This window comes from Perca fluviatilis, chromosome 6, assembly GCF_010015445.1.
Source record: "Perca fluviatilis chromosome 6, GENO_Pfluv_1.0, whole genome shotgun sequence".
NCBI lineage: Eukaryota > Metazoa > Chordata > Actinopteri > Perciformes > Percidae > Perca > Perca fluviatilis.
The window spans coordinates 32,291,934-32,436,112 of record NC_053117.1 but is presented as its reverse complement, the minus strand read 5'-3'; the positions used below and the strand labels follow the sequence as shown (position 1 = coordinate 32,436,112).

Here is a 144,179-nt window from a genome sequence, read left to right as displayed (position 1 = left end):
AAAAAAAAAATATTATATATAATATTATTATTGTGCTTCAGAGTGTAGGATCCGTGACGGGGTAAAAGGGATCCATCTCACTGTGGACAGGCTGGGGAGGTCGTCGGGACAAGCCTTCATCGAGATGGAGCACGAGGAGGACGTCAGCAAAGCTCTGGAGAAGCACAGACACTACCTCGGTCCACGATATGTTGAAGGTTGGTCTCTTTGTCTCCCAAGCTGGTCGAAACCCAGATGCTGATTCGATATATTGACGCGGCATAGCAGGAAAATCCCAGGGTTAAATGATGAAATAATGGTTTCATTTAGCTTCTTCGGTTTCAGGGTCCTGCTTGTTATTTATGCTGACTCACTGTCCTACTGTCATTGCTTACTGGGACATTTGAATTTAGACAGAGCCATAATTAACATCATCATCATTAACAAAATAATACTGTACTGTAAATAAGGCAAAACATAGCTGTTTAAATGATAAAAACCGATGCTCACGTGTGTTTTTGCAGTGTATGAAGTAACGAACAGTGACGCTGAAAACATCCTGAAGAAAGCCATCCAGGCTCCAGCTGAAAACGGGGTGGTGCGGCTCAGAGGTCTCCCTTTTTCCTGCACCGAGGCCGACATCGTCCAGTTTTTTTCAGGTAAACTTCTCCCACCTCCACATTTACTGGAAACACTGGGTCTATGCCACTGCACTGTGGTCAAAGACTCAGTGAAATGACCATCTTTTTCAAATTAATAATTTGTAGATTGTATAATTTAAAGGTGCTGTAAGTAGGATTGCGAAGAGCCAGGACTTTTGAACATCAACAACTTCTCAGTCCCTCCCCCATTTCCTTACCTACTTACCTACTGCACCTTTTAAAGTGGAATTTTTTTTAATTAATTTTTTTTATCACTCAAATAGGCAGGGCAAGGTTTTTGCCAACTGACAACCAAACACCGGCTCCAATCTAAGATATTACAACACACAAATAAACAAAGTCCAATGTAGTTTTACATGACTGGAGAGGTTACCTGGTTGCCCTGAACTACATTTGAATGGGTTAAATGAATCTATACGCACCTGAGTGGAGGATGAGTTTATAAGAAATGTTTTACAGAAAGAAGAGGGATTTTGACGGGACACAGGATTCAAAACTTCAAAAACTTTAAAAAAAAGGTATTTTTTGTATAATGACAAAAGTAGAATTCAGTATCCTGTTGTTTCTTTCAGGTTTGGATATAGTGGAGAAAGGGATCACCGTTGTCACAGACCACAAAGGCAGAAACTCTGGAGAGGCCTTTGTGCAATTCTCCTCTCAAGAAGCAGCCGATGAAGCTCTGCAGAGAGACCGAGAAGTCATCGGAAATAGGTAGGAGGCTGCACATGCTCACCTTAAGGCCAGTACCGTACAGTACAGTACACGTTGTAATCCTGTGTCAAATGTTAAAGGGGTTGTACTCGACATTCAGAACATTAATATAGGAGCAAACAAAAATTTGCTATGTAAAGATATAGGGGAGTAATGGAGTCCTGAGCGAAGAAGGAAGTCACACTCCCTCTGTGTGTGTTGTAATCCACGCTTCTCTGTTCTTTGTTTTGATAGCCGCTACGGCCGTGAAAAAGCGTCTGTATTTCCCGTAACAGGAAGGGGTCTGTGAGAGCTGTGTGGAGGCAATCCCAGCCCACTGTTTTTTTATGTATTTCGAGTACAGCCCCTTAAAGTTGCTTACACACCGACCAGACGGCCGACCCTCGGCAGAAAAGGCAGTTGGACTGATCAGTCTCCCCGAGTTGGTCAAATAAGTGCCTCGGAACACACCAAAGCAACGAGATGTAATACGTCTCCATAACAGCAGGCGGCGCTAATCTGTATTGTTGGGACGAACGTGTCACGTGGGTCTTTTTTTCTCCGGAAATTCAAAGACAGACTGTCATAGCGGCTTGTTCAGAATACGATCTCATATTGTACTAAAATAGTTCACTGAAACGTGTTTCTGAAAACATTTTAAGCGAGAAATAGGCCATGCAGTTGCTGAATCTGTCTTCATTTCAGCTCAACAAAGGTCAGTTTAAAAGATTTTCGTCAGATTTTGAGAGACTCTAGTCACCTCATTCCGCTCCCCGTTTCCGGGTTAGCACTCTACCAATCAGATGGGTCATTTGAGTCAGACTGCCAGCAGTGCCCGCCCCACCGATTATGCATGTCAAATCGGCCAAAATGAAGGCCGGCGGCCCCTCGGACGGACGACGGCACGGAACACACCGAACAGACTCGAGTCACTGACCTCGCCAGACTGTCCAACGGCCGATTATCGGCTCTATGAGTCCGGGCCTTTAATCTAAAGGTGACCGTTCAAATACCAACAAATACTTTCTTAAAATGAACTCACTTGTGGCTTTGAGACATTTTAGAAATCTGATATTAGACCTCCAAACTTCTACTTGTAATTGCTTTACATAGTGGTATTTCTTCTGCATCCTTGTTGTCCTGATCGGTTTATGAAATAGTTTTTCCATTTTGGAACGTTTAAGTGTCTTTCTATGTTCTTAGTTCTTAGTGTTGCTTCCTTTTCTGTGTTGTTTTCTGACTCGATGTCATCGAAAATGAGGGCTGCCCCTCAATGGTCTCTCGAGAATAAATAAAGGTTGAATGAAAATGAACCTTTTTGGTTTTTCTAGATACATCGAGGTGTTTCCCAGCAGAAGTGACCAGATTAGTTCTAGTTGGAGGAAGAGGACGAGTTCAGCTTCTCATCAAACCAGCACTCAGTCCGCGAACAGGAGGACTGTCTCTGCCTCGCAGACCAGAACTGGTAAGGGGCTTTTAGGGCTCATTATATTGAGTTTTTAGTTCCCCCTCTCCCATAAAATAACACAGCATTTTAAAAAAACAATGATGAAAAGATTAAGAAAAAGAAACCTTTTAAACATCAGGGTAAAAATCAGACTCAAACTTACTGTTGATGTATTTGTTATACTTTCTTTAGAGGGACTTTGGTGCATAATCAGCACCTCATTTAATCTTTCTCCCCGTTTATATGTCTCCATGACAGCCGTGGCCGGAGGCATTCTGTTTTCAGGTTGTCCATCCGTACATGTACATCTGTACGTCCGTCTGTCCCATTCTTGTGAACGCAATAGAACCCCCTGACCAAGAACCCCCCTTGAAGGAATTGCTTCAGATTTGGCACAGATATCCACTTGGACTCAAGGATGAACCGATTAGACCAGGGGTGTCAAGCATATGGCCCTTGGGCCAGAACCGGTCCGCCAAAGGCTCCAATTAGGCCCACTGCATGACTTAGCAAAGTGTGAAAATTGCAGTGAGATCTTTTAGATAACTAAACGTTTTGCTCTTTGTGCACACATTCTTAGTTTTTTGTTTTGTATATCTCGGTGTAAACTTGCAATTCTGCTCCATAAGGATCTGCTCAGAGCTCGGCCTCGCCGCTTCACTACATCCACATGAGAGGACTTCCTTTCCAGGTGTCCGGAGAAGACATTGTTAAGGTAAAACATCCAGATAATGTTGACAAGTTGAAGCTGGTTGTGTTGTTGCATTAGAGGTCACCATGTACATTATTTTATATTGTATGCGTTTGTTTTTCTCTTGCAGTTTTTCTCTCCTCTAATTGTGTCGAAGATCCTGATTGAATGCGGTCCTGAAGGGAGGCTGAGCGGAGAAGCCGACGTTTACTTCAGCTGCCACCAAGACGCCTTGACCGCCATGTCCAGAGACAGACAGCACATAGGTGAGACTGATGGGGAGCATTTAAGACCATAGATAGATACATAGATCCTAATTTCTTCGCACATTAATCTAAATTTCTTTAATATTCAAATAGGATTAGATCAGTTGTTTGAGTATAAACTGCTTTTCATGTTTAAATAAGACTTGATATGATGTTGGGTGTGCACTGTCAGATGTGTACTATAATTGTTCAGAATGTTTTTGCAAGTATTTATGTAGCCTTTTTTTTTTTCTCTACAACTCTGAATGATGCAAAATTGGAAGTTTGTCTATAGCTGGCACAACAACATGAGGAAAATAAACGGTCAAAACCCAGCGGTCATCACTATTAAAACCTTAATATTCTTCACAGGAGTAGTTACATAGTTTCTAAATTTATATTTTTGTCATTTCAATAAAGTGAAAATCAGATAAGAAGTAAAATCACGTTTTATGTATTTAAATGGTTAAAGCATCTTAAATGCAATGGGATTTAATGTCAGCATAATCCCTTTCTGGTCTGTTATGACATAATATATGTTAAATAAAAAAAAAATAAAAAAACATATATATAAATAAATAAATAAATGTGCGAGAGTTTAACTGAACTTTTGAACTTTCTCTAATTTGTAGGTGAAAGATACATCGAGTTATTCCTGAACTCTGCACCAGACTCTGATGGAAGGAGGTGAGAAACACGGAGTTAGAACCAGAGACTTGGAAGCTCAAGCTTCTTGACAGAAAAATACTCTATTTTTATATTTCTAATTCACATTTTTTAGGGAAGATTTGAACGAGACAGAATTCTACAATTTAGTGGGTGTGCCGGTTTCTCTAAACTGGATCACTGTAACACAGAAGCTGTAATTACAACCCACCAACTGGGAATTTCCAGCTTTTAATGGAAGAATGCCACATACACAGTTACAGTGCTGATTTTCTTTTGTAAAAGGGTATTTTGATATCTTTGAATTTACTGGTTTTACCTTCTCCAACAAACTTGTTGCTGTTAATTTCTAGATTCCAGATGTGATTTAACATGCGGTATTGTCTCCTGCAGGTGAATGCAGACACACAGATGCCAGACACACACATACACAGGACTATTGTATTTATTTCCCAGCCTGACTCGGACATCAAATAATAAACATTTCTCGTGTCAAAAGAAAACTGTTTTCGCTGTCTCTTTCCAACAAAAGGGAGTTAATTACAGTTTGAGATCAACATGTGTATTCTGCTGAGTAATTTTTGTGAAGGTTACGAATGTTCAAATATGGCACAAAATGCAGCTTTCTCTTACTTGAGGCCAACAAGGAGAGGAATCCTCTAAATCAGCACATAATGTGGAGATGAAAGGTACATAAGAGTCAAGACATTATGTTATAATTTAGAGATTTTTTCAAATATTTTTTTGTTTTTAAAATCAACATGTTCATAAGAAAAAAGAACTTGTGATATCTAGATGAGTTTTATTTGATATTGTTTGTGATGATACAGGCTTAATATACTGTATGTTGAAGGAGAACCTGCTGTCTCAAGTTGGGAGTTTCCAAAATTAGAAGAATCAACATTTGAAATTTAGGGGTGGGGGGGAAAAAATACAGCATAGTATCGCGATATTTTCTGTGGCAATACTGTATCGATACACAGACACCAAGTATTGATTTATTATTATATATGTGTTGTTCAGTTTGTCTGCTTGACTATCCCATTTTGCAGTAATACAATTGAAGTGAGATGATCAGAGAAATGTATCTTTTTAGATAAAACAGATGTTGACAAAGTTTCCTTTTGGGGACATCATTTGAAATTGTGAAAAATTTGAAGTTGGGATAAAAGAAATTGCAATATGTTTAAAATCGCTATAATATCGTATCGTGAGGCCTCTGGTGATTCCCAGCCCTATTGAAATGTAACTTGAGAGTAAAAATGAAACTAAATTTAAGTAATTAATGTAAATATATAGTAAATGTATGCAAAATTGTGGACATTTTCACCTGAAACCTGATATTACAGTATCATTTCCATTAAGCTATTAACCAAACTAAAGATTGCATGCAGGCTTCACCTCATTGTTATTGTTATTTTGCTTTTGAGAAACATCTGAACCAAACAATTTAGCTTTCACATTTAAGTCAATTAAAACGACCATGTACAGAATGATTTTTTATGGTTACCGGCATATTAGTCTTGCATTGCCAGACCTACCTCCAACAGCAGATAAAGCACCATGCTGGTTGATTCACATTTTTTTACCTGTTACAATCTATTAGCTGACCTTGTAACTAGGACTGGGCAATATATCGATATTATATCGATATCGTGATATGAGAATAGATATCATCTTAGATTTTGGAAATCATAATATCGTAAATGGCTTAAGTGTTTTTTCCTGGTTTTAAAGGTCCCATGGCATGAAAATTTCACTTTATGAGGTTTTTTTAACATTAATATGAGTTCCCCTAGCCTGCCTATGGTCCCCCAGTGGCTAGAAATGGTGATAGGTGTAAACCGAGCCCTGGGTATCCTGCTCTGCCTTTGCTGCATGTCATTTCCCTCTCTTTTGTTTGAAACCAGCATCAGCTTTAAATACGGTCCTAATCTAGTCCTCACTAGCAAGTTTCAAATAATTTCACTGGAGTTACCGTTATTATTTTTCACGTGATCAATACCGAATTCAATCTAATTGGATGGGAATATACTGTAGGCTACGTTGCATGTAACGCACCACTACAAGACGACTCGACAGATTTGGCCGCATTCTGCATTCATTTGCGGCAAATAATTGCAACATGATGGTGGTAACGTTAGCACTAGTAGTATGGACGGCGACATGATTGAAAATGAAGAAAACAGAGATCCCAGAGATTAGGCAGACAAGCAGCAAGACATTCCCAATCATCCCTGGCCTTATCTGAGAGAGATGTTTGAGATAGGCTAGGAGGCATCAAGTATGACTCCTGGACAATGTGCTGTGTAACTCTAAAAGTATGGGGAACTTCTTAATTAATCTATGTTTAGTAATTCATATTGTATCCTTTATTTTCTTTCTATATTTGAGCACACCCACATGCATGTAGATTCCTTTAAATGTTAAGGGGACGATTAAAAAAGAGAAACTGGATCTGTGAATTCTCACAGAATCACAATTGAATTCATATCTTGCTACTCAGTCAGAATCTTATTAAGCTGGAGTCCCAGTCTCTGTCACAATAATCATATATGTGATGTTTGGCAGACATCCATTTAAAATGTAGACAATGGCATATAAAGAGCCTGGTTTTTATGTCCACTGAAGTTTCTCATCTTGCACTCTAGTAACGTGTGTGGTCCAGGTAGCTTTGCATAAAAAGTGGTTGTCATTCGCAAGGCTACTTTTACTTTTATACTTTAAGTACATTTCAAAGCCTGTACTTTGTTACTTTTACTTAAGTAAAGAAGTTAAATCAGTACTTCTACTTTTACCAGAGTATTTTTTAACACAAGTATCTGTACTTCTACTTAAGTACGGGAAGTGAGTACTTTTGCCATCTCTGGAAGTAACTACAGTCTTATAACTGAAAAACATTTAGCTAATAATGTCACGTACCCCCTGCAGTTCTCCAAAGTACCCCTAGGGGTACACGTACCCCCATTTGAGAAACACTGGATTAGATCAATGGATCACAGGGGGAGTGGGTCCTGAGTCCCGAGGAGACTTAATAATAGATTTTATTTGTAATGCACTTTACATTTGGAGTAAATCTCAAAGTGCTACAGTTAAGATCGTAAAAGCACGGTAAAAACATCAATATAAAATACAAATAGACTTGCAGGGTTAATTAAAACTCATAAGTTCTGCTAAATAGAAATGTTTTTAGTCGTTTTTTTAAAAGTCTCAATAGTTTGAGGTGTCCTCAGATGGTCGGGAGGACATTCCAGATCAGAGGAGCCACGGTGCTGAGATTAGTCCTGGGGGGGAGGAGGCGGTTTGAGTTTGTTGAACGGAGGGATCGAGGGTTAGTTAGAGGGGTGAGTAGTTCTTTCAGATGGGGGGGGGGGATGCACTGGTGGGTAAGGATTATATTCAATCGTGGCGGAACCAGTTTTTCAGCGTCTGCTAAGGTGAGTGTCCTCCAGGAGGCGCTACAGGAGCCTCTGTTCCAGTCAGCTCCCCTGCTACTCATCCTGCTCCATCATCTGCCTTCAGATGCCAGTCTGACTTTCCTCTCCCTGCTGGATTGTTCCTGACCACTGAGTATGCTTTTTCACCAGCCTCTGAGATTTGTCTCTAGTCTAGTTCCTTGTTGTTGTACTTCCCTGTCTGCTCCGCTCCCTGACGCTACTAACTGGAAGATCTCTGTTCTCAGAATAACCCCCCTTCAGAGTCCTCTGCTGCCAATCACCGCACTGAGGAACACAGCCCAGCACCCCCACTGCCAGTCCAGCCATCTTCGGACCCAGCACCCCCACTGCCAGTCCAGCCATCTTCGGACACAGCACCCTCCTCTGCCAGTCCAGCCATCTTCAAACCCAGCACCCCCACTGCCAGTCCAGCCATCTTCGGACCCAGCACCCCCACTGCCAGTCCACACTCACAGCTTCAATAAAATAATATCCTTTACCACCTACTCCTAAAAAGTAATGTTTTTCCTCAAATTTGGAGAGAAACTAAAGTTATTCCTTTACCCAAGCAAGCTCGGGCTGCCTTCACCGGCACTAACAGCCGACCTATTAGTTTGTTGCCTGTTCCTAGCAAACTATTGGAACAAATTGTATTTGACCAGATACAGTGCTACTTCTCTGTTAACAATCAGGTCACTCAACATGCACTGCACTTACACAAATGACGGATGATTGGTTAAAGGAAATTGATCAGAGGAATATTGTGGGAGCAGTACTGTTGCCTTTGATCACAAATTATTATTGGAAAAACTTGTATGTTATGATTTTGCTGCATCTGCTTTATCATGGATATAAAATGATGTATCCTACAGAACACAAAGTTTTCTTTAATGGAAGCTTTTATGACACAAAACATTTAGAGTGTGGAAAGAAAGAGTTGCAGATAGCACTAGAATGGGTTACTAACAATAGACTATTCCTAAACATGTCAAAGACTAAAAGCATTGTATTTGAAACAAAGCTTGGTCTTCTTAGATTGTAATCTGTTGTGGACAAGACATACGTTATCTTGTTGCAAAGATGGGAAGGAATATATCTGTTATAAAAAGATGCTCGGCTTTTTTAACACCACACCTGACCAAACAAGTCCTGCGCTCTAGTTTTATCACATCTTGACTATTGCCCAATGATATGGTCAAGTGCTGCAAAGAAAGATCTAGGTAAACTGCAGCTGGTTCCGAACAGAGCAGCGCGTCTTGCCCTTCAACGTCCACTCAGGTCTAATGTAAACAACACGCATGTCAAACTCTCCTGGTTGAAAGTTGCCGAGAGACTTTCAGCATCACTCCTGGCTTTTGTTAGAAACATGAATGAAGAAAAAATTCCAAATTGTTTGTATAATCAACTTACATTTAGCTCTAACACTCATAAATACTCCACTAGACATGCCACTAGAGGTCTTTTTAAAGTTCCTAGAGCCCGAACACAATCAATGCAACGTACAGTATTGTATCGAGGGATGGTTGCTTGGAACTCACTTCCAGCAGAGATTGCCAAAGCACATAATAAATCAAGTTTTAAATGACAAGTAAAGGATCATCTAAGGGCCCTAAGACTGTAACCATATTTTTGTACTTAGTTTATGTATAGGAATATTGATATGTAAACAAAGATGTTGTAAGATTGAATTTTTAAGGACTGCGCTCTTTATGCTGCACAAAGGTGAAACACCGGTTCAAATAATACAATACAGCGTAGACATACATGTGGATAGCTCAAAATGCATACAGATAACACGCCATTTGGCTTTAGGAAAGTGGCGTGTATGTTTACGCAAAGTCATGATGCCGTATTGGATAATTAATGACACAGAAGGAAACAGGAATAACAAAGGACTGAGTTAGAGTCATTACAACGGTAAAATTAATAAAAGTTTATTGTTGATCTAAGAAGCATTTCCATCTCACGTGTTAGTTAGTTTCAACAAGAACGGCTAAACTGGTTTTACCGAGCTTCTAATTATTCTTCATATAAATCAATGAAACGTAAAAACAGCTGATATGCCCACTTCAAACCAGTCAGGCAGAGAGCCATGCATTCTAAAAGTGCAGAAATATTTTAAGACGTTCAGAAAAAAGTTTGATTATCCATTGAAAAGACTAGAATCTAAATATCTATAAAAGCTGGGTTTTGTGATTTTAACAGCTGCACTGTTTGAGATCAAACAGACTCTGATTTGACAAAATATTCCTTGTCAACAGGAGATGATTTTTTTTAGCCATTTTGTTACTGCCACTTCTAACTTCTATAGAACACAACAGCAACAGTAAAGAATTATTTCATATAGAATATTCAGCTTTGTAAACTTGAGGAATAATCTGACATTTTGGGACATACACTTATTTGCTTTGTTTTTGTTGCTGAGAGCGATACCACTCTATACATCTGTACGATAAATGTGAAGCTGCAGCCAGTTAGCTTAGCTTAGCATAAAGACTATCTGGCTTAGTCGAAAGGTAAAACAATCGACCTAGCAGTACCTCTAAAGCTAATTAACCCAAGAAATAGTACACTTTGTCTGTTTTTGTACAGATTAAACAAGATATAAAATGTTAACGAGCAAATAAGTTCCTCTCGTTTCCAGTCTTTGTGCTAAGCTAAGCTAAGCTAAACAGTTGCGGTCTGTAGCTTGAACACTAAACGGACGTACTTGAGAGTGGTATCAATCGTCTCATCTAACTTTCCGCAAGACAGAATAAGCGCGCTGCCCAAAATGTCGAACAGCAAAATCAACTCTCTTCTACAGTCTCAACACCAAAGCTGGATGATATGTCCATCAAATATTGACATCATGATAAGAGACTAGATGTAGTCTAGCAGTCTAGGATTCTGGTCATCATAACATTGTCATAGAACTTAAATATTTCAATTTTTCTGGTCTTAACATTTTGCATTAGTTGTAACATTTTTTTTTCTTTTTTTAAACTCATTAGACTGAGTTTATTACTAATGTATGATACGTGTATAAAAAGCTTTTGAGAGCACACGGTCTTTCCCAAAATATTGACACGTAATATAGTATAATATAGTATTTGGTCAAAAGTGTTTGGGATATTTGATTTTGTCAGCATCAGCCTGAATCATAAAATTCATGCTTCATCTAAGTAAAATGATACATCACATACTGCTCTGTATAGGATTAACAGCTGTGTTGTAATGGAGCAACAAGTCCAGTTTTTCCTTCTTTCCTTTTCCCCAACTTTTAAAACTAAATTATATAAAATATATATCGTTAGGTGGCCTTTTAATCAATAATCCACTTAGTGGACATTGTGGAAAGTCAGTTTTTTTTTTTTTTTAATGCATGAGATGATTAAGGTTGTCTTTTTCAAATCAGTAATCTCCATCCAGGTTCCATTTTACAGCTTTTTGAGTGCAGGTCTTCAGAAATACCACAGTAGCTCAACACACACTTTCAGCCAGAAAGGAAGAATTATGGCCAAACCAGAATTTGAAAAATGAAAACCTGAATTCAATCAGCTCTTAGTGGCACATGTTTGGACATTGCCAACTTAACCTGATCTGAATCTGACTCCGTCCGACCTTTCATTATGTCTCGAGTCACAAAGTCAAAAAGTGCATTTTTGCAGTGCCAGTTTTACAAATGAATGCCTCTGGTTTCCAGGTGTCCGATCGTCATGTCTTGTAGTAAAATGCAGAGTCGTTTCATGTTGGCGTCGAAGCGTATTGTTGGAGTAACCGAGAGAAGCAGGCGGTACACACAGTCTCTGGGAGAATGGAGGAAGGTAACGGCAGCTCGTTGGACACACAGCTCTCGCAGAAGATGCCGTTGCAGTTCTTACACTGTTTCTAGAGACAGAAAAAAAAAGGATTATAACACAGAAAATTAAAGGTTGCTTAAATCCAAAGACGCCGGCTGAGTCTTTACCTCGCAGTCTAATGACTTTCTCGAGCAAAATGTGTCTCCATTAAGCCTTTCAGTGAAATCATGACCTAAGTTTGCCTACTGTAAGTCACTTCAACCAATTCAGCAACGAACATTTCAATAACTCTTCCAGCACTTTGGTTTCCCCTGAACTGAAAAGGTCCAATACACAATATGACATTTCCTTTCATTTTGACAAAGTGAACATTTTTAACTACGATAAAATTTTGACCCCGACGATGGCACTAGATGAAAGGGGGAGGGGAGGGGATCACCAAAGATGAAATGAAGATTTCATCCTGAAGACGACAAGAATGTCTGCACTAAATTGCATGGCAATCCATCCAACAGTTGTTGAGACGATCCAGTTTGGACCAAATTGGTGGAGTGACTAATGAAAAATGATTTAACAGTCCATCGTGGAGGAGTGCAACGTAACCAAACCTCACTTAGAAAACATAGAATTTATCTAAAAATCCCATTTTAAACATTTCATTTGATCAGTGGTTGTCAGAACTTTAAAAACATGCACAGACTGGGCCGCTAGAAGCTTTTATAAACAAATATTGTACATTTTTTAGACAAGAAGTTTAGAATTATCTTCCATCCTCATACCTTTGTCTTCAGGAGGGAGTCGTCCTGCTCACACATTGTACAGATGGAAGGCTGACTGATCTCCATGGAGGACTCGTCCTGCAGAATATCAATCAATAATATGGCGTTAATTATATTATGGGATTTTTGTAATATCCAATATTTAACACTAGTACTACAATGCTAGTGGACGCTAGCTAGTTTCAGCTGTTACTTCAGTTCTTGTTTTCATCTTTATAATACAAACCTAACTGCATTAAAGGTGCTGTAGGTAGGATTGTGAAGATCCAGGACTTAGCCAAAAAATTTGAACATCGACAACTTCTCATTCCTACCCGCCCTTTCCGCTAAAGCCCAAAACTCCTAAGCCCCTCCCCCCACAAGGGAGAGCTGTGCACGATAGGTGGGAGGAAACCTATCTGCAGCTCGTGCGTGGTGAAGGGTGAGGATGCTATGAAATGCATGTGCCTGAGCAGTGATTGACACGCAATAAGTTTTATAAGTCTTACCTACTGCACCTTTAATGACAATGATAGAAGTGAAAAGATCATGTTTTTTAATGCTTGTATAATAAATACTTGGATTGAAAGTTTTTGTTCTTACATAATTTCCTTTTTATTTCTTTTACTGGAATAAAACCCCAATCATAAACCGATCTATGTTAAGATAATGACACATTTTCTTTAGTGCATCTTAGAGCTCACCTGTTCGTCCTCATGGTGTGACCGTGAGGACCTTTAAAAGGAGGAGGAGGAGGAGGAGGAGATAAATGAATAAATAACATTTCCTCAAATGATTATATTTTTTCTAAAAGCTGTTGTTGTTAAAACTACTTACAAGCTGGAGCTCAGATTTGTTTGGTCCTCCGCTGCTGTGTGTAACTGGTCAGTCTCCCTTTTGACTGATGGGGATTCTGGGGGACGCTGTTGGTCACACACACACACACACACACACACACACACACACACACACACACACACACACACACACACACACACACACACACACACACACACACACACACACGTATGTATCAAGGCTTTAACTTCATCTTTAATTTTGTACAATCATCATGACCACAGGTTTACTTTTGGTACGTTCTGTGGGAGTCTCCTCTCCTTCCGAAGAGTACCGGAGTGCGCGGACGCAGCATCGAGATGATGCTCACTCCTTCGCTCTCGCTCTTTTCTCAGCTCCAGCTCCAGATTAGACCTAAAACAAGACAAACACAATGCAGTGAGCATACGTTTTTTTTTCAAGAAAAAAAAACATGCAGAATTCAAATGATCTGATGTCTTCTCAAGATAAATATCCCAAGGACAAATAATAAATACTGAAAAACTAAAATGTACGCCACATGCAGCAGGAATTATAATTACCATAAACAAACAATACCATCACTTATAAAGAGTACCTTCCCATTACCATTCCCTCAGACATTACCTGTGTTTCCTCAGCTGCTCTACCTCCACCTGCAGACTCTCGATTTTGTCCCCAAACTCCTGTTTGAAGAGCCGGTTGGCCTCCAAAGCCAAATCCCTCTCTCTCTCAGCCTGTTTGCATCTGGTTAGGGGAGGGGGTGTTACATAAACTTATGGTAAAATGAAATTGGACGAAAAGAAACTTAAAACGTTACAAAAACAAACAAAAAAAACACAAACGATGAAGAGCTGACTGGGGACTGAAAACCCAACGAGGACAACAGGGAAACTTTAGCCAAAAAAGATGAAGCAGGCTGTTTGTTTATTGTTTTATTAGCCTAATGATTACTACAGTTTACACCAATGTTATGTTTACATACAGTTCAAAATGTATAAATTAATTTTTGCCCTTTTCTTCTTACTTTCTCTTGCTCCTGTCCTGGCCTTCTACACTTGAACGTGGATCACCAAATGACAACACTGGATATCAGCCCCTAAACATCAGTTCACTCTCTGGTAGTGGTCTTATTCTTTGGAATAACATTACAGCAAGTCCACCACATCCCAAATACCCAGGACGTGTTCGTCAGCACATTAAATCGTAAGTCCCTCAAATCTTAAAACAGTGTTCACAGTGGACTTTCAGACGCCATGCCATCTACTCGTCTTACCTTTGCCAAAAAAGCATTAATGCGGTATTTTTCTAAGGAATGCCTTCCAAATGAAAGTATAAATCTGATGTCTGTCAGAGAACACAAGGATTAAGGGCTGCTAAAAGGATCCATTCAGTCCACACTACTCAAAGCTGATGCTGGAGAGCCACTGCAGGAGGTTGTGGTCAAATGGGTTTTTATTTTCAACAACAAAGGAGCATCGTACAGAAAAGATAACATCCTAGTTTGGTTACTTCTATATTAGGCAGGGTTGTATGTTTGTATTCGGTTATGAAAGCGGGGCGCTACTACTGCTGCAGCTGCAGCAGCTTCCCTGCTGCTGAGTTCAGGTTTCTGGCCTGCTTCACCACATGCTTCTCACTGATTGAAGGATTAAAAACAAGTAAATGGTAATGAAAAACAATGAAAGTGGAAGGGAGAAAAATGACAAAACAGGACAATAAGATGTTTTTTGTAGGCAAGTGATTCAGTGAGGAAAAAAAAAAAAAAAAAACTATCTACTGTAATAATAACTATTGAGAATACCAATCGTGGCTGTCCTCACCTGGTCTCCATCTGTTTCACGGTCCCCGTCATCTGGTTGATTTTCTCCTCCAGGCGAGCGATGGCTTCACTCTTCTGTTTAGAGCCGGCGTCTGCACTCTGAAGAGGATGAGCCGTGTTAGACGACTGGAATCAATGACTGGGTACACGTTGTTTGTCTTGTCTTGGCGCTTCTTTTTTTATTTCAATGATGTGTCTGCAAATGCACTTTTATTGAGTTTGAATTCAGTTTGCTGTGAAGTGGGCGCTGCTGGTTCTGGAAGTTATTACACAAACGTATTATTATACTAGGATATTATATTTCCCTGTAGACAATGTGAGATGACTGACAGAGCACTTTAACGGCTTGAATAAAACTCTTCCGGGAAAATCATCAGTGCAAAAGATTAAAAAAAAAAAGTGTGTTGGGGTATATCTGGTTTTTCAGGGCGAGCTCTAGCTCACCCGGTAAAGTGTGCGCCCCCATGCAGGCTCAGTCCTTGGCAGCGGCCCAGGTTTCAATCCCTTTGCTGTGTGTCAGTCCCTATCTCTCTCTCTCTCTCCCATTTCCTGTCACTCTTCAGCTTCACCATATATATATATATATATATATATATATATATATATATATATATATATATATATATATATATATACACACACACACACACACACACACACACACATATACACACACGATTACGGTGTTTAGGAAACTGAAAACAATCTACAGATTAAATAAATGTCAATTTGGTTTCGGGGTCAATATTGGATGAATTCAGTAACAATGGCGCCTCTGGCTGGCTTTTTCTCCAAAGCAAATGGCAGCCGAGGCTCGTGGGTATTGTAGTAGTCATGGAGTGGCACAGTAAAACAGAAGGTGGAAAATCACTTCCAGAACCAGCGGCCCCTCACACTCAAATGTACAAATGGAACAGCCATTACTGAAAAGTCTCTTTAGATTAGTTAACAGAGTTATTTTTATCCGTTGGAGCTCACCATGCAAGCTACGGGTGGGAAAACAATATCGAAAATCGTGTGTATAATGTTTTTTTTGCGACAATTTTTAAAATGTATTCTTTTATCTTTATCTTTTTTAATATTATTACCAATAATTCACCTTAATATTTTCTTTTTATACGGTAGCAATGATGGCAACTACATCATATCCGTTTCCAGCAAAACAGACCGAAAGCAGAAAATGCAGATAATGTTCTGTACTTCTTTACAAATAAAATTAGTAAACAATTAGTTTTTATAAATATGGTATATTTAATTATCTGTAGTGTATTGTTTTATTGTGTTAAAGAAGGAAAAGAAAACTGCAATACTCAATACTTTTGAAACACAATACAAATTGAATCGGCACCCATGTATTGTTAAAGGGGTGATAGAATGATTATATAGGGTATTTTACACTGTTCCTTAAGGTCTCCTAATGGGGTATGTAACATTGGTTGGGCTGAAAATTGCCCGAATGATATTTTATTAGGCCCTTAACTACCCTGTGAATATGGCTCTATTTGGAACAAGAGCTTTTCTTCCAAATATGGTATGCTGATGAATATTCAGAATGAGCTACGCGCTGATTGGTTTGAGCAAACTACATAGAAACACATGGGAGACTCTCATATTTCAGACACGGCAAAGTTATACATTGTTTATCGGGCTATTTCGTTATTAAATTCACTTCTGATACTTTTTTAAGCAAGAAATCAACTATATAAAGCTCAAATATGGGCCGTTTTACGAAAATTGATGGCTAATTGCAAATTTGGTAAGACTGTGTGTCGGAGTTCAGCCGCCGGTGCTGCCTCTTCGCCCGGCCTGCCTTCCTTCACAGACCCCGGCCTGCTATGAGGTACTTGGAGCTCGGTCACGGCTGCAGCCCACAGCAGGGACTAAAAACACCGCTGCCCTGACAGAGCTCCAGGGCCTTCAACTCCCCTCTTCCTGCTAGCTAAATGGCCCGTTGTGTGAGAGTGAGAGCGCCGTCAGCGAGCTTGTTACACCAGCAATCTGTTACCACATGTTACACACATGTCACGCCACTTATACAAAATCTAATTAAAGGTCTTATAAAGCTAACAACGGTGTCCGATTTCAAGTTAATGAATATTTGTGAAGACAAAGTGTTTCGTTAGCTGCGACTGTCCCTTCAATCCTAGCTGTGTAGCTACAAACCACGGATAGTTAGCTTCCTTTTCGCCTTAATTCGATTATATTTACAGTTTAAATTTCGTCACGCCACTTACACAACATCTAACTATATGTCTTATAAAGCTAACAACGGTGTCCGATTTCAAGTTAATGAATATTTGTGAAGACAAAGTGTTTCGTTAGCTGCGACTGTCCCTTCAATCCTAGCTATGTGCAGCTACAAACCACGGATAGTTAGCTTCCTTTTCGCCTTAATTCGATTATATTTACAGTTTGAATTTCGTCACGCCACTTACACAACATCTAACTATATGTCTTATAAAGCTAACAACGGTGTCCGATTTCAAGTTAATGAATATTTGTGAAGACTAGGTGTTTCGTTAGCTGTGACTGTCCCTTCAATCCTAGCTACAAATCACGGATAGTTAGCTTCCTTTTCGCCTTAATTTGAGTATATTTACAGTTTGAATTTCGTCACGCCACTTATACAACATCTCCCTAAAGGTTTTATAAAGCTAACAACGGTGTCCGATTTCAAGATAATGAATATTTGTGAATTCCAGAGGAATTCTAAGAGGAGGCTAGCTAGCTCTCATTGATAGAGCTACATCCAGCCGCAGGCTCTATCAATGAGACTCGCGGACAAGCGGCGTTTATTTCCCCAATAGTTTGTTTAAATAACTCAACACATTATAATTACACACATTAAAAGATTAACTGGAACATGTGGTAACAGATTGCTGGCGTAACAAGCTCGCTGACCGTGCTCTCACTCACACACACCGGCATTTAGCTAGCAGGAAGAGGGGAGCTGCAAGCCCTGGAGCTCTGTCAGAGCACCAGCGTTTAGTAGTCCATTATCCAAAAACTGGTGACTTTCTTGGCGGGTATGGAGTGCTGTGGGCGCCAGTCGTGAGCGGAGCTCCAAGTACCTCAGAGCAGGCCGGGGGTGTGAAGGAAGGCAGGTCGGTGGCGAAGCAACAACACAGGCAGCACCGGCAGCTGAATTCCGACACACAGTTGGACAAAATTTGCAATTAGCCATCCATTTTTCGTAAAAGTGGCCCATATTTGAGCCTTACATAGTTGATTTCCGCATAAAAAGTTTCAGAAGTGAATTTTGTAATGGAATAGCAGAGATATGCCGCACCTAGATTCTGAAGACTACCTGATCTCAGGTCAGTTGTGTAGCCTATGTAAATGTTGGGCGTGACCGTTCTCTTAATACACCCATGGGCTGACAAAGGTTCCGGTTTTTGGGAGGTTGACGTCAACTTCCAGCTTTGTTGGGATTCGCCCGTTTTCAGCGGCAGTTTCAAAATATGAAATTTTCATAGTAAAGGGGTGTCAGTGGGACTTTGAGCTTCTATGTATGTCCTATTTACCCACCGAACTGTCGTTATTCAACTATGACAGGGTAAAATCGGTTTTGCATTCTATCACCCCTTTAAAGAATTGAATCGGGACAAAAGCATATGGTCCCAGCCCTAATGCAACCTCACTTCATCTTGAGATGCTTAGCTTTTGAGATTTAAGGTATTTAAAACACATCTGTGACTTAGATTAGATCTATTATAAAATACAACAGTTTGTAGCCACTATTGTTAAAACAAATCTAGATTTCTGTAATAAAGTCGTAATATTAGAGAGAGAAAAAAAAAAAAAAAAAAAAATCACAAAAAATCACAAAAATCCACAGATTTCACACTTCAAACAAGAAAAAGTAGATGCTGACTTTTTGGGATGTTATGCACTGTAAAGCAGGAAAACCAGCTGCTCATAAACTGGTCAGAATCCTGCATGATGTATGCACTGATGTGGCACCCCCGCAGCACCACCTGCTGGAAATCGCCGGATCGCTTTTTTTGGTGCGATTCAGTCTGTGGTGTAAATGCACACACGAGGCCCTATCTTGCGCCCGGTGTAGCGTGGTGCAAAGCCCGACGCAAGTGTCTTTGCTAGTTTAAGACCGACGCAGTTGTCAATTTCCCGTCCAGCGCCCGCGTCGTTTAAATAGCAAATGCACCTGCGCCCATCTTTGCGCCCATGGGCATGCTGGTCTTACAGGGAGCTGTGTTCTGGTGAATTCTTGGCGGATTGCTATCTTGGTGCAGCAGGAAGTGATCGCGCCATTGACTAACAAAAACCTGGTCTAAAGTCAATTCACTTTCAAACATTCATTTTTATTTTAACAGCAAATTAGTCAAATGCGCCTAGGCTCGTGCACAGCGTGTGCACACTATGCTTGTTTTTTTACACACACACAAACACACACACACACACAGGGAAGCGCAGCAGCACACAAACATGCAAAAGATTACAAATAAAAATATTACAGTGCAAATCCGCCATCATAATAACAATGTGCCAAGGTACAAACGCGCCTGGCTTTTAAAAGGGAATGGGAGATGACACTCTGATTGGCTTATTGCATGTTAAGAATTAATGAAGACACTAAGTACAACGCTTTTGAACCATGCGCCCGACGCACGGACCCTTTTTTCCACCGTCAAACTAGCAAAAGTGTGTGCTTCACGCCGTGTGCTTAGGTCGTTAAAATAGGGCCCTAAGGATCCCAAATGCAGCCTTACCTGTGACTTGTGGCTAAGCTGTTGGTTGATGACACGGAGGTCTTCCAGCTGCTGTCGGAGCTCCACCAGAGCGTCCTGCTTCTCACAGATGTCTTTCTCCAGCATCTTCATGGACAGCTCCATCTCCTGCTTCATTCCAATCTGCACCTCCAACTCCTTCTCCACATCCTGCACAGAGATCAGCTCCAACTTCAGATACACTCTTCACAACCGAAGGCCAACATTGTTTCCTGGGATTCTACCTTTAGAATTTAAGCGCACACGAATTGTGATAACATCTCCTGAGAATTTCACAACATAAGAGACTAAGAGCATTAAGAGCCTGAAACGCACCAATCGCAGCAAAGTTTCCTCTTTGAGCTGCTTGCGTGTTTCACCCAGTGCTTGTCCGTTTGCTGCTGAGTCGCTTCTTGATGGCTGAAAAACAGTAAAACACACATGACAGGACTAAAAATTATATTTTCGTCACAAATACTGTATATTTTACAAATATTTAACTTGAAAGCCAACCATGACTTGCTTTTGAGCATACGTAAATCATAAAAAAATCAAGGGAAGATTAAAAATCTAGGGCAACTGGACTTACTTAAAGTGCTCATATTATGCTAATTGTCAGGTTAATAATTGTATTAAGAGGTTGTACCAGAATAGGTTTACATGGTTTAATTTTCAAAAAACATCATATTTTTGTTGTACTGCACATTGCTGCAGCTCCTCTTTTCACCCTGTGTGTTGAGCTCTCTGTTTTAGCTACCAAGTGAGGCATCGCACTTCTGTTCTATCTTTGTTGGGAGTTGCACATGCTCAGTAGCTAGGTAAGGACATCTACCTAATCAGAAGCAGAGTATGAGGGCGTGCCATGCTAACAGCTAGGCGAGCATTATAACGTGTGTTACAAAGTGACGCACGTTCGTCTCTTAAGTAAAGGCTGGACTACAATAGAGCTGTTTGGAGCAGTTGGTGAACAGTGTTTTCTGTTGGAGATGGTAAGTCCCTTTGGGGTGGGGTGGCTTTTTCACTTTGTAAACCTATAACATGCACAAAAAAGATATATGACACAATAAAGGAAAGGGAAAAAGCCAAAAGCATAATATGAGCACTTTAAAGTAGCTTGAAAATGTTTCGTCTCTCATCGGCGAGACTTTGTCAGTTCAGAACTGCACAAACGTTTTTGAATGCCCAGTGTCTGGATGACATTTGTGAATTAAAAATTCTGTGTGATTTATCTAAATTTTAAGGAGAAAAACTAAACAATTCAATTCAATTGATAATGTGTGTTCACCTTCCTGGACTCCAGCTGATATGAGCTCTCCTCCTTTACTCTCTCCACATCTTCTTGTAAAGTGATGATACGGTTATTCGCCACTGCGAGCTGTGGGGACAAAAGTCAGGCAAACACTCCTGTAAACGAAAGAAACCAGCAGCTGAGTTGAAGTTTCGGCTGTGAACAACTCTCACCTCTTCTGTTAGCTTTGTGTTGGACTTTTCCAGAGCGTCCACCTTGGCCTGGAGGTTGTTTACTGATGCACTATAAATATAAAAATAAAAAAAAAGATCAAAATATCACAATAGTCAGGAGCTCAACAAGAAGAAGGTTGCTTACCTGACCCCACAACAGAGGAATGGACAGAGATAATCAATAACATATATTTGATGAAAAAACGGTTACAAATGGACAAGTTTGTTAAAATATGGACTGAATGGACCTCATATATACAACAGACACAACAACTGGGAGGGTCATCACACTAATGCATTTTATAAAACACAGGTGTGCCTAACCAATCTATATATATCCTTTATATGATTATTGAAGAAAATACTGCCAGGTCTTTAAACATGTTTTCTTATCTTTTGCCTTTTCCTTTTTATTTTCATATGTTATCTGACAAATCCTTATGTGGTAAATATGCTATAACCTTTACATCCCTTGTTCTTGTCAAATAGTTCTGAAATGTTTGTGAGATATAGAAGGGACATAAAAAAGGGCAATGAGAGGAGACACCTTCAGTTCATGTATTATCTATGTACACTTCTTGAACTGTAATATTCCCATGTCCAATAAATAAAGAAGAAAAAAAAGAAGAAGGTTGCTGAAGAAGGCGAAGAGAGTCGCTCACTCTGACAAACCTTAAATGTCTGTTGAGCTCCTCCACATAGTTCTTCTGATCGAGAATCGCTGTGATCTGACCGTCACTGAAGGAGCAGAGAGAGAGAGGAAGATGAATGACACAACGGAGAAAACAAACAAACATCTAGTTAGCCGTTAGCCATCTTGGTTTGAATTAATACTTAATCATTTCAACTGTTCATCATTGATAAACAATAATAAAAGAATGTCTCATACTTTCTGTCACGTTCCCTAATGAGGAAAAGGTTTTAGTATGCAGCATCAGAATCAGATTTGAAAAGTTATTCTATTTTTTAGCATCTTACTGAGCCAGGTGGAATTTTCCAAACTTAGTGGCATGGAAGGGACAAAATATGGGTGTTAGATTTACTCTGAAAATAAGTCCATGTTTCAAACTAAAGGACGCAGAAGACGGTGCAGTAATCCAACAAGAGTTACCATGGATGAAATCTAAAATAACTTTCTGTATTAAACCATTTTTAAATCACTTATCCTCATGCTAATAAAGCTGCAACGACAGCAACTATTTTGACAGTGGTGGAAGAAATATTCAGCACTGTAGTTAAAGTCATTTCATGTCACTTTTTAATGTTTCTGAAGCTCTGTCAGTTTTCATACAATGGTCTTAAATGGCCTGTAACAGCAAACGAATGAAAAGAACGTTTATTTTTATTTTTATATATATATATATATATATATATATGTCACCTACTAAGATCATAGTCAAAGCCAACATAAGGTCTTAGAAATCTAAACAAAACAAGTGAATCTATGAATGAAAAGGGAGAAAAACAAATACATAGTCCACCCTTCAACAGGCTGTTAACTGTATTGCGGCTGCTGTTAAGTAGTGTGAGAGACCAAAATAAAAAAAATCAGTACCAGTGTGGTTAAAGATGAGAAAGCAGCACTCACCCCTCTGCACTCTTACTACTGTGTCCACCATCTTTGAGGTACATTGAAAAATCAATCACCCCGACCTGCAGGAGTCATTTAGTAAGAAACAGATGATCAATGACAACTGAAACCACACTGCAGCGCTAACGTCAAGAAAAAACTAAAATAAAGAAAGTAAAGAAAAAAGCAATAAAGAAAATAGCCTGGCTACATACATGCTGCATCTGGAAGACCTCGCCTTTGCACTTTGCATTTGAATGCATCACGTCAACTTGTATTATTAATGCAAAAATGTTTTGTTCTGGTTAAGATGCATTCAGGTTATCTAAATATTTTAGCAGTCAGTGCAACCTCTAATTAAAGAGAGGTATGTAAGTGGAGAGGTTTCACTTCTTTGTACTTGGAGTAATAGGCTGCTTGTTTACTAAACTGATGACAAACTGGCAACCTGCCAATCCTCCCAGTTCCTCTGGCTTCATTCCCAAATTGACAACCAATAGATGGTTTGGAAACGGCTGTCTATGGCATTAATACAAGGACAATGATGATGGGGAAAAACGACTGTTTCCTTGTTTTAGATCTGCACTGTAGAGCTGTAAAGCACTGGACTGTAAATGCTCCAAACTGAAAATCCAATGCCCTCCGCATTACTTTAGTTTCTTATTCTAAAAGAGAAAAGCTCAAATTTGAACGGGATTAAACTCCTGCTGATATTTATTTTAAAGAATGTCAGCTTACACAAACATCATGCAATAGTTCCAGCTATTTGAGAGACAAATTTGACCCTTCCTTTCTGCAACCACTAGGAAAAAAAGTGTTACTGCAGCTCTGCGTGGTGGTGGAAGTGAAGGTAAAAGCCGAGTTACCTGAGAGTCCAGGTCCTCTCCCTTCATACACAGGTTGGCATCAATGACATTTAGTCCGACAAGCAGACCGGCGATGACGGCTCCCTCCTCCTCCATCATCAGCGCATTCGGCTCATAGAATTCACTAAAGAGAAGAGACAAGAGTTAGAAATACTGTCGCTGACCAGGGTACTGCTTTTGTTCAAGCATTTTTCATGCCATGTGCACGAAACAGACTGTGATAACAAATCTCCCTCATGGGACAATATCTATCTATCCATCTATCCATCTATCCATCTATCACTTCTTGGGAAAAAAAAGAACAGGGGTCTAATGAAAGACACTATTCAGTTTCATTATGGGAAATGTAGCACCCAGTAGTTTTGGAGCTTGAGCCATACGTCAGGATCTGTGTTACAATGCTTTTTGTTTTTTACTCAGTTTCCCTTTAATTTTCCCGTAAACGGTGCATGGAACATGTCTTAAGGGCTCTAAATATGGTCTTAGCACTGGTTGAGGTGCCATTATTTTGGTCAAGGTGGGGCAAGGTATGTTCGCACTGCTTTCATAAGGTGATTGAAATAAAGAAAAACAATTTTATGGATCACATAAGATCTTATCCTCACTTCTATACCTTTATTCGAGGTGCCGACGGGCCTCAACGCAGCATGAGACAAACTAGGGGCGATGAAATTCATCATTGCATTGATGCACCGCAATGCGGACGTGGACGATTCTGCATCGATGCAGTGACAGACCATAATCGATTATTGCCTACTGATGTTACTTGTGGATTTTCCGGTCGCTGCTTTTGTTGTTTTAGCCTTTTGTCTGTTGTCGGCTGTGTTCAGACTCCGCTACATTCAGGAAGTGTCTATTTTTAAGAGCAGATACAATGAAAAGGGGAGTGAAAACCATGTGTAGCAATATACACTTATAATAATATTGAGGAGGTGATGCATCGCAATGCATCGTGATATCGAATTGATTCGTTGACAGGATAATCGTAATCGACTTGAATCGTGAGAGCGGTGAAGACTCGCACCCCTAACACAATCCCACCTGAGCAGGTCCTTTCTGTTGATGATGGTCTTCATGTAGTCGGAGAGTTTCTTCTGCATCAAGGCCAGTCGCAACCAGGCACGCCCTCTTCCTAGGGGAGTTCTGTAATCAAACGCACAAGAGTTAGATACATAAATACACTAAAAACAGCTCCTTACAATCTTCACTAAACAATGGAAATTTACAAAAGGAGCACCAAATGGCTGGCACAGGTAACTTTAGTCAAAAGGAGTAACTCCCATGCTATTAAATATTTTCATGGCATTGTTTTGTTTGCAAATTTTGAAAAGCGCATTGATAACATCTATAAAATCTTAAAAGGAACACGCCACCGTTTTTTTTAAATAGGGGTTATTCACGCCCAAGTAGCAGTGCTTCGCCCCAATATAGTCCCAAATCAATATCTGCCTAGGAAATCACCTAGTCTTAATCTGCATTGCTCTTTGTACTCGTTGTAAATACGCAGGCCATAAGAAGTAATTAGGTTTTGTTGTTGTTGTTGGCTCACTTTTACTCACGACATGCTATCCGGCAACAAAGGATTCCATTCACTATGCTAAGCTAAACTAGTGGCGGTGCTGCCGGACTAAGACAATGCATGCATTGAGACAAAAATGCGTTTGCCCACCTATCTAAATCTAGGGGAGACGGTGAATAACACCATATTTAAAAAAAAAAATAAAACAAACGGTGGCGTGTTCCTTTAAGTTACGACTAGGTGAAATACGTCTGCCTTCTTTAGAGAATCGAGATAACAGACTCACTTGAGGCCAGGCAGGTCTTTTACACTGGCAGTGATCTCTCCCGCTTCAGGTGTCAACTTCTCCACCAGCTCCAACGCCCCCCAGAATGACTTGTTCTGCCCCAGGAAGGTCTTCTTGGCTGGGGATTGAGAGATAGTGATGTGATTTGATGTATTTGGGTCACTGAGTCATCACACTGGGTATAGTAATGAGCAACGGAAACTAACTGAGAATAACTAATTTAACAGTAACAAGTGTGTTTCTTTGGTTGGATGGAATATGATGGATGGTGTTACTGGCTGGGTAAACAACTGCAAGTATTACTCACAACTACACAGATTGTGGATTTATAGTATTAAAGTATTCCGGGACCGTGAAATGACTTGTATGAACATTGTTGTACAGTTGGCAAAGTAGTCAAGATCTTAAATTTCCATTTTCAAACTTTACAGACTTGTAAAGATTATTTTTGGGGGCTTTTCCCCCCTTTATTTCAGAGTGACAGTGATTAGACAGGAAAGGTGGGAGAGAGATGGGGGACGACACGCAGCAAATGGCCGCAGGTCGGACTCGAACCCGGGCCGCTGCAAAGGCCTCAGCCTACATGGGGCGCACGCCCCTACTGGGTGAGCCAGAGGTCGCCCCCCTGATCGTGCACCTTTGAACCGATGACATTGTGTGCTGTAGTCAAGTGTGCGGACAAGTGTGCTGTACATACTTTTCAACCCATGTTTCAGACAGTGCTCCATCACGACAAAGAACTGCTGGAGAGGTGCATAGTCAGAGTCGAGTGTGCGCCCGAGGTTGAGGGCAGACTCGATCAGGCCCTTGATGCTGAGTTTGGCCATGTTCATCAAGTTAAGCCTTTCGATTGCAATGGGATCCTTGGGATCTAACAGAGAAGAAAAAACACAGGAGACGGTCCTTAGAGTCCTTGTAGTAATGACGCAGACTACAGTCTAAGAGCAAGAATGACTCAGGAGCTTGTCAAGAGCTGTCAGGGGACAAAATCCAATGTTTCCAGGAAGTAAAAGTAATCGTAGTTTTGTTATGGAAATACAAAACAAGATGACATTTTAAAATAAACAATGAGCTTTTGTTGTACAGTTGGAAGAGAAGAAAAGCTGTGTTTCCTCTGTAAGTTTGACTCTTAAAACTGACTTTAGGGCCTAACACAGCAAAACATTTTATACATGTTTAATACAAACCTAAAACAATGAATAGCTTTGAAAGAGAAAAGGGTTCAACTCGTAAAAACCTAATAAAGTCAGCACTTAATTCTTGGTATGAGCTATATGTCTGTGCCTAATCCATTATTTATGCAATAGATCTACTGTAACTAGACACAGAGGCTTTTAGTAGAGGAGTTCCACAGAGTTATCCTCCAGCATTTGTTTACATTATTAATACATTCATATATTTGCTCTGTGGTTTGCATGGACTTTAGTTACAGAACATACAAATCTTCAAATGGTGTGATTCTGCATCATTTTAATAGCTCGGATTTTAATAGAAAAGCTTTTCCTCATTGCAATTTACATATCCATATCCAAGTATATAAATACTGGGATAAAACAGGACAGCTGGCTAGTGAAGAATATTATATTGTGTTCTCTTTAAATTAGCTTTTTGTAGACAGACTGCAACATGACAGCCTAACATTTGATTCAGACTAAAGAGAAAACTCGACTGTCGGCTTCTTACAAGGAAGTATTCAAGAATTCCCCTGATACACAAGGAAATTAGCAACAACCAACATGAGTAAAGTAAGTGTTACATGTTACTTCGATTTAAGTTGAAATACTTGCATCAAGCCTCACAGTTTAAGTTAAACTGGTAAACTCCAATGTGGTAATATTACAATGAAATAACAAAATATATAAATAAATATCAGATCGAATGGAATGACCATTGAAATTCGAGATTATCAGATATGAAGTGAAAGAATTAAACATCAAACATCCCTGATACTAAACACAGTCACCCAACTCACAACATAAGGGACTGGCAGTCAGACATTTTTATTTTCCAGTAGCATGACAGAACAAATGTTTCTGGCATAATCTGTTATTATATTATATATTATCCTCTGTAATGCCATTGCAGTAGAGCTGCAGGTTCGAGTGCTGCAGCATTGAATTTGCCAACTGGCCAGAGAAAAGTCTGAACTGCCTCCTTTTCTCAAAAAAAAAAATAATAATAATAAAACATGGACCTGCCAATCTGCCTGCTCTGTGCTGAGAGAAGGCGTGGCAAAAGATGAGAAAGAGGAAAGCCTTGCTGTACAGCAGATCTTCTGTTTTCCATCCAATTTAAAACCATAAAACTACAGTACATACTGCAGCATGAATCTGTTTAAAACAAGTTAACAGTTCACTGCCAAATTTAAATATCTGGATTCAGTCGCATCCTGTCTTGTTTAGTCTCAGTGAGAGTAAAAAAAAAACAGTTTCTGCGGTGTTATATTTTGCAAGATAAGGAAAAGAGACATCAAATATGATCTATCATTGTTGTCCATATGATTTACTGCTCAATAATAAATTATCTCGACAAAAACAAGAGGCACTTCCTGGTTTTGTTGGCCGGCCCTGGCTTATTTACAAGCAGCGTGCGTCATCCTGCTGTGTAGCTCTCAGACATCTTGCTGTCTCCTCTGAAATCCACCGTGACACAGCTCAAACAGGACACATTATCACAGTTCACTAGATGGAACGTGTTGCGTCTGGGGGACCTTGTGTATCACCACGCCCAAACGAGAGAAACCCCCCCCCCCCCGAAAAAAACACTGTGCCCCACAGAGCTCCTCGCACGATGAGCTAATCTGTCACATTACCTTCATGGGCCGGCTCTGGGTCTGGCGTGAGGGAGATGTCGTTGAGCTCGCGAAGGCAAAGCCACTCGCCATCAACAGACACGCGAAAGTTGCAGAGATAAATAGTCTCCCGGGCGGCCTGGGTGATCTTGTCGGTGGTGGGAGTGGGGGTTTCGCTCTGAGGCGTCAGATCAGACATGATGACTCAGCTGATGCGACGCAAAACCAACACCACCGAGGGAAGAAAAAAGGCAAAGTAGCTTTTGTTCCAAACAAACAGTGAATGCCCCCCACCCCCCCCCAAAAAAAATAACAGGTCAGAGAGGAGAGAAAATCAGAGAGGATGAAAAGAGCATCAAAACAAAGGAGGATAAAAAGGCAAAAGACGTGTGAAGGCCCACAGCAGCTCTCAGCAGGTGTTTGAAAGGGTGCTGCTTTTCCTCCGCTTTATGCTTGCATCCTCCTTCCCTTCCTTGTCACAAGTGAGTGGAATATGCTGCTGTCTTGAGAAAGGCTGCCCTGCCTTCTCCTCCTCCACCTCCCCCTCCTCTCGAACCTCTTGTTATCCCTTTTGTGCAGACTGGGGAGTTAAAATGCAAGAGAGCACCGTGCTGAAAATCACAGCCCTCCTCTGGTCAGCTTTGCACCGGTTCACTCGGATTGGATTGCCTGAGCGCCGCAGTGAATGCACTGGGTGGGTGTCGACCAAGATGGCTGACACTAGTGCTGGGTACAGCAACACATCGTCACGTGAGCAGATGGTGCATGCGTAAAAAAAAAAAAAAAAAGATGTGTGGGGGGGGGATCCCAAGAGTACCAAGCCAATGCTAATGATGCAGCAGAGGACTCATCTGCCTCTCAAGCATCAACAGTGTCCCCCTGACCTGAAACAGAGGCTGTTATTTCACAAGGCAATTATTGAGCTGGCTGCAGTAGGACAGCAGAACACCAACCGCAGTAAGCAACGCGGGTAATAAGGCTAAAGATCCTGGATGTAAATAGTCATTGTGTTATTTTAATTCCCACGTGGGAAAACTAAGTGATGCACCTTTTAGAAAGTCAGAAAAAAAAAAAAAAAAAAGACAAATATATTGGTACAGTTTCTACATTTCTACAAAATCAAAAGCCACACTTGATATTTGATGAGGAGATGATATTTAGGTGATGACGTTCTGTGCTATGAAATGATGAGAAAAATACACATAAGAAATTTGATTAAAAACAAAACAATATATCCACAATATACAACATTTGTAATTGTGGTCAAAATGACCAAGCCAACAAAGCATTCACTGTTTGTTTCTCTTGGCTAAAACAGTCAGATTGAGAAAATGAAATATCTATGAGTGCTGGGCAGCCTTAAGAACCATGAAAAGTTCATGTTTAAGCTCAATCATGTTATGTGTGTCCGGTTTATTGCAAACCACTTATTATATAAAGGTTTGTAAAAGTGCAGTATAAAAGGTCTTATTAGGACTTACATTATCTAAGAGATAATTATAGGATTTTTTTTTTTCGACTAATTGATTAGCTGATTTAAGAAAATAATTACTGTAGGTCAACATGTTCCATCTGTATTGTTCTGTCACAGAAAAATACAAAAGATTTCTTGAAATGTAATACTTATAAAGATAAGGCCCATATAAGAGGTTTATTGGGCAATATGAGAAGACATATTGGTATCTTTTGGCCAACGAGTAACAAGAAATTGCAAGATATGTTTTAGGTCATTTATAAACAGTGTCAACATTGCATCGTTTGTCGATCAGAGAGCCTTAACAAGTTGTACTGTAAAACTGTATTAGTCTTTAAAAAATAAATCTAAGTCAAATTTGTCAAAATTGTTGTTAATAGGTTTAACAAAATGCCTATTTGTCCATATATCATTACCAGATTTTTTTTTTAACTCCCTAATATCGTTGTAGTATTGCCCTCAAAAATTCAGTATCAATCTGGTTAGTTTTTTTCTCAATTACTGTTCTATTACTATTAATATTACTATTCTCAGAGCCAAAGTTGACATATTCAAACTGCATGGATTGCTTTAGCAACAGCCAAAAACTTAAAGTATATTCAGTTTACAATTATATAAAACAGAGAAAAGCAGTAAAACCCACACATTTGAGGAGCCAGCACCAACAAATGGTAAGCATGTTTGCTTGATAAATTACTTTTTTTCGTGACCGTCACAATTATTAATTTACTCATCTTATCAGCACCAAAATTACCTCATGTAAAAAAAATTGCCTAAATGACAAAATTTGACTAAATGACTAATAAAAAACTAAACCTTACTCAACCAAAAACCAAGTGACTAGTTATAGTCGATCAGTTAACTAAGCAGTACAGCCCTCGTTTGACCCAAATCCCAGAACATATTTTAGTTTCATATTGTAATATCATTGACAGTAGTAACGCTGACGGCTCATTATTGACCTCCTTACACATGTGGTTAGCTTACTTCACTTTTACAAACATTTATCACGGACAGCTAGCTAGTATGACCCATCCACCAGCTAGCCTACATGTATACCATAACAACCTGCAGTGGCGTTGCAAGCAATTAACCGATTCTGTCAAAACAGCACATGACACACAGGACGTTCAACACACAGGAATTCTCACAAAACAACTATTTGAAGTTTACCCACATTGTTGACATCAGATATGTTTGCTAATTGACACGCCCCCTAGCTAGATTATTGACTTAAAGCGTTTATCGCCTTCCTAATATTAGCTAGCTAAATGTGTTATTGTGTAAGGAGGTAGGAACTTTGTTTGTTTATGGACAGCCAAAAGTTAGCTAGCTAACGTTAACAACGCTAACTGCAGGTAACGTTACAGTTGGTATTCTTACTAGATTATTAAGGAGGGTGATGTTAGCTAGCTAGCTAGCTGTTTGGGTAAATATCTGTACTTTTAAATAGTTCGTTAGCACTTACTTCTGCGCTTTGAGTCGATTCTTTCAATCCTGAAGTCAAACTGTCGAAGCGGAGTGGGTGACAGCGACCCAGCCTTCCCAAATCTCAAGTTTGAGTTTAAAGCCTCCTTGAAGTAAATCACCGAAGTCGGGGAGAGAGTGTCATCTGGACTATCAGCGTGTCCGTTTTCATCTGAAGAATGTTTTCTCGCAGAACTTTCGGAAACCTCTGGAGATGAATGCAGAGGTAGCTCTCCCGGCGACATGTCCCGCTCCGCCATCCTTCCACTGGGTTAAATTAACTTCATGTGACCAAGCGAGGGGGCTGTCAGTCAGATAGCTAGGTGCGGTTAGCTAACGTTACTGCGGCCATGCACCGCCGTGGTTAGGAAAGCAAAACAATCGATGGGCTGATCAGTTTAACGGCAAAATCTCTCCAGTAATCACTCCGCCTTTCGTCCTGTCCTCCACAGCCTCATCCTGACCCGGAAATAGCTTTGCATTAGCATTTTGGTCAAATCTGTTGCTAATTTCGCGAGAGTTTGCGCGCTGTGTCAGCGGTCCAGCAATCCGTTCACATGACCAGAGATTATGCATATCAGGGAAGATGAGTCACTAGTAGTAGCTCCATGACTGAACCTGGATGCTCCCATGATTCATTGCGATATATGCTGGAGATGTTGGGCCTCTCCTGTTCCTAAGACTCTCTGATTAATTATTTATATATTTCTCTGTTAACAGGACAATTTAAACATTCAGAAAACAATAAATTACATTTTACGGAGATAATTTGTATGACACATACAACTTACTTTTGGGCAACTTGTAGGCTACTCATATTTATGAATGTGTATTTATAATAGCTGATAGCTGATTTATAAGATAGATAGATAGATAGATAGATAGATAGATAGATAGATAGATAGATAGATAGATAGATAAATAGATAGATGTTCATGGTGACCAGGATGATACAATTCAGTTTAGATACCAAGTTAGGATACAACAAACTTATTAGTCTAAGTCATGTGCAGGATTTAATAAGAATTCAATTGTCATTGTTAAGTGTGGACCTATGAAACATTATTGCGACCATTTATTGATCTCTTAGTAGTCTCCTCTTTCACACATGTACTACCCAAAATGGCCAGTAGGAGGAGATGCAGGGCTAATGTAAATAAATCAGAATCAGAATCTGCTTTAATGGCCAAGTAAGTGTGAACACATAGCCTACATGAAATTTGACTCCAGCTGCTTGACTTTTTAAACATCTGACTACTGTATAAACTAGGGCTACTAGGCTTTATAAACATTTGACTACTATATAAACATTTGACGACTATATTAACATTTGACTACTATATTAACATTTTACTACAAATGTTGTAGTATGTATGTGCTTTCTTTCTCCATAGACATTTTTCTGGCAGGCTATACACTAGACTAAGATGGTATGGTAAACATGACACCTGCTAAACATCAGCATGTTAGCATTGTCAATATGATGTGTTAGCATGCTGAGGTTAGCATTTAGGTGAAAGCCCAAAATAAACAGCTGACTAAAGTCAGCTTGTTATTTATATTATGTGATTCATCAAAATAAAACATACATTAGCAGTTTTTTTTTGCAGAAGTTGGCAGTAATATGAATAAAAAAATTATTATTCCTGGTATATAGCCTATGGCCTGAATAGTTCCCAGTGTTTTTTTTTTTTTTTTTATAGCACAGTCAGTCAAAGTTGAGCCCAATGGCATCAAGTCACTACAGGTCACAGCAGGAGGCTCAGAAGAGGCATTTTTGTTTATTCTTACAGACCTCTGCTACATAACTTACTCTACACTGAAACTTCACATCTGTATGAAAACATCTGCCCAACAGCTAATGTACACATTAAAACATGCCACGTTTCCCCTTACTAGTCTAAACAATGTATTTATAACTGATCCGGACAGTAGTGCTTTCATGACCTATGGTACCAAGTTGCATGATGACCAGACCCTGTACTTTTCTGAAATTCATGGAACTCTTTTTTTTTTTTTTTTGTTTTCCTTCAGGCGTCCCTGTTTTTCCTCACTGTGGATATTAATCCAGCACTTGTGTTGTCATTATGTTTATGTCCTGCTTTTGCACAATCCATCTCCATTTCCTCTGCCTGATTTCTGGTCTCCTGTTTGGTTTTATTTCAGGGTTTAGTGATGGTTATCTGTCACATAATCTCTAGAAAGTTCTTTTTAAAGTTGTTGCCTAGGACCCGTAATTTACCGATTTTAGGTCAAGGCATTTGTGTTATAGCCAACTAGATAAGCAAATATTGGAACACATTTTGTCTGAATAGAGAGATGATGGCCAGCATGTCAGAAAGAGGTCATAGAGGTCAGCAGTTGTAGGCAGTCTAATGTAAGGCAAGGCAAGTTTATTTGTATAGCACAATTCATACACAAGGCAACTCAAAGTGCTTTACAGAGGCATAGAAACACATTGTAAACATAAACAATAAAAGTACATTCAAGAAACAAATCAAAATTGCAACAAGAGAAGTAAAAATTTAGAAACATTATAATAAAATAGATATTAAAATCAATAATACAATAAACATCCAAATCATTAAATTAAGCCAGTACATTTAAGGTCAATGATAAATAGTTAGGAAAAACTACGTATCAAATTTAAGAAAGCTGCAGTGAACAATAAAGTTTCAGCCCTGATTTAAATGAGCTAACCGTTTGAGCAGACCTCAGGGAATTTGTTCCACAGGTGAGGAGCATAATAACTAAATTCCGCTTCACATTGTTTGGTCCTAGTTCTGGGAACACACAACAGAACTGTCCACGAAGACCTGAGGGGTCTGGATGCTTGATAGGGAACAAATCCAGAATGTATTTTGGTCCATGAACATTCAGTGCTTTTAGACCAATAACAACCTTTTAAAATCTACCCTATAACTCACAGCTCACTCAAGCCAGTGTGGGGATTTAAGCACCGATGTAATATGGTCCGATTTCCTGGTGTTTATAAGGACTCTGGTAGCAGCATTCTGGATCAGCTGCAGCTGCCTGACTGATTTTTTGTTTGTTTTTTTGTTTTCTGTGTCTTGTTTAAACAAAAAAGAAATAATTCTAGCTATATTTTTCAGGTGGTGATAGGCAGATTTATAGATAGTAATAGCTTTTAAGTGGTTGTTGAAATTCAGGTCTGAGTCAATAATTACACCAAGATTCCTGGCTTGATTTGTAGCTTTTAATGACATGGAGTTATAGGTGAGAACAAAAACAGTCACTTCTGTCTTATCTGCATTGAGCTGGAGTAAATTCTGGCACATCCACTCATTGATTTCATAAATGTACTTACTCAATGAAAGTTAGGGACTGTAGTCATGTGGTGACACTGAAATATAAAGTTATGTGTCATCTGCATAAGTATTGTAAGAGATGTTGTAATGTTCCATAATCTGAGCTACTGCAACCAAACAATGCATGTGTTTATTTGTGATCTCGGTTACCAGTTAACAGTGGTTTATCGGCAATAACTGTCGTGGTTTATTGATTATTCATTAATGTGTAGGGGACAGTTCACATTAATCAACACTGGCATTTTGATAGCTCAACAGCTTCTTCACAACTAAAAAGAGACAGAACAGACTCGCAGCAACAAAGGAGAGCCTCATGGCTCTGGTATATCTTCATTTTCCTTATTTTTTACATCTTTACTGGTGTGATCAGTTAACATGAGGAAACGTAAAGACTTTACAAAAATAAAGATATGTGGAAGGATTGAACTTAACATCAACTTTTGATGGCAACAATAACACTGCAGGTTACTCTTTGCAATGATGTGATTGAAGGTGTGACTAAAGGGCAATGTTCAATGCAATTGATGATACATCTTAGAATAAGTTAAGTTAAAAAAATAGGTTGGTCCTTGTTATCCAAAATAGCAATATCACTACAATTAGATACAGCAGTGCCTTTACGTTCTCCTAGACTTAGATCCTTTGGAACCAGCTGCCAGATTATCTCTCTGCTGTACTGCAGCACAGCCTGACTCAGCAGCATATCTGCAAAACTTAAAACTAAATTATATAATCAACTCAAACTTTCAAACAACCCACAAAAAGAGCATGCTCAGGCGTGCTAACAGCATCTCTTCTAACTCCATGCATGTTTTAAACTAGTGAATACCAACTTTTGCCTTCTAATAGGCGATTTAGAGTCCCTTCGTTTAGACACAAAAGGCCCAAGAACTTCATACATCAGTCTATCCTGTTGCTAAACCAAAATCAGTATGCTACAAATTAACATCTGGATCCAATATATCATGAAACATGTTTCTTTGTCATGGCTTTTGATGTATTTTCATCTTTTGTACTATATGTGTAATTGTTGTCTAACTTGTGTGTACTTTTCTTTTTTTTTTAGCAAAGCTGCTCAGGAACGCACAATGAATTTCAGTGTAAACTGATAATAAAGTTGTATTGTACTGTTTCTGATAACTATTGCCACTGTTAATTAACTGACTAACTGGGACGCCTACTTAGCTGCTGCTTACTTGATATAAAATCTTATACAATTTGTCCCATTTTTAATGTCATTATGTGGTTGGAGGAATTTCAAAGAAAAGGTGGAGGTAGAATTACGTTTCCCGGAACAATTTTACATCAAAGGCATGAGCTGGCACAAAATAAAACCCTGTGGAAAGACAACAGGGATCAAAACAGCATCAGATAGTCACATGGAACACATTTCAAACTACAAAGGGCCAACAAGCCGATGTAAATACTTTTCAAATCCTCCCTAAAGTCAAAACTTTGTTGTTCTAAACTGAATTTGAAATAAAGCTTGGGAACTGTGAACTGAAGGAGTATCAGGTCCATTATGTTATTCGGTCTTCCCATCTCTCTCAACTTTGCAGTCTTTTTTTTTACACAAATAAAACCTATCGTACATGGTGGTAAACATAGAAATGCTGACATGCTTTGGATGTAAATGTGTATAACAGCAGCTGTTTTGCATTATACACTCATGTATGAGGGACAATCCCTTCTCACACTAACTTGTCTCAGATATGTCGTACTGATGTTAGCCGTAACAATATTTTGTGTTATGAATAAAAACATGAAACCTTGTTTTGAGATCAAATTTTAACTTGGGCAAAATTCAAGTATAGTGAAGATAAAAGCACGAAAGCAATCTCTTACTTTTGACTATGGCACGTACAAATAAAAGTGTTGTTTATCTTAAAATTGTCGTCGTCAGAAAGGAGCTCTTGTCTAACAAATGTTAAAATGGTCTCTTGTATACATGACTGCTTAATCGTGTAGTGTTTGTCAAGCATATAAAGGTGCACTGCCCAAATGGCATATACGACACAAAGACTACAGATGCTGCAGTGTAACCAGACATGGCGCCAAAGATAACAAATAACCGCATACTTCATAAATATAATATTCACTTTAATAATCATCCATACAAATTAATCATAGTAATCTTTGATTTATGCTCAAATTCTGCTTAACATAAATGATAATGACATCCAAATGTTTGCAATGTTGGGTCTTTATACCTTTAAAAATAAGGAATGATTTATCGAAATGTCCCAATGCCTACAATGTAGAATGTAGAATGTAGAAATGTAGAAAAATAAATATAAAACAAAACATTATTAATAGAAAATAAAGGCTTCATCTCAGTGGTATCTGTGTGAAATAACCAAATTAAATATATTTTAGTGAATTTCCCATCAGATAGGTACTAATGTGTTTTGAAGCACATGTGTAAAATACTTTGAATACAGGACTTTTGAAACTCATTTCCAAAATTAAGCAGATACCAAATCAGACTCTGGTTAGAAGGTGCAGACAGCTGATGTCTCTTAACAACAAATTGACTCCAGGCTATGTTGTGGCAATAGCCCTATAACTTCAATCAGGTATTGGTGCGTGTCTTATAGGCCTAAATGACACCTGAAATATTTGACAACCCGAGCAAATAGGCTAGTGTTTAAATTTGATTTTAATACAAGTTAAATGTTACTTCCAGTTCCTAAATATAATCCATTCTAAGTTTTTTTTATTTATTTTTTATATTTTTTTATTGAGCTACAGAGTAGCCTATTGTACAGACAGTGAGTTAGTCAAGTCAGCGCTCATTAATTTTTTTGTTTAGAACAGTGAGAGTAAAATTACAATTATTAATCTGTATACATTAAATATTCGTTACAGAAAAACACAATTAAAGCATACCGTGTAAAACCTGAGAAGAACTACTAAAGAACTAAGGTAGAGATAAAAAAGAAAAGAAAAAAAAAATGCATAGTGCATATAAGAGAGTTTCGTTCCTCTATACCCTACCCAATCATTTCTACTCCTCTAACTCACTCGGAAGGTATAGTAAAACAGTGTACAGTGCCTTGCGAAAGTATTCGGCCCCCTTGAACTTTTCGACCTTTTGCCACATTTCAGGCCTCAAACATAAAGATATAAAACTGTAATTTTTTGTGAAGAATCAACAACAAGTGGGACACAATCATGAAGTGGAACGAAATTTATTGGATATTTCAAACCTTTTAAACAAATAAAAAACTGAAATATTGGGCGTGCAAAATTATTCAGCCCCCTTAAGTTAATACTTTGTAGCGCCACCTTTTGCGCGCGATTACAGCTGTAAGTCGGCTTGGGGTATGTCTCTATCAGTTTTGCACATCGAGAGACTGACATTTTTGCCCATTCCTCCTTGCAAAACAGCTCGAGCTCAGTGAGGGTTGGATGGAGCGTTTGTGAACAGCAGTTTTCAGTTCTTTCCACAGATTCTCGATTGGATTCAGGTCTGGACTTTGACTTGGCCATTCTAACACCTGGATATGTTTATTTGTGAACCATTCCATTGTAGATTTTGCTTTATGTTTTGGATCATTGTCTTGTTGGAAGACAAATCTCCGTCCCAGTCTCAGGTCTTTTGCAGACTCCATCAGGTTTTCTTCCAGAATGGTCCTGTATTTGGCTCCATCCATCTTCCCATCAATTTTAACCATCTTCCCTGTCCCTGCTGAAGAAAAGCAGGCCCAAACCATGATGCTGCCACCACCATGTTTGACAGTGGGGATGGTGTGTTCAGGGGTGATGAGCTGTGTTGCTTTTACGCCAAACATAACGTTTTGCATTGTTGCCAAAAAGTTCGATTTTGGTTTCATCTGACCACAGCACCTTCTTCCACATGTTTGGTGTGTCTCCCAGGTGGCTTTTGGCAAACTTTAAACGACACTTTTTATGGATATCTTTAAGAAATGGCTTTCTTCTTGCCACTCTTCCATAATGGCCAGATTTGTGCAGTATACGACTGATTGTTGTCCTATGGACAGAGTCTCCCACCTCAGCTGTAGATCTCTGCAGTTCATCCAGAGTGACCATGGGCCTCTTGGCTGCATCTCTGATCAGTCTTCTCATTGTATGAGCTGAAAGTTTAGAGGGACGGCCGGGTCTTCGTAGATTTGTAGTGGTCTGATACTCCTTCCATTTCAATATTATCGCTTGCACAGTGCTCCTTGGGATGTTTAAAGCTTGGGAAATCTTTTTGTATCCAAATCCGGCTTTAAACTTCTCCACAACAGTATCTCGGACCTGCCTGGTGTGTTCCTTGTTCTTCATGATGCTCTCTGCGCTTTAAACGGACCTCTGAGACTATCACAGAGCAGGTGCATTTATACGGAGACTTGATTACACACAGCTGGATTCTATTTATCATCATTAGTCATTTAGGTCAACATTGGATCATTCAGAGATCCTCACTGAACTTCTGGAGAGAGTTTGCTGCACTGAAAGTAAAGGAGCTGAATAATTTTGCACGCCCACTTTTTCAGTTTTTTATTTGTTAAAAAAGTTTGAAATAGCCAATGAATTTCGTTCCACTTCATAATTGGGACCCACTTGTTGTTGATTCTTCACAAAAAATTACAGTTTTATATCTTTATGTTTGAGGCCTGAAATGTGGCAAAAGGTCGAAACGTTCAAGGGGGCCGAATACTTTCGCAAGGCACTGTATATATGTATTTTATAACTTTCACTGTGACAGGTAAGAAAATCCAGTCTATGTTTGAGAAACATCTGTGCAGCGTTACTATAAAATGTTACACAGGAATCAAAGTTACTGTGGTGACGTTCAAAAAGCTGCCCGGAATTGCAGTGAAATCAATAAACAATCATATCATTATAGCCCAGCCCTATTACAAACAATCAAACATTCCTTTGAAGCTTCACTAATCATTATTTGATCATTATTATATAATAATATTAACAGGATCAAATGACTATATGCCATAGACAGTAATATTAACAGGCTATATGCAAAGGCTTTATAGTGATGAAACCAAAGAGTTATCGCCTCTCTGTAGCTCTATAGAGCTTCTTGGCCCCTTTAAGATCATTACCTCATTTATTGTATGTCTTGCCACTATCAGCAAGTAGCTGTTTTCAGCCTACACCTGGGTTCAATGGGTTTATCAGAGCCAAACATTTTATTGTTTTATAATAATAGAGTTATACCCTGCTGGAAACGAAAAATAATAATAGATTGTCTATCATCCATCCTGTTTTTTGAAATACAGCAAGTTTAAGGCATTTACGCATTGGCTTTACTTTTGTCAGGCGATGATAGACACAAATTATTAAAGTAGGCATGCGTCAACCGTTAAAACCGCCACCAAAGTGCGGTTTTCCAGACATTTTTTTTTATTTTTATAAATATGACCATTTATAATCGTGTTACTTTACTGCAAAAACTGTCGGTAACGTTACTAGCTCATGCTATTTTATTTCACCACAGTCAGTCAATGTTGTGGGAAATGAATTAATGCCCTGGCTAGCTTAGCTAGCTAGCTACCGAAAATATAGCATTGCTAACTTGCAGTAAAGTTAACATATCTGTTTACTATTTGATGGCCAGTAAATTAAAGGAAGTATGCAGGGCTAGTGTCCTTTTCCTAATAACATTAGCTAACTTACTATAGAAAGAGCAGTGGCATTAATCTTATGGAGAATAACAGCAGGTATGTTTTAACAGTTAGCTGCTAAGCTATTAAAATATGCAAATTGAAATGGCTGACGTAAAATTTCCTTAACGTTAGCTAGCTAGCTAGGACGCTTAGGACGTCCTAAGCGTTCTCTTAGCTAGCTAATACATCCATGGGTTTAAGCCATATAAACTTCACGCCTCGCCGTCGTCCATTAATACCTGACAATGGACACCTCGTCGGGCATTAACCCTTACGTATACATCCTAAAAACGGAAAATAATAAGTAAACTGTAACAATGGGACATCCAGCAGGAGCACCAAGGATGTAGCTAGCTAGCTATGCTGGACGCCTTGAATGGACGTTCAAACAACAGGGATTCAACGTCTCTGCTGGAAAGTTACATTTAACTTTCCTTAGCAACCCCCTTCCTTGTGGGAAAAATATAAATTAAAAAAACTCAGGTAGGATTGGTTTAACCTGTGGTCAGTCACATACTGGTAAACCTTGATAACCTAGCTAATGTTTATATTTTGTTGTGACAGGTATGTAATGTAGCTAACTAGCTATATGTTGAATATATCGTAACTGTCGTGTATTGGTTTCTGTTTTGCAGTAACTGTTATATTAACTTCGCCTAAAACTTGAGACATTAGTTAATGAGTGGCCTTTTGATACCTTGAACCTGTTATGGATGGATTATCTCTAAGGGAAGATTTCGTCCAAAATCTGGCAGGGATGGAAACATAAGAACACTAAGCAAAGGTCCAAAGGTCAGGTGCATTACATTTCTTTGAAAGTTTGACCCTGAGATGTTCCAGACCAGGATAGACAATGAACTGCCCACAGTTCTTTCTTTTTAACGTCTCGTAAGAATAAACAGAGCCACAGAAGCTTTATGTAACACTATTCGAAATCCTATTATAGAAAGTCAGAAAGCTTGGGCATAATTTGAGCCTTGGACTGAAGAAATCCCCAAACCATGTGTAATCCTGTAAAGAAAATAAAATGGAACATAATGGACAAAAAAAAAAAGTCTCATAGCTTTGCTTAAGCACTTGAATATTTGTGGTGTAAAATATGTCAATAGATCGTCTTTTGAATATTGATAAAAGTATTTATGATCTGATATCGGACTTACACATGAAAACAATTCTCAGTTTTTTTTTAATCAAGACACTGGTTTGCCTTGAATACAAATTGAAGAATTATCATCTATCTAAATAACTTATTTTCTGATAGTTGCTGTTGCACCAGATGATATAAATGGCCCTTATTGGGTCTACAATTCATGGTATAAAAGGTACTGACAGCTAATCTTAGATGATATAAATGGCCCATAATGGGTCTACAATTTATGTTATGAAGGTACTGACAGCTAATCTTGCCATGTTGCCTCCAACAGATGGCGCTGTAGATTCAAAATCCATAATTCACAGCTGAAAAAAAATAAACCGTCCCAGCAATTGTCTCATAAAAAGACACTGCGGTAATCCTGCAATACATATCTAGAGAGATGCTTATTATTATTTTATCAACCTGCTATTTTTTGTTAATGCTTTTAAATTTACAAAAACTACAAATAGGTTCTTATTATTATTTAAAAAGAAAAAAAAAAAACGTCCACAGATCGCTGACTAAATGTTGAACTGTGTGTGTTCAAGTTCGACTCTGGCTGGCATAGTACAATGACTTGGTTCAATTGTGTGTGTGTGTGTGTGTGTGTGTGTGTGTGTGTGTGTGTGTGTGTGTGTGTGGGGGTTGCAGCGGTGGAGCAGTCTGACCTCCCACCGGAGGAGTGGCGTTGACAGAAGGACGGTCCAGCAGATAGAGGCGGCGGCAGCATGCTGAGCGCAGTTGCCGCACTGTGCCTCATACAAACTTACCCGAGCTGTGGAAGTAGACTTCTTTACCTGCATGCCAACATGACAACAAGAGCCTAACACAGAGCCAAAGATCAAAACTACAGCGGTAAGTCCTTCACTCTTCTTCCACCTTGAAGTGAACTGAAAACAAATTACATCAGGCCTGGTGTGCAATGTGTGAAGAGTCTCGAACATAAACCATTATTATATTCCTGCAGCGTGTTAACGGTGCCTTCAGGACTTTGGCAACTTTATCTTGCTTTATTTCACCTTTTAATGTATTTCGAGTGCTATCTGCGTGGTCTAACGTTTTACTGAAACATGTATCACTCCATTAAAGGACGTTTTGTGCGTAAATGCGCTGCGGTAGTGTGTTGTGTTTTGGTTAAGTGGTTAGTTTGGCCAGTTAGCATGGTTTACATTGCTGTTTCAAACTCCTGTGCTGTTACTAATAGCAACCAAAGCAATGTGCATCGCGTTATAAAGTCTGCTGTTCTTCAATAAAGTGTCCTGGAGGCTGGAATTGATCACAGGATTATTACAGTACTTGCAGAAGTGCAGAGAGAGCGTTTGTATTATATTTTGTTGTATTTTACTTCTGCCTGTGGCACTCCTGTGATCAATTTGCTGTATTGTGTTTTTAAATCAAATCAATAGTTTTCGCACCAACAGCAGACCCATAATAACACTTACTGTGACACCTGTGCTGCATCATATCCTTCAGATATTCTTCATATTGTCCTTGTCGCTTAAGAAACGTTCCTTTTAGTCAAGCACTTTGGTTGTGAATGTCTCAGTGAGTGTGCATTGAGTCCCCAGAGAGCAGAAAAATGACCCCTCCATGTGTTACTTTGTCAGGTCAAGCATCCGCAGCCGCTCCAGTGATCCGCTCTGTTCAGCACATTCACTAAGGAGATTTATCACACGCAACCTGAGATGAGCAGCAGCAAGAAGTAAGTGACTTCAACAAGCTTAACAGGAGTGCTTTTCACTCTACGCAGAGCTACTTGACTTTAAATAAATGTTCTTCTTTTTTTTAAATTAAATAAATCAGGTGCACTTCTGGAACAAGTGGTTTTGTAATGAGGCTGACTGCCAAGAAGGTGACACTTAAGTCTTCAAATACTGCTTTCAGACAGGATGGGCTGTAGCTGACTTTGCTTTATTTCAAGTGCTTACAAAATTGAAATCATATCTTGGGTGTTGACTAGAGGGACCCTAAACACACCACCTTTGTTTCTCTTATGCTGCACAATCACAGTTGTTATTTGGATGCATGACATCAGTATTGGATCTTCGAGGAAAACAGGCTTTATCGATTTATCTACGTGTCCACTACCAAGCTAGTCAATAGATCTTTTAACTTGGTGACACTGCATTAGCAGTGTGACTTTGCGTTTTTTTTGGTTGCTGTCAGAAAGCCATCCCAAAAATGTTGGCCCCGCTGATTCGAAAGAAACGCACCAGCAAGATTTTGAATTTGTTCAATCATCTGGAACCTGTGTAGTCTCGGCTAAGCAGTGGAAACTGTTGGTGTGGTTTGTGCGAAAATTACCGAAGCTTTGAATTTGTACATCATGCACAGTGAAATCTGCTGTCAGACGAAAGCCCGGCATGGCTATCATTTAACAAAACTATCCTTTTATTGTGAGGAGAAACCCTTTTAGGTCCAGGGAAATCTGATATCTGATGACATTCTGCCTTCATTGCATGAGGGATTTGACTTTGCAAACTCAATTGGATTACATGACCCGGACACATTTATTCATATATCATGCAATGACTACAGTATACCATAACACAATCCGGATGCCTTCAGGCTTTTTGATGTTTCCATGATTTGGACACACAGTAGACATTTGCATCAGCTCGGGAGCAGAGAACACACTCACCTCTCCAAACAGATAGTAATTTAGACTACATGCAGATTACTGCATGCCCTACAAGGACAGGGAGACTGATACGTTATATGTGACGTGAAAGACGGATAGCTTATATACAATTAAGAGTTCAAAGTAACCGCGTGTCAAGTTTTGATTGCTTGCACATCTTGTTATACGGTTCTTTGAAGGTTTAGGTCATGATAATCCATATGTACATAACCTAAAATATTGATTCAAAGGAAAAATCCACCTTGCCATCCTTTTTCTTCTAATTACTGGTAAATGAACAAATGACCTGTGCAGCTGTAAGGGATTTTGATAGTAGAAAGTGTTTTAGTGATCTAAAACATAAACCGCAGAGGTGAGACCAAAAAACGTTTTTCTACATCAGAACAAATCCAAAGCAAACATCCAAACGTCGAGGTCAGTCACAAATCCTAAACAAGTAATATTGTATCGTCGATATTGAAACAAAATGCACTTTTGCCTGATTATAGATAGAAGCAGAAGTAAATTAAGGTCACAAAGATTGTTGAACATAAAAATCACCTTTTGGTGTTTTCTTTTGCTTTCTTTGGCAAAATATATTTCTGAATTGATGCTTTGTGCCTCAAAGTATAAGCCAATATCAGCAGCGTGCATAGTACACAAGCATTCAAAGATTTTGCACCATGAAAATGTTTGTAGTTTGTTGTCACACTGCTGCTTTTGTGTTAAAGCCATTGCTTGGACAAATTATTAAAATAAGGGTAGAATAATATGCCATTCACTTATTGCATCTTATATTTCATTTTGCAGTTTAAAATTCTGTGAATAGTCCATTATATCCCTTACTTATATTCTCTTTGTTGATTACAATATAATCTTTAAAGCCAAAGCTTATCATGTTAGTAAGATATTAAAACCACAAAAGAGTTCAAAAGGTGGACCTGATCATCATGCAGGGAAACTTCACAATCTGCAGGTAGAAGCAAGTTGGAAAAGATGCGTTGTAAATTGTTTGCTGTGCAGAAATGTAGGAAATCAAGTTCTCATGTAGAAATAGACAAAACAGGGCAAAGGGGATGTAAACTAAAAAATGAAGTACAATTTGTTTTTTAATCACAAAGTGATTCCTGGAATGCAAATTTAACATCACAACATGTTTATATGCAACAATGACAGTGATTTTGTACTTTTAGTCTCACATCATATGCAATGCATAAACTTTTTTTTTTTCTTGCTGAATAAGTACACTAAAACATGTTGTCCTCTCCTTCTCTGACAATGTGTCAAGTACAGCGTAGTAATAAAACTTGGGTGCAGGTGTGTGGGTGGTCGGCTCAGGCAGAATGGAGTTTGGCCTGTTATACCCATGATTGTTCCATAGATGGCAATGGAGGAAGTAGGAAGGCCAGTAATGGTAGAAAAGCTGGTGAAGTCCAGAAATTAAAGACCTCAGCTTGAAGTGGTTAAATCATGGTGTTGTTTTGAAACTAGTTGACCCAGAGTTACATGTGAAAGCTAAAGCTTGATAAGTTGCTTTCTTAAAATGCTTTTGAGTAATCAATCAGTCTACTGTATCTGGATTTGAGTTCAAATTAAATTCAGTAGGAACCAAAACTTTACATAATCTAAAGGTGGCATTTTAATGTCATTTTGCCTTTTTTTTTAAACATTTTTATGAAAGACTAGAAAGTGGGTAGTGTATTTATGTTCAATTTAGGAGAAAAATACTTTCAGTCACAGTAATAACACGCTACAAAATACTGGCAGTGTCAGTGTGTTCTGAAAATGCTTTATTTCTAGAATAATTGTAGTTTGTGAGCTCAATAGCTATTACATCTAAACACAGGAAGTGTTCCAGTGTTATTTTCTTTTGTTTTTAGTGTTGATTGGAGAGTTGTTTGTCCACACATCATCAGCAAATATTGAAAGAAACTGTGAATGCATTGAAATACTGGTAAATTGTCAGTTTTTCTCAGAGCTGAAATAATAATAATAATAATAATAATAACACTGGTGATTTGGCAGTGGTAGGATTGTTGCAGACATACTTTCCTTTCTGTTCTATCTCTGTTACAAAACAAGACACTGATCATCTTAATCTATAAGTATCTGTGATATGAAGATTATACGGCATGATTCAGTGAGCAGTGAATGTCTTCTCATGAGCAGGACGCTGAATCCTGACCAGCTGGCAGCTGACCTTCGACCTGTAAGACCTCAGGTGTCCAGGGTATCCCCCCTGCTATTTTACTTAGCCCATGCTGTCCAGTCCACTTTGACCTAGAATGGACTAAGTGGAGTTGTAGAACATTACTGAAGGTATTAATGAAATGATCATATCAAATGTATTTAAATGTGTTTTACGCTTCGATACCATAGCACTGCTAACACTGTTAACACTGTTCATCCTGACAAAGTTTAATATGCAAATATGTAAATTAGCTGTTTGTGTAAAAGACTGCAGTGATTTCTTCTTTCTATTTGAGAGTGTATTGCCCCCACCACAAAACCAAACAAGCAAAACGTCCTTTCAGCTAGAGCACCAGCCTGAAAGAAACGTTTTTCAATCATTTTTCACATCAATGTTTGTTGGGAAACAGTACGGTTTGTTTGAAGTGAGGGTTGAAGCGTGTGGAGTCGTCTTGGAGAGCAGCGGAGGGGCTCCGACACGCCACCCTGTTGCAGGCTTCTGAGTGTGTTGTCACTTAAGTAAAGCTGGCGTAATCCTGTAAGGGTGGATGAGTAGACAGACATGTGATGCCCCACTTGTTTCTCTCTCTGGAGGGTGGTTGAGATGGGGGTTGACAGGCATTACCGACCAGATGGAGAGGCTTTGTAGTGTGTGTGGGCGTGTGACTGATTAGACACAACAATAACTGATACTTTTTCAGATGTTTCCCCTCCCAATAATATAACACAACACCTAGATTCAGTGTTTTAACAGGTGAACTGTGGACACAGGCGGATCCAGATCTCTATGGGTTCAAGTCTCAGTCAGTCTGCGTTTTTTTTTTTTTTTTTTGCGCATGACCAGCACCTGTCACTCTGGCCATCACGCTTAATTAGCAGACGCTTCCTGTCCTCTTCCCCCCCCGCCCCAAACCAGATTAAATCGTATCTATCGGCTGCTCACTTTGCCCTCAAGGACAGCACACATTCCCATATTTAAGGGTATTTTACTTACAGAAAAGCAGATCTTAAAGTTAGCTAGCTCAGAGCTCCAAGTAGTCGCATAGCGTTTATGTCAATGGGTCTTTAATGGGTGGAGATGAGCGCCACCAGCAGCACCAGACTGAGCCCTAGTCCGAATTTACTGCAGGTGGACGAGCCAAAGCGCTATGGCTCCACGTTGTCTCTGGAGGATAAGCGTGAGCAATCTTTCTTCCTCTTTTACTACTACAGGATGGAGGATGAGGCGGTGCTGGACCGGGGGGCATCCTTAGTCAAGCACATCTGTGACGAGGAGGAGGTAGAGGGTAAGTTTACCTGTTCCTGTACACTTTATTTAATTTCTCTGCATGTGTTTAAAAAAAAAAAAAGTCTTATTTTACCTGCCATGTGATGTAGACCGCCAAGCAGGCAAGAAACACAAATGGCAAAACATGGTGCGTTTATAAATATTTCTCTAAGATTTAACTTCTTTAAGAACAAATGTTCCTCAGAAGTCACTGAATCTCTATTTTGAGTCACAAAAACTATGCTACCTAAAACTAAACCCCCATAATGTTTTTAGACTTTTAAATCCGAGATCTTTTTTTTCTTTTTCTTAAACAACTCAAGTTTCTCGGAATTATTTTTTTCAAAGCAAGGGCACTCATTGAGAGAAACAGGAAGGATCTAATTTAGCCATTTAGAGACTGCCAAACTTTACGCACTTCCTGCACGTCCACTGTGACGCTCCCCTGTTTAGCCAGCTGGCATGAGATGAGATGTAGAACACGGAGCATTACACCTGTGTTTACCTCACTAATCCCCTCAAAGACCTATGGGACAACAAAGAGAAATGGTGGAAGAAAAAGGTCCAATTTGCTTAAGTGTCTTGTATTGAGTGTCTTCTTGTGAAATGTTCTATTCCAGTGCTGTAGAGCAGAGGTTCTCATTTTTTTTCAGCCAAGAAACCCTTACAAGATAGAGAATATATCTGCAAGCCCCTCATGTATTTCCCTTGGAATAACTTGATGTAGCCTATTTTAGTCTTAGTTATGTGAAAGAACAACACAAGACACATGTAGTAAAAATATATGATATATATGCACCACACACACACACACACACACACACACACACACACACACACACACACACACACACACACACACACACACACACACACACACACACACACACACACACACACACACACACAGGTTTGTGGCACAATCTTTGTGGGGACCCGTCATTGACATAATGCATTCCCTAGCCCCTTACCCTAACCTTAACCATCACAACTAAATTCTTAACGTTAACCCTTACCCTCACCCTAACCATAACCTAATTCCATCCCTAATCCTACAACCAAGCCCTCAAACAGCCCTTTAAACTTGTGGCCGTCCAGCATTTTGGCCCCACAAAGCTGTCGGGACCCCACAAGTATACTGGACTCCCAGTTTTTGGACCCCACGAATATAGTTAAACAAGCCCACACACACACACACACACACACACACACACACACACACACACACACACACACAGAGACAACCATTGGTTTCCGTTACATTCTGTACAATATTAATCTATAAGTATCTTAAAACATGAGTTATGTAATCCATCATAGTGAACATCAAGTCTGTGTTATTTTATTGTAGTTACATTATCAGTGCATGGTAATGCAGATCAAACTTATCAAATCAAGCTGTATTACCATGCAGTGGTAATGCAAATTAGACAAAAAATAATGCTGAGTTGATGGGATGGATTGCACTTTTTAAGAAGGCTTGAAAGGCCTGCTAACTCATTTTTGCATTGTATAGAAATTTATATTAAACAATGGCTGTATAGGGTCATAATTTGTTAACCTTTATGTAAGGTACACTTTATTTGTAGTAAATGGGCTAAAACATGCAAAACCACTGGCATGATCCTTAAAGTAACTTAGTATACAAGATTAAAATACATTTAACAGAGTGTCCCTCAAGTTGGAGGTCAACATTTTGTCAGGTGTCACCTCAGCTTGAACCCTGCTTCAGATTCTCTAACTTCCGTTCAGCATCTCAGCTGTGTCTGTATTTGTCTTCGTCAGCTGGCTAAATCTCTTTTTTGGAGTCTCTACAGAGCTCGGTGTCCTCCCCGCTGCTCGCTCAGAGCCGGCAGCCTGACTCAAAGACTGATAAAGAGAACAAAAAGAGATATGGTAGATTGACGTTTCTTATATTCTACGTCGAGATACAAGTCTGGAAGAGGAGCATTGGTCAATTGGGCTCAATTATCTTTATCTGACACTGATTAATCTGTGGTTTCACTCAAGCAAAATATTTGGTATCTGAACTCTGCGTCACAGCTGGTGTTAAAGCTTAAGATAGACGATTCAGTTACGCATGCATGTAAACACTCACATCTGGTGTGACCTTAGGTTAAATGTTTGCATTCCTGTGATATAATTCAAAGTTTTCAGATATTGCATGTTACAGCTAAGTCAGAAGTAAAGAGGAAGAGTAATCATTTATTCTGACAAAAAAGCTGTCAACATCTCTTCCTCCCCTTATCCAACAGGGGATAAGGGGAAGGTCCAGGGTTCGAGTCTGACCTGTGACGGTTTTCCTGCATGTCTTCCCCCCCTCTCTCCCCTTTCATATCTCAGCATTCCTATCGAATAAAGGCAGAAATGACCGCATTTCTGCCTTTATTCAGAGAGGGGGGAAGACCAGCAGGAAAACCGTCACAGGTTGGACTCGAACCCTGGACCATATGTGTGCCTGCGCTACCAACTGGGCTAGCACAGTATATCTTTTTTTTTTTTTTTTTTTTTTTTTTAAAGCTGTTTTGAATTAGCATGCTGTCAGTGCTGTGTGGCGTGTTGCCATCCTCCCCACTGGTCTGGGCAGGTCCAAGAGGCGCGGTTACTCGGGAAACTGGCGGTGGCGTTGCCTCTCCTCAGAAATCTAGTGAGCTCAACAAACCTCCCAGCAAACACAAGGATTTAATTTCATTCAGTGTGTGCTTACAGGCGGCTCCAAAAGAAGTTCTTCTACACAAAAAAAAGAAGAGGAAGTCGTTACACAAAGCTGCTCTGGCAGTGTGTAAATCTTGCTTTCCAGCTCCTTGACGCGAACATTTCTTATTCCTTCTAACTCTCCTCTCATTCTCTCACCTCCTTTCTTGTTGTCGTTTCGCCTGTGCAAACGTCTTCAGCTCTGCTTTATTGCTCATCTGTCAGCCCTAATAGCACTGTGGTCTTTATTTCTTTCTGTCTGTCTATGTTCTCTTTTATTGTCATCGTCCAGCCATCTGCTCCTGGGTCTTGTTGTAATGCCCACTAGAGCTGGGCAATATATCGATATCGTGATATGAGAATAGATATCGTCTTAGATTTTGGATATCGTAATATGGCATAAGTGTTGTCTTTTCCTGGTTTTAAAGGCTGCATTACAGTAAAGTGATGTCATTTTCTGAACTTATCAGACTGTTATTATTTGCCTTTACCCACTTAGTCATTATATCCACATTACTGATGATTATTTATCAAAAATATCATTGTGTAAATATTTTGTGAAAGCACCAATAGTCAACACTACAATATTGTTGCGGTATCAATATCGAAGTATTTGGACAAAAATATCTTGATATTTGATTTTTCTCCATATCGCCCAGCCCTAATGCCCACTTTCTGTATGTTAAGCTAGATTGCCTCTTTGGTCGACTCTTAATGTTGCTTAATGAACCAGTGTGAAGGTAAAAGGTAACCCAAATAATACTGAGCATTTATGTTAAGCTATTGTTATTCCACATAAGTTTATATTGCTTAAACCTTTGGTGGAAAGAAGGCGAGAGAACTTTAATTAGCTTATCTATCTATATACAACTCTCTCCTCTTCGGCCTCCCTCACAAATCCCTCCATAAACTTCAACTGGTCCAGAATTCAGCTGCCCACATCAAAACCCGAACCCCCTCCATCCACCACATCACTCCTGTCCTCCATCAGCTCCACTGGCTCCCGGTCCAGTTCCGTATCCAATTCAAAATCCTCCTGTTTACATTCCAAGGCCATCCACAACCTCGCCCCCCCATATTTGTCTGATCTCCTCCAAGTTCCCACTCCCTCCCGCTCCCTCAGATCCTCTTCCTCCATACACCTGTCTGTCCCCTCCGCCCGTCTCACCACCATGGGGAGCAGAGCATTCAGCCGCTCTGCTCCCTGTCTCTGGAATTCATTACCACCCCAACTCAGAAACATCGATTCATTCCCCCATTTCAAATTGCAACTCAAAACACATCTGTTTAAAACCGCCTATTCCATTTGATGTCAATTGCTCTGCGCCTTTTAAATATTTCAAATTGTCTCATCAGTGTTATCCACCTCTAAAATTGTTTTCATCATAGCAAGAGGAAAATCTAATAGTTTCAGCATCAAACCTGCAGTCTCATAAGCCACCTGCGCTCCATTTAGGTGGGTTTCCTCACCCTTGCCGGTACGTAACTAGCAGAACGTTGCCACAGCTAAATAGCGATGGAGTACAGCCTTCCTATTACTGTATGAGCTGTGTCGCAAATTAATACTTTCAAGTTGTAGTGTTTACACTGGAAAAGTGGCACAATACAAAAGTGGTCAATATGCATACTGAAAAACCCTTATTTTTTTTATTCTACTACAATGCAACGCCTAAAGGAAAAGGACGAGCTGCTCACAACTGGAAACAAATTCCAACTATTGTGAATGGTGGTGCAATACAGTAGCCCCAGGAACAGCATAGCTCTGGCTAACTTCAGTCTGAGCAGAGGTGTAATCAGTTAAAAGTGAAAACCCCTATGTGTGGGTTTGCAGGGCCTTAAAAGTGTAGTGTTTCCCTAAAATGAATAGTTGAGATGGGTCATTCTGCCTCAGCAAGCGATAAGAATGTCTTTAGCAATTTGTTTAATCATTTTCTCTGTTTTTTGTGAGTTTTAGTATCAGGTGATGGTGTAAATGTTTTAGAGCAGGGGTCTTCAATGCTTTTTAAGCCAAGGACCCCTTAACTGAAAGGGAGACAGATCAGGGACCCCCTACTACATATATTGTGTAAAATGAAGTTGCATATTAAACTGGGCCTACAATAATGTGTAGGGCGGCGTAAAGCCTTTCTTTATACATAATTTTTTTTTTGCATAGGATACTAAGCTATTAAAATAGCCTAGTAATTGTTGGCATGATTTTATAAATCATGTTTTAATGTTAAACATGTTGGCACAGTGAATCCTTAGGATTAACTGTATCTGTGGACGGCCTTAGTGACTACCTTACCTATAGGCCAGTAAGCAGTGGGGATTTATATTTGCTAATATGTTGGATTTATGTTTGCTAATATGTTGGATTGGCATTGACTCGGAGGACCCCCTAGGGGTCCCGGACCCCCTGTTGAAGATCCCTGTTTTAGAGGCTTTTTCTCAAGCGTGACCTTGACATTTGTTTATTGTAATGTTTCGTGAAAATGGGTGAAATTACAGATATAAAAAACAGCCGTCGTTTCAGTACAAAAATGTCAGCCCTCAAAACTAACACAACCATTTGAGCATCTTGTATGAAAAGAAACACTCTCTGCATTAAGTACATCTAGAACATGGCATTTAATCAGTGAGCCAATCCTCAATTTAATCTGCTGTTGTCTTCTGACTAAACTTTCAACAGCTTGGAGTTTTGTTTCATAGAGTACATGAAGTCTGTTTTTCTTCTTCTTGGCCGACGATGCCGTCTTGATTGATTTAGTGTTTTAATGTTATCCCATGAACATGGGCTATGGGACCGGTATCATCTTTGTTGAACCAAAAGTCTAGTGGACAGCAGATGTGATGTGGATCTGTCTGCCAAAATGCTGGACGGCCACAAGTTTAAAGGGCTGTTTGTCTGTTTTTTCTTCTGGAGAGTTCTTTTGTCTCTTTCTGACTTTTATTCATTCTGTGCCATGTGAAGTGGAAAGTGACCAAAACAAACCGATGGACTACAGACATTTTTGTTCATATATATCTATTGTTATATATGTATGTTATATCTTTACCTGATTTTAAACATTGCAAATAGGTTTGAACACATTTTAAGCAACTCACAGTGTTTTTAATCGGTTTCTCTGTAGTTTCGTGAAAAAAGTTCAGTCACATAAACAACGATACAAGCAAACTACAAGCTGATGTCTGATATCCAGTTTTTAACAAAAGGTCGATATCTGCTCAGTGTATTGGTTTAATCTCACTCTGTAAAAAATCACCTGAAAAGCACATATAAAAATTTAATGAGGAGCAGAAAGCCTCTGCTGTACGGTGTCCGTTCATGTTTTAGGTGAGCCTGTGAGCCTTTTTAGATCTCCCTCGTCTCTGATGCTCAGCAAAAGCTTGGTATACTGAACCGTCGGTGTCAGTGAATTTAGACGGACCCCTTAATAAAACAAGGCATTGTGGTACGAGTGAATAATGAACGCTGTTGTGCCTTAAGAGAGATCATTGTTAGTTGCGTTGAGGGGTTCAGCCACTTCCTGGTTGGGTCATGTGCAGTGCTTGGCTCACTGTTACCCGACGTTTGAACACTGATCGCATAGAGCCTTTTGTTTCAGGACTTTTGATGTTTACCCTGAAAGGTTGCTTTTTATAGCCTTCCTCTGATTAAGGATAAGGAGCAACTTATGGGGAACCGGACAGTTAAAACAAAAGTATACAGGTATTCGAGAGAAGGGGAAGAATGATTGATTGATTGGTTGATTGATTGATTGATTGATTGATTATTGCTATTATTTACTTGAAATACAGTAGGACTCTGCTAAAACGAAACCCTGAAACTGAAGGAAAAAATAGCCAGCTTACAAAGTGTTGACAACAGTGGCCATTTTGAACATTGGCATATACATTACTGTATGTATAGAAAACTAGCATTAAAGTGATACTCCACCCAGAATCCTTCTTTTAAATATTAAACACTCACTTATAGACTATATACTTTAAACTGAACATCATAAGGTTCATGAAGGGAGGATTTATTGCAGGACTGCATTAGTTTTGGGCTAGGTGTACTAACAGACTTGCAACTGAGTGCATGTGAGTTTTTATATTTCTCCTAGGCAGAAAACCGCAGTTTGGGTTAACTTGAAATCAGTGAGTAATGATGGGTTGGATTGCATTGGTCACCAGTTTCTTTGTCCACCCTAGCTGCATAATCCACATCTTCTCTGTCCATCATCATATGCAGTGTGTTCCAAATTTCAATCCTCCAGCTCCAGTGAAGCTTGAGATCTTTTGATATTGTTGTAACAGAACGTGTGTTTTCAATATGGTGCTTTGTTTAAACACACTAAATTCCATCTGGAATACACTAGTACAGACCTAAGATAGTGAATAATAAATGCCCTGAACCAGATCCCTTACCTCAGCTATATGACCAGCCTTTCTGAAAATAGATGTATAGCATGTTGGCATGAAATCCACATCCTTAGGAATGGCATGTTATTAGCAACAGTCTGGTCTGCTTGTCATTATTGACCCTTAAATCCACCAAACTACATTTAAAACTGCACGTCCTGTTTGTATTGTGGTAACATGCATAAAAAGCAGTTTTCACTGCTACATTCTACTTCTTTTTCTGTCCAAATATTTGTTTTGACAGTTTACTGCAACCTCTATAACCCTGCTATCTTACGCTGTCTTGAGAATGTGAGAATGTTCCCTGTTTAACTGTATTGAAAAGTGGCCAAGATTGGATTAGGGTCATGTTTTTTTCTTTTTTCAGTGCTCACGTCATGATTTTCTAAATGTTGCATTTTTCTATATAGGGATTTTAATTGTGTCTTGTCATTTTCAGGGAATCAGCTGTGACGTTTACATGCATCATTAGCATCACAGCAATCTGAATTTGTCAGGATGTTTAATGTCAGGGAGTTCATCTGCTCTTTTGCTTTTTGCAGGTCATCACACCGTTTACATTGCGTGCACGTGCCCAAGAGCTATCGGCGTCGGAGGCGTCACCGTCGGAGAACCGGCCACAAGGACAGAAAGGAGAGGTTGACGGAGAATACTTCTGACAAGTCGGACACAGAAAACAACGATGAGGCCAGCAACAGCATCCTCAAACCTCTCAGTAAGTTCTGATGGACTATATGTCGAGGATGATTAGGGCGCATGTCTGTCTTTGCTGAAGGCTGCTCTATTTTCCAGAAAAAAAAACCTGTAACACGCCGTGACCCCAAAGAAGTTGCTGAATCCACTTAGTGGCCAGAAATAGCCGTGTATGTTCTGCCAAGTGACGGGTGTGTTTTGACAGAGCAGAGTGAATTTTCATTGAAAGTAATGGCTACTCCGATGTAATTGTACTAGTGTTGTTGGAGTCTCTTGAGTACAGTGTGTAAGAGCATGCCTTCCTGTGCTTTTGTCCTTGGTTGTAGACATCGGTGTATCTGTCTTTGTGTGCTTTTGGATGTGTCGGCATCTATATGTGTTAATGCTTACGTTCTTGGTTGTATAGAGCTTCTTCTGTCCTTTTTAAAGGGTGTAAAGTGCAAAATGTCCTCAAGCACAGCTGCTGTGATCAGCAGATGCTACGGCCAGTTCGAAGGAAACTTAAGAAAGAAAGCGAGTAGGGAAAGTTACATTGGGTAACTGTGAGTTAAAGTTTAAGCCAAGCTGTTACTGATGTCACCCTTTTTCCCCCACCATGTTAAGGTTAAAGTTAAAAAATGCATACTCAATTGCAATATTGGTCTATAGAAAAATCGCAATAAGATTATTTTCCTAAATTTTCATCCTTTACATGAAGTGACAACAGGACCAAAATACACCACAACTGGATTTTTCCATGTGTACACATCACTTGATGTGGGGGATTTTCTTCAGGACATAAATCCAATCAGAAAATAGATTACAGCCAGCCCATCTGGTTGTTGCTACTAACTGTGAAGATGCATATTTGGAAAAAATTGTGAGCTTTATAGATTTTTGGGTATGTTCCTAGACCACAGTCCAAGGTATTTTGCTACTTTGGGACGCACTGGTCTGTAATAAGCCTCCAAAGTGGCTGAATACGTGATTATTGATGTTGGTGTTTTCCTGCTGTTTTGGAATGGAAAAGCAGAAGAGCAGTTTAATCTGAGCTTTTCTGTTACTAATTTTAATGAACCTACTACATTCAGCTTTAGTTTTACCCTGACACACAGTGCTTGTGACCCTTTGAGGCCGTGCAATGCCCACTTATGATCCATTTTCATCATGTCCAGGAGCATGTTCGAGCAGTACAACCAGAGTGATTTTCACTTCTCATTAGGGCTGCACAATATATTGTTTTTGTAGCAACTACAACTAACTATGTGACTATTCATGAGCTCGCCCAGTTGCGCTGGGTAAAGGATGCTGATAGCCAGGCTCTCATTGGCTAGTAGTTAGCCAATCAAAGTCAAGCAGCTTAGCTCGTTGAATATTAATGAGAACTGGAACAAATCTTCCTGCAGGCTTTCTATAGTACCACGCTAGAATTGCTTGAAACAAGGTAACCAAGGCATTTTTTCCACAAAAAATGTTACAGAGTCCATGGTAGAACTTCAGACATTACCACAAAGTAATGAAATACGTGTGGCAGGGCACCTTTAACAACGTTATCGCATTGTGCATATTTTCCACTTCTACTTCTCATACTATTTCAGTTTAATAGTTTTAGAGGCCTGTAGGTAAAGCTAAAACTTGTATAGCAGAGATTCTTCTTCTAGTCTTATTTTCCATTGGTCTCGCAACCCCTCAGATTTATCCTGCTTTGATTTATCCTTGGTAGACCTCGACTCCCAGACTGCGAACCACTGAAGATAAACTACTGCAAAACAGACAAGATATTAAAAGTACACAGGTGATAGATAAAGCATGTTTTCAGTACAACCTCTTTGTTCATAGGAATATTTTTGTGTTCTGGAGAGGCTGATCTGTCTGAATGACCCTGAAGATGGTTTAATGCAGCCAATAGTTATAGAGTGGTTGTCTGTATTTTCTTTTTGTAGACTATTATGTCCTTGTTTTCCCTCTTGAAAGTCCAACCCTGTCCCTAACTTTAAACCAAAGTGTCTGGCATTTAGACTGACCTAGCATGGATGCAGTTGTACTCTCCAAAGCTAATGGATCGTGTCTCTAAATAACCGATTATTTGTGACCTTCCAAAATCATGAATGTCACAGTCATTCAAAAATGAAATTGAAATAATGATATAGTCAGTTTTTTTGCGGAAAGACAAAGTTTTCTAAAAACAACTGTTGTTTATTTGTGTACTGGGCTATTTTTGACTCTAGAGCAGCTCTGCCTTTGAGAAATATTTGTGCAATTAAAACTGGAATCTGTCAGGCACGCAAAAATTGACAGGCATGCAGTGTATACCTAATGTCCTACTGTTATTCCCTGCCCTCCTCAGTGTTGCTCTCTCTGGGAATCATGGCTGCCCCCCAGGGGGAAGGCCCTTGTCTGTTGTCTGGACTGAAATCCTCTTGTTTGGTCAGATGGACGCTGCAGGGACTGAAAGTACATCCTGGTTACATGTGCGTCCACTGCAGGTCATTTGACCTCTTCTCATTTTGATGAGCATGTTTTTTTTCAAAGCTTTCCCCCCTCCTTTTTAATAGGTTTAAATGTTCTCTCGAAGTGGATTATAAAGATTACTTAGAAACTTGGTACTTATACAAATGGGTTTAATTTCCTAAAGTCAGACAGATCAAGCTAAGACTGCTGTGATGTATTCAGTTTTTTGTGAATATATGTCCATTTTAATGTCCTTGCTTCACTTGAAGGATACCTGCTGCTCTCAGAATTGAAAGTCCAATCCTGAAATTTATGAAGACTTTCAAAATTGATTAGATAAATGCAAAGGTCGAGGTAGAAACCTGGCTGTTTGACAAAGTGGATATTTTGGAGCTAACCCAGCATTCACATGCCAACAGTAATATGTGTTACAACTCTAAACATTTACAACTATCGCTTTGAAAGTAACAAGGAAGGATCCAAACAGTTTTCAGTGAGTAATAAAGCATATATTATATATAAGGTTAATTGGCCTTCCCTTGATGATTGTGGTTGGTATAAGTAATTAACCCTCCTGTTGTCCTCGGGTCAAATTTGACCCATTTTCAAAAAGTTTCTATATCACAAATTTGGGTTTCTTTCAACCAAATTGTTAAAAAAAACCAACGTGGATACAACTAGTAAAGTAAATTATCAGTTCAATACTTTCATTGACTTTGGGTGTTGTATTAAATTTTATGGCATTTGAAAAAAAAAAATGATAAAAGAACGTTGAAAAAAATGCTGAAAAAAGTGACAAAAACATCGGGGGAAAAGTGTCGAAAAAGACGACCAAAAAGTTGTGATTTTAAATTTTGACCCAGAAAAACTAAAAGTTGCTTGTTAAAACAAGGGTTAAAACGATTATTAACATCTTTTTCACAAATCACAACGTTATGGGAGGTTCTGTACAACCTAGGTCTGGAGTTGTGAGACTAGGCTGTCTACAGAGCAACAGACTGTTGGAGATATTCTTCAGTGTCATAGGAAAAAAATAATTGTATCAGTAGAAAAGGTCTGTGGATATTGATTGGATAAACTACTTAAACCTTTGAAAGGCCATCATTTTGTTTAACTCTATGTCTTTCTGGATAGGAGTTATTGTCATAATGAGTTAATCCTTATTGATTGACTCTTAAATCAACAATGTCCCCCAATCCACAGCCTTTCTTCATCCCTTTGTTCTTGTGTACATGTCCGTTTTGTTGCTCTATTTTCTGCTGCAAACAACCAAGATAATACATTTTAGAAGCAAAGGAAAAAGATAATCAATATTATTTCTCCATCCTAGACAGTGACTTCGATCACACACATTTTCCTTTTTCGTTATACCTACTTTCTGTCCACCTGCCTCATCAGAATCACTTTCAACATTAGTCAGACATTGGACATCAGTTGAAGGTTGACACCAAAAGATGTTTTCATCTGTTCAATTCCTTTAAGTATAGACTCATACTACTGTATGTCTAAACTGTTGCAGATCGTTCTTTGAGTACATCTTCTGTTAAATCTTATCATCCCAGTCAATTCTGACTCCTTTTCATTTACCAGACTCACTCTCTTCAACTAGTGAACGTTTTGATTTTGTATTGTTAAACAGTTTCTCTAATTAGGCTTAACATTGCCCAGATATCTCTATTGATTCTGCGTTGCAATAAAAATATACACTAAGATAACACATATTTGATCTGTTATATAGATCACTACCAAAGGCAATTAAACAACTTTGCAGGACACATGAATGAAAATCAATTCCCCCATAAGAGAAAGTGGCTCTAAAGATAAATGATGTGACACAAGTTCATGTCATTCAATCTCATTCCCTCCTCAATCTAAAAACGCAACAACTCCTCTATTGGTATATTTTTTGATATCTTATTGTAATCTAGGAACCCATTTTATTTGGACTTTTCAGCACAACAGTGTATCTCTAGTTACACCTTTTGTCCTTGTATTGCTGTAATTCATGCCATATCCCTCTGACTTGGAATACATTCAAACATCAAACAAGCACCTACCAATAGTAAGGTTTGGTGTCCCTTAGTCTAAATCCTTGATGCTCCGTTGTCGCCGGAAAATTTGCCGGATTTCACTCATTTAGATATCCGTTGCCTTGGGCTTCCTTTGTGCTGGCATTTTAAACTCCGGTGGATTTATGAGGACTATGGTTAACCTTTTCTCAGATCTCTGCAGGGTAAATCCAGACAGCTAGCTAGACTATCTGTCCAATCTGAGTTTTCTGTTGCACAACTAAAACAACTTCTAAACGTACACGTTCCACAAAAACAAGTTCCTTCCGAGCCTATTTTGCAGCAGCACCGCGGCTTTTCTCCAGTGCTTAGCACCGCTCAAGACGATTGTGATTGGTTTAAAGAAATGCCAATAAACCAGAGCATGTTTTCCTCCCATCCCCGAATGCTACGTGGAGTAGCCAGACTCTCCTCCAGCGTGCTTTAGAAGATGGTCTGGCAAAGCGAGACTAGGTGTCCCTCACGATTTTTACAGCAATAGTCTTACTTTTTCAGTATGATCTTAGCCAGGTGTAGCTAGAGGCTGTGTAACTGCCAGTCAGTTGTTGACTTTTCTCTATGTGTACTACTGTTGACCTATGTTCCAGTATGTCAGAAATAAACATCACAAATGTAAAATAAGAAGTAAACACACAGTTCCTTGCTAAAAGATGTTTTGATATCATTAAAGCGAGTGACTCATTTAAATCTTGGGAAATCAAGTAATTCAGTGTGCCATTATTCTGTAATCACCAGTTGTGGCTGTTGTTGAGAAACATTTACATAGGCTGGGTTTAATTTGATTCCATACTGTAATACATTTGCACACTTGCGCACCCTTAGCAATTTTACAGTTCATTTCCGTACATTAGATCCTGGTGGTTTTATCTGGCCTCTGCTCTGGTGCAAAGATAGAAGAAAGAGAGATGAAAACTTGGAATAAAAGACTTTAATGGGTTTACCCTTATGGTCAGAGGATTAAAGTATTCACAAAGAATACTAGTGATGTTGCTGAGTATTCCTGGACAAAGCGGTGCATTAAGCCCTTTTATGGACAAACTTAGCATCACACTTAAACTTGACCCTGCTGTGACGAGTTGCATTGGGCTGTTTGCATTGAAAGCAGAGAAAATGTGACTATACATGCAGACAGCAAAGACGTAGTTTAGTTTTAGGTTGTGTGTCCCCCAGCTAGTATTTGTTACGTTCTCATCAGAACCTGCCCACTTCAGCTTTCACAACAAAATACCAGAGCTAGGAGGTCTGAGTATAAATACTGTGCTTTTCAATGAATCACCCTCTGGGTGTTACTCTGCATTCAACCCAATCCCTGTCCCGCTGCCTGTGATGCTAGCTGCCCTGCATACTGAACATCAGACTTTGTGGCATGGAAAACATTTTCTGTACTCTCAGTGATCCTCTTTGCTTCAAATGAGTGACGCGGAGTTGCATTATCACTGCATGTACAGTCACAAACAATGAACGTGCTATTAGACCCTGTGTAGCCTTATACTGTACTGAGTTTTCCTAAAAGGTCAGAGGGGATGGACGGTATTTGTGTAGGATGCATGTCAAGAGTGGGACTAAACAGGCCTTTAGTGGCAGTCACACTAAGCTTTCTGCCAGGCAGCGGGCATTCTTTCTCCATCCCCTATCCCATGAGCCTCTGCTTCTAGGACAAAGTCCTCTTTGTATGCCCATGGCTCTTGGCTAGAGCACACAGAGCTTTGAAATTGTGTTTGAACGATGGGATTTTCAATACTATCCCTCCATTTCGTGCTTGCCCTCACCCCTCTTTGCTCTCACTCTGCACTGAGCCTCACCTCCTAACCCTTCTCACCCACCCTCCCACCTTTCTCCCAGCACCAACACTGTGCTTTATACCAGCTGGAGTTTTTTGCTGGTTAGCATGGATAGGCAGCATCAGTTTCTCTAATGAAGAATTAGAAAATCTCTCTTGGATAAAATCTTGACAGTTTTAGATGCCTTCTGTGTATAAAAAGACGCCTCAGAGAATTCATTTTTTATTTCTAATGTTTATTCTTTTTAGGTTGGGTACATTTTATTTCAAAGTTACACATATTTTTGACCCACGACAGGAGTTTTGCCATGAAAACGTGTTTCCATCTTCCCTCGTTCAGTTTCTGCTCATTCCTTTATCATGAAATATTGTGAATGCTAAATTTCAATCTGTAAATAGTAATAGCTGTTATTAGTAATATTATAATATAAAGGCTGTAGTTTAAGCACGCAGAAAGGTACAGAAAGTCCAGCTGTAAACACTGGGTGTCAGGTAGCTTTTCCTAATCTTGTGCCAAAATTAATTTCTGCTATGATAATGTGTTTCCTTTCAGCAGGAGGTCTTTACCTTGAAGAAAACATCTAGTATGTGGGGATAGTTTTGTTACAATTGCATTGTTATGGAAAAATATTTCATCCTGCTCTTTAGAAAGAAAACACCTGTACTGCCTTGCTTTTACTGTTATCTGTTTACCACTTCTTTAAATCTATGCACATTTAAGGAATACAGCAACATGTGAGCCTACATCCCTGAGGCTTTAACCCTTTCCTTGCACTGCTTGCTATTGTTTGCATGCAATTTTGGCCATATAGGTATTTAAACTTGTTTGAACTGTTTACTGTAATCAGTGTAAATTGCCGTGGATATGAGTGTCAGCTAAATGTGTGAAACGCACATGTAAATTATTCCAACCAAGGGGTTATTAAACAGGTTGCGACTTAAGCTAGTTGCAGCTTGTGTGTGTCTGTGTCTGTGTGCGCGCGTGTGTGTGTGTGTGTGTGTGTGTGTGTGTGTGTGTGTGTGTGTGTGTGTGTGTGTGCGCGCCAGCAGACAGTTTATCCCCCACCTAGTAATCTTACAGCTTCTTGTCTGGCTCGTACCTGCTGTTGTTATTATGCTGCAGAAAACACAATAGGGGGAAACTGCAGGCCTTCACCTCATTTTCAGTTTGATCACTTACTGCTGACTGAATGAATGAATGAATGAATGAATGAATGTGGTGGGCTGTGTAACGTGTTTGTGTATATGTAAATGCCCAAATTTCACCTGCAAAGAAAAGTCCAGTTAAAGACTCTACATTGGATTATTGTCCTTCCTCTGTGATGCAGATATGTTAATGAATTCTTCATTTAAGAGCAGGACACCAGCACAAATAATTTCCCTTTTCACCAGGTGGGTGGTCACTCTGCCAGAGCATGCTAAAAAAAAAAAATTCTCTGGGTTTCTAAGGCAAGAGTCGAAGTGAAACACTGAATAACTGCATTTCTGGAATAAAAATTGTCAAATTTTAATATATTCACTATCAATGGTCAACTCTCTGGTGCCACAGTATCAGCAAGCTGTTATGTAATCAGATCAAGCAGCTTTGTTATGATCAATCTCACACACACACACATTATTTCATCATGTATAAAGTCTGCAATTGCTCCATAGACAATGAATTAGGAAAGATGTTATAGATGACACAGAGCATCCAAGCGAATGTTCTGAGTATATGGGTACATTTTCTGTTTGAGAACTGAAAACACTACATTAGAATAAAAGTTAACAACATTCTGTTGGTCCACAAAATCAGTCTCCCATTAATTGTCTATGGAGCAGCTTTAGACTTTATACTTGATGACATCGCAAGTTTAAGACTTTCTTCTCTGGTTCCTGGCTTTGAGAGTAGCTCATGTTCACAAATATTGATTGAACTTTTCTAGGCCATGGAAATAACATATTGAAATTCTTAATTTAGGTGGTGTTCCCCTTTAACATTGACCTCAACCATCACAACTACATGCACATATCCTCAACCCAAACCTAATTCTAACCACGACCCTAAAACCAAGTCTTAAAGGACAAATCCGGCACCAAATGAACCTAGGGGTTAATAACACATGGGTACCAAGTTGACCGTTCTCTGGGATATGTTTTCATGTTAATCGAATGTGAATTAGCTTGTAACGCTAGTCGTCGGGGCACGTGAAAGTAAAAAGAAATCGCTATTTCTATACCACTAACAAGGCTCAAAATAGCACTACACTTCCACGGTAGTGGAAGTTTTCCCAAGATGGCACCCACATGTATACATGAATGGTACTGTCTTTATAAACTTAGCTTTTTAATAAACTGTCTGTACACTTACAAAGTTCTCAATGCTTCGGTTTACATGTAGGGACCCTCATTATGCTACCGTGGAAGTGTGGTGCTATTTTGAGCCTTGTTAGTGGTATAGAAATAGCATTTCTTTTTACGTTTGCGTGCCCCGACGACGAGCGTTAATTAGCTAATTAGCGGTTTGCGCTAAAACTGGTCACATTCGATTAGCATGAAAACCTATCCCAGAAAACGGTCGACTCGGTACCAGTGTTGTATAAAGTACTAGAAAGCAATACTTGAGTAAAAGTACAAGTATCGTACTAGAAAAAGACTTTGGTAGAAATGAAAGTTACCTTTTAGAATATTACTTAAGTAAAAGTCTTAAAGTATCTGATATATACTGTACTTAAGTATCAAAAGTAATTTTCTGATATTTAATGTACTTAAGTATTTGAAGTAAAAGTAAAAGTTTTTTTTTTTTTTTTTTTTAAAGCAAGCGGTTAGAACTTTTATTGTGGCTTTCTTATAGTAAAGCATAAAGCATATTCAGGGTTCCCATATCTTCTTAATCTCACTCATCAAATCAAAATCACATTCTTTTCTAGGACTTTTCAGGCACAATTCTCTTAAGTTCAAAGAACAAACAGCATATTTTTAGAGCTGACATCAATGTACAGAAACATTTCTTGCAAATACGGCCACGGGTGTATGACGTTATCTTCACCACTACCCTGTTCACCACTATCGTCGGGGTGGTCGTCTACGATAACGGTAGGTCCTCCAGTAGGTGCTCGTGCTTCCATGGCGGTTTCAGTTGTGCGTCCTCCTCCTCCTTTAGCAACAAACAAGCGCTGAAATAGAGTAATAATCTAGGAGCAGTGATTCGCCAAACCTCCCTTATTGCAGTCGCACACATTTCTTCTAATTACATTTTTTAGTAACAAGTAACGAAGATGCTTAGTGGAAATATAACTGAGTAAAAGTATACATTTTATCTAGGAAATGTAGTGGAGTAAAAGTGAAAGTTGACATAAATTTAAATAGCGAAGTAAAGTACAGATACGTGAAATTTCTACTTAAGTACAGTAACGAAGTATTTGTACTCCGTTATATTACAACACTGCTTGGTACCCATATGTTATTAACCCCTAGGTTAATTTTGCACCGGATTTGTCCTTTAACCCTCAATAAGCTTTTGAATACATGAGGACCAGACAATATGTCCAAAAAGGCCTAAAACTCAAAGTGGTCCTCACAAAGATAGGATGTACAAGAGCAGTAAAAACAGAACATTGGTCATTTTGCCACATAGAGCAATGCAATATATTTTAGCAAGTTGGGCCAATAACAGAATATTTAAAAATGATTAAAGTTAACTTTACTATACATTTAGTACATTTTATCATAGGAGTTACGCATTTTCTTAACATGAAGTTTAAAATGAACTGATTCATGTGTTTCTGCACTTCCTGACTTAAATTACAACATTTAGAAAACTGACTACTGGTTTGCTTTGATGTTCCAAAGTCAAATATTACAGGTCCCCTTAAATAGGGAGCCAAGTTCTTACATCACATCATCAATATATAGTAGTAGTAGTAGTAGTAGTAGTAGTAGTAGTAGTAGTAGTAGTACCCATTGGTAGTTTGTAAGAGCTTAGAAAGGACTTATAAGTCAAGATATCTGCTTTAAAAATATCTATTGGCTAAGGTTTGGTTGAGCAGTAGACTATTTGCTTGTCAAAGGAATCTTAATTCAATTCAAAATTAAATTGGGGTATGTGGACAGTGTTGGAGCTGCAGTAGAACTGTTTTTAGCATACTTTAAAAAAAACAGAATTTAAATCAATCTCCTTCAAACAGCATGTAAATTTTTTACATTAGCAGTCTGAGTCCTTGAGCAGAGATGCTATCGTTCGATTTATGTGAGCTTTTCCTTAACCAAGCTGTAGCTCTAATGATGCCCCATGCACTGATCTTGTGTGGCTGTTTGCTGATGACAATATTCTTAGTGTACAGTTTTCTACATGCATGGGTCTGCTTTCATGAAAGGGGGTAGTGATTGTTTGTGGACTCTCCATTCAAAGTTCAAATATTGTTTCCACTTGTTGTAACAAGCTATGATTGTGTCGACCATTTGCAACATGTTTAAATAGAGCTGAAAAGTATCATTCACATATCAGTCCTGTTGAAATTCTGTTTGTGTTGCTCTCTAAATATTTAAATGAGAAGACATGGGAAGGAAAACTCAACCTCTGCTAAAGAATAGGCCAGTTTGTGGACCATTTCCTAATTGTTAATGGGCTCCAGGGCAGCTTGCCAAGGCTGGAGGTCCAATGGCGAAGGCCTGTTTGAACAGTGAAGGGGGCAGAGAGGGAGAAGGGGCTAGCTGTGGGGACACTGTCACTGAGGGGACCCCTAAACCCCATCAGCCCCCTCCTACCTGGTCCACAAAGTGCTGGAGCAGGCAGCTGAGAGCTGAGAGACTTTAATGAGGGTCTAGCTGCTGCTTTGGGACTCTGGTGAGCTTGTGTAGCTTGCTGACTGTTATCTGTGGATTTGGAGAGTAAAGGGGGGGTCATTAAGGTTTTAAATATGTCCAACAACAACAATAACCAAGAGGAAAACGAGAAGGAGGAAAAGGAAGAGTACACAGAAGAGAAAGGAGAGGAGATCATGGTGAAAATCCCTCCACCTCCTACTGAGGTCAACGGGAAGGGTCCAGCTGAGGAGGGGAAACTGGTGCCCAAACCCTTGCCCAATGGGCACCATTGCCAGCCTATGAACCGCAGTATTTTTCCTCTCTCCGCAGTCTCGCCGGCAGCTGAGAGGATCCGCTTCATCCTCGGTGAGGAGGATGACGGCCCGGCACCCCCACAACTCTTCACTGAGTTGGATGAGCTGCTGTCAGTGGATGGACAGGAGATGGAGTGGAAGGAGACGGCCAGGTAAAGACCTCAGTCTCACACTTGGGGGGCTTCCTTTCCAAGTTCCTATATGCGCACCTATAGTTATGTAATGATGTTTAGAAACCTTCTCCATTGACTTTTTACATTATACGTCATTAAAAACATGTACTGTAACACAGTTGATTGTGAAAACTAAAAAAGAAAAAATTATCTACACAGCCAAATAACTAAACAAACACTTGTAAATTTCAGCTAGTTGTCAGTCTAAAATCCATTATTCTGACATCAGGTAATTTGCTGTGTGCACTGAATTTGGAGCAGCATAAAAAGCGAGCTCACAGGGTTTCACAGGTTTCTCCTGTGTGGGATGGGATAGAGATGGGCTGATTGTTTATACATCATTAGTGTTGGATGAGTGAAGCTCTCTCAGGGGGAAACTGGATCCCTGGGCTGCTGTTTGAGGCTCCAAATGAGTTTAGATGTTATCCTAACCTCTGACCAATTGTGCTGCAGATAGAAGTTACATTTTTTGTTCACTGTTGGATGAGTGATTTGCAGAGGAACTTTCCTAAAGAACTCTGTTGTCAAAGTCTTTCTTACTTTAAGTGCTTTTACTTTTACTCAGGAAAGCTTTTGTGGGGCCAAGTTCTGATGATACATTTGTCCAGCTTCTGATGCAAATTTGTCCAGCTTATGCTGACAAATTAGATTAGATTGGTGAATAATTAACACAGATGGGCTTTATTGTGTCATTATGTCAAAATTAAGTAGGTGACACTACAGGTTACCTACCCATTTGGAGGCATTACTAGGCAGACTAACAACTAGGGTTAGGGAATTGCGTTTCTAATCATGTCATGCCAACCATCTGGAAAAAACCCAGCTAATCATCAAAAACAACAAGATAAAGGGTAGAATGTATTGTCATTCTTACAATATACAATATGCATATACAGGGGAACAATATTGTGTTTCTTCAGTGCTACAATTTACACAAAAGGAACAAATAACATTTAAAAAAAATAAATAAATAAAATAAAAAAGACAAAACATATTACTCGACCAAATAGGGTAGAAGTGACGGTGAAAATGTGAAAAGTGTTTCAACTAAAGTACTGCAATAAAATTGTACAAGTAAGAAATCAATACAAGTGGTTTAGCAGGGTTAAAAAAACTTAATTGGAATACAGTTCCTGACACTTCAAAAAAGTGTATGTTATTTAATAAATGCTTATATATATTGCTTACATAAGGTGAAATAAATCAATCCTGCATCTTTCATGTCAAACTTATTATTCTGCAAATAACTGCAGAGATTAGGACCTGGTCCAATGTCTCACCAAGAGCACTCAGTGGACTTAAAATGAATAAAAGATCTCACAAGTGCTGGGTAGTGCTGGCTGTATCCCAAGTGCAATGTTGGCAGCCAAAACTGGCCTTCTCAGTACCAGTTCAGTTTCTCAACTCCCTGATTCTGAGGGGGTGGGGAGTGATTAAAAAGATACATAAAGCAAATAGAAATGATAATTCTGGTTCACAACTGATAATTTTATCTTAACCATAAACTAAAGAAAAAATGTAATTCCCACACACGGTCAAAGACCATGAGCAAGCATTTTCCTATACAACTGTCTGCCAGGTGTTCATCAGACAACACTTAATGAGCCTTTAACGATAAACCGCATGAAATGAATGACAAAGAGACAGTTTTGAATTGCTAATATTACTAATGCTAATATTTACTATAAGTAGTAGTGAAAGGAACATTTAGTTTACTTGACATATTGCCTTTTAAATATATAAACATTTAACAATTCATCACCCCTAACACATTAGATTTGTGATGCAGCTACAGAACCTGTACTGTATCTGGACATAGATAACATATACAGTACATACTGTATGTGGATTGCATTTGTGCAGTCATATTTAAATTTTAGTTTCCTGGTAAAATTAGCATCAACTCCTGCTTGTGTGATCCAGCTTTATACAAGGTATATTACGTTTTTATGGAATAAATTAACTTCAGTTTATTTTATTATTTATGTGTATATTGAGTTCTTTGCATGTTGATATGCTGTTTGGTCCTGTAATGTAGCGAGATGCCACAAGATCACCATTTGTAGGTTAGTTCATCATTCTTTGATGTACTGAATTGCACTTTCGTGCTGTAAGTACAGTACTTACGAGATTATGGCATAAAAGCTATTAATATCCAACCCTGTTTGTACGTATGTTCTGTTATTGCCTATAGCTGTCTGGAGTTCCCAGTGTAATCCAGTCATTGTTCTCCCCTTTTTCATCCCTCCAGGTGGATAAAGTTTGAGGAGAAGGTAGAGAAAGGAGGTGAACGCTGGAGTAAACCACACGTGGCCACGTTGTCCTTACATAGCCTTTTTGAACTCCGGACGTGCATAGAGAAAGGCACCATCATGCTCGACATGGAAGCTTCTACTCTACCTCAGGTTGTTGGTAGGTTGGCCGCAGGTCACTTATCAACTTACATCTGTCACAATATAAATTGCATTACATTTGGGTAAAGCTAATTAGCATTGGCAAGTATCTTTTATGAGGACATGTAATGCCAGACAATGTTCAGGTTTAGTTATTGGGTTTAAGCACATGGTTTTTACACTGGAGACTGGGGGTCATCAGCAGGAAGTTAGTGTTTTTTTACAATAATTGACTTGACCTCTTTAAGCCCAAACTGAAATTACTTAAAGTGCTCATATTATGCTTTTTGGCTTTTTCCCTTTCCTTTATTGTGTTATGTATCTTTTTGTGCACGTTATAGGTTTACAAAGTGAAAAAGCCCAAAGTCCACCCCAAAGGGACTTACCATCTCCAACAGAAAACACTGTTCACAAACTGCTCCAAACAGCTCTATTGTAGTCCAGCCTTTACTTCCGTGACGAACGTGCGTCACTTTGTAACACACGTTATAGCTGCTAGCGTGGCACGACCTCATGCTCTGCAACTGACTAGCTAGCAGTACTTACCTAGCTACTGCACATGTGCGACTCCCAACAAAGATGGAACAGAAGTGAGATGCCTCACTCTGTAGCTAAAACAGAGAGCTCAACACACAGGGTGAAAAGAGGAGCTGCAGCAATGTGCAGTACAACAAATATATGGTGTTTTCTGAAAATTAAACCACATAAGCCTATTCTGGTACAACCTCTAAATACAATTATAAACCTGAAAATGAGCATAATATGAGCACTTTAAGTTTTAGAGCCAAGACATTAAAAACTGTTTACACCGGCTGAGTATTAATCCCCTTGACTATCAAATTAATTTTGATATGTTTTACCTGTGGATTGAATTTTTACCCATTACCACATAGTTAGTCAACTAACCTTACCCAGAGCTCAAGTAACAATGTTAAGTACAGGAACATGGTTATGAGGTTTTTCTTTTCTCAACCAAGTGCTTTGAGGTGCCTAAACCTAACCATACCTTTAATTGCCAGGATTGGATACCTGTTGAAACAAACAATTAAAAAACACTGACAAATACAGTCATAGAAAACACATTTAAATATGTAAACATTTTGTTGTTTCATTGTTACAAAACAGTCTGATCACCATTATGTTCATAAAAAGATTATGCTTTAATGTATAATAACTCATTTCCAGTGAATATTACAATTATGCAAAGTATTTTTTAGGTGTGTGTACAAGTATTCCCCCCCCCCTCCCCACTGTTATACAATGACTTTTGACGAAGGTGAGCAGAGAACCCGTCTGCCAGTTTGATTTTGTCTGCTCTGTGATGAACTGTATACTGTATGAAGAGCTGCTCTGTAGTGTTGCGTGCAGGTTTATGAATTGATGCATTTCGCACACAGGGCTCAGAGGTTTATTTCCTCTTCTTTGTTTTAGTAGCAAAAGGTCAGGGCTCTGAGTCAAGTCCAGCTTAAACTGTACTTTATTTGAACACTGAGGCACTGAAATAGTAGTTTGTAAACGGACACACAAAAACGTCCTAATTTGAGAACAACCAACCCTCCTCATTTGTGTCTGCATGAGAGAGCAGGAGGAAGAGTTACCACTTGGAGGGATTAATGTGAAGTAATTGAGTGTGCTGCATGGACTGTACAGGCCGAGCGGAGCTGGGTCTCTTGCTTTGAGGCCAGCCGACTTGACTGATGGGCCATTAACAGCACTACTCCTCCACAAGAAGAGACACTCCCCGAGGCGGCAGCATTCAGGCTTCTGACCTTCTTTTTAAAAATAGGCAAGACCCTTTTTGATTGAGCCGTTTCATAATGCCACGAAGACTTTCATAAAGGAGCATTACAGTCTGGGTGGCACTAATTGAATCCTTACAAGAATGAAGAGACTTTTTATGTCAACTCACTTATTTGCTCTGAGTTGTTACTAAATTAAGGCTGTTGTGTAAAATGCTGACATGAAAGAACAGCATAATTCAAATTTTGTTTTATTAATTTATGCATTTCAATTGTTTATTATTGTTGCTCCTCAGAGAAAAAGCTATTTTTTTTGTCTCCAAATGTTCTCCAAAAGAAACCTTGATGAACTCTTGTAACAATGTAGTTAAGTGCTGAAACAATTAGCAAATGTACAGAAAACTTTCTGATAACTTATTATGCTGTATGTCAAGTTGATATTTAGGCTTTGCTGGCTGTTTTCAAATTATTGTCAATGTAAGTTGAATAAATTTGGGTTTTCAACTGTTGGTTCGACAAACTAACCATTGTGAAACATCTCTTTGGATTGTGGTTGTTGTTGGATGTAATAATATAGTTTTTCATGTCTTCAATGTGGTTAGACTTTCTTCCCTCAAGAAAAAGACTAAAATCATCTTTCCTCACCCGCTTTCTTCCTTACCTTCCCTCTCTCTGCATATTCAGAGATGATCACTGACAACCAGATAGAGATCGGCCAGCTGAAAGCAGACCTAAAGGACAAAGTGATGTACACGTTGCTACGGAAACATCGTCACCAGACCAAGAAGTCCAACCTGCGTTCTCTGGCTGACATCGGCAAGACGGTCTCCAGTGCAAGTAGGCTGTTTTCCAACCAGGAAAATGGTAATACTGATGCCAGTTTGGTGCAGTCTTCTTTTTCTAAATGATGTAAAGAAAAAAAACGAATCAACTAAGTTACTCTATCATTTAGCATTTAGCTGTACATACCTTAATCACTGGGTTTAATTCAGATTTTTTTGTCATCTCAAATTAGGTGTGTAGTGAGTTTTTAGGGCAGTGGGGAATGTCCGTGTGCGATAAAGGACACACTGCTGCCCTCCTCTGCATAAAACCACTAATGTGGCACTCAGTACATTACATTACATGTCATTTAGCTGACTCTTTTATCCAAAGCAACTACCAATTAAGTGGTTTCAACCTTGAAGGTGCTAACTCCAGACAACCAAGCAGTAAGTGCAAGTACATTAGCTTCAAATAAACAAAACTACAAAGAGTTATATGAAAGTGCAGTTTTAAGAATATTTTATATACTGTGTGTGTGTATGTGTGTGTGTGTATATATATATATATATATATATATATATATATATATATATATATATATATATATATATATATATATACATACACACACACACCACACACACACACTGGTACTTATTTAAAACTACAAAAAATATTAATTATATATATATATATATAATTTGTTTTGTAGTTTTAAATAAGTACCAGCTTCTCCTTAATAGATGCTAAAAAACATTTTAGAGACCTTATCAGAGGTTTTGGCCCTTATACTAATATTCTCTTGGCCCTTATATAATATTCTTATTAGTGCTACTATAGTACTACTACTTACTTACTAAACCGATCATTCAACTAGTAAAACTAAAGTTTGCAGAAGTCTTTGGCTAATTCATCACAAACATTTGGTGTTATTACTCTAACAACACTTTTAACATACTCACTGTAGGATACTGTACTAACTGCATTCACAGAGACTCAAGTGATCAGCACCTGTAAGAGCAGGTGGAGCTTTCAAATTCACTCAAGCTCTAAATTTCGACACTGAAGAATTCAGTTCAGTGCATGAATTTATGAGTAAGTGAGAAGTCCAAGGCTATGGGAGATCATAAAACTGACTCCAAACGTTGATAGGATATGACTTATTGAGAACTTGAGAGATTATAATTACTGCGGTCAGAACATCTGAGGTTGATTATAATCGTTCATATTATTCTCACTTCATTAACTTTTAATGTTGTTGACATTTCTGAGAATTCATGGTTATTCTTACATTCTACTGTTTTTAACAGTAGAATGTAAGACCTCTTTTCATCACACAGGGCGGGCTGTCACTTTGCTTTACCGAAAGTTATTACAAAGAAAGCTGAATTTAAATTCATGTACACTAAATGGCTTTATTGGCCATTTTAATAGGATTGTAGTTGCTGGAATAAATGTATTTAATATCAATCTGCTGTATGCTGCATATAAGACTCACTGAAATTCATTCTGTTACAAAATGAAATTGACATAAACAACTAATGAATATTTCCCTCAGGCAGCAGCACAGAGCTGCAAATAAAAACGTTATTAAACCTTTTCAATCAGCAGCAAACAGAATATTCCATTAGTCTCTAAAGTGGTGGGATTTAAGTAAAGTGACAGCCCTAATGCACACAAATGTCTAACTGACATTAACAACACTGTATGAGTCCTTTTTAATTGTAACATTTTGAGTAACGTAAGATGTTTTCTTATGTTGACAATGTTATTAATATTTTACCAGACATGGGTCTTTGGAAAGTGAAATTATTTATTAACTGTTATCAGATTTTTGAAACTGATGACTCTTTGTTTTCAAATGGAAACTCATCACATAAAAAGCCTTAGGTTCTTATCAATGTCACAGTACTAAGATAAAGTGCTTCACTGATAATCATTAATTGATGACAACTTTACAAGGATAAAGTGCATCCTCCAGTTTAATAAAATACAAATTGACTCCTGTCCAATGACCCATGGTCTCTCCTGATTTATGGCGCCACTTTCCTTTTTCTGCACAGCTTGTAAAATTACAGATAAATCATGTTTTACATATCTTTTAACCACTTGATTCTCCTAACAAATGTCTTGCTTTGGCTCAGTGGGCTTGTCTATCATCTCTCCCTTCCATCTCTTTTTCCTCCTTTTACTGCTTCCCTGGATTGGGTTTGATAACCTACTGCTGCTACTAAAAGCTCGTAGTCCTCTTGGGAACTCTGCGACTTGCCTATCGGGTCACATATCAATGGAGGACTTGCAGAGCCAAAGGAGTACCAGCATGGACTGGCTTAGTAAGTTCACTGGACTCAGTCTACGTTCACACTGCAGACCACCGACCATCCTTTACCAAAGGAAATTCCTTTTTTTTTTTTACTATTGAACACAAGGTTATACGTTTTTTTGTCAAATGCCTCAGTATCTCACTTTGTAGCACATATCCAATTGATGTGACTCAGTCAGGATTAGGATTTAGAAAATGTGACTGTGGCTTTTTCTTTCTCTGAAAAACGTCACGTGTAAGTGAAAAATGTCAGAAGTGGAAAACTTTCAGCTGCAGTTTGAACGTAGTCACAAAACTAGTGCTAATGTCACATGTCATTCAAACCCAATGTGTCAAGTACAGTAGTAGTGCTTAATAAAGTAGTGACATTGAATAGTTTTTTAGTCCTTTTTTATTTTTAAACCCCACAACTACACTGGCTAAGATTTTATTTTTGATCCCTTATGTATTTCCCTTAAATTTAGTTGTTTTCCCCCCCTTTATTACTGTATCTACTCTATATAAGTACTACGATTTCATCATTTATACTGGCTGCATCATACTGACAAGCATGTTATTACCTACAATCCTCAGAGGGGCAGATGTACGAAAGGCTACAGTGGGATCAGAATTTGCTCTCTTTGACATTTGTACCGCTCTGGATACCGTCTTGTATTCCTGACAGCTTCACAACTAAAGTAAGGTCACGTTCTGCTGTCAGGTCTCTGATGACTCTGATGGAGTTGAAGAGCTTAAACCAAAAGTCAGCAGAGCATCAATCGGAGTCTGATGCACTTAGTGGAAGACTTTGGTGGGAAAGATAGACACACTAAGATGATCAGGTATTCTCAACAGTAAAGCTCCTGATTATTGTGGATTAAGGAGGCACAAAATAAGTTAGAATAGTTGTAGAATATAGTGGACCAATTAATAACTGCTTTGTAATTTGAGATATGAGTCAAGTTATAGATTTTTTGTTAATGGTGGCTGAAATCTCTTCATGCTTTTGATCGCTGTTGCCTTGTTATTCTTTTCGGCGCTGCATGGGAGCAAACTGTCTGGGCCGCTGTCTTTTCTTGGGTCTGTGCTATCCCTTTTCCCCCATTCAGTTCTTAGAGCCTCGTGAAAGCGAAGCTGTTTTAACCACACAGGGTTGATGTGTTTTAACAGATAGTCCCACCACAACCCACCGGAACCTGACCTCCAGCAGCATGAACGACATTTCTGACAAACCGGAAAAAGACCAGGTGAGTCAACCTGATGATTTAATAGTGGAACTCAATATTTGTTATCTTCATTTGGTTTCTAAATTCTTCTTGCTACAGTGTTTCTGCACTGCAGTTACCTTATAATACCTTTATAATTACCTTATAATATTGAGAGATATTATCTCTCAATTAAAGTCTATGGGCACTGCTTGAACATTTGTATTAATTGGAATATGAAACCGAATGGGTTTCTGTGGATGATTCTGTTTTCAATGTCATTCTACTGGAAATTTAAAATATTAAAATATTTTATGACCAGTTTTATCAGGCACTATTTTCTCTATATGATCTAAGTTATAAAAACATCCTACGGGAATTATTGTAAAGGTGACTCATATATCTAACAGCCTACTTGAAATGACATTTGTCTCAAATAGCAAATGCCTTTCAAGTACAGCTCGATGCTGGCTGGCATTGCAAAGGTAACGTGTTAGCCGGATGTATCTTCATCCACTGTAGAGGTGCAAAAACTCATGTGCAGACTGTGGCTGCTGGTTCAAAGCAGAGATAAGATTGTAAAAAGTACATTGTTCCAACCACTGTCGTCATCACCCAGCCAGCTGCAGCTGCTCTGAACCTCCCGCAGCCAAATCTGTAAAAATATATTCAAGTTGCTTATGTTATATCTCTATTCAGATTAGCAGTTTATTGAGAGTCTGCAGAAATCTGAATAAATATTTCCTTTAATGGTCAGTGTGGAGATTTTGTTGTAGCGAGGACGGCGCTTAGGCCAAGAAACTTTGCTACAGTGAAATACAGAAAAAGAAATCAATGATTAATTTACAATGGAAAGAGAACACCCAAACACACATTTGTACTTTTCCAGTACACTTGTACTACAACTTTACAAATACACTGCGTCATAGATTATCTGTGACACCTAGAGGAGATAACGGGGAGACTTTCTCACTGTGTTTATCAATGAATTTCCGTTGTGTGTAGATAAAATACTGTAGCTCCTACAATATGTCCCATTCCAGATTATCTGAAAGCAAATGTAAGCTGAGTAAATTGAATTGGCTTTAAAGCCCCAGTCATAGGAAGGTGTTGTGTCAGTGCTGTATTGATAACCATTATTTGTATGTATCTAAATTATGCACTTAGTAGTGTTTCAGTATGTGATGTTGAAGCACTTCTGCTGAGATAAATGCACAAATTATTTTAGCAGTGCTTGTGAATAGACTTAAAGTATTTGCCATTAAACCAGAGCTCGCAGCAGCCATTTGTGCATATGGTGTCATCCCAGACCAGGCCTCTGGGAGAAGAGAATTAGGTCAAAATGGCCCAATAAGTCCTCCTGTGGGACAGACAGAGTAGAAAAACAATTGGACAGGATGCACATCTCCTAAACTGAAGCGCTTCCACACCCACTCAGCCTATAAATACCATCTAGACGTTTCCTTTGTGGGCCGACGTGCATTGATCATTTCCACACTAAGTGGGAAACAAGTGGGAGATTCACATTCAGGTTTTGTGGCTTGTGGTCCAACCCTATGGGTCCAACATTGCTTGCTTGTGGAGATTAGTTTATAGCTAACCGATACTGCTAGCTCACCTGAGCTAGCTAACGTTACAGCTAACATTTAGGAGAACGCCATTAATAAGTCTTGCGTTGTCACGACAACAAGCCTCTTGTCCATGAGTACGCTTCCATCTGCGCAGTGATACGGTTGAATAGAATAGACTTTATTGTCATTGCACAAGCTTGTGTACAATGGAATTTGCTGTGCCGTACCTGAATATAAAAGTACTAAAAGTAATAAATACACAAATAAATACTCTAACAAACACTCGTGCAGCAGTCATCCCAGTCAATAGATATATAAACAAGTATTATTGCACATATAGTTATGACACCAAGGTGGGGAAAAGTCAGATTTTGTTCAGTTCAAGCGGGTGTAGTTTATTAGAAATTAAATAAGTTCTACATGAAACTGCTCAAAACCAGGTCTGTGGATTATCTTCAGTAACCAGGTCTTGATTTCTGGAAAGAGACATTGCTGTTGAGTTTTTCAAATCTATTTTTGGCACTTTGAACATAACAAGCCAAGCGCCATCTAGAAATAAAGTCCACTAATCCACAGAACAAACTAAACTACAAACTGCTTTTCACCAAACAAAATAGTCCCTACGAGAACTGTTGACAACATATTGGGATGGAGGCAAAAATCTCAGACATATGCTAACACTATGTATTCTGAAGCTGACTCTTTAAAAAAAAATAAATAAAAAAAAGTATTATTATTTTGGGCTTTTCCACCTTTAATTTTTTTTTGACAGGACAGCTAGGTGAGAAAGGGGAGAGAGAGGGGGGAGACATGCAGGAAATTGTCACAGGTCGGATTCAAACCCTGGACCTCTGCGTTGAGGCATAAACCTCTCAGTACATGTGTGCCTGCTCTACCCACTGAGCCAACCTGGCCACAAGCTGACTCTTTAGGAAGGAGGCAGCACTGACCAGTACCACAGTTTTAACAAACACAAAAAACAAGGAAATGTCATTCAGTATCTTACAGGTTTTACATCTCTCAACTGTGCAAAGCCAAAAAAAAAAGTCACGCCTGAGATAATTGAATTTGTGTGTCATGCTCATTCTGAATAAAGGGTGACTGGAAGAGATTCAGGTTTACTTAGTTGATAAAGGTGGTGTGATGTTGATTAGTAGTGATTGGAGGTCAGGGTGTGTGGTTACGAAGGTCTAATTTAAATCATTTACAGACAAACCTTTTGGCAACAGCCTCGGATGAGATCAGTTTGGATCTAACCAGTTGAAGGTCACAAGTTTATGGGATTTCAGTCCTCAGAAATTGATGGCAGCAATTCTGCCAGTGCATGATCTGGTTTTGGCAGGCATGATGGCAAGTGATAGACAGACACCCATTGTTCTTTTTGTCCTGGTTAAACTTGTTATACTATACTGTTTTTCTATCTATCTTCTTTCTCTTGCTGTTGGTTGGCACTAAAGAGGATAAAAGAGAACAGTTTAATTCTGACGTTATTTTATTTTAGATACTGAATTTATTTCAGAATGACAAAACATCTCTTAGCCTCATATTATTTTAGTGTATTTATACAGTCCGTGTTGTTTACTGGTAGCGTCACTCTGATTGGAGGAGATGTCAGCGTCGCTTCTGTTGTAATCCGATTTAAATCTTTGCACAGCTGATTATAAAGCCACATTTAACATCATCTGATACTCTTACTCTGTTTGGTATCTTGCAACTCATCAGACTGTTCTCTGGACAGGTGATTCATTTCTTGCTATCATGTTAAGTGTAAATATTTAAAAAATATTCTTTTATCTTGCAACTTCCTTAACTGTTGAAACCAGGATTTCACATTCATTTACAACAGAAATACTCTAACAATATAGAAGAAATCTAACCTAACAACCTTAAAACCTCCATTTTTTTTAAATCTTGAATGAGTGAATAAATTTGTTTTTGGTCGCTATTGATGATAGCTTTTTTTTTGTGAGCATTTTGAAAAAAAAAAAAAAAAGAAAGCAAGGTTTGTGCAGGACGCTCTTGTGACAATTCTTTCTGACCAATCAGTGGTCTGCAGTGTTTTAACTCTACCTTCTAGAATCGACTCTGCTCGCTTGGAACCTCGACTGAGGTGATACCAAAGTACCAAGTACATCTAATCCTTGCACTAATTTGAAAGCATAAAAATTAAGTGTTGAACGTTTATTTTAAACCTTTATGATACTCAAACAGTCTCGTGTCAAACCGACTGATGTAAAAAATGCTTCTATGTGACCATCCAGGGCACAGAGGTGCTACATATTGTCACTGACTGTGTCTTAGTAAATGTTTCCTGCTAGCTCTCTGCTGATTTGAAGTTAATGTATAACACAGTAGTTTTCCATGGCAATCTTATCTTGATGTTTGATCGGTTGAACCGTTGTCTTTGAAGTTTTATTTATTTATGATCTCAATCTGCTCATTAACATGACACTTTTTTTTATATCATATGGAACATCTTGTTATGAAGCAAACACGATTGTGGCATGAAATGTAATGGGATTGAAAGTATGTGATTATTCCTGGATTAAAAACCGAGAGTTTCAACTAGTTGTTCAACCCAAGCTGAACTCTATGAATGGGAATGCATTGGCATCGGAATGTAACAATTAAACAAATTTCAACCTCAAATCTTGTAACATGACATCAACTTGTTTTCATGCTGGAGAGTTTAAATTAAGTTTGTTTAACGGCTCTAGCAGTATCAGGAGGTACACTAATATACAAATCAAACAGATGCTACAATATTATATGCAGAATAGTTAAGAGAATACCACACAAAAAACCCACTGTTAAAGTACTACAGCAAAAGCACTGTTGCAGGTTTGAGTTTTGTTGTCTGCAGAGCAGTTCAGTGCAATTTTTTTCTTCTTCTCTTTATGTCATGTTATGTCAAAATTGCTCATGCGCTGCTGTCTTCTCAGTCTAATTTTTCTTTTCTTTCTTCAGCGTAAATAGTAATTTCCTAAATGGTCTTCCAGCGCAATTGAAATCCAACAAAACATTTAAAAACTCCAAACTCCACCATTGCATAACAGCATCTTCACAATGCCTCATACACTCTTTATTTCTCTCTCTCTCTCTCTCTCTCTCTCTCTCTCTCTCTCTCTCTCTCTATCTATCTATATATATATATATATATATATAAAAACTCTTATATTTAAAGATGATTACCTTTGTAATGGATTAACCATCACAGCAAGAGTTGATTTTTCAAGGTGATTTTCACACCAGTGTAACCTATGCTTTAGAAAATAGTCAGTTTATCCATTAATAGTAGTTCAGAGGTTACAACATGTACTGTAAAAACACTGGTATTTTCCTTTTGTTGCAACTAGAAAAAAGCTCTTTATAGACACAATTGCAGGACTTGAATGTCCTTTTTAAAGGTCAAATGTTGAACCTGTGGAGCTCAGCAGGTGTCTGACCTCCAGCTTTACACATCTCACCATCGCCATGACAGAAAGAAATACAGACCTCATGTTACAACTTGTTCCTTTTTAGACACCATGGGACCCTCCTGGTTTGGTATTTAAGCTGAATGGGATTGTCCTGTTTGATATAGGCTGTTTAATTCAGTGTGCACTGCATTTGGTAGCTTGCTGGTGTGAACCTAACATTTAATGTCTCCTCCTGTTCTCCTCTTTTGTACTTTTAAGCTGAGGAACAAGTTCATGAAGAAGTTGCCGAGAGATGCTGAGGCCTCCAACGTGCTGGTGGGGGAGGTGGACTTCCTGGACACGCCATTTGTGGCGTTTGTTCGTCTGCAGCAAGCTGTGATGCTGGGAGCCTTAACAGAGGTTCCTGTTCCCACAAGGTGGCTGAGATTCATGTCTGAACTCCGTGAATTCATAAATAGGAGCTAAAGTTGTAGGAAGATGCATCAGTAGTTGTCTAGGTGCGACTCAACTCGCGTACCACTGACAGAAATCTGGGAAACACTTTATGTAACATAAATACGTCGGAAAATATACAATAAAATTGCTAATCTAATTGCACGATAAATGTAAGGTATATGTTATATTTAGATTTCCCTGTGTTCACCTTAAATTAGAAAGAAATACAACACACCACTGCAATTTAAAGACTCAAACTTTCCAATAGTGTTAATCAACATCTGACACTTAGAATTCAATATTATGGACTTCGCAAATGTTCAATTTATTGCAGAGCAAAAAAAAAAAAAAGATTGTATTAGTTTGTAAAGTTGTTTCTTTTACTGTGTCCCACTGTTTGTTCTCTGGCTTTGGATGAATGTCATAAAGCTACAGGAGCGACACCAAACTGGTTTCTGCAGTGTTGTTGTAACCAAGTACGCATCAAGCAATTGTATTTTCTGTAGTAATCAGTCAATTTTGTTTGTCAAGGGAAATCGTACAAGGCACAATTCCAGTGAAATATTATCCCATCACCTCCTTAAACTTGTGCATAATGCATCATAAAGCAGAATGTGTCCGTCAGATAGGCACAGAAATAGAGTCACGTAGTTGAATGGCACTGGCACTCCAGCATTTAGCCAAGTCTCAGTGACACCACAGCTCCCAACATAGAAAAGTACAGATAAACAAAGTTACTAATACAAATGATTTTGTTCCACTTGCAGATTTTTATTCATCTTGCTTGGACCCAAAGGCAAAGCCAAGTCGTACCATGAGATTGGCAGAGCGATCGCCACGCTGATGTCAGATGAGGTTAGACTGCCATCAACACACATCATCATTGTGTTTTATTTTAAAGGTGCAATATGTAATACTGACAGCTAGTGTTTAAAATAGTTACTGCAGTACAAATTCAAAATACTGGAGAGAGTCGTCTCCCCCACCCCCTCCTCCCCAGACTCGAAGTTCACGGAGGTTGCCAGGCTGGGACCGCAGCATCCGTAGTCTCGCTTTGCCAGACCCTCCTCCAAAGCGCGCTGAAGGAGCATCCACAACAATGTTGCTAGACGCTAGTCTCACATAGCAAGACATTACTTCACAGTACAGCGGAGTAGCTAATGTTAGATGCTGGTTATACTGACAGTCATAGAAGCCCGTGCTCACGTGGAGCTCTGTACCCAACTGACAGACACACTTTTTCGGCTTAGAATTACGGTAAGAACCACTAAAAACACAACAACCTCGCTGTCCTCTCCACCCGATGGACAGACACACTTCCTAGGCTTAGAATTACGGTATGAACAGCTAAAAATAACACTACCTTGCCGTCCTCTCCACCTGACAGACAGACACACTTCCTAGGCTTAGGATTACAATAGGAACCACTAAAAATAACACCTTGCTGTCCTCTCCACCCAACTGAACACACTTTATTGGCTTAGAATTACAGCAACAATCGCGAAACACACTGCAAACTCACGGTCCTCCCTCTCGATTTACAGCCCCTCCTCTTGGCTTAAAATAATTCACCGTTGTTGGCTACAGCCGCTGAACAGGCTATACGTTGTAAACAGCCGTGGCCCACTTGCCTGGTCCTCCGGTAACATTAGCAGGGTAAGCATGGCGGCGTTAGCCAGGACCAGTCGGAATCACTTTACTGGATGTGTCACAATTTGTTTTTGCGAGTAACCAACTCTGGTACTCTAGCTATATAATTCAATGTGAGTACACAAATGTTGAAATGACATAAAATGCCCGTCCCTTGTAGCCGTGATAAATTAGGCTGCAGCTAATGCTTAGCTGTTCAGGAGGAAATTAGCCAACTCAGCATCCTTTTGGGCTCTAAGCTGTCTCCATCTTTCAAATACATCTTCAATATTTACCTGGGGTTTGCTACATCTTTGGTCACGCAACTGTTAGAAACACGGCGGGTTTTTTAGGTCGGGTAGAATCTATCTCTGTTGATCCTGTTCGTTTGTTGGCAACCTGGCCTGGGCAGTTGATAACAACACACAGGCCAAAACACAAACAGACATTCCGTCACGGAACGGAAATTTCAAAAGGAGAAAATACTGGCATTAACATTGTTGTCAGAAAAGATAGTATTTCAACTTAGCATCTTTCCTTAAAGGTGCAATATGTAATACTGACAGCTAGTGTTTAAAAAAGTTACTGCTGTACAAATTCTTAATACTGGAGAGAGTCGTCTCCCCCGCCCCCTTCCTCCCCAGACTCGAAGTTCACGGAGGTTGCCAGGCTGAGACCGCAGCATCCACAACAACGTTGTTAGACGCTTGTCTCACATAGTCAGACATTACTTCACAGCACAGCGGGGTAGCTAACATTAGATGCTGGCTATATTGACAGTCATAAAAGCCCGTGCTCACGCGGAGCTCTGTACCCAACTAATGGACACACTTTTTCGGCTTAGAATTACAGTAGGAACCACCAAAAACCCCACAACCTCGCCATCCTCTCCACACGCCAGTCAGGCACACTTCCTCGGCTTAGAATTACAATAGGAACCGCTAAAACCACTACCTTGCCGACTGAACACACTTCATTGGCTTAGAATTACGGCAACAATCCCTAAACACACTGCAAACTCACAGTTCTCTCTTTCCGATTTACAGCCCCCCTCTCGTGGCTTAAAATAACTCACCATTGTCGACTCCGGCCGCTGAACTACACTTTGTAAACAGCCATGGGCTGCTTGCCTGGTCCCCCGGTAACGTTAGCAGTTAGCAGGGTTAGCATGGCAGCGTTAGCCAGGACTAGCCAGGACCAGTCGAGATCATTTTACTGGCTGTGTCTCAATTGTTTTTGCGAGTAACCAACTCTGGTACTCTAGCTATATAATTCAACGTGAGTACACAAATGTTGAAATGACATAAAATGCCCGTCCCTAGTGGCTGTGATAAATTAGCCTGAAGCTAGTGCTTACCTGTTCAGGAGGTAATAAGCCAACTCAGCGTCCTTTTGGGCTCTAAGCTGTCTCCATCTTTCAAATACATCTCCAATATTTACCAGGGGTTTGTTACGTCTCTGGTCACGCAACTGTTAGAAACATGCCGTTTTTTTTTTTTTTTAGGTCTGGTAGAATCTATCTCCGTTGATCCAGTTTGTTTGTTTGCTGCTTTCATGGCTGTACTAACGTTACAGCTGTAGCGCGCTGGGTTTACGTTTTTTACAGGTACAGTATATCTGGCAACCCGGCCTGGCTGTCAAACTGGGCAGTTGATAACAACATAAACAGAAATTCTGTCACGGAATGTAAATTTCAAAAATAAAAAATACTGACATTAGCATTGTTGTCAGAAAAGATAGCTTAACATGTTTCCTTAATATGAGGCATTGGTGTCATTTTTTGATTTATTACAGTAAATATATTACATGTACATATTGGACCTTTGATGCTGACAATGAAATGTCTTTCATACAATGCAACAGGCCATTTTCACTCACAATATGTATGCTTTAATCTTGTTACCTTACAACAAGTACAGATAGTATAATATAACAATATAAGAGAAGTCCAGCATAATACCCACGGTATAAATACTATGTTTGTGAACACCTCGCTTTTTTTTCTGACATTGGATTATGTTTTCAGCTGTTGCTTAACCCAGCAGAATTTCTGAACAAGCTACGGAAGAGGCATTTTATTAACCTTGCAAAGATGTGTCAATTATCAGGAATATTCTTCTGAGTTGTCCTGTGGGGAAGAAGCTGTTATTTTCAGGATTTATTGTATCAACATTATTAGTTTATATTTGCCAATATAAAGTTTATGTTTGATATTTATCTTCTGTGCAAATAAAGACCTAAAGTATGAAAACAACTATGTTGCTTGAAATGAAAATTCAGATGTGTTCAGTAGAAAATCATAAAAGAAAATTGAGTAGTACTGTACAGTAGGCTCTCACTCTCCTCCTCATACATTATTCCTCAGATCTGATATTACAGTTCGCTGCATGCTTTGACGGGTCTCTTTCACACTTGAATGCCTCGTCCCTCTCTGTCTGTGTTCAGGTCTTTCATGACATTGCGTATAAGGCCAAGGACAGACGAGACCTGCTGGCTGGTATCGATGAGTTCCTGGATGAGGTGATCGTGCTTCCTCCTGGAGAGTGGGATCCGGCCATCAGGATAGAGCCTCCGAAATCCCTCCCCTCCTCTGACAAAAGGTCTATAAGCTTAAATTAAACTGTAAAAAGTATCTGTATCAGGATTCAGCAGTGGAAACATACATTAAGTAAGCACACAAATAGTCAATGCAAGAGAACATTTAAGAACAACTTTGTGGTTAAAAAAAACAAAAAAATTCTGAAAATGTCAGCAAGTACAAGACTTCCTGCACCTGTTCTGAATGCTGTGTGTGCAGTAACTACATTATGTTACAGAAGAGCAGTGGTTGCAAAATCACTGAAGGGTGTCCAGCTGTACAGCACAGTGTTCAATTATGAAAGAGCAGCAGTGGGTTTTATTTAAAGCTGCAGTGGTATTCAGTAAAGCAGGAACTTCTCAGCTGTCTACTGTATGTGAGCACTGATATATACGGCTTTTTAATCATGTGACACATATTCTCATTGTCTGATTGACAATGATAAAAAAAGGCTATGACAACATGCAGACACTGACATTTTCATGGCAGCTAAAATGCAAAAAAACGACAGGCTGGGTAAACTTCAGTAGATATTTAAAGTGTTCAAATATATGATCTGCATCAGATAACTGTTCTCATGTAATAAAGTGTTAATCAGAGGTAAAGTGCCTGCCAGACTGAACAAAACTGTATTTTAGGAAAAACATGTATGCAGGAGGGGACCCTCATATGAACGGAGATATGCCTCATAATGGAGAGGGTCACGGAGGAGGGGGACACGCTGTAGGGGACGAGCTGAAGAAGACTGGAAGGTATGAAATAATTTATATATATATATAGATATATATATATATATATATATATATATATATATATATATATATATATATATATATATATTCTTATATCTTGAAACATTTGCCCTCACAGTGCTAATGATTCAGTGTTGCATATGTCATATTTTCTAGGTATCTGCATACTAATACTTTGAATACATTTTCAAAATTTCTTTGTTGTGCTTAGTATTCCATGTTGTGGAAATTAGTTTTTCTGTTTTCAGGTTTTGTGGGGGTCTCTTACTTGACATCAAAAGAAAAAAGCCTTTCTTTGTCAGTGACTTCACCGATGGATTTCACATTCAGGCCTTATCGGCCACTTTGTTTATTTACCTGGGAACTGTGACAAACGCCATCACCTTTGGTGGTCTTCTGGGCGATGCTACAGAAAACATGCAGGTCAGACTGAGTTCTTTAACCTTTTAACAGTTTGTTTACCATGTATGTTCTGAATTATTCCCTAACTCTTCATGTGTGCAGGGTGTGTTGGAGAGTTTTCTGGGCACAGCAATCACCGGTGCAATTTTCTGTCTGTTGGCCGGCCAGCCTCTCACCATCCTCAGCAGCACCGGTCCTGTTCTGGTGTTTGAACGGTTGCTCTTCAATTTCAGCAGGTACCTTTCTCCATCCAGAGACCCGTTTTACTGATCATATATGATTCAGGGCTTGAAAAGTACTTTATCATCATACTAAATTTTGGTTGGTGACACTCAAAAAGCTCCAAACATGCTTGTTATGAATGTTATTTTTGGGACTAACTCTAACTGCTCCTCAGATATTTGCAGGGTAAATTGAGACAGCTAGCTAGACTATCTGTCCAATCTGAGTTTACTCTCGCACAACTATTTTGCAGCGGCTCCGTGCAGAGCTTGTGACCATGACAATTGTGATTGGTTTAAAGAAATGCCAATAAACCAGAACACGTTTTTCTCCCATCTCGGAATGCTGTGTGGACTAGCCAGACCCTCCTCCCCTCCGCAGCGTGTGGATGATCTGGCAAAGCAAGAATAGAGTGTCCCTAATACTCTGTCATATAAAACATCAAAATTTGTTTTGTGTTTTTTCTCCATACAGAGAAAATGATTTTGACTACCTGGAGTTCCGCCTGTGGATCGGCCTGTGGTCAGCGTTCTTCTGCCTGGTGCTCGTGGCCACTGATGCCAGCTTCTTGGTTCAGTACTTCACCCGGTTCACTGAAGAGGGCTTCTCCTGTCTCATCAGCTTCATCTTCATCTATGATGCCTTCAAGAAGATGCTCAAATTAGCTCACCACTATCCCATTAACTCAGAATTCATGATGGAATATGTCACACAATATGACTGCTTGTGTATGGCCCCTGCTGTTCTAGGTGAGATGTTTAACTTTGAGGCTTTTTTGCTGATATTGGTATCCAGACTGAATGAGCGGAGTTTGTTTTTTTTTACCCATGAATGCTGAAGACACATTGCTATTGATTAACCCATTGGCTGTTGCAGGTTTTAGGAGCATTTTATAGTTAGAGAGAAACATTGAGTTTAAGTTTATCAGAAGGGTTAAAAAAAAGGGTTGTTAACAAGTTTGTAATGGTGTAATTGTTTAATAGATTTGCCATTTTCTATGGAATGTTTGGTTGTGAGGAGCAATTACAGCTTCATGGGCTGGTGAGTTTTAGTTGTGTTTTATTGTGGCTCAAATGACCAAATATTTCTATCGTGTGAAAATTACAAAGCTTTTTGGTTTTGTTGTTTTTTTGATCTTTTTGAATACGACACAGTATGCCTCTTCATTTTATTTTCTAATGGAGGATGGGAGATGAAGAGGGGGGCAGCCCTGAATTACTGGTAATCCCCTGCTGCTTTCAAAAATATCTGACACGCTGCTCCACATAGGCTACAGTGCATACCAGGGAGGGGGAAACAACAGATGGTTACTTTTGACGAGTGAGCAACTGACACATCATCAAAACCGGCTGGTGTAACACACAGTAAGTCAGGAAAACTTCTGGCTGGCATCAAAGCCAAGCTGGCGATATGCTTCCATGAATGGAAATGTTGGTTGGTTGGTCTTTTGGCTTAACACTTTGGCCCAGAGTGAGATACTGTAGAACAGAAGAAGAGGACTGGGAACGAGGGAGAGAGATTCAACAAAGGTCCCCAGCAGAACTTGAATGGGGACATTGTGGTTCACAGTCGGCGTGTTAACCACTGATCCAAAAGGCCCCCCTACCCCACTCCCTTAGAGTGACATCTCTTAATTGGATTGTCATGAACTTTGCTACAGACATTGGTGGTACTGAGATGCATGCTAAATGTGAGCATGTAACCATGATAACTACACATATGTTGGGATACTAACATTCTGGATATATGCTGTGAGCATGTATGCTACATTTAAAACATTAGCATTTAACACAAAAGATGACTCTGCTCGGAACTCAGAGCTTTTCGTGCATCCCTGTGGAGGCTGGGGGCATTGAACCCAAGTGGACAATGTTGAAAGTTTCCATTGCTGAATCTGCGGCGGGGAGCTGTGTTCTTAGGGTCTTAGGTGCCTCAAGGGGCGGTAACCCACGAACACTGTGGTGGACACCAGTGGTCACGGATGCCGTCTGACTGAAGAAGGACTCTTTCCGGGATATGTTATCCCAGAGGACTCCGGAGGCAGTTGCAGGGTACCAAAGGGCCCGAAGCGCTGTAGCGTCTGCCGTGAAAGAGGCAAAGCAGTGGGTGTGGAGAAGGACTTTCGGTCGGCACCAAGGTGCTTCTGGAAAACCGTTCGTCACCTCAGGAGGGGGAAGTGGGGAACCATCCAAGTTGTGTACAGTAAGGATGGGATGCTGTTGACCTCAACTGAGGAGGTAATAGGGTGGTGGAAGGAGCACTTTGAGGAACTCCTAAATCCAACTAATATGCCCTCTATGTTAGAGGTAGAGCTGGAGGATGGTGGGGGATTGTCGTCAATTTCCCTGGTGGAAGTCGCTGAGGTAGTCAAACAACTCCACAGTAGCAAAGCCCCAGAGATTGATGAGATCCGTCCAGAAATGCTGAAAGCTCTGCGTATGGAGGGGTTGTCTTGGATGGCACGCCTCTTCAACATTGCATGGAAGTTTGGGACAGTTCCTAAGGAGTGGCAGACCGGGGTGGTGGTTCCCCTGTTCAAAAAGGGGGACCAGAGGGTGTGTGCCAATTACAGGGGTATCACACTTCTCAGCCTCCCTGGTAAAGTCTACTCCAAGGTGCTGGAAAGAAGGGTTCGGCCGATAGTCGAACCTCAGGTTGAAGAGGAACAATGTGGATTCCGTCCTGGTCGTGGAACAACAGACCAGCTCTTCACTCTCGCAAGGATCCTGGAGGGAGCCTGGGAGTATGCCTATCCGGTTTACATGTGTTCTGTGCATCTGGAGAAGGTGTATGACCGGGTCCCCCAGGAGATAATGTGGGAGGTGCTGCGGGAGTATGGGGTGAGGGGGTCCCTTCTCAGGGCCATCCAATCTCTGTATGACCAAAGCGAGAGCTGTGTCCGGGTTCTCGGCATTAAAGTGATGGTTCGGAGTAATTCACCCTAGGGTCCTTTGCACCATGACCTCGAGCCAAACACCCCGAAGCTTTTTCACCTAGGTCGAACATTGGGAGCGTTAAGCTGGAAGTAGCGCGTTATCAGCTGAATAGCTTAGCGCGGGAGCTACGGACCACGTTTGTATCTCGTAAGTTACCCCACTAATAATGCCGAAATGATACAAACGTCTACAAGTAGTACAAATAGGTTATGCTCTCATAAAACGATGGATTGGAAAGTTTGTAAGTACACCAGAAGTTTATGTAAATAACACTTGCCTGCTTGCTTCTGCTCTCTGCTGTTGTTGTTGCTGCTGCTGTAAAGGCGAGTGCTTAGGAGCCGTCTACAAATTACAACACCGAAAGAGATGCAACAAAAATATTTTATTTAATTAAATTTTTTTTAAAGTAAGTGCTGTAGTATAACTAGCAGGGGACAAGTAATAATTGAGGTAAGTTTGGAGACATTACCTTATTTAATCATTAAATTAATAAATATTTTAGTTGTATCTCTTTTGCGTTGTAATTTGTAAGGCGCATTCTCTAAACGCAGGCAGCAGCAGCGCAACAGAGAGCTGAAGAGAGCAGGCAAGTGTAAAATTCTGGTGTACTTACAAACTTTCCAATCCATCGTTTTATGAGTGCATAACCTATTTGTACTACTTGTAGACGTTTGGTATCATTTCGGGCATTATTAGTGGGGTAACTTTAAAGTACTAAACGTGGGTCCGTTAGCCTCGCAGCTAATCAGCTGATAACGCTACTCTAGCTAACTCTCCCAATGTTACGACTAAAAAAAAAGGGGCTTGAGGTGATCGTGCAAAGGGACAAGATGGTGAACTACCCAATCACACTGAAATCGAACTTTCGTTCAGGTGAGGGTTGGCCTCCGCCAGGGCTGCGTTTTGTCACCAATCCTTTTTGTGATATTCATGGACAGGATATCGAGGCGTAGTCAGGGTGGGGAGTGGTTGCAGTTCGGTGGGCTGCGGATCTCATCGCTGCTTTTTGCAGATGATGTAGTCCTGATGGCATCATCGGCCTGCGACCTTCAGCACTCAATGGATCGGTTCGCAGACGAGTGTGAAGTGGCTGGGATGAGGATCAGCACCTCTAAATCTGAGGCCATGGTTCTCAGCAGGAAACCAATGGAGTGCCTACTCTGGGTGGGGAATGAGTCCTTACCCCAAGTGAAGAAGTTCAAATACCTTGGGGTCTTGTTCGCGAGTGAAGGGACAATGGAGCGGGAGATTGGTTGGGGTGGTATTACATTCACTTTATTGCACCGTTGTGATGAAAAGAGAACTGAGCCAGAAGGCAAAGCTCTTGATCTACCGGTCAGTTTTCATTCCTACCCTCACCTATGGTCATGAAGGCTGGGTCATGAGCAAAAGAACAAGATCCAAGGTACAAGCGGCCGAAATGGGTTTCCTCAGGAGGGTGGCTGGCGTCTCCCTTAGAGATAGGGTGAGAAACTCAGTCATCCGTGAGGAACTCAGAGTAGAAAGGAGCCAGTTGAGGTGGTTTGGGCATCTGGTAAGGATGCCCCCTGGGCACCTCCCTAGTGAGGTGTTCCAGGCATGTCCAGCTGGGTGGGGGTCCCCTGCTGGAGCTGCTGCCCCTGCGACCTGACCCCAGATAAGCTGACGAAGATGGATGGACAAAGGATGACTAAACCTGAATATAGTTGAGCTTAACAAACAGTACAGTACAACTTAGATTTATGAAAGTCCAGCCAAGTGTGTAAACATAGAGCTAAAATTCAGAACAGTTATAAAATGGCCATCTATTCAACAGTGTCATTATAGACATATGGGGCTATTATAAAATGGTTTTAGACAAAGTCTTGTTGCTTTAGAAACTTGTTCGTTGTTATGCACCATGTAGTGTTAAAACTTAAGTTTTGTTGTGTTTTTGCAGAGAACAGTACAGACATCATTGGTGATCCTTTAGAGGGTACTTCAGTCTGGTATTGGAACAACACTGATCTGGTAAGTGTTCCATGTTTTTATTGTTGTCCTCATTTGATGATAGCCAAACGTTGTTAACTGATCATTATCAGTTAACTGGTCAATTTTTATACCAATACCGTTACTGGAATTCAGTACTGGTACCCAGGGGTACCTTTTTTCAGTAGCCTAAGTCTTAACCTATTTCATCCTATTTACATGTATTTATTTAGAACATTTTACACAAAATAAAAACCTGTCTCTACCTCCCTCTTCCCTCCCAAACCCGTCCATACAACCTCCAGCTTGTCAGTCTGTCACCAGGGGCCCGTTTAACAAACTCTAGTCCAACCCTGAACTCTGAGTTGATTTACCCTGAGATGGGAAACTCTGAGTTTTTGGTTCCAGAACAGCTGATTTGAGTTGGTTCAATCAACTCATAGTAGGTTCACTTAGAGTAAACAAGTGCACCACCACTATAAAAAAGCAGAATGAATGGAGCCATGATACTACAATTCACCTTGGCAACAACCACAAACATCTGGTCGGCGGAAATACTCATGCGCACATACAGCGATACATATATTTAGTTAAAAAAGCAACACAGTGGCTGCTGCAAAAGAGAGAGAATTTGCGTGGGAGAAAATTGCTGCAAGAGTAAATGCATAAGTTCCAATATAGTGTATTAACATCATATTTAATCATAAGTATAATATTACTGGTGAAATCGTATTGAACCAATAATCTATTTCATTTAGGTGCAATCCTGCGGTACTAGTCCTACTAATCCCATTCTGAGGCTGCAGCACCATCATTAACAGAATTATAATTCATAATCTTTTATTTCAAAGGGTTTACATCATTCATCTGCAATACTGTGGAACTCCTTTTTAATGGCTCTTACTGGTTTGTGTCCAGTGAACACTACAAAAACAAATTCTTTCAGAGCGAGTCACATTCTTCTGACGGCGCTTTGCTATACAGTGGCTTTACTAATATGCTCCGCATCACCAATGTTGTAAAGAAAACTGCCGTTTGCAGAAAAACGTAATGTGACAAAAAGAATCTGCTGGGATGTAAGAGCATGTCCACGATGGGTGACGTTAGTGATATGAGGACGGATAAGGTTATGTTGGCTACATAACTGATAGACTGGGAAGAAAAACGATACCGCTCAAATAGGTAGGCTAGTATCTGGAAATGAGAATGCATCTATAGTTGGGGCCTCAATATCATCTCCCGACATACTGTATGTTTAACTCCCTGCGAAGTAATACAGCTTCTTCATCAACGGGATTGTCGACAAAAGGAAATGCCATGTTTTGAGAAAAAAACAAACGTTTTATGGTCTGCCTAACGCAGTTAATAAACCAACCCTGTTTTTTTATTCATGCCGATAACAAACTGCGCTAAAATGCGTCTGATACAGACTGAATGAATGAATGAATGAATGAATGAGGAAATAAAAGAGCACTGTGTCAGAGGGAGGAGACTGAGAGAAACTCGAGGTTAATTGAAGAAAACCTGCTCCCGACCAGGTTAGGGTCTCTTTCTGAAACGGGCTGGAGTTACCCCTCTCTCCCAGGTTTGATTAACCTCCCTTTCTGAAACAGAAAACCCAGAGTTTCCCTCATCTCAGGGTTAACAAAGTCAGTTTTCACTAAACCTGCTTTCTGAAACGGACCCCAGGGCGCTGTTGTGCATGTCTCAGAGGAAGTGTAACCACACTGCGACCGCTTTCAGCTCGCCATTATGGTGTGGGGGATCTATACGTATCACGGATCAACTTTGGATCTTTAAACCTCTACTGAATATTCAATGTCACAAAGAATTTATTGAACAATAGAAAATCAATTTAAAAATAGAAAAACGTTAAAGGTGTTGTGTTTTATAACATGAGGTATGGGCTGTGTCCGGACTTCGAGAAGCCCTGATATAGTGGTATGTGTCACGTAGCTTTCAGCTGTGAGCGCCGTCCAACAGAGAGCCACAAACTTAGCAGAGAGCCACAAACTTAGCAGGAAAAATAGCTTGAAACGCAACTTGCTAGTGCAAAGTTAGCTAGCAGTAAAGCCATAGATTATGTAGCCTATTTTGGTTTTTTTACAATGCAAAAAAAAAAGTTTTTTAATTACATTTTTATTTTTGTTTTAATAATATTGTTTTTTTCAACTGTTTAACTCAGAGATCTTCAACAGGGGGTCCGGGGCCCCTAGGGGGTCCTCAGAGTTACTGCAGGGGGGCCACCAAATTATTGTTTTTACAGTACAGAAAAATATATCGCACATCTATAACGTAAGACAGGTGTGTCGGAGGGGGTTAAATAAGTCAAAAGTTGTAAAGAAACTCCACACTGTCTAACTTGCAAAAAATCACTTTAATAGAAGGCAGTTTTCAGTATTAATAGTTTCAGTACTAGACCATCATTCGGCAGAATTAATGAAGGGAGTTTTTTTGTAACTTTTGAACACAAAAACAAAAGCACATTAATGATAGGCTTACCAACCTTTAGGTAACATAGTCACTAAGGTAGCCATCCCAGATACAGTTAATCCCAAAGGATTCACTGTCAAATGTACAGTATGTTTAACATTAAAACATCATTAAAATCATAACAACAATTATTTTTATAGCTTAGTTTTCCATGCACTAAAAATGTATGTATAAAGGCTTTAGGCTTTTATTGTAGGCCAAGTTAAATATGCAACTTAATTTTATAAAATCTGTAGTAGTAAAACGTTGAAGACCCCTGGTTTAACTGATTGTATTAATCGGTCCAAATTCTTATTGTCGGTTAATGGTTAATTAATCATTAATATCGCTAACTTCAAGCACTGTTTAAACTGAAGGACTTTGGTCTGAATGCCGCTGGAATTCTTTGACAATCTTGAACAGCCTTCTTGGAATTGGGTCACAAAGCACATACCAACCAGGAGATAAAGAGACAATTGTAGAGGAAAGTGTTGTGTTTGTCAGTTCAACAATTTTACAAGGAAAATAGAACAGTCTGATAGCACTTGTTTCCCATTTGAGGTTATTGTGACACTAAGTCTCTCTGATAACTGTCACAGACCTTTTAGTATTTTGGAGTAAACACTCAACTCTTCTCAGCCTCAGTATCTGTCACAGCTTTGGCGGGACGCTCATTTGAATGACTAATTGTTACTTATACAATCATAATGTTCTTTGTTTCCTTTGAACAGCCAATGAACGCCACGTGGTCATCCCTCTCAAAGACGGAGTGCTTAAAATACAACGGAGAGCTGGTGGGCAAGGCCTGTGAGTTTGTCCCAGACATCACCCTCATGTCCTTCATCCTGTTCTTTGGCACTTACACTTGCTCCATGTGTCTAAAGAAGTTCAAGACCAGCCCATTCTTCCCCACTACTGTGAGTCAGCCACACTAAGCTAATTTAATCCAAGGGAATGCATTAGATGTGCAACCTGTTTGAACAGCAGGTTACAGAGAACAGATTTGTCAAGTGTTTGTGTTACCTCTTACCCAGGTGAGAAAACTCATCAGTGACTTTGCCATCATCCTGGCCATCTTCATCTTCTGTGGAGTTGATATGCTCGTAGGAGTCGATACTCCCAAACTTATTGTACCAAGTGAATTCAAGGTGAGTACCCCTCTGCCTAAGTGCTCATGTCGAATGCACAAATCAAGTACATTTTGTTTCGCTGTATTGCTTCATAGAACATAATAAGGTTCCAGTAGATTCTTGTCAAGGTTTTAATCCAAAACACAATCTTGCATTTACAGTACTGTGACAAAACGCAACTTAGACAAAAGATAAAACTAATTGTTTTCTGTGATGGTTTACATCTGTAAATCATGTTTTAAATTGCTACAGTATATCTTGATTTCCACATCACAGTGAAACTAAAAAACAGTGGCCGTTGTAAAGGCAGGAAGCGGCAACAGTAGCTTAGGTGGTAGAGAAGATGCCATTTAAAAGTATGGTTGTGATGGTTTGATTTCTGGCTCCTCCTGTCTGCATGTTGAAATTTACCTTGAGCATAGTCTCGCATTGTCATACCTGTCTCCACAGCGCTGTGGAGTAAGGTCTGGCTACAACACACATTCTTTCTAGGATAAAAGAAAAAAAAACGCTCAGGGTTGTTTGCATTTCTTTAAACCAATCACAAGCATTTTGGGTTACGCTAAGCTCCGGATGCAGCGACAGTGGTTCTGCAAAATGGTCTTGGGAAGGAACTTGTTTCGGTAAACCCCACATACAATATTAAATAAAGTTAACTGTTCACACAATACAGTAACGTGAGCTATTTAAATTAGCTGGACACATGGTTTAATGTAATTTGCTCTTACCAGTGTATCGCTGTGTGCATTCTGTCCATAGCAGTCCCCACCCATCGGTCCCAAAACGTCCCAGTTAGATAGTAAATGCCATAAACATATTCTTTGTAAATCTTTACAATCATTCCTGACAGAACCAAACAGGCCTGCCTTATTGCACAATCCAAATCTTCTTCAAAACTTGCCATTTTCAGCGTGAAGCTTGCTAGCTCGTAGTTTGTTGTTGTTTCCCGTAGCGAAGGGACTTTGAGAACGGCAACACACAGAGAGCGGAAGGTGAGGAGCAAACCTGACATGTCAGGCTTGATCCTGGAAATGTACTTCCGTTGATTAAGACTACTTTGAGCATGACACTGAACCCCAAAAGTGCTCAGTGTAGGGAAAAGTTTTAAGTCCCTTTGGACAAAAACATCTGTCAAATAAATGTAAGGTAAATCAATCTAATGGGTTTGGTAAATAATCATCAGAAATGTAAAGTGATTTATAGGTTTATGGAACGGAAACCGTAAAAGACAACAATTTCTGTCTGTGTTGAGGTCACAAATGCCACTTTGTCTAGTTGATGTATTGAAGCTTCTGTCTTCCTCCTTCACAGCCAACAAGTCCTAACCGGGGCTGGTTTGTGCCCCCGTTTGGAGGAAACCCCTGGTGGGTTTACCTGGTGTCAGCTCTTCCTGCCCTGCTGGTTACCATACTAGTCTTTATGGACCAACAGATTACTGCTGTGATCGTCAACAGGAAGGAGCACAAACTAAAGGTAAAAGAAGAAACCTTACCAACAAGATGTGTATTTTAAGCCAGGTGGTATGCTAAATGTCATTCCTTAATATAATACAATACAGAAAGTTGGGGTACTGTATTCGAGTGAGGCAGAGGAAGGTTGGGAGTCATTTTTGTTGAGTTCTTGTACTACAGATGGGAGGATTTGTATTGCAACAATTGGCTGTTTTTAAGAACATGACTAACATTTAGTGCAGCATATGAGCTTGCAGAATAACTTGCATGATACATGCTGTGAAATGCTTGAAGCTGCATTTCGTGTTTAAATTAAACAAAAATAATTCTTTGCAGTAAGCAAGAGTCTTTTTCTTTCTGTTTGTCTAACTTGATTTATGTGAAGTAGGGATTTTCATGTGTTTCCCATAACATACTGCAGTTTGTACAGGACATTCACTACCTTCACACTGTAGTTAAATATTGTTTTCATTCTTCTCGTGGGAGTGAGAGATGTTTCATGGCAGTGACTGAACACAGTTCAGTTCAAAAAGCAACCACTTGAAATGTTCAGAGTCACTGCTGAAGTTGAGAAATTTTTTCTTTGATTTCAGCGACTCGTCCCTTAGATAACTGGTATATCTTTGTGGCAGAAGAGGACAAAAATTGCTCTTCTGCTGTTTTGGTATTCAGCATACTAGTGCTGTGCCCGTTGAAAACGGGCTGATTGCTTGGCCTGTGGTGTTGCTGCTTGTAGAATTTATCAAAACCAAAGTGTACCCCAAAATGACTTACAGAAGGACCCTGAACCACTTAATATGCAACTCCACTGTATAGCCTACTATCTATTGACTTAGTGTAGGCTACGTCTAAATCACAGGAAGACATAGGCGCCGATACTGTGGGTGCTCCAGAGTTCGAGCACCCACGGAAAATACCTAGCACCCACTGAGCACCCACGTGTGCCAGACTGCCAGTAGGCTACATTCATTTAAAATTAAACATTGCAATTGGTGCTAAGTGGAGCGTCTATCATAATGTGATTGGTTATGTCGCTGTCAGTCCCCTGCTCCATATCCTATCCACCAATCACAGCTTCTCTTGGATGAAAACGCCTCCATCCCCCACCCCCAACAGTGCGTGCATGTGCGTTAGGTAATCAGAGTGAGAATTAAATGGACATATTTGTTATTAAAAAAGCAAACCTAATGATGCAAGTGCATCGACGACATCCACCACCAGTGCAGAGAGTTCTAAATTTCCCACGAAGCTGATCGCGGTTGATACCCCAGAATCTGTTACTGTGCGCTGGATACAGAGCACCGCGAGTGGCAGGTCGTGGTGCTCCATCAGGTCAGCGGTAGTTGGTGGTAGTTACCCCAGAATAGGTGACTGTGCGCTGGAAACAGTGTACCGCGAGCTGCCGGTCGTGGTGCTCCGTCAGGTCAGCGGTAGTTGGTGGTCAGTTAAACTTCTCATCTCCAATCCTATCTGTATTTGTGAGAAGTGGCGCTGTCCTGAGTTGAAACTTTACGGCTTTATTATCGAGTTAATAGTGTGTTTGTATTGGCCTCTGTCCGTTTCCTAAGGTTCTGAAATGCAAAAACAACTTTTTTTTTTTAAAGGGCATGCGCCCGTGAGCACCCACGGAGGAAAACATAAATCGGCGCCTATGGAGGAAGACATTGTGCTTCTATATTTACCTGACAGAGAAAATTGCAGAATCAGAATGTAATCACAAAATATCACAATTAAAATGTGGAGTAATCAGACATAGCGTCATGGACTCATGGCAGTGTGCTACCCACCCTGCCCGTTATGCGAGCTAAAGAGCACATATCTGCGATCATCAACCACCAGAACCGGACTCTGTGTGTGTGTGTGTGCGTGTGTGTGTGTGTGTGTGTGTGTGGATTCTGTAACGTCCTTAAATTCGGGACTTGTCTTTTGTTTATTCAAAGTCAAAGACAGTCCAAAGTAGTGCTACTTTGCACACATTTTAGCTGCCAAAGTCTCTGCTCCTGCTCACTGCTCACTCAGTGAGCAGAGGGGCAGTGGCCAGCGGCTAGAGCGGAAAAAGCCAATGTGTGCTTCTTTTACCTATATATTTAACGATCTCTTTTGCATTTCTAATCCAAACAACATCAAACTTGGCACTGCACTTAGTCGTGCCCATAGCAAGACACCTGTCAAGTTTGAAATCCATCGGACTAACGGTTCGAGAGATATGCGCTTAACACCCAGACAGACAGACAGACAGACAGACGTTCCTGAAATTATTGATAGATTATACTATAAAACCATATAGGAGCTGTTTGCTGGGTTTTAGGTTTGCCTGTGTCTGCAGCCCTGCTCCACATACTAGGCTTGTTTGAGAGGATACCCTCACACGTCGGATGTCCGGCTTTATTCCTGAAATGTACATGCGTTGAGCCAGACTAATGTGTTCCTGCTTAAGTCCAAGCGCTCAGCTTGATCTACTGGCAAGTTGTTTCCCTTCAAGAATTTCGCTTCTGCAGCTCGTGGAGAGAAGCTGTTGCGCCTAGCTCTCAAAGCAGCGCAGGATTTCCAAGTCCCATGCAATAGAGCCTCCAGGGCAAGTTGGACATTACTAACCATGATGCAATGCACTCAGCAAGACAGCGAGGTCTGTGAGGGTCTGGCTCATCTCAAACAAGCCTGTTTTCCATGCTTGATCACACACATACATGACCTTTGACTTTGTGTTTGTTGTCTATACCAGAAAGGGGCAGGTTACCATCTGGATCTGTTCTGGGTGGCCATTCTGCTGATTGTTTGCTCCTTCATGGGTCTGCCGTGGTACGTGGCAGCCACAGTTATCTCCATTGCTCACATTGACAGTCTGAAGATGGAAACCGAAACATCGGCTCCTGGAGAGCAGCCGAAGTTCCTGGGTGTGAGGTAAAACTGGTACAATATGTTATCCAACTCGAAACGCTCAGACAACAACAATCATGCTGATGGCAGCTCAAATTTTTTATAGAATACCAAAATCCTGTCTGGGAACATTAGAGCGTTATACAAGGATGAAATGTAAGGGACATAGGAGTCACATTCATGACATTCATTTTATTCATAGATTCATAGTAAATTACATTTACCCTGTTGCTATAGCACCATCTGTAGGTGAGATGCCAACAGATTTTACAGAATTGCTCAGAAGTTATTTGTACCCAACATCTACATTTTGATTGCAGTTGACAAATGACAATTTATTTTGGCAAACAATGCTAAACGAAAGCAGAATAACATCAAACACACAAATGGATAACCTTTTGGACTCTAGTTCATGCACAAAATTAGATGCAGATTGACAAAAGTTGTAGGATTGTTGAAAATGGTGGAAATGTGTGTGGTATATACTGAAAGATTAGCTTTGAATAGGCATGTAACGATACACTCAACTCACGATTCGATTCACATTTTTAAGTTCACGATACGATTTTCTCACTAAATCTTTTTTTAACAGAATGAAATGAAATATTGCAGGGCGATTAATTTTTTATTTCAGAAAGTTGTAATCTTTACATATTTAAACATATTTATTTTAGTTAGATTTTTAACCGATTCATGATTCATCTTTACATCCCTAGCTTTGAACCAAACAATCCAGGGACTTAAAAAAAAAAAAAAACATGAACTCTTTTAGTTAGAGGTAATGCGTGAGAATTGAGTGAGAAAATCACTAATAATGCCTCAGGCCATCCAGCAGGGGCTTTCTTTGAGATGCTTCCCTCAGGGAGAAGGTATCGTTCTGTCAAATGTTCTACTGATCGCCATTTAAACAGTTTCTTTCCACAAGCTGTGATTACTTTAAACAAAGCACCTTAAACTAGGCACTTTAAATTTATGAATGGATTTTTATTGTACAGTATTTTAATATTGAGGTTTTATGTGGCTTTGTTTGTCTGTTTTTATGTTGTGTTCTCTTATGTGTTGACCTTGCACTTTGAGCTACTTGCACATTTTTTCCAATGTGGGTTACACTGCAAATGGCTAATAAAGTGAATCTAAATCTGATGCACTGAAGTGTAATAGGCTGATTTGGATTGTGAGTTAAGCTTAAAAAAACATTTACACAGTAGATTACTGTTGGATTGTCAGTCATGTTTGGTGAAAGTTAACTTCAGACGTATGTATTTTAGAAAAGTAGTGGAGAAAAAAAACCAAACACTTCTTTTCATCCCTTTTGAGTTGTTTTTTAAGATTTTTTGGGGGCATTTTCGGGCCTTTATTTTGATAGAACAGCTGAAGACATGAAGTGGGAGAGAGAGAGAGAGAGAGAGAGGGTTGAATGACATGCAGCAAAGGGCCGCAGGTCGGAGTCGAACCCAGGCCTGCTGCGTCGAGGTGTAAACCTCTATGCCCGCTCTACCAACTGAGCTATCTGGGCGTCCCCTTTGAGCTTTTAAAGGGGTGATAGAATGATTATATAGGGTATTTTACACTGTTCCTTAAGGTCTCCTAATGGAGTATGTAACATTGGTTGGGCTGAAAATTGCCCGAATGCTATTTTATTAGGCCCTTAACTACCCTGTGAATATGGCTCTATTTGGAACAAGAGCTTTTCTTCCAAATATGGTATGCTCATGAATATTCAGAATGAGCTGCGCCCTGATTGGTTTGAGCAAACTACATAGAAACAGTTGTCGGGCTAGTTTGTTATTAAATTCATTTCTGAGACTGTTTTAAGCGAAAAATCAACTATATAAAGCTCAAATATGGGCTGTTTTACAAAAATTGATGGTTAATTGCAAATTTGGTAAGACTGTGTCGGATTTCAGCGCCGGTGCTGCCTGTGTTGCTGCCTTGCCGCCTGGCCTGCCTTCCTTCACAGACCCCGGCCTGCTATGAGGTACTTGGAGCTCAGTCACGACTGGCCGCCCACAGCACTCCATACCCGCGCAAAGTCACCGTCTTTTGGGCTAATGGACAACCAAATGCCGCTGCCCTGACAGAGCTCCAGGGCCTGCAACTCCCCTCTTACTGCTAGCTAAATGGCCCGTGTGTGAGAGTGAGAGCGCGGTCAGCGAGCTTGTTACACCAGCAATCTCTTACCACATGTTACACACATGTCACGCCACTTATACAACATCTACCTAAATGTCTTATAAAGCTAACAACGGTGTCCGATTTCAAATTAAGGAATATTTGTGAAGACTAGGTGTTTCGTTAGCTGCGGCTGTCCCTTCAATCCTAGCTAGCTATGTGTAGCTAGCTACAAATCACGGATAGTTAGCTTCATTTTCGGCATAATTTGAGTATATTTACAGTTTGAATTTCATCACGCCACTTATACAACATCTAACTAAGGGTCTTATAAAGATAACAACGGTGTCCGATTTCAAGTTAATGAATATTTGTGAAGACTAGGGGTTTCGTTAGCTGCGGCTGTCCCTTCAATTCTAGCTATGTGTAGCTACAAATCACGGATAGTTAGCTTCATTTTCAGCGTAATTCGAGTATATTTACAGTTTGAATTTTGTAACGCAACGTATAAAACATCTACCTAAGGGTCTTATAAAGCTAACAACGGTGTCCGATTTCAAGTTAATGAATATTTGTGAAGACTAGGGGTTTCGTTAGCTGCGACTGCCCCTTCAATTCTAGCTGTATGTAGCTACAAATCATGCATAGTTAGCTTCATTTTCGGCGTAATTCGAGTATATTTACAGTTTTAATTTCGTCACGCCACGTATACAACATCTAGCTAAAGGTCTTATAAAGCTAACAACGATGTCCGATTTCAAGTTAATGAATATTTGTGAATTTCAGAGGAATTCTAAGAGGAGGCTAGCTAGCTCTCATTGATAGAGCTACATCCAGCCGCAGGCTCTATCAATGAGACTCGCGGACAAGCGGCGTTTATTTCCCCAATCGTTTGTTTAAATAACTCAACACATTACAATTACACACATTATAAGATTAACTGAAACCTGTGGTAAGAGATTGCTGGCGTAACAAGCTTGCTGACCGCGCTCTCACTCACATAAACCGGGCATCTAGCTAGCAGGAAGAGGGGAGTTGCAGGCCCTGGAGCTCTGTCAGAGCAGCGGCGTTTGTAGTCCATTAGCCCAAAAACGGTGACTTTGCGCGGGTATGGAGTGCTGTGGGCTGCCAGCCTCAGAAGACTACCTGATCTCAGGTCGGTTGTGTAGCCTATGTAAATGTTGGGGCGTGACTGTTCTCTTAATACACCCAATGGTCGTGACAAAGTTACAGGTCTTGGGAGGTTGACGTCAACTTCCAGCTTTGTTGAGATTCGCCCGTTTTCAGCGGCAGTTTCAAAATATGGGGTGTCAATGGGATTTTGAGCTTCTATGTATGTCCTGTTTACCCACCGAACTGTCGTTATTCAACTATGACAGAGTAAAATCGGTTTTGCATTCTATCACCCCTTTAAGAGAAAGATTCTCTCTCTTGTCCATTAGTCACTCCATTGTACTCCAGTTAATTTGCATTGACAATATTAAAACATGTTTTTGTGCCTTTTGTGTTCATTAATAGATGGTTAAGACACTTTGTGATTATCTTCCTGTTTTTTGTTAGCTTTCTTGTCTGTTTGGTGATGTCCTCCAGAGCCTCCTGATGTGTCAGCTGTAAGCTGAACTAACAAACTCTTGTAACATCTACTCCAACTTTGAACTTCCTATAAATGTTGGGGTTGCCTTTGTTTTGGCCAAAACTGAACAAGCTTTGGGAAATGATTGATATTCTCAAGTAATCAACATCATTATTCAGGCTTTTCTCCGACTTTATTATTGTAGGAAAAAGAGGCAAAAATGTTAAAATCAAGAAATTATACAAGCAGACACTGTAATAACAATTTGTTTTTCCCCTCTCTCTTTTTTTTTTTTTTTTGCAGAGAGCAGAGGGTCACTGGTGTGTTGGTGTTCCTTCTGACAGGACTGTCTGTATTTATGGCTCCTATTTTAAAGGTAATTAATCAGATTGTCTTCTGTTATTAGTCATTTAGTGTCTCAAGTTCAATCTTTAAATTCTCAAAATTACTGTGGCAGATGTTGGAAACGAACGCCAAAACAAAGAATATCTCCACACTCTGCTAACTTACAGATTTATTAAAGACTGACATCAATTGCAAACTGTCAGGTTCTTTTTTAAATATCCATCAACCACAAAATGCAATAACAGAAATAGCTTAACATTGATGGACAAAAACAGTTTGATCTGGTCAAAGTGGTTGTACAAAATAACAAAGCACTAGTGTTTCTATTATGAAGAGAACATAAATTAAATAAAAAATGGGTCAAAATAAGGTAATAAGTCTTTTCTTAATTGACAACTACATTTATTTTTTGGGTTCTTTTTGACTTACTCTCTGAATAATACATACATAATAAGACATATAAGCTGTCATTTCTGTATTGGTCCGTCCACAAACCTCTACACTAAACGCTACAGACTATATATGCTGAGGTCAGTGGAGCACATGATCTGAGAATACATTAACTTCCAGTGAGACAGTGTAAAATGTGGGATTATCGCAGACTCATTAACCTTCATTTCCTGCTACAGAGAAACCCGTTTGGTTCATACATTTTAAAATGTTAGTAAGAAAAGTGGTTGTGTTTGGCATTGAGGCAATATTCAAAAGAAAATGTTTATTGAACAACTGCCAAATTGACAAAACCTGTATGTATTAAATGGTTCTATAATATGTTAACATGTCTTTAATGTTTTTATAATACCAATGTTTTTAGCTGATAAAAATAGTTCCCTCACTAAAGCTAAGCAACAAGCGCCTTCACCCCACTTAATCATATTATTAAAGTCTAACTACTTCCAGTTTGGGTTACAAAGGTTATATTAAGATGGAAATTCTGATATAAATAAATGTCCTTGAAGGAGCTTGTACTTGAACAAAGACCTGGAATGGCTGATTTGTGTTTTTGTCCACATTAAAATAATGAGCTTTTTTCCCTCTCTATTTGATCTAGTTTATCCCCATGCCTGTGCTGTATGGAGTCTTCCTATACATGGGGGTGGCCTCTCTCAATGGAGTGCAGGTAAATGTTACATAGATTTCTTCTGTCATCATAAAATAAAATGTGTAGATTGTAGTGTTGAGCAATGGAAACTAATCTGGACAAACAAACACTTATTATTACCCTCACACACATTTCATGTTAGTAGTATTTAAACCTTCTTTATTAAAAGGAACCTCTGAGTATCCAAGAAACAAGCTAGCTACTAGCCGTTTCTCTGATAGACTCATTCATGCAGTGTATCCTGTCATGTGTACTTGCACCTCTCTCCGTCTGAAGTTCATGGATCGTCTCAAACTGCTTCTGATGCCAGCAAAGCATCAGCCGGACTTGGTTTACCTGCGACACGTTCCCCTCAGGAAGGTCCACCTCTTCACCTTCATTCAGATCCTTTGCTTGGCTCTGCTCTGGGTCCTTAAGTCCACTGTGGCCGCCATTGTATTCCCTGTCATGGTAAGAGTCATTTGTATTAAGATTCTGAAATTTAAAGACTTGTGTTTGTAGGCTACAAATGACCAATAATGTTCATGTTTAATCATCTTGATAATAATAAAGGTTACAAGTATTTCAGTATATTTGACAATAAAACTATAGTTATTCTCCTTGTTGATTATTTGACAAGTGTAGTCTGTGAAATGGAAAGAATAATGAGAGATGCCTGTCACAAATGAATGTTCAAGAATAAGGCTTCTATGCATTCAACTTGTCATTTTAAAGGACTAGTGTAAAAATGGAATGATCAGAGATAAAAGCAGCTCAGTCGAGTCAGTTTGACATGATCAGACTGAATTATGGCTACACTGAATTACACTGTGTACAAATGATATGCTTAATTCACGTGTTAGAGGGTTGTTTATATCAGTGATAAACCAGTGCCATGGTGTTTTTACATAATTACTGTCCAGGGTCACTAACACAGCCCTCAAGACTTTATTGCACTTGTAACTGTACTTTGAGTTATAGTTATTGTTCTGTTCCAAGGCAGGAAGTGACTGTTAAAGGATTTCTCACAAACTGTAACTCACATTGTTTCGTGGATTTAAAAGGTTACCAGTGTATAAATATTATTATTTATCAAATATGATGTTAAGATGTGCATAGTTTTACTTAAAAAAAAAAAAAAAAGTTAAAAAAAAATGTAACTTTTTAAAATGGTGTTGCAAAGTACAGTACAGGCCAAAAGTTTGGACACACCTTCTCATTCAGTGCGTTTCCTTTTTATTTTCATGACTATTTCCATTGTAGATTCTCACTGAAGGCATCAAAACTATGAATGAACACATATGGAATTATGTACTTAACAAAAAAGTGTGAAATAACTGAAAACATGTCTTATATTTTAGATTCTTCAAAGTAGTTTTTGTTAAGTACATAATTCCATATGTGTTCATTCATAGTTTTGATGCCTTCAGTGAGAATCTACAATGGAAATAGTCATGAAAATAAAGAAACACATTGAATGAGAAGGTGTGTCCAAACTTTTGGCCTGTACTGTACATTTAGTATATTTGCCATTTTCAATACCATTTTTCTTGAATTTAAATGGTCATTACGAGTGTATAACTACCAATACTCGGTTTGATATTGGCTTTTGCTCCATTGTACATTTAAAAGAATGTGTTTTAAGTTGTGTATCAAAGCCTTTATTAACCTAGCTTTTTACTGCAGCATCAGCTCATTTTTATATTTATATATTAAATTCTGCTTATTTACTGTGAAGTAAAAAAACATATATACAATATACTGTACTGTATTTAAACTTTTTTTTTAACCTTTATTTATCCAGATAAGTCGATTGAGAACAACTTCTCATTTGCAACAACGAGCGGTCACATTCACACAGTTACACATTCATACTTGGAAGCTGCCCAGTATAACCACAGTCTGATCTGCTGGCCATTGAGCAGCTCCACTGGAGTGGTTGGGGTTAAGGGCCTTGCTCAAGGGCACCTCAGTGGTGGTAATGAGGGAGGGACAAGCGCTGCTCTTTCACTTTCCCCACCCAGATTATTATTATTATTTTTATTTTTTTCCTGTCGGTCTGGGGATTGACCTCCTGGTCACAAGCTCGCTTCTTTAACCTCTAGGCCACCACTCTCCCAACATGCTTCTTCATCGACCAGACTGATCATTAATTCAACAAATGACCTCCCATTCCACTCAAATCATCTTGTTCTTCTGCGTTTAGATCCTCGCTCTGGTGGCCGTCAGAAAAGTGATGGACTACATGTTCTCCCAGCATGATCTCAGCTTCCTGGACGACATCATCCCAGAGAAGGACAAGAAGAAGAAAGAGGACGAGAAGAAGAAAAAGAAAAAACAAGGCAGCATAGACAGCGATGCTGATGACGTAAGGTTTTTGAATTTACAGTTTCAACACAATACACTACGCAACAAGCAAGTATCTTTGCAAACAAACAAGCAAATGCCTTATTTTTCTCCAGTTTCTTGTTTACATGACCGCTCGTCCCCAAGTCTGTGAACCTCACCATCAACCTCCAGCCCTGCTCCCAATTCCCAGTTGTCTCTTCCTTTGCAGCAGCATGTACCCATTTGAGTGTTTACCCACTGGTTAAGCAAATATCCAGATTTACAGATGTCAGTTTGCTTGCTTAAGTTGCGGAGTTGTCTTTACCTCATTTTCAGTTGGTGTAAAGTAGTTTCCCTAATCACTGAAGGTTTGACAACACTTCCTATGCTAGATTCCTTTGTGTCATAGCGTTGGAACAAAAATCTTACAGAGATATTATAGATACAAGGTGCAAGTGCCACTGTCTCATTTTAACTGATTATTTATCTCCTCGGTGGAAACAATAAACATCCTGCAGATTTTGGTTTGTGTTTTGGCCACTGGATGTAAGATTTGACTGATTTTCAGTACACCCGACCCGGCACCAGAGTCCAAATTAAACTGTGTAATAGTTTTTTTGTTTTTTGTTTGGTTCCACTGCATTTTTGGATCAGGTCTGTTTTTTTAATTTAACTTAGTCATGGACATTGCATTTGGGGAGATATTTTTTTTGGATCCATTTCAGATGGAATGAAGACCTCTAGCTGGAAGCCAGACAGATCAGTGGTCAGAATTCATTTAGATGATGATGTCACTCGCCCAAATCTTGAAACTATCAAATAACCATTTAAAGGAATTAAATTACTTATAGAATTAAGTAATCCTATAAATTACCTGGTCCAAATTCTCAATGGATAATTTAGCACATCTTTAGAAGAGCTGGATGTGTTTTTCTGCTTAACAGAGATCATTGACAGCCCTGTGAGTGATGCATTTGTAAAATGGTCACTTATATATATATATCCCGTACAGTCCACAGTAGTTTAAGTAATTCCTCTCCCAAGCCAATCTCTTCTAAAGCTTGACACCAATTGGTTAAATTGTTATTAAGTTTCAAGTAATAAGAAAGCAGAAAGGTGGATTTTTCAGCAACATCAGAAACTTCTCAGAGCCATGTTACATTGTCTCCTTTGCCTTTGGCAACTAGGATAACCAGAAAGTATAAAATAGACCCAGAGATTCAAGATGCATTACCACCAGCTGTTTTGTAACCAATAGTTTTCAATTGTATTGCATTAGAGAATGCAGGTCGTCACAGGTTTAGTAATATGAATGTGTGTGTTAATGCTAACTCCCCGACACCCCCAGAAGGCTCGTCTCAGGATGTGTTTCCTCTCTCCAACAGTCTGACTATCCTTACAATGAGAAAGTTCCCAGCATTAAAATCCCCATGGACATAATGGAGCAGGAGCCTTTCTTAGGTGATAAGGCCTCTGACAGTGAGTAGACCCAAGCTACCTGCAGCACTGGAGAGGAAAATACTTCTTCCTCTTGATACTGCTTCTTTGTTCAGTGTCTCCGAAGAGTCCACGTTTGTCTTTTACTCGTTGCACGATATTAACATTCCTTCTTTGCCTTTCTCTTGCTTTATCCTTTACCGCAGTCCTGTCTCTTGTTCCAGAACATGCATGAAATTAACTCACTTTCTTCTCCTTTTGTAAACTTTTTATTTTCTTGGATTGTGATGCCATGATTTTATTTGTCTTGTCCCTTTTAAATTCTTGCTTGCTGGAACTAACCCTTTTTTTCTTGATTTTACCATTTCAACCTACATTGTTGATTTATTGGATCTTTTTCAAGGGTTTTGTTGAATTTTCGACCTGGCATTTGCTTCAAACTTGTTATTTTAGCTTTATGTAAAAGAGCCTGTATCACTGACGATTAGCACACCTACATCTGACTTTCGTCTTTATGTGTAATTATGTAGTTTAAGGAACATTTGAACAAATTCCCATGTACTACATTAAATCAACTCACTTGCTTATGTAGTATCATCTACTACCAGTAGGTGGCACTAACCATATGGTCAGGTAAACGGTTGACTTATAGGAATACATCACCAAAAAGTACAGTGGAGTACAACAGTGACAGTATTTTTGCCAAAACATGTCTAAATAAAGTTTCTGTTTATCCCTAGCATGGGATGCTGTTTCTTTTGTTTTTATACAGTTACACTGTCTAGTTAGAAGCGACAAACATTAACAGCTAACTGCAAACTGTAGGGTTTCGGTGGAGCATTCCTTAAATAACGCTACTTATTCATCATTCACTTTTGTACTATATTTAGGAGGTATTGTTTAAAAACTAAACATATTGACTTTAAGTAGATTCTTTATTATATTCTGTACATGAGTGTGCAGGTTGTCAATCAATCCACACCATTGTAGCAGCTGATTTCACTGGCTGGTTACCCCTCTCCTCTCAAACGGCTGCTGTTGTGTTTTGATTGGACTGAAAACCTGCAGACTCTATTAGTTGCTCGTCCAAAAAAAACAACAACTTTAAAGCATGTGTCAGAGAAGACCAAACATATTAGCTGGGCTACATGCACAATAATGGCTGTTTATATTTATTTTTTCCACAGGAGATAAATCCCCATCATTCCTTGAACGACACACATCGTGCTGAGCAGCTTCGCTACTACCAGGCCAACTGCTTGTCCAGGTGAGATGAGAGAGAGTGTGCAGCTTACCTAACAGGCCGAATGAAATGCTAGAGAGGGAACAAAGCTAAATATAACTGGCACTGATGACTGAGGCATGAAAGGTTGCGAAAGGTCAGAAGGCGAGCTAACTAGCTAACATACGTATAAATGCTAGTCTGAACTTTAAAGATCAGCCAAGCTAATTACTTTACCTATGGCTGTAGTGCATTTTTTCAGTGGCTAGCTAGATTTCTTTAATGAATCTGTAGTCCATATCGACAACGTTTAATTTCCGGGATTGTTCCTGTGCCGCCAGAGGTTCTGCTGGATGTCCTGCAGGATGTCCTGCTGGATGTCCCGCTGGATGTCCCGCTGGATGTCCTGCAGGATGTCCCGCTGGATGTCCTGCTAGATGTCCTGCTGGATGTCCTGCAGGATGTCCCGCTGGATGTCCCGCTGGATGTCCCGCTGGATGTCCCGCAGGATGTCCCGCAGGATGTCCCGCTGGATGTCCCGCTGGATGTCCCGCTGGATGTCCTGCAGGATGTCCCGCTGGATGTCCCGCAGGATGTCCTGCTGGATGTCCCGCTGGATGTCCCGCTGGATGTCCCGCTGGATGTCCCGCTGGATGTCCTGCAGGATGTCCCGCTGGATGTCCTGCTAGATGTCCTGCTGGATGTCCCTCATTTTCATCCGGATGTCCCTGACCTTTCGCTTTCTTTGTGTTGGCATTCTAAACTCTGGTCGATCTGGGAAACATCCTCCGAGCTAGAGCCGACAATCAAATTATATTGACTGATTACATATCTACACTCGACAGCCATTTCATTCCAGAGCTCGCCCCCCCCCCCCCAACCTGCACATGTTCCACCAAAACAAGCTATTTTGCAGTGGCACTGTACCTTCGTCTGGTGCTTAGCACCGCCCAAGATGATTGTGATTGGTTTAAAGTAATGCCAATAAACCAGAGCACATTTTTCTCCCATACCGAAATGCTGTGTGGACTAGCCAGAACCTCCGCAGCAGCACTGCAAGACTAATAAATCTGTTATTTATATATATTCTTTTTACTTGTATTTTGTTTTGCCTTTTTATTTGGCTTTTTAGCAAACTTCTTCTGAAACTCATCATCTGGTGCTTAAGATTGGAGATTTCAGTCGGACAGACATTTCAGAAAAGTAACAATGGTCTTAAATGAGCCCAGTCTTTGTCAGTCAGAACTGACCTTGTCGTTACTAGAACAAGGCGTGAGTAGGTGCGTGATAAATGCACAGTGAGTACATTTACATGCACACCCATATTCCACAATTATTCCAAATATGACAATATTCCAAATTTGATACAGGTCATGTAAACATAATATTCCGGTTGGATATTCCGAATAAGGCCTTTTTTCTGAATACTGTAGCATTTTCTGATTAAGATGTGGGATACTCCGGTATTATTCGTCTTTTAGAGGCATTCTTTGGACATGCATACAGCGCATTCGAAATATGGGTCTCAATCTGGGTTTTTACCGCAGTTTGCAGCCAGTTTACGGCCTCTTGCCTGTTTACAGCTTATGGTCAGCTCTGTGCGTTGCTATGGTTGCTGTAAACAAACTAAACAGCCAACAGTTTGCAAGGCTGCAGACCCGATAAGAAGGAGAAACACAGCTACTTTTAAACATAATCAAAGACTTGGATATCAACAGGTTTTTGGATATGTGCCAACAGGAATATTAGTGGAATATTCGCGTTCATTAGCAATGTAAATAGCTTAGTCGGAATATCGTCTTTTTCGGAATAAGGGCAAAAACAGGAACATTATGTGCTTGTAAACGTAGTCAGTGTGCTTCATGAGAGAAGCACAATGTGTGAAATGACAGAAGACAATCAGTCTTAAAGATGCAGAACAAGTATTTACCCAAAAAAACTTGTTTTTATTCAGAGCAATGATTATAATGCTCAAGACGAGATTATGTTTCTCCGTCATGCCCACAACCTCTCCCGATGACTAAGATCCACTGGTATGGTCCTGTATTACCCCATCTGCTCTCCAATTGTTGTACCAGTGCTGATGAAAGAGGATTAGTGTTTGGGATAATGTGTGAAATAGCAGCTGTGATCACAGCACATCTGTGATGCCGACAAACAATTTACAAGATTTGTTTTCTTTCTAATTGGTCTTCAGCTGTAGAGATCAGACTGACGGTTTGCTTTTGTTCACATGGCCGGTAACTAAAAACATATTCTACTGACAGAATTGCAGTCTATGTAAACATAATCTTTGTTTATAAAATGTTATTCTCTTTGAGTCAAACATTGATAAGTAAATAAAGTTTTAATTGGCTACATGCTGACAAAGAAACAGCATTAATCCCATCTCCTGGAAGGAATTGCAGATAAAATGAAAGGAAAACTCAGATTGGAATAGTTAATAGTTTGTTTCACAATTTATGGAAACACATGACTTGTGTATATATACATTTTATTTATGTTGTTTGATATTGGTGCTTTGGTGACATTGGTGCTTTTCATTCACATACTTAATAATAATCCTGTCTATTCTACCTTTAGTTGTCCAGCTTTGTTGTCCTTGTTCTCAACTGTTATGTCCTTTTCTGTGCAAGTACATTGAGAGCAGTGCAACCAAAAAAAACAGAGAAAAATTCTCATGCTACTTTAAAAACTTAGGTGCGTTTCAGGTCTGGTAAAAGTCAGTGACATTGAACAGGTCATGAAATGAATCTGGTAGTGATGACATTAGGCTGCTTCCACCCCCACCCTCCACCCCCCTAAAGCTAATCCTGTCCCCAAACCAAATTGCTTTGAGTCAGATGACATCAGGAACCATAAAACCATGATCACTGATTGTATTTCTGCCTTGGGAGACCACAAATCAATGTTATAAAGCATCAAAATATTATTTCAGACACTACATGGCACAGATATCACAACAGCCTACAACAAGCTACATGTTCAATGTTTGGGACTTTGGTCATCTGATAATAAGAGACAGAAGCCGTTTCATTCATTCATTCAAACCTTTATATAAACCTTGAAAATCACTGATGAAAAAAATACAGGTGGTAATCACGCCTCGACTTTGTTATACAGAATGATGAGTGTCATAGAGATCTCCGGTAATGGATCTGAGGGCAGAAAGATAACAAGTTTTGGGGTTTTAGAGTGGAAGCAGCACCATATCTGTATATTATAGCACCACATCTAGGACTGATAAAAAGACTGCCTTGGCTATACTTTTCCTACAAGTTAAAGGGAAGCTGGATTTGCTGTTTCTTTGAAATCTGAGATTTTGCACCAGTTTGGCGAGGAGAATGACAATATAATGTTTTAATGTAAAGTCTTAAATAATTCAAGATTCAAGACTCAAGATTCCTTTTATTGTCATTTAGCAAAACACAGAAATGTAAAACATGAACGAGATTACGAGCATGGCTCCTTTTTGAATACACCGATAAAAACAGGGTAATAAATAGAGCTCTGTGAATATGTATAAAACAGAATAAATAATTTTTGTCCGTACGATAATGTCTTAAAGTCTAAATTTAAACAAAAAGATGTTTCCATGTTCCATGGCATTGAGGAAATTCGTCCTTTTTCAGTTTAGCCCTTAACCCCTCTCATGTCTGCACAGTAAGTAGCTTGTAGCCACAGCCAGTTAGCTTAGCACAAAGACAGGCAGCGACAGCTAGCCTGGCATTAAATAATACGTATCTTGTTTGTGTAGCTTTTTACAGTGACTGGTATAGCCTGAGCCAAAACTGAAGTGTGACAACATGTTGTGGTTTTACGGGGAGTTATGGACCCGACTATTTCTCGGCCTAGGAGCAGTGACTTTCTTTCTTTGTAGTCTCTACTAGCTGGCATCTGGTCCTGGCCAAGAAACAGTCTGGCACATAACCGCTTGTAAAACTGTGAATTGCCGTATTCAAACTTCCGTTTTTTTGTACTGATTAAACAAACGATGAAATGAAATATGACGATTTTTGCTGGCTCCAGCTACACATTTAGTGTAAAAACACAAGAGTATCTATCTCATGATCTTTTCATGTATATCTTGCCCAGGGTTGCGAATAAGTTATTTCCCAAAATGTCAAACTCTGTCTTTAACACTACATCCCAGCATGTGTCCTCCTAACAATGAAATGTATTTGTGTTTCAGCCCTGAGATGAGTCCGCTGAAGTCTGTGCCTCAGATTACAATAGACATGGACCCAGACGATGATAATGCGTTCTACTGGAAGAGCAGAGGATCTGAAACGTCTTTGTAGAGCACCCAACCACCGCGACTCCTGACAGGCGACTCCTGCAGCACCCGCGAGATAACTTTTACTTTCCTTTAAAAACAATTATTTCAGCACTTTGCTCTGAGTATGTGGTACATGGTCTTAACACGACACACTTTAAAAAACAACAACTTTCTTTTACTTAATGAAGTCATTTTAAAACCATTTCTTTCCTCACTATCTTCTCTTGGTGTTTTCCTCACAGCTCCACAGTAAACTGATAAATGTAACTCCTTACTATCCTTCTATGCAACTCTTCCCACATATCAACAGTAAATGCTGCAGCTCTCTCTGACCACGCATGAAATGCCCTCCTTGATCTTTTTTTATATAAATATATATATATAAATATGTGTCTGAATTTTTATATAAATTGATTTAATAACATTTTTCTGTGGCAGAATTTTTGTTTTTATAGTTCTACCTCTTGTTTTAGATTAAAAGCTTACTATGAACAAATGCAACATGTTGATTTTTGACGCAGCATGGGGTTTTGATATTTTCTCTGTCCTTTTGTAGATATGAAATGATTCAGAAGATTAACTGTATTATAGCTCGTGAAGGAAATGTGTGCAAATAGAGATTATTTGAAGTTAATTAACAGTTGATTAACAATGTATATGTGTATGTGCAGGTCAGGTAAATCTTTTTATTTTCATTTGTTGATGCAGTTTTGATTGCTTCACCTTCTCTTTCTAATGTTCTGAATCTTTCATTGTTCACTTCAAAGCTTTTGTTACTCTTAAATTCAAACTTTTTGTTTTTCTTCTCTTTTTTTAATGATCGTTTTGTGTGTATGTCGGTAACTTTTTCTTATGACCTTCACTTCATTCTTTCTTTGTGGGTAGAAAACAGTTCAGCGATACATTCAGTTAATCATCCGATTGTCCTCAGCCAAACGTAAACTCTAACTAGGAATGCATATCATATCATCACTTGTGCTGCACAAACTACTTTACCGAAGTGGCTTATAAGAGATGGATCCAGACTGATTTATTATTGTAACGACAAGGGAATCATATCCATGGAAACTCCATGCAGCAGGTTTATTTCTTTTTGTCTCAGATGCTGTTGGAATTATCTGATCTGAAAATGGGATCATACATTTCTTTTTTTTTTATTAACATATTAAAGGATGGGTTTGAATTTGTTCAAGTATCTCAATACTGTACTCACATGCAGTACTGTATGTACATTAAGGGAGTTATTGGATTCTGTTATCATTCTTCCTGTACAGGCTGTGACAGCCATAGACATATATACATAGACGCCGCATTATGTATATATGTCTATGGTGACATCATCCCTTCGTAGAGCAACTAAACTGAGATACAGGGGAGAAACCATAGAGAAATCCATAGTTAGGTTATAGTCACACATACAGATACAATGATGTTAGTTGTCTCCTGCAAGCCTGAACTTTGCAGCTTACCCTTGCTCCTATTGGACAGTTGTTTTCTCGCGTTGCTACTATATTGGCGAACGCTGTAGTAGTTCATTTTCCAAACTATAGTATGTGTTTCCATCATTGTATTTCTCCAGAATGGTAAACCTGCTTACAGTGTTTTTTTACATAGTTGTTTTATACTCCTCTAAACTATGTGCTTGAAGAGATCAACAAAACAACTGCAATTGGTTCTTGCAAGGTTGACACACATTTAAAAAAAGAAAAAAAAGACCATTCTTTTGGAGGATACCCACTTGATTTGTCTCTAAAGTCTCACCTAGCTAACTTTAAAATACACTTTTGCACAGGATTGTACATTTTATCTCCCATGTTTTGACAGCGTAGTTGCATCAGAAAGGTATTGTTGGCCAGTATGGAGACAAGGGATGAGTACAGTGAACAGAAACTCTCAGTGCACATTTGGCATGTGAGCGTTGTGTTAAGAAAGACTCCAAACATACCACAGTTGTTTTTTTTAGAACTTAATCTCAATCTGTTGAAATGATGTACAAACTATTCACTGTATTCCTACAGAGTGCCCGGTGAGTCCACAGTCCCATCCAGAAAGAATCCAACCCTGTCAGATCTGACCACATGACTTTTATTGGCCAGTACTATCTACTAAAGCACTGATCATCATTACAGTACCCCCCCCCCCCACCCCCAATTTCTCTCTAAAGGACTCCCTGAAGCACATTCTCACTTGGATGTTTAACTCTTACATGGAAGTCCGCTAAGTCTTCATTACCACTATAGACAGAAAATGTAACCGTGTGATTAATGAGCCGCCTTCCTGCTCTGTGAATCATGTACATAAAAGGCACGTCGGCTCAAACCAAAATGCAACAAGTGACTTTTAACCGTCACGGTTCATTGTGTTTAGTTTGTTTCAGTTCATCAGCCGAAATAACAACGTAATTTATACACAACAGTGTTTTTAGTCGACAGCAGCGAGGGGGAACAATTGTGACTTAATGTCTGAGACATGTATGTGGGGAGATGTTAGTTTCAAGTGTACTGTGTCACTATGTCAGGAGAAAAATCTACGTCAAATGAGAAACTTGATGTTAATTTTAGCATACGGAATAAATACTGATACGTTTGCTTTGATTAACTTTTTAGAAACAGGTGAAATGAATTATTTTAGAATTTATATTTTTCAAATGAAATGTATATTGAAAATAAACAGAATTGTCAAACAGAGAGGGTGTGCCGCTTCTTTTTTTTTTTAATGATACTTTAAAGGTGCTCTAAGTGATGTGACGCGTTTTTTAGGCTACAACATTTTTGGTCACATACAGCAAACGGCAACAAAAACAAACTGGGTCAATCTGCCCCACCAAACATAACAAACGTGGGGCAGGTTGGCGCAGTTTGTTTTTGTTGCCGTTTGTGGAGCCTGGGCTGTCTTCAGAGACCGCGTTTTTTTACAGTGTGTTCAGGGGACAGGCAGCTAGCAGATAGTGAGGAGATGTTTGCTGTATGTGACAAAAAATGTAGCCTAAAAAACGCGTCACATCACTTAGAGCACCTTTAAATTTTAATGTCACCATGTACAGTAAGTTATATAAACGGCTAGATATGTTGTTGCAGTATTATAAATTGATATGCCATATAGAGCTGAAACGATTAGTCGATCTACTATTTTAATGAAGTTATTTGTCAGCCAAACAATCGCTAGTTCTAACCTCTTCATTTACATTTTAAGCCTGTTGATTAGACAAAACAAGATATTTGGCGAAATCAATTTAGGCTTAAGGAAATTTTACGGCTTATTACAATACTGGTTTTGAGTATTTTGTGGGTTCTTACTGACAAAGTTTCAAAATTAGGTCAACTCAAATATGTCAGTGAGTGTGTGCTGCTGATTGACACTAAAATAAATACTGTAGAGGAAATTTGAGTTTAATCACCGGCAGTTTTACAAAATGCATGATGCATCATCGTCCATCAGACTGCACTCTTCTTTTATTATTTCCTGTTAGTTCAAACTTCTGAAGGGTATCTGCAAAAATACCATACCATGAATAGACGTTTATTGTAAATAATGTAACAGCACATAGTATGGAATCAGGCTAAAATTCCACAAAAAAACAAGGCCTTGTGTTGAACATACTGAACAGGCTTTTAGTTTCAGGTTCAATCAGTCAAATTAGTTTCAACTTATTTTCCCTTCATCGTGAGATCTCCTTCTGCACATTAAAGTACATCATCTGTAAATTAAAGCAACAATATTGTATTACCTTAACCCCTCCTTATCAGAGTTTTATGATTACTGATTGAGTAGCGCCCTCTGGTGACAGTCTAGGTGCATTACAACATGTAGGAACAGGAGTCCTCAAAAAGACTGTTCTCCTGAACTTCGCAGGTCTTCATCGGGCTTCAAATCAGGAGATCAAAACTGAAGTTGGGTCATTTGCACGTTTAAAGAAAAAATGAGGTTTTGTCATAAAAAGTCTCAGTATGTCATTAAAAAGTCAAAAAGTCATAGTATGGTATGTCATAATATATTTTGTCATAAAAATGTCATAAAAAGTTATAGTATAGTATCTAATAAAACCTCATTGAAAAAAATGTATAGTATGTCATAAAAATGTCATAGTATAGTATTTCATAAAATAATCATAAAAAGTTATAGTAATTAGGAGCATTCCAGTTAATGAGCAGATAAACACACATCAGCAATTTACAAAATGACTTACTACTTAATACTAAATACAGAATAACATTCACACAGATCTACATAAATAGGCAACTGCTTTTTGTTTCCACTAGAGGGCTAACAAGAGCTGTGGGGGAGAGATACTGTGTGTGTGTGTGTGTGTGTGTGTGTGTGTGTGTGTGTGTATTTTTGTACTTAAATCTCTGTGAGGTACAGTTTGACATTTGGAACTTGAAAAAAAGGCAACTTTCTCTTGTTCTCACTGGACAAACTCAACCTCCCTAAAATGCATTGCGTCTCTTCAGACTGTCCAATGAGGGACTGCGAGGCAGACCGTTTAAATACTTATCCAGCTGGATAAAATAATTGCGAATGATGGCGAGTGACGTCAAGGTACAGTTAAGCGGTAAAATGCGGAAGCTCACATATATAATGTACTGTAGAAAATATTTAATTTTAATCTGTCTTAAAATAATACTGAAACATAGTACTACTAAAACATATTACAGTGATTTTTGATTGATTGTTTTATTTTTTTGAAAATATTAATTGTAATAGTATTTTTAATATTATTTGTAACACTGTATAGATATTGTTCTTTTTCCTTTGGTGTGTTGCTATGGACCTTTTAATTTATAGTTATAGTTATATAGTGTATGTGTATGTATGTATATGCGTGTGTATGTATGTATGTGTATGTACTGTATAGATGTATATATGCATATATATATATATATATATGTGTGTGTGTTTATATATATTTTAGTCTTGTTCGAAATAAAAAAAGAAAAATGAAATGATTGAGTGGATGAGGTAATGTTGATTTACATTTGTGATCAGCTATTTTTATTCAACGGTAGCTCCGACCAGTAACGACGGTCGAGTGATGCATAGAAGACGTATTGCTTGAGTTTACTTCAGTGTGAGAACAGTCTGCGGCATAGCCTCCTTAATTGTTAATTTAGTCTGCTCTATACAGTACATACTGATTATGTATGTAGTACACAGTAGGCTATGTATGAAGTATGCAATTTCGAACATAACCATGTGTCTACAAGAAAAAGACAGATATGACAACAAAGTAAAGGAAAAAACTCTAAAGTGTCAAGTCCACCTGCAGAAGGACGTTCATTTGTTTTGTAGGACATTCTGCTCACAAAGTAAACAAGTGAACTTTTTTTTTCTTTTCTTTCCTTTTTCTCCAAGGGCACAATTCAGCCTTCATTTTGGTTATCACTTCACTTCAGTGACAGACTGATTCCTGTATGGCTGTATGGCAAGGTATAATAAAAAACAAGAATTAACGTGTTCTGACCAACCTTAATGCCATTTCTAAATGTAAAAAAGAGTAACAGTTGGTGTTATACAACACAATTTATTTTTACTTTCCAAACATACTCTTCTTTATTAATACACGGATAGCATTGACACTAACACTGGATTAAAACACCGGAGATAAAGTGTGTGAGAAATGTTTTTTTTTTTTTATATTTCAGCAACAATGATTCAGCTGCTGTCTTGAAAGCAGCTTTGCCAAACGATTATCTTCCTCCCTCAGCTCTCCGCCTCTGTTACTGTTAACACACACACACACACACACACACACACACACACACACACACACACACACACACACACACACACACACACACACACACACACACACACACACACACACACACACACACACATTTATAGAGCTGCTGCTTTAACCTCAGCTAACAGCCAATTAGCTGATGTGTGAGAGGAGCACAAGGAATTTACAACTGGTATGGGATCTTTATATCTTTTGGTTATTTATTTTGCAAATATACCTCCATCCCTGATATTTGACAGGATATTAGAAGGTTAGTAATTTTATATTCTCTTTGATTCTCTAATAAGTGTGCTGTAGATGTGTTTTTGTTTTGCTAGAGTATTACAGTTTGCAAGAGTGATAATGACAAAATATAAGTGTGGGGATCATTTTTTTTGGTCCAAAACGACACATTTGAGCGTTTTCTGATCTGCAGAAAGACATCATTAGTCAGTGCCAGGGCTGAAACTAACAATTATTTTCATTGTCCATTAGTCTTGTGGTCATTTTCGCGATTGATCGTCAAGTCTATAAAATGTCAGAAAACTGAAAAATGGATCACAAGTTCCCAGAGCCCACGGATACGTGTTCAAATAGCTTTTTTTGTCTCGCCAACCGAAATATCGTTCATTTACATTATCTGCAAAAGAAGAAAAGCAGCAAAGCATGACATTTGAGAAGCTGGAAAGGGAAAATATTTGGTTAAAATTAGGCACAAGTACTAACTGGTTAATGTTAGAGGATTGTGGTTTGGGTTAAAAAAAAAAAAACTGCAGTGAAAGAAGTTAAAGAATGTGGTGATGGTACAAAAACAAACAACAATGTTAGGGTTGGTGGGAATGGGAAGTGAACATCGGTTTCTTCATGCAACCATTCACTCAAACCTCCTCTATAAGAAGTTTTGTGGCACCAAAACAACTTCACACTACCTTTGCCTTTTTAGCCAGAATATGATTCTGATACTGCTCCATTGGGTTGGGATTATGGGGCGTGTTTCAACCGAACCAGGAAAGAAAATGCCTCTGGACTCAATTGGATAGACCCACAACCAATCAGAACAACGGAGTATGTGACGTATGTTGTTGTTCATTGCGCGCCATCTTCTTAGCGACCATCGGGGCCAGCTGATAAATTGAACTTTTGCCGAATCCTGTAGGAAGGAGGGTAAAAACATCTTTCCGATCGACAAATGCCTTGATCGCGGTTCTATGTTCCTCTTTTAAAATGAATAAGCTGCCGATATCTTCTATAACAGACGCGATGGCGGAATCTACACATCTCAACTCTCCAGCGGCAGCCATCTTTGTTGTAAACTAATGGCGCGTTCATGCCACCTCAGAATAACAGGGACCGCCCCCGTGATTACATTGTTTTTCCGACTACCAGCGTTCACATCATAGACAGTATATAAACTGGACCAACAGATCCCGTTGCTCTGTACGAGACCAGTGAAGGATATTAGAAGCACATTTCCGGTGAGCGTATTACTGCACAGCCTCCAACTGAGCTTGAAGATCTAGATGTGACGTGAGCAACCTGTCTGAAAGTTGGAAGTCTTCTGGTAGCTGTGCCAAGAGAAATAGGTATATGTAAGGAGATAACATGGGCACAGGCTAATTATTGCTCACTAAAATGCTAGTTAACATTAGTAATTAAACCTAAACAGCTAATGTAAGTCGAAACGGCCTGCGAGCTTCTCCTGTACTATACGGTAATTCCTCAACTATGCGACAGTAAGTCGCTTGGTTATGACACAATCGTTAGCCTATTTTTAAAAAAACGTCTGCTACGGAGCCATAACGTGAGGTACAAGGTAATGGAGCCTTTTATACATTGTCGTGTTTCTTTAGAAATAAACAATGGACAAATAGAGTCTTTAAACGCTTCAGATGTAAAGTTATTCGCTGTCAAAGTGACGTCAAAATGAATGGCAGTCAATGGGATGCTAACAGGAGGTGATCGTTTTGTAGCATCAAAATGGCGCCATAGGAGGTTCGAGTTCTGATGCGTGTTCTTCTTCTTCTGTTATATTGGCGTTTATAACAACTTGTTGCATGACTGCCACCAACGGTTGGCCGTAGCCTAGAGAGCATCAGGTGTGTGAAAACATGGAGGCCACAATAACAAAAGATGGACAGGTGTTTGTTTGTGTTATCTGCAGGACAACGAATGGGAAAGGACATGGATAAGGTGTTGTTTTTTTTATACATGGGCCTATTTATGAATAATTTGAAACATGTTATGTGTATGTTTCTCAGCAGAGGCGTTTATCCACAATAAACAGTTTATTGTCATTGAAATATGTTCAGTGAACCAAAGTCGCCTCCATCAAACGTCAGTTGTCAACAACGCGTCACCAACTGGGGAACTCGGTTAGCAAAATCCAGCCTCCACCTCTGATTCCCACAGGAAGTGATGTGAATGGTGACGTTTTCACTCGGAAAAATGTTTTTCTGATGTCCATGAACGCACTGAAATTCAACCCAAGCTCTCTTTGGTGACGTGGTTGATTACATTACTGTTGCTCATCTGTCCATCATCGTTTGAAGCCCGCCCTGACAATTTGATCGGTCCAAACAGCTCTGGCTCGAGCATAGTTGCTCCACAACGGATCAAGTCCAGACCGAACGTCCCGACCTCAAATGTTGTGGGAGGGGCTAAGTTTGGCTGGCATCCAGGCTTGAGAGGCAATAGTCACAATTCACACACAGACTGTTGTTTTTCTGGTCTCTTTATGGCTTGGCTAATGACTTGAAGTTACGTGTACTCCTCAGCACTACATTAATTACACAAATACACAAGGGTTCCAGGCTAATGAGCTATAAGCTACAACACGCTGACCTCAAAAACAACAGAGTCAAACTAGTTCACACTCAAAGTTTACACGTTTTTTAAGGGTCCGCTTCACTTCTGTTGATCAACAGTCCTGTATATCCTGGAGATATACTTTATATCCTGGAGCTGTAAACATGTTATTTGTGTCTTTTGGCTTTTCATCTTTTTTTTCTCAATTGTGGAGCTGTCAGCATTTTGTGTTTTGTCTTTTCAGCTTCTCAGGTTATCCGTTTGTTTTGGTGTTTTTGACACTGACATGTCCTGGGTGTCACAACAACAAGCTGCTTCTGAGCATACCAGAGCACCAGGAGCTTTGAGAAAGCATCGAGCTATCAGACAAATGTAGTGCAGTAACAAGTACAATGTTTGCATCTGAAACGTAGTAGAGTAGAAGTATAACGTTGGAAATGTAAATACATGTGACTCAAATTACATTCCACCACTGGATGAGCTGAATATCTGTGCAGCAACACTTGAATGTTGTGATGATAATAAACAGAAAAAAAGGCTTGTGTCGTGTTTAAGTGCTGCGAAGCTGCGACACACACTAAGTTATTATTTGGTACATCAAATATTTAGACAAGCCTAAAATGTTTATGTATAGCATGCTTATGTATTGCTTTGAGTTTTGTGATGCTGCATCCAGATGCATATTAAACGTCCCGATCCTTTTCTGATCTCAGTTTGGAGGATTGTGTGGTTTTGGCCGAGGTATCCTCTCTCCACTGACTGAACCACAAATACAGTATGTTTTTAGTCTACTCAGTTTCGATCTGAATGAGAGTGAATGAATCTGAAAGGTTTGGATGTGATTCAAAAATATCCTCAGCTGTAAATTTGTATGCACGCCCCAGTGACATTACTATAAAGGATTGGATGGGAAAGGATTTGTCACGTTTTTATCTGCAGTTCTTTGAGGACAATAGTGACTTCTCTACTCCTCTTTTCAGATGAGTGCAGGTAAAAGGATACTGTTATGTGTCTTTAAAGCACTTCATGGTTTCTGTGTTACATCCCCATACACCGCTCAGGTAATCTTGGGCAGCCCTGTGGCTTCATACAAAACACGGTGACTCCGATTTTACATAAAGTAACTGGAATAAACTTTTAGAAGATCTGAGGTCTGCTGCGACTCTAACAAGTCAACTACCCAATACAGCTGACGGTTACATGGCAAATCAATCGTGGGGTAGCTTAGCGCTGTTATCCGTAGTCAAAGCAATCACACTAAAAATAACTTCATGAGCGTGCTGAACGTTGTTGTAACATTATAACGTTATGTTGTGCATTAGTTCTGTGGCTGCATCAGCCACCTGTCATAGTAGCACATTATAGTAAGCCGGATCATTATTGGAATATCATATGAATAAATTAGGTTTCTACTGTATTACTCTGTTGCAAAGTGGCAAGTAATTATTGAAAAATGATGCTGTGTGGCTAAAAAAAATGTTTTACTGTTACTGTGTATAATTCTATGACATTGTATGATTTACAATTACTCTCTAACGTATCATCTAGTGTTTCCCGTGTTTCCCACAAGTTAAAGCAACTAGAGGGGTTAAATGTTATATGACGCCATTACATGCCTAGGTCTAATCGTTTTAAGAAATTTCAATGTGGAAATGTGAGATATTGCAGCTTTAACGCTATGTTCTCTCGAAGAGAAAGTATCAAAGTTAAAATAAGGGAAAGAAACACAGTATAAAACTCTGAGTTTCTTATGCAGTGTCCAAAAAATAAGTTGTGACTGACTATGACTTGGAGAGCATTAGTGTCGGAGCAGACACAGTTTTATAATCTAATACTTTTTAAGCTTTACACCCACACAGCGCTGCCTGAAACCATGATGAAACCAAGACAACGTGAGGAAATGGTTGACTGGCATGGTGTTAGAAAAATAAAATGTCATCATCATGTGTGACTGACTTAATATAAACCCGTTCAGACTCCTGTGGACCAGAGGAAGCTTCACCATCCACCAGAGGCTCAGTTAAATCCATCTATCTAATAAAGCAGGACGCCTCTGTCTCTGTGTGTGTGTGTGAGTGTGTGTGAGTGTGTGTGTGTGTGTAAGAGCATCTGTCTGTGAAACATCTCATGAACCGTTCATTCAATCTACTTCATACTTGGTTTCCTGGATACCCAATGAACTTGGGGTTTGGATTTTGGAGCAATTTGGACAGCATTGGATATTGGATATTCAAAATAAAACTAAACGGCCGAACAATAAACTGCTGGTGCAGCACGCAGCACGCACTTGACATAGCCAACTCTAGACAGAAGCGGGGGTGGGGGAGGTTTACCGGCTTGGGCTTTTTGCAGTTTCTAATGTAACATGATTGCTGGATATACCAAGCAAACTTTTCTTCACGTTCCTGGAGCACAAGCGGATAGCTGACAGGAACATCTCAACTGTTGTGTTGAATAAGGTTGGGGAAAAAAGGCGCTACGTAACGCTGGCTTTTCCATGTCTATTATTTCGCTAAGTGGAAACTCAATAAAAAGCCATTTGCCAACACTAAATATCAAACAAAAGCCAGACACTATATCATATTAAGTTGCTGTGAGTTGTTGCTACATTCACCACTTCTAAACAGAGCCAGAACATAATAAACTACTCTCGGAGCTTTTTCCTCCACAGCGCTGCGCAATGCGAAACTATCTCGGAGCTGACCAGGCAATGACAGCAGTTTTCATCAGACTCACCTTGGGTCCGGTTAATTAAAGGGGTGATAGAACGCAAAACCTTGTCATAGTTGAATAACGACAGTTTGGTGGATAAATAGGACATACATAGAACCTCAAAATCCCATTGACATCCCTTTCCTCTGCAAATCTCACAATTTGAAACTGCCTCTGAAAACGGGCGAATCTCAAAGAACCACCGAGTTGACATCAACTCGGTGGCTCCTCCTTATTTGGCTCGTCTCTATCTTTGTCACGCCCCAACATTTACATAGGCTACACCACTGATCTGAGATCAGGTAGTCTTCTGAATAGGTCGCGCAGATCTCAGAAATTATATACATTGTTCATCTGCTATTTTATCACTAAATTCACTTCTGAGACTTTTTTATGCAAGAAATCAACTATGTAGAGGTCAAATATGGGCCGTTTTACGAAAGTTGATGTCTAATTGCAAATGTGTCGGAATTCAGTGGCCGGTGCTGCCTGGGTTGCTGCCTCGCTGCCCGGCCTGTCCTCCTTCATAGACCTCGGCCCGCTGTGAGCTAGATGGAGCTCCGTCACGGCTGGAAGCCAGCGGCGCTCGATACCCGCGCAAAGTCACCGTTTCTGGGTTACTGGACTACGAAACGCCGCTGCCCTGACAGAGCTCCAGGTCCTGCAGCTCCCCTCTTCCTGCTAAATGGCTGGTGTGTGTGAGTGAGAGCACGGTCAGCGAGCTTGTTATGCTCGCAATCTGTTACCGCAGGTTCCAGTTAATCTTATAATGGATATGTGTGTTGAGTTATTTAAACAAGCGATCGGGGAAATAAACGCCTCTTGTCCGCGAGTGAACTGGATGGAGCTCAATCAGTGAGAGCTAGCTTGCCTCCTCCTAACAAGCATCTGAATACTTCTTCCACCACTGCACGCACGCACGCACGCACATGCGCGCACACACACACACACACACACACACACACACACACACACACACACACACACACACACACACACACACACACACACACACACACACACAGTCCAGGTCTGGTGGTTAATTAATGCAGATATACGCTGATTAGCTCTCATAATGGGTAGCACACTGGCTTGGGTCCATGAGGCAACTGTCTGATTAGGTACTCCACATTTTAATTGTGATATTTTGTGATTAAATTCTATACCTGCAACGTTCTCTGTCAGGTAAATATAGTAGTCCTCTGATGTACACATAGCCTACACTGTAAGTCATTAGTAGGCTATGCAGTGGAGTTGCGGGGTCCTTCTGTAAGTAATTTTGGGGTACAATTTGGTTTTGGAGAATTCTACCTGTGCTAGTATTTAAAGAGATGCAGACGTTGTGTGTGTGTGTGTGTGTGTGTGTGTGTGTGTGTGGTGTGTGGTGTGTGTGGTTCATCTAAACAAGGTTTTCTCCCAGGAGAGCGGTATGTGACGGGTCATTACGCGTCTCTGAAAAGTATAGCGTAATGACCCTTCACATACTGCTCTCCTGGGAGAAAACCTTGTTTATAGATGAGAAGTTAGCAGCTTTATAGCATATATCTTCAAGTCATGTAACTGTGGTTTCTCTAATCAGATAAAAAACAATATTCTCCTCCTAATGTTGGCTTTTCAAAAGATGTCTCAAGTGCCGGATTTGTGGCATGGGAGGAAACATTCGCCAGGCAATAATGTTCTGGCCATTGGAAAATCAGAGTCCCCTCATATATGAAATACAACACGCCGTGAAGCGATGCCTCTTTCAATTCCGCTCGGATTGAGCTTTCATTTCTTTGTGCAAAGAATCAATTTCATTGTGAGTTTACCTCGAAATGCTTTTCTCTCAGATATATTCTAACGTGTACTGCTACCAATATCAACAATGTTATCAAATTTAGATTAAAGTCTTTCGGTTGAGAAAATGCTACCAGTTTATCACTGTTATTGAAATTCTTGCTGCTTGGCCACGTCTCACCGTTCAAAAGAAAGCAACTACATTTTTTGCTCGGCCTCGAGTCAAATCCTCTGTTTTTCTGTAATAAATAACTGGCATCAATTCTTTGTGTGGAATGAATTAATATTAGAATTGATGTTGTGCAACATGGGAACAATTACACTTGCCAGATCTGTCAACACAACTATTAGAACAGAGAACCATTCATACAGTTGATTAGCAAGCAACAAATAAATAAAACATTCTTACATCCTTGCACAGCATATACAGTAAAGTGCTCTTATTCATTCAGTTGTAATGTAATGGGTGACAATGAATGCCTGTGCATATGTTGGCCTTGTGTGGAAAATTCTGTCTGCCTGCGTCAGCCTGTTCATCAGGGTGCGGGTGTGACAAGGCCAATCAATCACTTCACCGCTCCCCTGAATCCATCAGCACGTCGTCAGGTCTGATTTATTCAAAATCTGGAATAAAATTAACGATGTTGAATTAAGTGAGTGCTGATTTTCACTGCAAGTTACTGCACTCGTTCCTTTTCAAGCTAATGAAGATGAAAATTCACCCATTAGCCTTTAAATACTGTTTGTGGAGTCTTTATTTTTCGGTTTTGCTCTAGTGTTTTTCTTTCTTTTATAGAGGAAACAAAGAATCACTCCAGCAGCTCCAGCAGGGGACCCCGATTTTCCTTTCCCGAGCCACATTAGCCAGCTCTGACTCTAGTATCCTGAGGCGTTCTCAGGCCCCGGGGGAGATAATCTCTCCACCGTAGCCTGGGTCTTCCCCGAGGCATCCTCCCAGCTGGACGTGCCAGGCTTGAACACGGCCCTAGGGAGGTGGCCAGGGGGCGTCCTTACCATATTCTGACTGTCCACAACAATTAAACAATATTGGCCATGACAAACAACCAACCATCACAGTATTTTACTAAAAGCAAGACAAAGGCTGGGTAGGAATGAGAAAGATTAATCAGGAGCCAGGAAGCAGGACGATAGTTACGTTATTGTAACTCCAGATTCTATGAGTATAGGCGTAGCCCTCTAAGCCCCGCTATGGGTTTATCCCTTTGCGCATGCGCAGTCATGAAGATTTTCTTTCCCGCCCTTGCGTGCCGCACGGGCTTCAACTACGTCCGCAATTACTGTATAAAAACAGGGCGGACCCGTTGCTCTGCTCCCAACATCAGCTTTTTCTTCAGCTAATGCAATAGGAGCAGGTGGCCCGAATCTTAGAGGGCTACGCCTATACTCATAGAATCTGGAGTTACAATAACGTAACTATCGTTCTATTTCGTATAGGCTTCGCCCTCTAAGCCACGCTATGGGTTAGGGCGAAGCTGGTGTAGTCAATGCCACCTGCGACAGATCCCACAAGTGGAACATAGACTAACTATTTTCCCTTACTGTCACTTTATCTCTCATGTGCCGCCATGGCAACGACCTGTTAGCTGGCTGAAAGCCCAAGCCGAGAATGCAGGCGTGCATGATTGATGAGGGAAATACATGATTGATAATTATGGGATGCCCGAGTTCCTCCCAGACACCCAGAGTAGGGGGGGAGGGGAGGGGGCAGAAGAAAACATAAAGCGGCACGTCGTGATTGTATAATAGTGACAAAAACATATACATATGTACATAATATATACAATTATACATACGACGGGGCCTCATTCGTCGTTGTGAGAAGAGAGGACCGAGTGAGTCAGGGAGGGCTCAGACACATCCCGCAAATAGAAGTGGATGAAAGGGCATGGAGATGCCCAAGAGGCCACAGCACAGATTTTGGCCACTGACATGCCTCTGAACAGGGCTGTCGATGCAGACAGAGCCCGTGTAGAATGTGCCCGAATGCCCTGGGGGGGCACCGCCCCCTCCGTGTTATAGGCCTGGGTGATAGCCTCGCACAGCCAGTGGGACAGGCGTTGTTTCGACAGGGCCGCCCCTTGGGAGTGTTCCCTGTAGTGAACAAACAGCTGCTGTGTCCGCACGCAAGCGTTCCCGCTCAGCAGCCAGCCCCACAGTCGCTGGGTTATCACCGGGGGGTGGGCTATCGCGCCGTCCAGCTATGACAGGGCGTCCTCGTGCCACGGCAATTGCCAGGGGGGAGCCGCCAGCAGCTGGACCAGCGTCGGGAACCAGGATGCGTTCGTGCGCTCCGGTGCCACCAGGATGACCAACAGGCCTTCCTCCTGGATGCGTTCCAGGAGGCGAGGGATCAGAGGACGGGGACGAGCGTATAGGAGGGTTCTGGGCCAGGGATGGTCGGAGAAAGCGTCCGCGCCCAGGGGTAGGTTGTCCCGTGAGCTCAAGGAAAACCACAGAGCGCACAGTGTGTTTTCTCGTGAGGCGAACAGGTCCACCTCCGCTTCCCCGAACCTGCTCCACAGCTTCCGAACGATAGTGGGATTCAATTTCCACTCATTGTGAGAGGATATCCCCCTTGACATTAGGTCTGCCGCCCGGTTTAGTATCCCGGGGATGTGGACGGCCCTGAGGGACAGCAGATGACTGTGAGACCACAGCAGGAGGCTCCTGGCTATTTCCAAAAGCCGGGCCGAGCGTACGCCGCCCTGGCGATTTATGAACGCCGCTGCTGTGACATTGTCTGTCTGTACCACAACATGTCTCCCTGCTACCTTCGGGGCGAAGTGCTTCAAGACATTCAGCACCGTGGACAGCTCCAGGCAGTTTATGTGTGGGAGGGGAGGAGGAGGCCATTCCCCTCCCACCACCTGTGATTCGCACATTCCTCCCCAGCCAGTGAGGGACGCATCCGTGTACACTGTCACGTATGACGTCACTCTGCCCAGGGGAACCCCAGCTGACAGGGTCTGGGGGTTTCCCCAGTATGACAGGTCTGACTGCAGAGAGGGAGGGATAGTCAGCATTCGCCACTTGTGGCGTATGGGGTCGATGTGCTGACGAAGGAACCACCTCTGGATTTTCCTCATGTGGAGAAGCCCCAGGGGTACTACCATGTAGCCCGCGGACATCTTGCCCAGAAGGCGCATGATCATACCTGTCAAGTTTTGGATTTGAAAATAAGGGAAATTTTTCCGGCGCCCACCGCAAGCAGTCCCACCACCCCAACCAAGCTCCAGTATCCCTTACATTTTAAGACAGGTGTACAAGAAAGCTAAAATCACCACTTGATGCAGAATGCTGAAAACATTTACAATTTATAACATTGCTTGTCTTTACATTTTATTTTCATTCCACACATTCTTTTCATTTCATATTGCTTTTCTTTTACAGTTTTTCTTTTCATTTCACATAAATTTTCTTTACTCTTTTAGTGAGTTATTGTATAAATTTGTTGCAGACTTTGCATTCTTTAAGATTGTTTTGGAAGGAGTGTATTTGTGGGCTGGGCCAGAGTGGTTTACAGAGTGGTTTACATGAGAGTAGAGCGCAAACAGTCCTGTTGTCTAACGTCATCCTATTCTCTGTAACAATCTTTCGTACCATGCTAAACACCCTTTCTCAACTTGCATTGCTATGGGGAATGCATAGTAAAGCCTTCATAAGTTTTGGCAGCGCACCGTCTCTGTCGAAGCGTCCATCATCTGTCTCTCATCATCTGACCTCACACACTAAACTCGCGACAACTGCCACCTACAGTACCTGTAGTAGGCTACTGCAGGTGGCAGTTATCGCGAGGCTAGTGACAGAGCTCAGATTGGGAAAATTTTTTTTTTTACTCCGCTCGGACCCGGGGTATTTTTTTAATAACGCAGGTTAAAATACGGGAGATTTACGGGAAAATACTAATACGGGAGGACGGCGGGAAAGAAGGGTAAAATACGGGACTTTCCCGGCCAAAACGGGATACTTGACAGGTATGCGCGTGATAGACAGCGCTGACACCTTTGCACGGGGCGTGGTGCGCGACAGGAGAGAAAGCAGCGCATCTTGCCTCGGCGTTGACAGCCTGGCCCTCATAACAATCGAGTTTAGCACTACGCCCAGATAAACTATCGATTGTGAGGGAACCAATGCGCTTTTCTGCCAGTTTATGGCGAAACCGAGTGTCTGCAGGTGCTGCAGGACTGACACGGTGTGTAGCGCCGCCGTTTCCCGAGAGGGAGCCAGGATGAGCAAATCGTCCAGATAAAACAGGTCTCTGACGCCTTTTTTCCGCAACGGCTGAAGTGCCGTCTCCATGCACTTGGAAAAAGTGCGAGGGGCCAGTGAGTAACCGAATGGCAGTCGGTTGTACTGAAAATGAGCCCCTTGGAAAAAGAAGCGCAGGAATTTCCTGTGTCTGGGGATGACTTGGATGTGAAAGTAAGCGTCTTTCAGATCCACGGATGTAAACCACTCTTGGTGGCGCACGCATTCCAACACATGTTTGGTAGTCAACATGTGGAATGGACGTACCATGACGCACCGGTTGAACTGGGACAGGTCGAGGATGGGGCGAAACCCGCCTGACTTTTTTGGAGTGAGAAAGTATCGGGAGTAAAAACCCTCGTTCTCCTCCCCCGGAGGAACTCGGGAAATTGCTCCCTTTGACAGCAGTTCCCGTAATTCTGACGTCATGGCGTCCGATTCCGCCTGGGACCACACAGTTGTCTCCAACACGCCCGTTGTGTTTCCGATTTTCAACCGTGGAGGGACAGACGTTCCCCGCGCCCCGTCATTGCCACCGTCGCTGCTGCTTGGAGGGTGGCTCCGGGGGCGGGTTAGACCAGGTGGGAGCCGCCTTCATGATCCTTCGACCCCTTGAAGCCTGCCGGTCGGGGGCCGGCTGTCGCTGCGGTGGGGCAGGCGGAGGGGCGGGGGTCGAAGCCTGGGAGGGCGCAGCCGCAGCAGAGGCTGTGGGGCGTTTCCTCTTATGGCGGTTGGTGGAGCGGTGGCGCTGTTGTTGAGGCGCCGCCTTCCAGGAGCCAAGCCGCCGTAGCCGCTCTGCTTCTTCGGCTGCCTGGTGGAGGTGGGATGTGGCTGTCTGTCTAGCTAGCTCCGAAGGAAGCGCCTCCGGGTTGGTGGCCATGGCGGAGACGGCGGAGGCTAGCAAGGCTATGTTGTTTTGCGCCGCTAAGCCCTGGGCCACACACTGGTGAAACCGGTCAGTGACTTGGGCGCAAACCTGGTCCTGGGGGGACGGGGGGTCGGCTTCCGGTGGCCGAAGAAGGTAGCCTTCGGAAGCAGGATCGACGCCAGGCTCTGCTCCAGAGGGGGGACCGAAGGAAAGCCTGCCTCTGTGTCGCCATGAACCCGTGTGAACGGGGCATAGCGCGAGACTGGCGCCCTCAGTTTCCCTGGCTGAGAGAGAGCCTCCTCCACGAACGGCCGAAGCTCCGTGAAGCGCGGCCAGAGTGGGGCCCGTTTGGACGGCGGCTCCTGAGAGTAGATGTCACCTGAGCGAGAGGGGGCTGGAGGCTCCGCTGGAAGCACTATGCCCCTCTGGTCCGCCGCCCTTTTTATGATCTCCGGCAGGTCCATAAAAAGAGCCTTGGTGGTGGAGGGTGGAGCCACCTGCGGCAGAGGGGACGAGCGCTGAGGCGGTGCCCCTGGCCGTTCTGGAGACTGGGAGAGCCGTAGCGGAAAGGCATCGATCCCAATCTCCAGATCCAGTCCTCCCAGTGGGGAGGAAGGAAACCCGGTGAGAGAGTCGTCGTTCGGGGGAGACGAGTCATTGGACTTGTGCCCGTCGAAGACGCCCTCTTCCAGCGTTTCAAGGCGCGACGGTGTCGGGCGGTCCGGCCCCAGCTGCTTCCCCTCTCCGTTCGACCTCAAAGGCCAGAAAAGCCCGCCCGCCGTTGAAGCTCTTTAGGCAGGCGGGCGCAGAACGGGCAGGAGGCGTCGGAGGTGAGAGCCTTGCCGGTGTGAGAGGCGCCGAGGCAGGTCTCGCAGCGGGGGTGGAGGTCCGGCGAGAAGATGTAGCCGGCCTCGCAGGAGGGGCAGAGGCGGACGCCGCTGGAGCTGGTAGTCTTCATTACCTTCTTTATAACTGCTCTTGCTTGAAGAAAAAGTGGGAGCAGAGCAACGGGTCCGCCCTGTTTTTATTCAGTAATTGCAGACGTAGTTGAAGCCCGTGCGGCACGCAAGGGCGGGAAAGAAAATCTTCACGACTGCGCATGTGCGAAGGGATAAACCCATAGCGTGGCTTAGAGGGCGAAGCCTATACGAAATAGAACTGGATCTTCACATTCACCATCTAAATATGAATATCCATAGGGCTTTCAGCAGTGTGAGAGCACATCTATAATGCAGTTACACAGACGGAGCTGCTGATCAATAAGAGGACAATTATATGTCCTCAAAGAAATAAAGTGAAAAGAGGGGATACAATAACTGTTCATGACCTTTGATTGTACATCCATCTCTTGCTTCCACTCTCTTTTCAGAGGTGATTCTATGGTGCTAAAACAGTCTCATAAGTATTTGCAAACACTGCAGAGTGATTTGTATTTGTAAATCTGTGTTGTATCTGTGCCTCTAAGGGACTTGTGAAACACAATGCAGAAATGAATGCGGAGTGATTTGTATCCGCTAACACAATTCACAAATGAATGCAGATGGATAGACAAGGGAAACCTCCAAGCTCTACAGAGAAAGCTGGAGAAGAGTGAACTTGATAAAAGCGGGGTGAATGTCAGGTAAGCCACGGCTTTGAGGTGGTGAGAGGCAGACGTGTCAGTTGGTATTGGCTGAACTAGACCCTGATGTCTCTTCCAATCAGGATCCAGGGCTTTATTCCTGCTGTGCATTTATCCCACTACTCTTCAGCACCCATCCCCACAAAGTCACTTCGCTTAACATGAAGTGTAGGTTCAGGAGTGAGCTAATCAGAGTAGTTTATTAGGTCAAATACATGGGAAATTTGAAATGCAGCGAGCTTGTACGAGAGCAGAACCAGAAATAAAGCCATGAACATCCTGACAGACAGTCGTCATCCTTTATTAACTCAGTTTCAGACACAGAGCAGCTAAAGGGTGTCTTTTGTGACAAAGAATATTTTTGTATGAATTCTTTTATTTCAGGTGTCAGCCGCATATTAAATACACTTTCCAAGTCCTGTGTTGATTGGTCAGTAATGCCTTGGCATATATACCAAATGTATGTCAAATAATCTATTTAGATATAAAAATTTATTGTTTTACCTACCTGCACAGGGACTACAGACTTGCCACTGCAACGCATCTCTCCTTGTTTTTATACAAGGTTAATGTTCAACTGTGCACTGTCCCTGTATAAATGAAATTACATTACATTACAAGAATGTGATAGCTTGTAGGTCCCGGCAGCTAGCAGATTATGGGTAAATGTTGTTTCATTTCCCCAAGAGAGTGGTTGTGCTCTAATATGTTTCTTTGTCATCCTTCTCCTTACAATCTAACAGCATGGGGGATGGGCGGTGTGGGTGCAGGCCAACAGTCCTCTACAGCTCTGTAACGCCAAGCCATGCCCACGTCTGAACAAGCCATTTGATTTAATTTAAATCTCCCATCTCACACCCACATACTCAGTTTCATTTAGAAATGTGTCACCTTACAGAAGGTCAAAATAATAGCTACCACTATGTATTCTGCTATACACTATATCAGTGGTTCTCAACCTTTTTTGAGTCCAACTTCCCAGAATAATGAAGTAGGTGGTGGGGGTCCCGACCAACAGGCTGAGAACCACTAACTCAGTTCCAATGATGGGAATTCGTAATGCTTCAGAATACAGTCATGTTTTAGACAATAGTGTTCTTTCAACTTTGTGACAACACTTTGTGTTCGGCTCTTTCCTCTTGACATGACAATGCCCCAAACTGAGGTCCATGAAGAAATACTTTTCCATTGTGATGTGGAAGAGCTTGGCTTGCCTGCACAGAGCCCTGACCTGAACGGACTGGAACGCCGACTGCAAGCCAGGCCTTATCACCCAACATCAGTGTTAGACCTCACTATTACTCTTGTGGCTGAATGAATGGAAATCCCTGCAACCAGGTTTCCAACATCTGGTGCAAAGGCTGATACCAAAAGAGTGATATTGCTGCAGAAGAAGGCCCATGTGATTGTGATTGTAAAACAATTAAATAAAATCTAAAAGTAATTTCTAGGAAATAGGGTTGTACTCTGATGATTAGGCCCGCTGTGCTGGAGAAGAGTTGTAGGAGTTTTTTGATGGATGAGTTGTGAAACTCACACTGATCTGCACTACCTGAGTGGACAAGCTCAATTAGCATTCACATTCGTCAGGTTTTCGACTGTATGTCAGACATTTGTAGATTTCAAATCATTTATATTTTTCTGTAGACAAACAAAGCTATAACCACCAAACATTTTGTTAGAAGTGTTGCAGAGCTTCATCACCCACAGATGTACATTATCTTACCCTGTCACAGTCATATACGCATATTAATATAATTTTATTTTGATTTCATTTATAGTGTCAAATGATAACAGAAGGTATTTCAGGACACTTAATATAAAGTAGGTCTTGTCAGAGAAAAAGAGCTCCGTGGGTCCAACCCGTTCTCATTCCGACCTCGTAAAATAAGTACGTTTGGTCAGTGTCCTTCAGCGTCTGATGCGACGAAAAAGGCACCCTTCGGCATATTTGTGTAACGTACTGGGGAGAGCCGCAGTTGGATGAGATTTAGCGAGTGGTATGTAAGGGGAAATTGCTGCGTAAGGACGGTGGTTGGGGTGTTGGATGGGTAAAACATCAGACTTTCACTCAGGAGACTCGGTTTCGCGCCCCGCGTGTGGCGTTTTGTTTCCCCTGTGTTTCCCGGCTTTTGAGGCGTCCTTTCCCCGTTGTTTTTCTTTTGTTTCCCCCGTCTACGGCGTGCGTTTCCAGGCTTTTGAGGCGTCCTTTCCCCGTTGATTTTCTTTTGTTTCCCCCGTCTACGGCGTGCGTTTCCAGGCTTTTGAGGCGTCCTTTCCTCGTTGTTTTTCTCCTTAACCCAACCTCCGCGATTCCGTTATTGTCGCGCTTCACCCGCGGTGTGTTTCCCGGCTTTTGAGGCTTTTCTCCTAAACCTCCGCGATTCCGTTCACCCGTCCCGACCAAGCGCGTCAAAAGGGACGAAAAAGGGACGGCAATAGTGGCGACCAAGCACGTTTACATGAGACGCTAACAGGGCCGGATTGGAACTCATTTTCAGCCCTGGATTTTCATGCCTTAGACCGGCCCACTTTACTTCACGAATGACTATATTAAAAAAATGTAATCAAAACCTTAGTATATAAGTTTGCAATAGCGCCCTGTTCTCTACATCCTTGTAATTCGGTGTATTTTGTAAAATATCACTATTTCCAAGTTGCTTCACAATGTAGATTTATTAGAAAAGTTAACATCTTAACAACAACCCAATGATGTTGAACAATATCAGAATCTGTTTCTGTGCAAATAAGTAATCACAGATTAAATAAAGAACAAGATACATTGTATTGCACTTTCTAATGACATCTATTTTTTCCTTTGAATATTTCATACAACTTTCATAATGGGTCACAAGTAATATTTGGGCATAAAAATTATATTGTAGCTAATCTGATCATGTTTGCTTGTTCACACACTGTGATACAACAGCTTACAGTAGATGTGCCATCCACACTGACAGCAGCTATCCCTAATGCACACTACTGGCTCTGCGTCTGACACTAAATCACATTTTATAAATTGTCATAATTCTCAGCAAAAATCTCTCCTTTTTACAAAGCTTTCTGATCAAGTCAAGTCCGTGTCATTATGGTAGTGCCGAATTGGGGCATCATTAATTATCCCAGGGCATTTTTCATATAGAGCAGGTCAACACCACACTCTTATTAATTCTTATAATACTCAGTCAATGATCAACCCTACCTGCCCAAACTGGAGTTCTGGGCTCATATAGCTGCTGCTTGGTAACCTTACTGGCTCTTCATTGTCACTGTTAGCAGCAAACTGGACTAGTAGGCCTACTAGCTGCTGCTGCGGAGCTACAAGAACAAGTTTGATTCATTAACATAGACGCTGGTTTGCAGGCACTTCTCCTAACTAACTCAGCTTACCCGTCTCAACGTCTTCATTTGGCGTTTTGCTAAAAATAGAAAAAGTTCATCTGGCCGCGTCACTTTCTAGAGCTCTCCTTTTTTAAATTGACGCCTTTTCAGTGCCGTTTTGCGCTTTCTACTACCCGTTTAAAACAGCTTCTTTTTTAGCAAGGTGCTGCCGTCGGAGGACTCCAAACATAAATAGGTCATCATTCACCAGGCTGCACTCTGCGAGTGCGGCTGCATGAATGAAGAGAACGGTGGGCTGCAAGAAAAAATAAATACTGTAAATACAAAAAGTGGGCTGCGAGTGCAGGCAGCATAGGGACAGCATCCATAATATTCAACTATGATTTCTACCCAGTGCCATACCTGAACACCGGCCCTCACAACCAAACAACCAGACCGGCCCACCGGGAATTCTCCCGGTGCTCCCGATTAGCCAATCCGGGCCTGGACGCTAATGGAGACTTTTAACGTCAAATAAGAACGAGAAAGGCTCCTGACCGAACGTCCTTATTTTACGAGTTGGGTGTGAGAATGTGTTGGTGGGTCGCTGATGACTGGCTATCCAGGGATCAAAAATCACCTGCATCATACCTCTAACCTTAAAAAGGTATTTCAGAGAGAAGGGGGTCAGGACAGCAGAGCGCTCTTGACTGTTTTCCACTCCGATCAAAAACGAACAGGAAGAGATTTCAAGCAGTACGGGTAAGATAAAATTGATTCATTCATTGATATCTTTAAAACCCTGCTGCTTTAAGAAAAACTTCCACCACAATTTGGCGTCATGTACTGCACTGTAAATTTTATTCTTGTCTTTTAATGTTTTTAAATTGTTTTTAATTGTTTTCTAACTGCTCTTTACATTTTATTCTTGTCTTTTAATGCTTTTAAATTGTTTTTAATTGTTTTCTAACTGCTCTTTAATGTTTTATGTAAAGCACTTTGAATTGCCTTGTTGCTGAAATGTGCTATACAAATAAAGCTGCCTTGCCTTGCCTTGCCTAGACCACACTCTACAATTTACAGAGACCCAGCAATTTCCTCAATAGCGTGCATTTTGAGCGACAGCAGCAAAGAAAAACTTCCTTTTAACAGGCAGACACCTCGAAACATCAGGCATTAGTAAAATTAATTTTCTGACAAAATATTGTTGTCAAGCATAGTATCACTTGGACCACAAAGGCAAACAGGTTGGCAGGTAGAAAGCCTATTAGTTCTCATTTAATTTTTTTAACCAATACATCTAGACGTACACACATCACTTCCGTTCTTTTCACCCTACATTGCCTCCCTGTGCGTTTTAGAATAGATTTTAAGATTGTATTGTTTGTTTTTAAGGCCCTTAATGGTCTGGCCCCGGAGTACCTATCCGAGATTTTAACCCTGCGTGAGCACAGCCGGTCTTTGCGGTCTTCTAACCAACTGGTTTTAGAAGTCCCAAAGTCAAGGTACAAACGATGGAGTGATCAGGCTTTTGCGGTTGCTGCCTCGAGACTCTGGAACAAGTTACCCCCTGATATTTGCATTACTACAGATGTTGCTCTTTTCAGGTCTAAACTCAAAACCTACCTGTTTAGAATGGCTTTTAATACGCAGTAGTGGTGTGACAATTTCCTCTTCCTGTCTTTATGTAACCTTTTATGATTTTACTGTTTTCTACATTTCAATTTTTCTTATTGCCAGATATGTTGTCTATTCTTAGTTCCTGATGTGAAGCACTTTGGATACCTGCTGGTTGTTGTAAAGCGCAATACAAATACATTTTGATTGATTGATTGATTTCAGAGTACGTCTGCCTTTAAAGGGGGAAACTACAGTATCATGTTTCCAGAGTCATGGAAGGTGTCTCGCATTTAGACCAATATCATTTTCTTTCTGCAAAAACTCAACTTTATCTACAAGTTTAAGGTCTTGGAAAACTTTGGTTGGTGAATGTATCTGTAGAGAAAAATATTTTCCTTATCTGCTGCTTTTTGAAATGATCATTTTTGAAAAGTAATTTATTTTAAATCAAAATGAAATAAAACAGCTGCAGTTTTTGCATTATATTCTTTTTAGTGCTGACAGTTAAACGCCTTATTAACGGCGTTAACGCAAACCCATTTTAACATTGTAAATTTTTTTATCGCGAGATTAACGTTCTTTTTGGCCTAGCTAACTTTGTAGTTTTTTTCACATGCTGTTGCAACAACTAGTAACGTTAGAAAAACTACAACACCACACCGGATCTAGCTAGACCGGAAACAAAACAACAGGCACGCTTGCGAGCCGGCCAAAGAGTAGTAGGCTAACGTTACGTTTTGAGTGGCAAAAAGTTCCATTGACAAGACCAAAGTGATCTGTGTGTTTTGTCGTTGTGAACTGAGCTATCATCGCAGCACGTCCAGTCTGAAATACCACTTGATGGCCGAGCTCACAGCTGATGCCAATTCTCCGCCCACTCGTGATGGACAGTGTTACACTGTGTGAGAGATTATTTGCTCCAAGTGTGAATGACTGCTCCAAGTGAGAATGTTAGTGTGAAATTGAACACTACAGTATATGCCATGCTGTTTTCAATAAAATAAAAAAACATTTGCACAAAGCAAGCATTAAAGGCAAGCATTAAAATGAGAAAAAATAATGGGAGAAAAAGAAATCAACGGACATTTAGAATAGATAAAAATGTGTGATTAATTGCGAGTTAACTATGACAATGTGATTAATCGCGATTAAATATATTAATCGTTTGACAGCACTAATTCTTTTTAATATATCACTAAAACTGAGGAAAGCTTTCTTGGTGTGATTTGTGAAGTGTTTTTTGAGATCGACACTGAAATGAACCTTTTACAACTGCATGTCACAGTCTGCCTTTCTGTGGCTTTGTTTCGGTTAAATTTATACAGCCTGGGGTCACTGTCACTGCCCGAGAACTCCGATAACAAACACAGCCAGGGACTCTAAGCTGTGTCTCGGCTCTTAAATCCTCAAGCAAGGACATGTCGCTTGTCCCCAAAATCTAGACTTTTAAAATTAAAAGGTGAACTTTACTTTGCCATCCCGACTTCTTTAATATGGAACAACAGGCTTGTTTTAACTGGCATCTTCTGAACTGCTCTCACTTCTGATTTTCTTTTTTTAAATGACACTGTTGCATAATTTAGTTTTTCTTATGCAACCAGCTTTTTTTAAGACTTGCATTTTCATTATCTCAAATATGACATTAGTATTGGTAAACAGGTAATCCGAGCTGCTACTTCAATCAATCAATTTAATTTGTCACATGAAATCAGTGAAATATAATCCCATCAGCTCCTTTATGATGACATTGATGAATTATCATCATTTGGGGATAAAAGGTGAGGTATCAGAGAAGAGGGGGGCTTCTGTTGGGACTAGGTGCCACATGTGAAATAGCTCTTATTAATTGGCCTCCTGGTTTTCATATTGATATTTCCATTTCAAAAGGTTTCCAGCAGCTCCTGACTCCCGCTATATAAGATGTAAAATCCATTGGGTTGCAGCTGGGCAGCCATTAAATCCAAGTACTGCCGTCACTACTTCACACCTTCGCTGTTCTAGTTTGGCTTCAAACGAAAAATGAGGCTGAGATGCAGGAATAGCAGCTGTACTTCAAACAACCTGTGAGCTAAAGTTTCTTCCCTTTTCATTGCCAATTCTCAGGGGCTGAGGAACGTGCACGGCATAGATGTCATTGCACTGATCTACCTGGCTTTTCTCATAATACAGGTACATAAAAGCATATTTCATTATGTGCATATAGCCCAAATGCTTTTGACATACTAAAATGTATGCACTGATGCAAAAAATATGACTTGAGCACAATGCAAATCCCTTTTGGTATGTGGGTTTGTGGCAGGAAATATTTCTGGCAGATGGCAATGACAAAGTTTGGGGGAATCAACTCTCATGTGATTGTAGTCTTTTTAAGCTTGAGAGCACACTCAAGCTTTTTAAGGAGAAATCCCAAAAGGAGCCCCAACGTACTAGGACAAAGTAGTCAGACTTATAATTCTGATTTTAAAGGATAATGTTGGTAACATTCTATATTTTTCTTATTAAAACACAGTAATACCACAATACCACACACTGTGGTTTTTGTGATCAAATGTTTTTTTTATTTTCTTAAAGAGAGCAAGAAAAACACACATCCAGTATACTGATGAGTGCAGAGGATATGTAATTGTTAAGACAGTGGTTAAGCCTGCTAACACTACAGTTTAGTGGGATATGATAATTGGAAGTCATTCAAGAGCATGGCTAATGATGATCATGGTACTACAGTTCCCAACACATCTGGCAGTGTAGAGGACGCCTGACTCCAAAAATGCGCCACAATGCTGCATTCCCAAAACATATGCATGAAAGAGCGTGTAGTGTTTTTCTTGACTCAATCTCATTTACATTGTCCTGCCAGAAATACTTACTAGAGAACTATTAAATCGAAAATAATCCCCAACAAATGCACTATTTCCTTCTGTTTGATCAATGTTTTCTAAAAGCTACAGTGCACAGGGAAATTTTTATTACTGAGCCTTTAAAAAAATAATACTACATATATTAAACAATGCAGTGCTTTGATTCATTGGTGGCTGAAAGTCAGGCAAACATTTAGTTTGTAAAGAATTGACAGAAAAACATAATGGAACAAATATGTTAGGGTGAAAATAAAGGTTTTACTGAATCTGAACACTGACTGATTTAATAAAAGAAGACTATTGATTTACCTCCAACATGTGCATCACAAGCTTTGTGAAATGGGGGTTGGAGCTCAGGTGTCCAAATGCATACGAGAGCAGATGTAGAAGGAACCAAAATTTGTGATGCTGATGAACCTGTGGCCCTGAGCAGAGAACAGCCTTTCAAGTGGTGAGAGGCACAATTGTCAGTTGGTATTGGCTGAATTTGACCCTGATGTCTCTGCCAATCAGGATCTAGGGCTTTATTCCTGCTGTGCATTTATCCCACGATCCTTCAGCACCCATCCCCACAGAGTTACTTTGCTTAACATGATGCTTTTGGTCATATATAGCAGGTTCAGGAGTGGGCTAATCAGAGTAGTTAAATAGGTCAAATAGATGGGGAATTCAGAAATAAAGCCGTGAACATCCTGACAGTCGTCATCCTTTATACTACCTACACCCCACTCACATAGTGGCAATAATAGTGACACGCGGTAGCTCAACCAATGGCGCACTAGCAATAAGTGTAAAAGATTGTACACATTTGAAGACATTCGCATGCCAAATGACCTCTTTCACAGTCAATGGCAGGAGCACAGCCTGTAATTAACTGTAGTTTGATGACTTTTTCCCATCCGCTTTCTGCGAACACCGGCCCTACTCTGCCTCTGATTGGCTAGTACATGTTGCCTTCTTCACAGAATGGGGCGAAAAAAGAAATACATGCTATGGCACACTGATTAACAAGAATTTTTTTAAATTGCACTTCATATCAAAAAGATTGCTGATCCCTGTAGCTACCTTTATTTGTTCTGCTATACACTATATGGTTTCAATGATGGGATTTTGTAATGCTTTACAATCATGTATAAGACAACAGTATTCTTCCAACATTTTGGCAACTCTTTGGCTTGTTTCTACTTTAACTTGACAATGCCGCAAAGCACAAAGCAAGGTCCCATAAATAAATGGTTTATCCCACTTTTTTGTAAAGGAATTTGACTGGGCTGAACAGAGCCATGAATTCAACCCCAACACCTTTGGGATGAACTGGAATGCTGACTCTGAGTCAGACCTTATTACCGAACATCAGTGTTGTGCTAGTCTCACATTGCCAGACCTATCTCCACATCGCTGTGTCAGCGCTGGAGTATGTCCTGGCTGAACTGATTACTTATTCTGGGAATGATAGGGGAAAAAACACTCTGGCTTGTTTGTGTTTCTTTAAGCCAATCACAACCGTCAGCACTAAGCCCCAGATTCAGCAACGTTGCCCTTGCCAAATGGATAGGGGATATAGCACTATAATAGGGGAGATAGCAAAAGAAAAATATGCAGATCCAAACAATGTAGATCTGGTAAGCCAGACTAGTGTTGGGCTAATGCTCTTGTGGCTAAAGAGGAGAAAATCTGTGCAGCCAGGTTCCAACATCTGGTGCAAAGCCTAGCTGCAGAGGAATGACCATGTGAGGCGTTCAACAAGCACCTGTGGGTGTAATGTTCGAATGTCCATGGAAATTGGATTATTATTATTATTATTATTATTTTTGTATATGTATTTTAGCCCTTGGTTACTGAAGACAATTTCCCATGGAAAATAATGTTGTATTTTTTTATCTATTCTATCCATGTCTCACACAAGCAATTTGTCTTCTCTGCTTACAGATGGTGGCAGTCATATTTCACTGCCATACTGCGCTCAAATGATAGTTGTACACAAAGTTTCCTTCAAGATTCTTGCATGCTAAAGCATCAGTCTCAAATATGGCATTTGTTTTGATTAATGAAACTTGTCAAAAGGAGCAAGTCTAATTATTTTTCATGCTGCAAATGTTGCAAGCTTTTGTAGAATATTGTTCTTACTATTTGAAGATAAATATAATAAGAATGTAAAAAGTTTCCATAAGAGACCAAATGTATTTTGGTGTATGCTTATTGCACAGAGTTGTGTGCTGTCATAGAGACGGTGGTTCCCCGAACATAGGAAACTCTGACGCATAGAAGGTTTACCTTAAGCCATAACTATAGAGTAGTTAAAGGTCATGAGTCTCGAGCAAGGTACACTGAGTAATAATAACAAATGAAACAGGAACAGAATGTACCACTTCAGGATGGGAACGGCGAGTATACTGGATGTTTTAGTCTATGCAAGCTTTGTAATCCCACAGATCTGTGTGTTGAAACTCCGATGCTTGACTGATTAAACAAATGTATTCTTTTTTATTTATCTTATCTTCTTATTTGGCTCATGCTTAGGATCAATGTAATATATAGGCCTTTTATTGGAGTCAGACACATTGTCCCAAAAGGGGGGACATTGTCATGACCTGGCTCAAAGGTATGGCAATGTATGGTGGAGAACACACATTTTTGCTCAATTAAATCAAATTTATTTAAATAAACAAAGGTAAACGTGCAATCAGTTTATCAGTATTGTGTGTAATGTATGGATGTGTGTAGGTGTATCAATGTTAGAACGCAAAAGTAACTAAACCCAAAATCCAAACAAAACAAGCAACCTTGAGGAGGGAGAGAGAAAGAATGACTGCCCAGGCACTCCTATTTATGGACATGTGAGCAATCACTTGATCCAGGTGTCAATCATCAGTCACACAAATGCCTACGAATAAATAGTGCTCAAATTAATAGAATGAATTAAAGTCTATAATTACAGTAATACTGAATAATTTCATAGTTTTGGATGCAAATATCGTCACATCATGCAACTCTAAACATTCAAACTCAATAACAAAACTTAATCCCCATCAAAGTTGTAGTTTCCTCTTTCCTATGTGTGCATTATTACTGCCTGACAATTAAAACGTCTGACAATCTGTCCGCTCAGAAGACTTTTATGGACATTAATCTCCAGCCAGAGTAAGAGGGATTTTTGAGTCAATCCCCAGCCAGTTTGAAAAACTCACAACTCCTGAAGTGCCCTCGGGGCTAAAGCAGTCACTGCGATTAGCATCCTGGCTGCACTGTCACCAGAGACAAACACCCTGCTGTGTGTACAATACTTCAAAGGGAAACATGTCTTACAAAAGCTTCAACTCTTCTACCACCGCTGAGGAAAAAACTTGCCCT

General features: G+C 40.1%; 3 protein-coding genes across 6 annotated transcripts in view; 2 read left to right on the top strand and 1 right to left on the bottom strand.

Moving 5' to 3' along the window:
- grsf1 (G-rich RNA sequence binding factor 1) overlaps positions 1-4,883 on the top strand; it is a 6,819-nt gene extending 1,936 nt beyond the window's left edge. Inside the window, exons 3-10 of the mRNA XM_039804593.1 lie at positions 42-197; positions 504-638; positions 1,214-1,352; positions 2,663-2,796; positions 3,408-3,493; positions 3,600-3,735; positions 4,347-4,401; positions 4,774-4,883. Of these exons, the coding sequence (XP_039660527.1) occupies positions 42-197; positions 504-638; positions 1,214-1,352; positions 2,663-2,796; positions 3,408-3,493; positions 3,600-3,735; positions 4,347-4,401; positions 4,774-4,777 (845 nt within the window). The 3' untranslated portion in view covers positions 4,778-4,883. The remainder of the gene's footprint in view (positions 1-41; positions 198-503; positions 639-1,213; positions 1,353-2,662; positions 2,797-3,407; positions 3,494-3,599; positions 3,736-4,346; positions 4,402-4,773) is intronic.
- Positions 4,884-9,730: 4,847 nt separating this feature from the next.
- rufy3 (RUN and FYVE domain containing 3) lies at positions 9,731-31,726 on the bottom strand. Of its 4 annotated transcripts, none has more exons than XM_039803565.1 (18): positions 31,158-31,726; positions 26,122-26,295; positions 25,425-25,542; positions 24,661-24,762; positions 23,620-23,743; positions 22,772-22,836; positions 21,856-21,921; positions 21,184-21,253; positions 21,008-21,097; positions 20,059-20,142; positions 19,726-19,893; positions 14,997-15,094; positions 13,801-13,920; positions 13,446-13,569; positions 13,195-13,280; positions 13,062-13,092; positions 12,379-12,456; positions 9,731-11,687 (listed from the first exon to the last, which is right to left on the bottom strand). In XM_039803565.1, exons 1-18 carry the CDS (start codon positions 31,414-31,416, stop codon positions 11,544-11,546), a joined length of 2,001 nt encoding a protein of 666 aa, XP_039659499.1. In that variant the 5' UTR covers positions 31,417-31,726; the 3' UTR covers positions 9,731-11,543. The 4 variants fall into 4 exon arrangements, with proteins under 4 accessions (XP_039659499.1, XP_039659500.1, XP_039659502.1 ...); XM_039803566.1 differs by lacking the exon at positions 31,158-31,726 and adding an exon at positions 28,237-28,947; XM_039803568.1 differs by lacking the exons at positions 9,731-11,687; positions 12,379-12,456; positions 13,062-13,092; ... (1 more) ...; positions 13,446-13,569; positions 13,801-13,920 and adding an exon at positions 14,094-14,812 and having other exon boundaries at positions 31,158-31,723.
- Positions 31,727-41,954: 10,228 nt separating this feature from the next.
- Positions 41,955-115,943, top strand: slc4a4a (solute carrier family 4 member 4a). The gene is given in 27 exon segments (XM_039802744.1): positions 41,955-42,108; positions 42,861-42,955; positions 47,276-47,349; positions 54,953-54,970; positions 54,973-55,125; positions 66,498-66,633; positions 68,906-69,066; positions 71,471-71,650; positions 75,024-75,100; positions 80,307-80,464; positions 81,251-81,338; positions 84,558-84,712; positions 85,329-85,442; positions 85,691-85,865; positions 85,947-86,080; positions 86,541-86,815; positions 90,921-90,991; positions 94,153-94,338; positions 94,456-94,569; positions 95,863-96,024; positions 98,725-98,903; positions 102,868-102,940; positions 103,961-104,029; positions 104,288-104,461; positions 106,197-106,358; positions 108,943-109,022; positions 113,170-115,943. Coding segments are annotated over 26 exon segments (3,294 nt in total). The 5' UTR covers positions 41,955-42,108; positions 42,861-42,938; the 3' UTR covers positions 113,279-115,943.
- Positions 115,944-144,179: the final 28,236 nt, after the last annotated feature.

Excerpts from the sequence above, each read along its gene's own strand:
- rufy3 (XM_039803565.1), bottom strand. The coding sequence starts at position 31,416 with ATGGCGGAGCGGGACATGTCGCCGGGAGAGCTACCTCTGCATTCATCT. Across the intron at positions 25,543-26,121 it reads TCTGAAACATGGGTTGAAAA|CCAAGAAGACCTTCCTGGGG; the intron begins GTATGTACAGCA and ends CTCAATCCCCAG. Across the intron at positions 20,143-21,007 it reads ATCAGCTGGAGTCCAGGAAG|CCATCAAGAAGCGACTCAGC; the intron begins GTGAACACACAT and ends ACTGTTTTTCAG.